This window comes from Eulemur rufifrons, chromosome 2 (assembly GCF_041146395.1).
Source record: "Eulemur rufifrons isolate Redbay chromosome 2, OSU_ERuf_1, whole genome shotgun sequence".
Taxonomy (NCBI): Eukaryota; Metazoa; Chordata; class Mammalia; order Primates; family Lemuridae; genus Eulemur; species Eulemur rufifrons.
In genome coordinates, this window is record NC_090984.1 from 49,828,721 (window position 1) to 49,940,967 (window position 112,247).

Consider the following 112,247-nt stretch of genomic DNA (forward strand, 5'->3'; position numbering starts at 1 on the left):
TAACTATGGCTTGGATACCAGAGTTTTTACAAAATCACTGTTGTGTCTACACCTTGCATTATACACAGACTTTACCAAGTGGCTATTATAACTTCTTTATTCAAGTGTTTTATATTGAACATAGGTCTCAACCTTTCAAATTGGTCATGTTGAGCAAAAGATTTAGGACCCAGGACACAAAACCACCTGAAGGCCAAGTGGCCCTCACAGTTATGGGGTGCCTTGTAGTTTACACAGCCACTTCCCTTCATGAGATTTTAAAGGTGGTGGGGAAACTGTCTCAGATCAGTTGTGTGGCCTGTGCTACAACACCCATTGACTAGAGATGCGAGTACTAGCACTCAGATCTGACATCTGGTCCAGTCTTTTACCCCATCACAGTAAGAAGCTGTGCAGAGGTGTAACACAGTGGAATTGTATGAGGCCAACAAGGGAGGTTCAGCCTTGCACTCACAAAGGCACTGAAAGACATAAGTAATGTCAAGTAATGAGCCCTTCCTTGGAGCAGTTTAAAGAGTACTCCCTATGTGTGATCACAGGAGCACACCCACCACCACCGTCACCATTACCAGTGAAGCGCACACACTACTGCTCCTGTCCTGAGGAATGTAGAAGTCCGTGCCTGATGTCTGCGGCGGGGCACCTCCTCCCCTACCTACCTCGAGCCCACCCCGCTCTCCTGGGGCAGCCTGGGGCACACCCGATGGCTGGAGACGACAGTAACTGCGTATGGGCTCCGCAAGGATCCTCCCGGAAGCGTGGGGACCTCGCTGCCCTCACGCCCCGCCCTTTCCTCCTCCAGCATCCTGGGGTCTGAGGTGGGCGTGGCCAGATCGGCTTTAGTTCCCAGGGGTGTCTCGCTGGCGGCTGGACTATAAGCCTGGGCCGCAGTGGCTGGCTCTGAGCTGTCAACTTCAGGTGCTGTGGACCGTGGACCGAGCGGGCGATGGGCACCTTGGGCCCGCTGCTGCTGTGGCTCGGAGCCGCGGGTAAGTGCGATCTGGCTGTCAGGAAGCGGCCCAGCCAGAGGCACCTTCCTAAGCTTGGGGATGGCGGTCGCAACAGGCCATGCCCCAGTGCCTCCTCCAGAGGCCTGCAACCCTCGTGGCCAAACTTCTCCGGTCCGTGCTCCTGGAGTGCGGGTGGAAAGCGCGAATCCGAGGACCCGGATCACGCAGCTTGGGAAGGAGGGACAACCCCGGGGGTCTCAGCACTGCCTGGGGGTAGGGCCACCAATCTAAGTGCTGCAAAGGATTGGGGTGGAGGGCTGCAGAACCGAGCTCAGTGCGCCCATTCACTGGGAAGTGCTCTCGAGGGGAGAAACTGGTAGAGGCATCAGCGGACACCCGCTGGGCTTCTGCCACCGAACTTGGGCTGTGGCGGGCATCCAGGTGTGAGTGAGCACTGGTGCGCAGCGGGGTTAGGGGTGTGGCCGCGGGCAGCAGGGGCTGCTGTTGTGGGGTTATCTCTGAATCTCTTTACCTCTTTTATCTCCTATCCCTCCCTCCCCGTTAACATTCTGCGCCCTCTCCCTGCTCTGCTGGCTCCCTGTCACCTTTCAGGCACCATTCTCTGCTCCAGCTCAGGGTCCCAGGTGCCTTTTCTGTTATCCTCGCCCCTGCCAACTCCCAGCTCCCGGGACCCGAAAATCACCGCCCCGCCTGGCGGCATGGAGCCAACCCTCCCCTTAAATCCCTCAGGTGAGTTCTCGGCTCCTCCCTTCTCTTCCGCTTACCATACCCAGACCCCTCCGCCGGCCAGGGGCTCGACGAGCCTTTTCTCCCTCCTTGCTCCCAGGCACCGAGAGGTCTTGGCAGTTCTCCACCTGCGGGGCCAGCGGCCGGCGCGGGCCCACACAAGCACAATGTGATGGGACGTACGCCGGCAGCGGCGTGGTGGTGACTGTGGGGGCCGCCGGGCCGCTGAGAGGCGTGCAGCTGTGGAGGGCGCCAGGTCCCGGCCAGTACCTGTAAGTGCGGGGCCAGGCTAGGGGTGGGCGATGACCCGCGATTCTGAGGCTCCACTGTCCGGGGAAGCGACGCTACGTACGCAACACCTTGCATCTTAGGGTTTTCCGAAGCGACGTCCAACCAGGGCGACCTCGAGTGCTCCTCCTTCCGGCGCCCCCCGGGAAGTGTGGCGGTAGAAGCCACCACGTTAGCCTGTCCCCAGGAGCCCATTCCTGCCCAGCAGATGGCCCCTAACCGGCGGCAGCGCCAAGGGGTGGCTTGATCCTCCCCCATCTCCGTTAACACTTCTGAAATAAGTGTAAAATTTAATTTCATGGTGTGCAAATCTAGTCTTCCCATCCCTTCAAAGCCTCTAAGTCCCTCAGATAAAAAAAAATTCTGGAGCTGCCTCTGTCGCCAACCTCTGCCTGGAGCGGCTGGCAGGAGGGCGAGGGCGAGGGACTCAACGCCGGCCTCCCGCAGGATCTCAGCCTACGGAGCCGCGGGCGGCAAAGGCGCCAGGAACCACCTGTCGCGGGCGCATGGCGTCTTCGTCTCAGCGATCTTCTCCCTTAGTCGCGGGGAGCCGCTTTACATCCTCGTGGGGCAGCAGGGAGAGGACGCCTGTCCTGGAGTAAGCCGACGAGCGGGAAGTGTTAGGGCGTTCCCTCTTTGGTGCCCCGACACCGGCACAGCGAGGAGAGGGTCCCGGGCCCCGCCAATTCCTGCCCCTGGTGCGCGCAGGGTAGCCCGGAGAGCCAGCTCGTCTGCTTGGGAGAGTCTCCGGCCGCTGAAGAGCACGCGGCGACGGACGCAACCGAAAGGGCCCCGGGGTCGCAGCGCTGGGCGGGAGGTGGCGGGGGTGGCGGGGGCGCCACCTATGTCTTCCGGGTAAGTGCTCCCCTGGGGCGGGGGTCTCAGTCCTAGTCCCAGAGGCTCACGCGCACGCGCTCTACGTACGTCCCTTGGGGTCCTTCTATCCCTGTGCTGGGCTGGGAGCCCCTGCCCGTTTTGGGGCCCCAGGGACAGAGACATAGCGCAGTGCCCGTGTCCTCCCTCGACGGCGGGAGGGCGCGCCCCTCAACGCCCCGCTGGCCCCATAGCTGCGCGCCGGCGAGCTGGAGCCACTGATGGTGGCGGCCGGAGGCGGCGGTCGGGCCTACCTGAGGCAGCAGGACCGAGGCTGGGCTCAGGCCACCGCTGAGAAACTGGAGAACCGCTTAGCCGCGCCCGGGAGCCGCGGGAGAGGCGTGGCAGCAGGTGAGGGCGCCGGGCCGCGGGGAGAGGCGGGCGTGCTCCCCATCCGGCTGCCAGCCACAGCACTGTCGCTTCGCAGGTGGAGGGGGCGGCTGGACGTCGCGGGCCCTCTCCCCGCAGGCCGGCCGCTCACTGCAGGAGGGGGCGGAGGGCGGCCAGGGCTGCGCGGAGGCCTGGGCTACTCTCGGCTGGGCCGCGGCTGGCGGCTTCGGGGGCGGCGGCGGGGCCTGCACTGCGGGCGGAGGCGGCGGAGGCTACCGGGGTAGGTGCACCCCTGGGGAGGGGAGCCGACAGCCCCGAGGGTGAAGTGAGGTTAGAACCTTAGAAGAGGCCCGAGCCCTCCGAAGGGAAGGGCTCGGTGGGAAAGATGTTAAGTCAGGTTCAGCTGCTCCAGGCCAGAGCAGGAGCTCTTAGAAATGGAGGTCGAATAAATTGGAAATCACACACATGCAGATAGCCCTAGATTTTCATTTAAATCCAGGTATTTTCCATCACAACAGGTGCCCTCCCTGTTGTGCAGTCCCAGGAATGTAGCACGCTGAGCAGGGTGGCAGAAAGGCAGAATTGGATTAAGTCAGTAGTTCTCAAAGTGTGTTTCTGGAACCTGTAGCCTCAGCACCACCTAAGTTATTAGAAATGCAACTTCTCTTGGTTAAGGGAGCATACAGGGGAGATGTTGGCCAAAGGGCACAAAATTTCAGTTAGATAGGAAAAATAACTTCCAGAGATGTATTGTACAACAGGTGGCTATAGTTAATACAATGTATTCTTAGCCTGGTATGCTGGCCTCTAGTCCCAGCCATGGTGAGGCTGACGCAGGGGGATGATTTGAGCCCAGGAGGCTGCAGTGAGCTATGATTGTGCCCCACACTCCAGCCTGGGCAACAGAGCTGGACCTCCTCTCTTTTAAAAATAAAAAAATGTATTCTTGAAAATTGCCACGAGAATAGATTTTAGTTGTTCTTATCACAAAAAATGATACGTATGGAAAGTAGCGCACATGATGATGGCTTGAATTAGCCATTGCACAATGCATATTTCAAAACATCATGTTGTACACAATAAAGATATATAATTTTTATTTTTTAATTAAAAAGAATGCAAATTCTCAGCCCTTCTCTAACTTACTGAATCAGAAACTGTAGGGGAGAGTCCCAGTGCTGTTTTAATCAGTCATCTAGGTGATGATTCTAATGCATTCAGTTTGGAAACAACTGGTGTCAAGAAACAACCTTTGTGTCTGGGCTATACTGTTTATAAATACTTTACACACACAATCTACATTCTTACAGAAATGGAATGTGTGGGTTGTGCCTCTGACATTTTATAGCTGAGAATATGGGATGGGAGGGGCTCAGACAGACAGGAAGTGTCCCAGCCAGCCTGAGCCAGGCCTTCAGGTTCTAGCTGATTATGCCCTCCCCACCTCTCTAGCCCCTGAGCGCTTACTTGTGAACAGAAGCACTTGCATCAGAAGGCTCCTGTAGAGGAGGCCACACTGGGATTTCCACTGGGAGATGCTGGCCTCCCCACTGTTCATAAGCCAGCTTCCCAGCTGTGAGGCAGCTATGTGCCCCTTACTCCTCTCCCATCCCCATCACCCTTCCTCCCTTCCCGCCACCCCATTTTTGTAGCCAAACCCTCTATCACTCTCAATTTCCAGGGGGCAATGCCTCAGAGACTGACAACCTCTGGGTTAATGGGGAAGATGGGGTATCCTTCATACACCCCAGCAGCGAGCTCTACCTGCAGCCTCTGGCAGGTATTGGCCCCAAGACCCACCTCTCAGGCTGGCCTAGCCTTTTTCCTCAATCCCTGAACCCACTCCAGAAGAGAGTGTGCAGGCTTGCCAGAAGGCCCAGGCTCTCCCACCACCCTTGTGTGCTTGGCATTGTTCTTTGCTCTAAAGTCCTGGGCTAGAACTAACCATGTGGCTGGAAAAGGCATGTATATCCCATCCCTACTCTACCCCCACCTGACCCCCCACATCCCTCACACCCCCCACGTCCCCCGCCCCACCCACATCTCCCACACCACACCCCACCATATCAATTTTTTACTATCAGTCACAGAGAGCCACGGAGAGGTGGAGATCCGAAGGTATCTTAACTGCAGTCATTGCCCTTTGAGAGATTGCCAGTGGCAGGCAGAGCTCCAGTTGGCTGAATGCCTGTGCCCACAGGGCATGGTGCTAGCTGTGGATAACATCACCTGCGTGGGTATGTCCTACCTTTGCCCAAGGTCTGGACTCCTGGGATCACAGGCTGGGAGGGGCAGTAAGGCACTTGGAAAGATGGTATAGAGACCTACTGTGTGCCAGGCTCTGTGTTGGGTGCTGGGCAGGAGATTAGAGACCCATCAGTGCACATTTTGCCTTCCAGGAGCATGTGGTCCAGTGTGGGAGGTGAGATGAATATTTAGATATAGCTATATGGATGTATATCTCGAGTGACAATTGCCATGGGGGATAGGAAGTGTTTTAGAGGTTCTCAAAGGGGAGAGGTTGCTTCTCTCTAGGATAATGGGGGAAGGCGTGATGGAAAGGTTAACACTTGAGCTGAGGCTTGAAGCTCGGTGAAACCTGGGGTAAAGGGACAAAGAGCACCTTCCCACTGGAGGTGTCTCTCTTTCTCCGTAGACCTGCCCACCCCTCCAGGCCCTCTGGTTCTGATGGTGGCTGTGGTGGTGACCTCGACACTGAGCCTCCTTATGGTGTGTGGTGTCCTGATTCTGGGTACGGAGCATCTAGCAGGCACAGCAGATTCAAGGCTGCCCCATCTCCACTGAGCTGTGGTGGTTTTCTGTGGGGTTCCAGGGGCACGTGGGGCTGGCTTCCAGACCGCTGCTCCCGGCAGAGCAGTTGTAGACTCCTTTGGGGTTCTAAGACAGGAAGCAGCTGGGGAGGCCTGGGGAAAACATTTACCTTAAGGGGCATCTGTGGAGGTGTCCTGGGCAGGGGAGGCAGTGCGGGCCTGATGGGAAGGCAGAGTGTATGCCTTTGTTCTTCCCACCCACAGTGAGCCAGAAGAAGTGGCAGGGCCTGTGGCGAATGAGGCTGCCAGGCCCTGAGCTTGAGCTGAGCAAGCTGCAAACCTCTGCCATCAGGACAGCCCCCAATCCCTATTACTGCCATGCGGGGCTTGGCCCAGCTCAGTTCTGGCCTCTGCCCGCAGGGCTCACCGAGGTTTCGCCAGACAATGTCACTCTTCTCAGGTGAGTCCTCTGCTTCCATCTGAGAACCTGTGCACTATGAATACATATCTCTGATCCTGCTCCCAGCTATGGTGAATTACAGATCCCAGAGAACTGGCCCAAACTCCTTGTATAGGGGAGATAGAGGCCCAAAGAAGCTCCAAAAGGGGAAGTAATTTGCTCAGGGTCAGCTCTCAGCCCCAATTCTGGAATGGGAGGGGGCCTTGGAATATGACTCTTTTGGAGCCCAGGAGTTGCCTCCCTCCTAGGGAGTCTGCAAGGACATCAGGGAAGGCCTCATCACAGACTTCCACTCTGACTCTCACCCCACACCTGCCCTCTCTTTTGCCCTGGCTCTGTGCAAGTCCATGTCACCTTGGAGGGCTTCTACCGTGCCGAGAGAGCTCACATATGGTCAGCTGGCCATGTGGGGGATGTGGAGGAGCAGGGGAGACAAAGGGGGTATCAGACTCTCTAGGACGCTTCTCCAGGCCAGCCACCCCGTTCCAACCTGTCTTCCTGCAGAGCCCTGGGTCATGGTGCCTTTGGGGAGGTGTATGAGGGACTGGTAATTGGCCTTCCTGGGGACTGCGGCCCACTGCAGGTGGCTATCAAGGTGAGAGGGAGTGGGACTTCTGGCTGGGGTAGAAGAGCAGGGCGCCAGGGAGGGGAGAGCAATTACTAGAGCTAGGGTTAACCCACCCTCCTAAAGTGTCCCAGGGAGCTCAGAAACTGTGCTCTTCCTCCGCCCACCCCAGACCTTGCCAGAGCTCTGCTCTCGTCAGGACGAGCTAGATTTCCTCATGGAGGCGCTCATCATCAGGTGCACCTGGGGCAGGGGCAGGGGCGGAAGGCGGGAGGGAGAAGCCAGAACTGCCTGCAAAACAGCCTCTCTTCACCCTGGGGCTGAGAGGTGGCAAGTCTGGGGACACAGAAGTCCTCCCCAGTTTTGTGGAGCCTAGAACATGGTTTATATCTCCCTGCTGGCGATGGGGTATGTGCACCACCCACCCAGCAAGTTTAGCCATCAGAACATTGTGCAGTGCGTGGGGCTCAGCCTCCAGGCTGCCCCTCGCCTCATTCTGCTGGAGCTGATGTCTGGAGGGGACATGAAGAGTTTCCTGAGGCATAGCCGGCCACACCTGGTGAGACCCTTCTCTCAGCCCCCCAGGCCCTTCCAGAGACCCTGTCCATGTGTCCTGAGACCTGCATGGACTGACACACCTTCTGCCTGACCCAGGGCCAGCCGTCACCTCTGGTCATGCAGGACCTGCTGCAGCTGGCCCAGGACATAGCCCAGGGCTGCCACTACCTGGAGGAAAATCACTTCATCCACAGGTTGGGAGCAATCCTGGCTTGGGGGACCCCCAGCCCAACTTCCTCCTGAAAGAACAGCCCTTCCATGTAACTTTTAAGGAAATAGATCAGGAAGGGCAAGAACTTCTGCATTCTGGGAGTGATATTTTTGCTAAACTCTACAGGGACATTGCTGCCCGGAACTGCCTGCTGAGCTGTACTGGGCCTAACCGAGTGGCCAAGATTGGGGACTTTGGGATGGCAAGAGATATCTACCGGTGCGGGGCTTGGGGAGTTGGGAAGGCTGTTGCTCCAAGGGGGTTTACCAGCACCTTGGTGGTATTTAAACAATTCATCATTCCCCTCCGCCCTCCTGTAGGACCAGTTATTACCGCAAAGGGGACCGGGCCTTGCTCCCAGTCAAGTGGATGCCCCCAGAGGCCTTCCTGGAGGGCATCTTCACATCCAAGACAGACTCCTGGTGATAACACACCCTCTCTTATCCTCCTCTCCCCTGCCTTGAGGCTAATCCTATCTTTTCTGGGCCACTCTGTGTGAGGGAAGGGGAGGCTGCACTGCACTAAGGGTCCTCACCTGGTTCCCCTACTCGTGATGCAGGTCTTTTGGGGTGCTGCTCTGGGAGATCTTCTCACTGGGCTACATGCCCTACCCTGGGCGCACCAACCAGGAAGTGCTGGACTTCGTCATCGCAGGGGGCCGGATGGACCCTCCTAGGGGCTGTCCAGGGCCCGTGTGAGTTTAGAGTGCTGCCCAGGGAGGGAGGTCCTTTATGACCATGGGTGGACACGAACTCCTGCCTCTTCCCAGGTACCGCATCATGACCCAGTGTTGGCAGCACCAGCCTGAGCTCCGCCCCAGCTTTGCCAGCATTTTGGAGCGTCTTCAGTACTGCACTCAGGTGTGCCCCCTGACCCACCTGACTATCTTGGTTTTGGGGGGTCAGGAAGGAAGCCATAAAACAACTCCATGGCCCCCTGCTCCCCAACTCTATTACAGGACCCTGATGTGCTAAATTCACCCCTGCCGGTGGAGCTGGGGCCCACCCTGGAGGAGGAAGGGGCTTCTGGGCTGGGGAACAGATCTTTGGAGAGCCCAAGATCCCCACAGCCCCAGGAACTGAGTCCAGAGGGTGTGACAAGCTGGGGAGGGAGTGCTCTTGGCCTCTGGCTGTCCTCTGGCCTCAAGCCCCTCAAATCCAGCGGCCTCCAGCCTCAGAAGCTTTGGAATCCCACCTATGGCTCCTGGGGCCCCAAGGGGCCCTGAGGTCGAGGATTCGGGCATTGATGGTAGCAATGGCTCCTTTCTGCACTCCTCAGGCTTCTAAGTCGCTTGTAATTCCAGTAGCCTCTGTCCCCTGCAGTCTGCGTGTCTGGGCCTGTCTCAGGGCTGGCCTGGCAGCACTGGACTTTCCATGCTGGAAACCAACTCCAGCTTCCTGGGAAGGGCCAGGCCACTCCTAGCTTTTGATCTTTGGGACCAGAGGCCACCCCATACCCCAGGTGTCCGTGAGGAGTCCTGGATTGCTCTCCCCCGTGAACATCCTTCATCTGAGCAGTCCCCAACCTTGCAGATGCTTTTAATAAAAACCTCTTCTCACATCCTCCAGTGATCTGCGTGGATGTGAGGGATACCGGATTGAGGAAGAGGGAACCAGGAGGGAGGGGATGAGGCCTGAGTCACGGAAGCTGGGTCTTTGAGTTTTATTGGGAGGGGGAATCTATTGTAGTGTAGGAGGTTAGACCAATAGGTCTAGGCCTGCTCAATAAAATTCATAATCCAGCTCCTCTGGAGAGGGAAGAGCCTCCTCAGAAGAGCTGGACTGAGGAAGAAGCTTTTGTTCCCTCACATTCCGGAAATTAGTGTCATTCTGCTCTGGGAACGCTGGGGCCCGGGTGGGCGCCAACCTCTGACATCGGCAGTGCGCCCCCTTAGTGGTTGGCACCTGGTCCTTCAGGACCCTGTGAACTGCCCCTCATAAGGGGGTTCCAGTCTCTCGCCGGCATGCACTGTGGGGACGTAGCCGCAGGTCCACATGTCAGACCGGCCGGCCCACGTGGGGACAGGAGTCCAGCCTCATCTCTCGGCCAGGCTGGCCAGGATGCCAATGAGATTGTCCAGCCCCAGCAAATAGCCATCCTCGCGGTTGCCCTCCTCCCAGGGCAGCCGGTGGTCCAGGATCTGGCCGTCGGGAAGGGGCGTGGTTTTGCCGAAGTCGATGAGCCACACACCGGCGCGATGGCAGTGATCATGCACGAAGAGCAGCGAGCTGCCGATCACCTGCCGAGCCCCACACAGTCAGGCCACAGCCCTTTACCTGAGCAGCCCCGACCCTATCCCCACTTAGCCCTCACAGACCCGGGACCTGAGCCCACCGGCTTCTTACCTCGTGCCTCCTGAAGAACTCGGAGACCTCCAGGGTGTCCCGGATCTGCTGCAGGCGGTTCAGATACCTCCTCTGGAGAGAGCAGAAGAGGAGGGCAAATTAATTAAATGCGAAGTGAGCCCTTGCTAACGGTTAGGAGCCACAGTGCATGTTCAGCTTGACAGGTACTGTCGTGAGGAGGACACGGCCCCCCGCATGGCGCACAGCCCAGAAGGAAAGGAACATAAAGCAGTTACAACTCGACGAGATAAATGGGGTCACATAGGCGAGGGCACTAGACGGAATGACCAGGGGCACCCCTTGATTTCAAGATCCCCAATACCTCAGGGTTCTGGGATTCCGCGCTCACCAGTACTTCCTCATCTCCTTGCACAAACTCCTCAAAGACGCGAATCACTTGCTCCCGACTTCGCGTGGTCTTGAAGTCTGTGCTACAGGAGCCGTCGGCTTTCTGAAAGAGGAGGGACAGGAGTGCCAGGGGGCCCGGACCCGCCCAGCGGGGGAGGATCAGCCTAAGGCGGCGGTACTTCCCGGGGCGTTGGGTGCTGGGGACAGCTAGACGGCCGGCCGCCAGAGGGCGTCTGGCTGTGGTGGTAGCGGTGGTGGTGTTCGTGGTGATAGGGCGAGGGGCGACGACAAACCGTAAAGGACACCGAGCGGTGGGGCTGGGGCGGAGGAAGGGCCAGGGCGGTGCAAAGCGAAGCGGACATGGCCCACCTTGATCCCCTCGATGCGGAAGCCAAGCGTGGTGCTAGAGCTGATGCCTTCTCGCCACTGCATGTAGCGCGGCTTGGTGACCGCGCGCTGCGCGTGCTCCTCCTCAGTGGGCGCCGTCGGGTCCACCGCCAACATCTTCTTATACATGTCCTTCCGTAGCTTCGGCCGCTCGCGGGCCTTGGTCAGCTCCTCCTCCAGGTAAGTCCTGTGGGGGTGCAGGCACCAGCCAGGGTATGAGAGGACCCACATGGGCACCCCATTAACGCTTGTTCCGGTCCGGCCCCAACTCGGTCTCCGCCCCAGCCCGGCAGAGCACACGTACCTGACGCCCATCTTGCAGTCAAGCACGCAGGGCCCGTCGAAGCCGTCGAGCAGGTCCTGCAACTGCAGGTAGCTTTCGCCGTCGCGCTCCACCACGCCGTGGAAGGTAGGCACGCAGCCGCGCAGCGCGTCCGCCATCAGCCGCGCCAGGCAGTAGCGCTCCGGCTCCGAGCAGCGTTTCAAAATCAGCCCGCTTGTGCCCGCCGCCTTAAAACTCCCTGCGGACCGGCACCGGTTAGCGCTGCCCGGCCTCTACCTTTCTCCAACCCCATCCGCGCGCTCCCCGACGCTCACCTGTGTGCCCTGCCAGCTGCACCCAGGCGTAGCGCTTCTTGAAAGGGCTGATGACCGGCAGATTCACCATGGTCCGGATCTTCTGCCAGTGGCTTTTCTGAAAGCGACAAGGTCAAGGTCTGCAAGTCCGCGTCTCAGCAATGCACAAGCCCCTCCCTCCTCTGAAACAGGGTCTCGTCCCGCCCCGGACCCACCGGAAGAAGCTGGAGCTGGATGATTCATTCATTCATTAATTCGTTCATCCACTCAGTGAAGGTTTATTGTGCGCCTGTGTGGCTCACACAGTGATGGTGATTCCAGCTTCTCCAGTCGGCTGTAAAGAGCCCTGGACTTAGGATCAGAAGGCTCAGGTTTGCACCCCAGCTCTGCCACTTAACTGCCTGAGCGGGTTACTAAACTGCCCTGCCGAGGTTTTTGTGAGCATCAGAATAACCTGGTCAGCCCTTGTTAAAAATTGCAGATTCTGGCTGGGTGCAGTGGCTCACTCCTATAATCCCAGCACTTTGGGAGGCCGAGGTGGGAGGATCACCTGAGCCCAGGAATTTGAGGTTGCAGTGAGCTATGATTGCACCACTGCACTCCAGCCAGCCTGGGTGACAGAGTAAGACTCTGTCTTTAAAAATAAAAACTAAAAACAGCAGATTCTCAGGTCTACCGTAGGGAAATTCTGAGTCGGTCTAGGGTGGGGCCAAAATTTGCATTTCTACCAGTGCCTAGGGATCTTCTGGGCCTGAGAAACAAGGCTGTGAGTATCAGTTTCTTCATCTATAAAATGGGGAAATAACTACCCTTACTGGGCTGTTGGGATTAGTAAATGGGGTTTGAGTGTGACAGGCACTTAGCTCCCCAATCCCATTCCTTGGCATGAAGCATAAGGTAGACAAATCTGGATCACTGATGCATCCACTTGGGACCTTGGTTACTCTCATTTAGGGAGACAGACAAACACACAAATGTAGTTTACACAGGCCCAGGGCAGGGAGACCAGCCTGGAAGGGCCTGGAGAAAGAATGGCTTGGGACTCCCCTAGACTCTTGCTGTCCCTGGATTCAATGCACACCTCACTAGTTGGCAAGGCCCAAGGCACCTTTTGTTGATCTGGATCCAGAAATCTAAGCCCTGAAAATGGGATGCAACTCTGAGGGCCTGTCATCTTAGACAAAACTGGGAGGGAAATGTGGGGTTTTTTGGTGTACCCCTTGCCTCATAACCATTGTATCTGAGAGCATCTCATACCCTGAACCTTTTCTCTTCCCACCTCAAACTCAGCAGTCTGGTGTCTCTCTGAAGTACACAGGTTTGCTCATCTAAACTGTGTGTCTGCTGCCTCCTCCCAGGGGTGCTTGGCTTTTAGAGGAGTTATGCATGTGTGCCCCCACAGGAGTGGAACCCAGGAACCACCCTCCCTGACAACGAAGGAGGGAAGAGAACTGAGGAGGTGGCCTAAGTAGGGGAGGCTGCTGACCATAAAGCCCTTTCCCATGGGGAGGGGATGGAGGATATGCCAGAGCACTGGTTGGGGAGTCAGCAGTTGGTTCCAGGCCTGGGCCTGTCACTTTCTAGCTGAGTGAACCCAAGCAAGTACTCTCATCTGTGTGGACCTGTTTCCTCTGGGAGGACGTAGCCGCTGCCATAACACAAGGCACAATTTACTGACTGCCTATTTCATGCCAGGCACTTTCTCATCTTCCATCAGACAGCATTGCTCCCACTTTCCCACTGAAGTCCTTACATGGCACACTAGGGTGTGATCACATGTCCAATCCCTGGGGATCTGGGGGTGTAGCCAGAAGGAGCCCACTAGAAGGATGACATCACTTTCAAAACTCCTTTTTAAAATCTTTAAATACATACAAGGTTTGCATTCTGCTGCATAATAAATCCAAGTTTTATTATAAAACTCCCCACCTCCAAATCCTCAAGTAAAATTCCAGGAAGATGATGTATGTGCCATGTATATTCAGAAGCACCACCTGATCCCCCTTCTCCCACACGGTTTGGCAATCATGATCATGAGGCACACGCACAGCAAGAGCATGAGGTGGTGTTCTTACTCTGTTTTACACAAGGAAGTTAGCATCCAGAGGAGTTAGCATCCCCTCACTCTCTGCCTCCAGCCCCCCAATCTCTGGCCCAAGCTCTCTTGCCCCAGCAGGTTCCAAAGTCCATGGTGCCAGCCAGCCTCCCTTTGGGGGATCAAATGGGATACTGCCTGAGAAAGAGTTTTGTACAAGAGGAAGTGATCTGCAGCCATAAAGTGGTGTTTTGATCCCCATGGAGACCCTAACATCTGCCTTCGGCACCCTCTCTACTGGCTGGACACCTTTGCTTTTATGCAAAGGAATGGATTTAATGGCAGGCAGCATTAGGAGCCTTCTAGAAGAATTTGCCAGATACTGGGGCCAGAATGGAGTTAGTCAGAGGATACATTTTGGGTAGGTGGGGTGAGGGAACTGCAACATCCTTCCTTCTGGAATCATGTGGAAGCAGTGAGGGGGGCTGGGAGGTGGAAGGTAGGCCTGGTAGACCACATAGAATTGCTCCCAAGCTGAGGGAAAATGGGGTCAACACCTCTCTCTCCACTCCAGTTTTATGCATCTCATGAGCCAAGAGCAGCAGCAACTAAGGATGGTTTTAGCCAGCAGGTGACAAAGGGCTTTCTTACCCATTATCTCATCCAGCTCTCCTGGCTACCTCGCGAGGAGACAGGATTTAGCCGCCCTCCAAATGATGGGTATGGTCAATCAGGGAAGGAGTTGATGTAAGTGTCTTGGAACTCAACTCACTGCCATCTTCTACCTTAGGGAGATACCTCCCCCAGGGAACACAATGCATTTAAAAATGAATGTATTCAAAAAGCCTCCTGGAGAATCATTCTTTAGAGGGTGGGTGGGGATTTTGGCACATGAACAACAGCAGGGAAGATATTTTGAGCAGGTAAGATTTTTATTGTATAGAGATCAGAAAGCATTTATTATGATACAGAGTGAACTCTAGCTGCCAATGTGGCCCAAAGCCACATCCTCTGGCCCAGCCTTCCCTTCATGAAAGTGTTCTCTCTGGGAAACCAACACGCAGCCAGAGGTTATCTGGGCATCTTGGGGCAAAAGCCAGGAGAGCTATGTGACAGTCTTTGATGAAGTCACAGAAGGACCCTCTGATAATTCCTTACTTCTAGGGCTAAACAGGTAGTATCTCTCCTTGGGCAAGTGTTGGCTGGATACTAGTCTCAGACCCTCCTTTGTTTAAGCTCCATGTGGAAACTGCGAGGACACCCGTGTCTTACATCACACCAGACACTCAGCATATCTCCTGCCAGAGCAGATCCTTTGCTCTGTCTTTGGTACTCACCCTGCTGCCTGCCTCCAGCCATCCAGTCTCTGGTTGAAGCTCTCTATCCTCTCTATCATCCCAGCACCCTCCCCATGTTCCAATTGCCCTGTCAAACTAGCACTCCCTGTGGTGGTGGGGGGGGCGGGGAGCAATCAGTTTAAATTTATAAAATGATTTGCACTAAGGTATAAGTGACCCACGACTTCACCTTCCCATGGGCATTTGCTTTTTAAAAAGGAAGTCTGTTAACCTAAATTCTGCTCTATAATTAGTGGAAAGTGATGTGTGGGAATTCTCAGTCCAGGAGGGAATGTCATCCAGGTCTCTTTACCTATCTTCGAGCACTGAGAAAAGAAAACCAGATGTACAGGAGCCAAACACTCTCTTGTCTGCTAGAGCAACACCCTACAATTGTTTTAGGAGGCTGGCAAGGCCCTAGAGTCATGGCAGCTGCCCTGGGGGACAGGTCTCCTACTACTCTCCTAGCTTGTTCAAGTTTCCTGCCCAGGACTTTTCATTTTACCAGAGGAAAGGCCCCCGGTGGAAGGGAGGCTGCCCAGTCCCAACTACCCAGCTCTAGGCAGGCCGTACAGGGCTCCTAGGAGGCGAAGGGGAGGATGTGGGCCTTCATCTGCCCAGGCCCTAGTGTAAGGGGATGGCAGGCTGGGAGCCCCAGAGTTGAGCCTCAGTACCTTTCCCCCAGGTGCATCCTTCACAGTCCGCAGGACGGGCTCTGCTTCCTGCCTGGGGAAGCCCTAAAGGCGGCCTGGGCGGGCAGGCTGTGTTCCTCTGGGACCAGCCGTGAGGCAAAGTCCGCTCCAGGCCCTTCCACGAGGACGCGGGCAGCCTCTGTCAACAGCCCCCAGCTTATCTGCCTCCGCTGTGGCTGTTTGCCTTCGGGGAGGCCCCAGCGCTGGGGGTTGGGAAGACCCAGCCTTGGAGCTGGAAAGGCCCTCAGCGGCCATCTGCACCAGCCTCCGGCGGCTCCGGGAGACACTGAGGACCAGCGTGGAAGAGGCGACCGAAGACGCCCAGTACACAGCTGAGGCTGTCTTGACCTTAGCTGGGGTTGTCTACACTGCACTCAGGCTTGGGCCTCAGGACCTCCTCCTCGCATAGTCCCTCCCCCAGGCACTTCGCCAGGTCTCTGCGGGCGGAAGAGGGAAGCGGGGCGTGCCCGCGCCCTCAGCGCCCCCACTGGTCGCACCCGCTCGCCCGCTCACGCTTCTCAGGTGTCAGATTTGAGCTGGGGAGCAGCCCACCTACAGCTACTGCTCAGGTTTTTACGACGCGGAGGAGTGGGAGGGGTGCTCTCGCTGCCACACGTTCCACTGTCTTGGGACCCCCTCCGAGGCATCTGCCTCCCTACACAGGCCAGGGCTGCGTCAGAAATGATCGTGGGTCAGGGCTACCCTGACCCGCTGGGGGAGGAGAGAGGAAGGTGGCAGGCTCGTGACTGAGCCCCCGCACCCTACACCTGGCGGCAGGGGTGTTCCTGCTTTACCTCCCTCTTGTGTCACTTATTGTAAATCTCAGGGGAGTCACTGAGTCATGGAGCCACCGCAAGTCGTTACAGTGTCTCCTCCGCCTCGTCCAATCCGAGTGTGCGGCGGGACCCCGGGTCCAGAAGGCCCAGGCAGAGCCCCAGCGCTCTCCTCGCAGCGTCCAGGCGACCCTGGCGCGGGCCTGGGGCTCTCACAGCCCAGTCGCCCCGACCCAGGCTTTTGGGCAGGCTCGGAGACACCTCGGCTTCAGGGACGCTTGCGTAACGTGGATCTAGAGCAAGTCCTTCGCGCTGACCGCGGGCAGTTACTCAAGGTATTTGGCCTTGGCTAAAACGAGGGGGACGAGGAGGCTGTCCCGGGAGCCGCACACCCCCTAAGGGGCGGGCGCCTGGAGTGACTTCACTTCATCCTAGCCGGGGTTTTCCGAGGGACAAACCTGGCCCCGGAACATCCAGGCTACCAGAGGCAGAAGCTAGCAGGCTGATCCCGCTCCCTTTCAGCCTCAGTTTACCTTCCCCCGACCACGCTTAGGAGCAGCAAGGCTGGAGGACTGCGGGGGTCGGGGGCCCGCACCAGGTGGGCTGAGTCCCGCTCCCTGCCAGAGCTCCCAGCCCTGCGCCCCTCCCTGCGTCCACGCCTCGTGCGGGCGCCGGGAGCAGACGGCAGCGGCTCGGAGCAGAGCCTGGAGCGCCGCTCCACTCCCACTCAGGAGAGGGAAACCGTGGCAACGGGCGGGGGTGGGGCCGCGGCACTAGAGAGGGGGCGGGGAGCGAGGGAAACACTCCTTCGCCCCTCTCTCCGAGGGTTCATGGGGCAAGGCTAAGCCCCTCCGATCCCTCCAGTCGTACCTCACAGCCTACAAGGTACGGTCCCCCCGCTCCGCCCGGTCCTTGTGGCCAGTCGTGTACTCTTCACCCTCCTTAGACGCCCCCGGGCCCGGGCCGCGACCTGCTTGCGCAGCGGGGGCGAGAATTGCCAAGGCGAGAGGTCAGCCTGGCGCCTCCCTGCGACCCCCACGTTCCTTCTAAACAGTGAGACTCGGACCCTTCGGAGAGGGAGGCTGGGACAGAAGTCGGTCCTCGGAGAGCTCCAAGCTGGGTCCCCAGTGCACAGCCCTCGCGCCCGGCTCTGGCCCCGCCCCCGCGGCCCGTACCTGACCCACGTCCTCGCCGGCTTCCAGCTGCACGTTGCCGCGGCTCCTGCTCTCGCTGTCGCTCAGCAGGTCGTCCTCCGAGTCCTCGAGCAGCGACGAGGAGCCAGTGGAGGAGAGCGACGAGGTGGAAAGGCGGCGCGGCTGCTGCAGGTGCGACGAGCCCACTGCCGGGAGGCAGGCACCCTCCGGCTCGGGCGGCCCGGGGCTGGCCGGGGGTACGTCCGGTTCCTCGGCTGTCACGGTCAGCTGCGGGATTACCGGGGCAGGGGGAGCCCGCGGGAGCCCGTTGGGGACCTGTCCCCCACGCCGCTTGGCCCCACGGGCCCGGGGCTCCCCTGCAGCGGCTGCGGCAGCGACCGCGGCGCAGCGCGCCTCGAAGAGCAGGCGCAGCTCCCCGACACTCCGGCGCGGGGCCCGCTCCAGCCCCGGGCTGCAAGGCCCCGCGCCCCCCCGCCGCGCCATGCTCGTCGGGCCCCCGGGCAGGGTCATTTCCCAGCACTGGCGCAGCAACTGAGCCCACCAGCCCGCGGCGCGGCGGGGACTGGAGTCGCTCGGCGCCCCCGGCTCGAGACTGCCCCGGGGCGGAGCCTGCGCGGTCGCCCGCCTGGGCCCCGCCTCAGCCGCGCCCCCCGCCCACTCCTTTCACTTTCAGAGAAAGCGCGGGCCTCCTAGGGACCTTGCCCATCAGGGAAGACTCTCAGTTGCTCCTCGAGGTGGCAGGGAAGTCCAGACTCCACAGGCACATAACCTGGGCCTGGCCCTGGCGGCCTCCCCCAGCCCGCCCTCGAGGACGTGGGAGGGGCCGCTCCGCCCCGGGCCTTGCTGCCTTCCTCGGCTTCGGGACCGGGAAGGATTCCTCCTGGCGGCTCCAAGAGCCCTGTCCCCGCGGGGGAGGAACTGGTCCTGCTCTTGCTGCCCCACCCGGTCCCTCGGGCTCCTTTTTTCCGCTTTCCATCCAACCCGGGCAAAGGTTTCCAAGTCTCCGGGGCTGTTCTCAGGCCGGTGTTCCTTAGCACAGAGTTTAAGGCCACCGGCCTCCCAAAGAAGCCCCACCCCAGGGCGTGCCCCCAAGTGGAGACTGTCCCGGGGACGTGCTGAGGTTGCTCCCCGCAAGCTCCCTACTTCCCGGCGGGCAGAGAACAAGGTCAGGGGGAGGGGCCTGGATCTCTCCACGTGTCCCAGTGGAGTCCGGGGCAGCATCCCTGATGCTGGCTGGCCGACGCTGAGCCCTCCCTCCTCCTCCTCACCTTTTGGAACTTGGGACTCGGAGTCTTTAAGCAAGTCATTTCACCTCCCTGAACTGCTGCTTCTCCTGTGCAGGGCTGCTGTGCACCTCGCAGGATTGCTGTGAGAATAAAATAAAATGAGATACGAAATCTAAAACGTGAGAATAGTTTTCAGCGTGATAGAAATAGCTAGTCTGAGGTCCACCCCATTCTAGATGTGATTTTAGGCAGTCCCTTTAAACTTCCGAGTCCGTTTCCTCATTTGTAAATTTGGGAGGACCTCACCTGACCCACAGAATTGTGGCCGTGAAACTGGGAAAAGAGCACTGATGTTGAAGTGTTTCATCACTGCCAAGTGCTTATCAGTGTCATCGCTGTGTGGATCTCCAGCCACTTTACGTGTAGGTGGTCAGCTGAAATGCAAGGCTGCTTTGGGCAGAAGCCAGTATTTCCTGTCTTCCCCAAAATGCCACGAGTGAGGCTGCCCCATCCGGAACCTAGCGGGGGTTGGGGCAGCGGCACCCCCAGGAGGACGGCCTCAGCCTAACGGCCACAAGGGGGAGCTGTCCTTCCCTCATCTGCCTTCAGCCAGGACTCAAGGATGGCCCAGGAGGAGGAAAAAGGAGGGTCCAGGGGGAGAAGGGGAACCTTCAGCAAAGAAGAAAGAAGATCCTGGGAACTGAGGGAGGAAGCAAAAGAATGGAAGAAAGAGGAGGAGAGGGGAGGAGGAGAAATGGAGGGAAGGCAGGAGGGAGAGGAAGAAGGAAATGTAGGAGTTTGACTCCAGCATTGGAGAACCTGGGAAATTATATGTCCACCTTCTCGGGGCACAACGGTCTGGAGGAGTCTGAGTGTTGGTGTGAGAGGTTACTCCACAGCTCAAAGGCCCAGAAGCACCCATGTCTCGGACACTCACTTTCCTCCCTCCTTTGGAGCTACACCGGGCTGTGGCAGGGGATGGGAAGATGTTTCCCTCAGAGGATGGGAGGGGGCGGGGAAGCCAGGAAGGACCTGCCAGAACTGGAAAGGCAGGAGGGGATATGAGGGGAGGGACAATGCACTGAGAGTACCTGCGCGCCAGGCAAAGAGCAGGCAATGTTGGAGGTACAAGGAGGCTGGGCACTGGGTCTCTGTCCCAGCTGCCAAGAAAAAACCCAAGGACAATTCTTCTTGTATGAAGCACTTGCCCAAGTCTTAGGTCCACTACACCAGCAACCAAAGAATCGCCCTTTGCCATACCTGCCCAGGTGTCCCTCACTGGAAAGCGCAAACTTGGGAATGGCTGCTGAACTAAAAACCAGATCCATAGATTTTTAGAGTGGGAAGAGGTCTTAGATGCATCCTATCCTCCTAACTCACATTAAAGAGGTTAAGTGACTCAACCAGGGAGTTGTGGAAAAGCCAGTGTGTCCAGGCTAGGTCCCCTGAATTCTATTCCCGTGCTGTGCTCAGTTTCTTTCATTAACATCTTGCAGTTCCTTATGCAATGTAGGCAGAGTCTGCCTCTACCTACCACAGGCAAAAACCTGAGAGTATCAACATGAGGGCAAGGCCTGGGGGACCCAATACAGCTGGGGCACAAGGTCAAGGGGCTCTAATGTCCTCTTGGTCAAGCCAGGAATGAACTTTGAAACCTTAGAATATCTGTTCTTTTTTTTTTTTTTTTTTGAGACAGAGTCTCACTCTGTTGCCCAGGCTAGAGTGAGTGCCATGGCGTCAGCCTAGCTCACAGCAACCTCAAACTCCTGGGCTCAAGCAATCCTCCTGCCTCAGCCTCCCGAGTAGCTGGGACTACAGGCATGTGCCACCATGCCCGGCTAATTTTTTCTATATATATATTTAGCTGTCTATATAATTTCTTTCTATTTTTAGTAGAGATGGGGTCTCGCTCTTGCTCAGGCTGGTCTCGAACTCCTGAGCTCAAACGATCCGCCCACCTCGGCCTCCCAGAGTGCTAGGATTACAGGCGTGAGCCACCGCGCCCGGCCAGAATATCTGTTCTTTATGCCTGTTTCCCCAGCCATTGATGCTTGAACAGATGTGTAGAAAATCAGACTGACCAGTATATAGCTGGAGGGGATGGCCCCTTGTATTCTGCATTAAAAAATGGGGAAACTAGGGCATAGAAGAATCTGTCAAGGTTTTGTTTGTTTGTTTTGAGATGGAGTTTTGCTCTGTTGCCTGGGCTAGAGTGCCATGGTGTCAGCATAGCTCACAGCAACCTCAAACTCCTGGGCTCAAGCAATCCTCCTGCCTCAGCCTCCCAAGGAGCTGGGACTACAGGCATGTGCCACCACACCCAGCTAATTTTTTCTATTTTTACTTGCCTGGCTAATTTCTTTCTGTTTTTGGTAGAGATGGGATCTCACTTTTGTTGAGGCTGGTCTCAAACTCTTGACCTCAAGTGATCCTCCAGCCTCAGCCTCCCAGAGTGCTAGGATTGTAGGCGTGAGCCACCGCGCCTGGCCTGTGTCAAGGTTTTGATGTCATTAGGTGGCTGTTCTGAGATAGGCCGTGAAAGTCTCTGCCTTGGCCACATGTCTGAGGAGAGAACCTGTCTTCTTGTGGCATCACAGTTAGGTGAACCTCCTGTACCATAGAGGCCTGCTTCCTGAGGTGCCCAAGTCCTCACCCCTCTCAATGGCTTTCAGGATTCATTACACCTGAGGGCTGCATCTCTCCTGGACAACAACCCTGGGGCACAAGAGCTGGGAAAGGAGAGGGCGTGGAAAATGGGAAGTGGGAAGTGAGGGGTTTCTGGGGCCTAGTTTTATTCCCTAGCCTGTCTCATTTAATGCTGCCGCAGCCCTACCCGACCCCCAGGGCAGCACTCACCACCCCCTGCCAGACACAGTGACAGTTTCCACTTCCTAAAATACAAGCAGGGCCTCTCACCTGGGGAAGGGAGAGGGCAGCACTGCCTTTGACCTGTGCTCCTGAATGGGGCACCTGTTGCTTTGAGGAGACTTGAATGCTTCTCCAGAGGGAGCAGAGCCTCTGTGGTGTGTGTGTGGCGGGGCTGTCTAGTTCCTCTGGATCAGGTGGTGCAGGGCGCGCAGGGCGTTATTCTAGTAATAACTCTCAAACATACTCTGTGGGGCTTGGTGTCCTTCCAAGGGACTTTCTGACTCCAAGATTCCAATATTGTGTGACAATACCTGTGATTCATTCATGCACTCACAGAGCAAACAAACTTCCACTGAGCAGCTGCTGTGAACCAGGCATTGTGCCAGGTGCAAAGGGTGTGTTGTAGGAATGAGGGGCTCCTCCGTTGACCCCCCCACCCTCTTACTGGGAGTGATAGTGTAGCATTGGGCATTGTCTTATGGAAGAAAAAAACCAGAAAGGACCCAACCAGAAAACAGGCCCCAGGATGCTAAATGACTGCCCTCACTGTTTCCAAGGAACTGTCAGAGAGACCCCGGGAATCTCGGTCTCTCAGCTGCTTCATGCATCCACAACATTCCCCAACTCTGGTCAGTCTGCTGCCCTTCTCTGCCCAGGGTATACGAGAGAGGGTGCTGGAGAGCTGGCCAGACCCAGGGCCCAGTGGAAACTTGAGGATGGGGAAGAATCAAAGGTCTCCTTTCTCCTGGGAAGAGGTGAATGGCTGTCTTCACCCAACAGGTGAGCCCTCAGCTCCCAACCCAGACCCTTTTTCTTACCTCTGGGTTTCTCCTCCTTTCTTGCAATCTCTGATCCCAGAAATTGATAGACTAGACTTTGTAAGAATATTCTGGATGTGTGCAAGGATAGTTTAGCAGGGCTCAGGATCTAGGAGCGTTCACTGACCCTCCACAATCTGAGTCATTCTTGGCCTAAAATGAAATGTGTCACCACGCCTGTGTATGCACAATAACATAGTCTCTCCTGATACACTTCAGAAACAAGGTTTCCCATCTCTCCCAGAGGCCTGTGTTCCTGTGTTCCTCTTCCTTCTCTCCAGAACTCAGAACTAGCAGAATCTCTCCCAGTGGCGAAGTGGAGGCAGAGGGGACCAGGAGTGTCTGAGGTCAGGGACTAGGTTTGTGGAGGCGACTGCTGTAAGAATGCCCGAGATGCTCTAGCCCTCCCTCCCACAAGCCACCACGGGGAACTTCCCGCATCTTGTAGTCGCGGGGCCAGGGGGCGGAGCTCCTAATTCCATTTGTGATCTCCGTGACCTCCACTCCGCGCGCGTAGTGACCGAGACCACAGAGCATCCGGTGGCGGGGCGGAACCAGGAGCCACGCGGAGGCTGCCGCAGGCCCGGGGTCTGGGAAGCTAATGACCGCGGCGCCTCCGCGTCGGCCGCGGGGACACCTCATGCTACGCACCAGGGGGGCGCCCGACTCCGGGAAGCCGCCGGGACCTGCGCCCTGCGGGGTCCGAGCCTGGAGACGCGAGCGCGCGCAAGTGCAGGCAGCAGGGCCGCCCCGGCCGAGCCGCCGCGCCCCGGGCAGGGCGCTCGGACCCCGGCTCCGAGACCGCTGGGCCGGGAGTGGGAGGACAGAGGCGAGGCGGGGGCCCGTGGCACCCTGGCTCGGGGTGAGCAAGCCGCCGCCGCCGCCGCGCTTCTCGCCGCCTTAGATTGAACCCAAAGGATGGGAAGCCTGGGCTTCTGCCGCTGGTGGCGTCCGCGCTGCCAGTCTCCGTCCCGGGTGCGCGGCGCCGCGCGGGGTCTGGGGAGCCGATGGGAGGGGAGAGGCGGGGAGGAGGCCCCAGAACGCGGCGGCCCCGGCAGCGTGGCCGCTTGCCCTCCCCACGGCCCCTCCGCCGCGTTTACTGGGCGCTGACTGCGCGCCGGGATGGCGAGGGACAGGCCGGCAAGAGCAACTCCCAGGCTGGGGCAGACTCAAGTGACTGTACCGCGTGGCCAGCGCCGCGCTAGGGCGAGCCGGCGGGAGGTGCACCCAAGCCGGAGTGCGAGGGGAGGTCAGGGAAGGCTTCCTAGAAGTGACCTCTCGCACTGAAGGGTGAGGGGACGGTCACCAGGGAAAATCGATGGAGAGAAAGCCTTGCATTACGGGCTGGGTGAATCAGTGTGTGTGGCCGAGCAACGTGCACTCTCCGCACACGCTTAGCAAAGCAGGACCGTTCACAGCTAAATGAGAGAAAAAAAAAACAAAAACATTTTAAATATCCAGTATTTTGAAGAACATACTGGGGTGGTCATCATGGGAAGGATCAGACCTTTGTTGGACTTCTTTACACTTACTTTCCAGTTTGGTACTGTTTTGAGTTTTAATTACTCTTGGTGGTGGTGGGTAGGTCGGACCTCACAGTCTGAACCCGCTGTAGCGGCGGCGAGGTGGCAGGCTTCAAGGCCTTCAGAGTGGCAGTCAGTAAAGGGGGTGGGTTGGGGAGCTGGAAGTAATGACAGGGCCTGGCCCAGGGCAGCCCACTTTCAGCCGACAGTTCCTCAGGCTGGCCTCAGAGCCTACCGGTGGGAACATCAACATGGAGGCGGCTTCTTGGCCCCCCTAGGTGGGGGCCGCCGGAGTCTCCGAGCCGAGCGCCCCCTACATCAGCCTGGCTGACCCTCCATTCCAACCCCTGCGGTACAGGCCGAGCCACTCTGCCCCAACAGCTCTGCTCTGGGACTCAGCGCCTTGTGTTTTCACTAACAATAGTATTTATTGTACACTTATTGGGGATAGGAACACTTAATATCAAACATGATCCTGACAGGTTATTTTTTTTTTAAAAAGGGGGAATTTGTGGCTCACAAGAGTTAATGGCATAGCCCTAGGTAGTAGGTGGAGCTGGGATATGAACCCTACATCCACCCAGGGTGCCTTGTGGTTCTCCGTCAGGTCTGTAGAAGGTCTGGAAGCCCTACAACTGCCTATGCTCCAGTGGCTGAGCCCCTACCCTGGCCAAGAAACTCCATTTCCAGGTTCTGCTCCAGGTGAGGCACGGGCTGGCCTGTGCAAGCTCATAGAGAAGGTAGGCTGCCTTCTGGCCCTCCCTTAGCACTGTCATTCCCTCTAGCCCTCTACCTCCCCAGCCTCCCAACGCATACACACCCCACTAGAGGAGCTCAGCAGCCCCCTTTAGTCCAGGAAATCTGGGAAAATATCTGAGCTGGGGTCAATGGCTTCCTAGAGCTGCTGGAACGCAGCCACCCATAGTAACCCAAACAGTCTCCCCTGCTGGAGAAACCTGGCCAGGGAAATAAAAGTTGACCAACCCAGTACCCCTCTTCCCTCCACTTGGGCCCCAGGTAATCAGCTAGCTTGCTTCCCAGAGATAGGTAGCAAGTGGCTGCCCCACAGCAAGTGGGTCCTGACACATGAGCAAGTTTTCTTGTCATCTGCCCAAGAATCCCTGCTCTGTAGGGCCCACCGCTCCCAACTGTCAGGTAGTGGGAATGATAGGGAGCTGGGGAAAACCTCATTGCACCACTTGTGGGGTAAGCTGGGCACTTACCTCTTCCATACCAGAGGCAGTCTTGGTTGGACCTGGCTCCTACTTCTCCAGGATCTTCTTGCTTCCTAGCTAAAATATGGTCAGAGACTGGGCGTCGTGGCTCGGGCCTATAATTCTTGCACTTTGGGAGGCAGAGGTAGGAGGATTGCCTGACCCCAGGAGTTCAAGGCTGCAGTGAGCTATGATGATGCTACTGCATTCCTGCTGGGTGACAGAGCGAGTTCCCTGTCTTAAAAAAAAAAAAAAAAAGAAAGAAAGAAAGTCAGAAAGAGTTTTGAGACACAGCTTTGGGCACTGAGGGTGGGGAGCTCTTAACAGATCTCTCCAGCTTCTGGGCCTGAAGAAAGGACATCATTTCCTCCATAGCCACACTCACAGCCCCTGGGGCTGCCCCTTCACACTCCCGATAGGCAGGAAACAGGAGAGCAAAGGAACTGTGCCTAGGCCAATCAATGTTGGAAGGACCAGGGTTAGGCAGTGTATAGGGCCTATCTATCTCCGTTAAGGCTTGTTAGTCTGTTACTAAGATACGAAGTAAACCAGAATTGGAGGTTACCCTGGTCTAGGCAACTACTCTACCAGAGAGGCTTCTGGGGAACCAGGCTGCTAGAGTTAACAACAGCCACTTTTGGGTGGGGTGTGATGGCTCAGGCCTGTAATCTTAGCACTCTGGGAGGTCCAGGTGGCAGGGTCACTTGAGGTCAGAAGTTTGAGACCAGCCTGAGCAAGAGCGAGACCCTGTCTCTACTAAAAATAGAAAGAAATTTGCTGTGCATGGTGGCGCATGCCTATAGTCCCAATTACTTGGGAGGCTGAGGCAGGAGGATTGCTTGAGCCCAGCAGTTTGAGGTTGCTATGAGCTAGGCTGAAGCCATGGCACTCTAGCCTGGGCAACAGAGTGAGACTCTGTCTTAAAAAACAACAACAAAAAAACCCCCAGCCACTTTCACTTTGGGGGATATAGAGGGAAGAGAAGGAGAAGGAAGGAAAGAGTGAGAGAGGTCCTTTTGGACTTCCAAAACATGGCTTTGAGAGTTGCCCCCCAGGATGCAATCCTTGCACTAAATCTGATCCCCTTGTCAAAATGGCATAAAGTTTATTTACAAATCTCTGTACAGTTTTGATTGACAAGTCAGGACTTCACAGAAACAAAAACATTCTTTTTGATGGGAAGTTGCAGGCAGTACACTTTCCCTGAACTTGTCAGAAGCAAGACAGACCTATATACATCGTGAACGAGGCATATGGACACTGGCCTTTTTGCTTCTTGGAATGAACTGAAAAATACACAAAACAATCTTGGGTGCTGTACCCTTCAACATTGAAACCACATTGGTGGGAAGGAGGGGCCCACTGAAGCAATTGCCCAGCACAAGAAACACTGTGAACCACCAAGAACCCCTAGCTGGTGGGACAAAGCCAGTGTCTTACACCTGGTCAAATCTTGGTTCACAGGCCCTGCCTCAGCTGAGACTGGAGACAAGTCCTTAGTCTTGATCTCAATCACCAAGTAGGTCACTCAGGTGGTGAGTTAACTTCTGGTCTTCTTTGGTTGGCTTTTCTCCCTGCTCTGTGCTTTGGCATCTCAGAATGGTTTCAGCGCTGCATGTGGAGATGTAGTGGCAAAGTGGCTACAGTGTGATGCAGTTTTAATAAAAATTTTATTACACAGCCATAATGTAATTGACACTTCTCCAAATCCAAACGATACTAAATACAGATCTACATGGTGGATCAGAATGACTCCAGCAAATTATCTGGATTCTATAATTTTATGTCTTTTAAAACCAGAAAGAAAAAAGTCCAAGGTCTTCATGATAGGAGAGGTCCCAGCAGCTCCAGGACTCTGCCGGAGTCCAGGCAATGTTTAACAGTCTGTGATTCCACATTTACACAATAGTCTATAAAGAGTTCTGGTCAATGGACTATTCAAGTATATATGATTTTAATGAGTCCATCACCACTCCTTTGCCCAACTGAACTGTGTCACAGCTACCCCATAGCTGTGTTACAGTCATATTTATCAATTTTACACAATCACAATACTTTAAAACCATCCATTGCTGCTTTTTTAAAAAATAAAAAAATGTAAACTAAGTTAAAGCAACACTGAGGCTCTACTAAACCCAGAAGAGTTACCAAGTTCATTTTTATGTTTAAATACAACTTAACTCCATGATTTCCCATCACCCACTTCTTTATACAAAAGTAGGGTGAAGAAGCACAAAGCAGAGCTTGTAGATTCCTCTCCCTCTTGTGGAAACCGGCAGCTCTCAGCTGTTTCTTTAGCTTAGTTCTTGGTATATATAGTCAGCTGTACTTTGTTCTGAAAAGATTTGTTAAATGCCACTCTTATTTACACTTGGAGCTTTACACCTGAGAATGATTATCAAGCAGTCAGCTTATCTCTTTTCAAACATTTCATAGACATACACACCCCTTTGCTGGCTTCGCCCTGGCTGCACAACAATATATATGCTTACCATATATATATATGTATACATACACACGAAACTGCACATGCTTGTAACATTTGCAACCTATATCTTTTTGTGTTTGCTCTCCACATTCATGATGAATAATTTCTCTTAAAAACAAAATGTTATTCTTGCCAAAACAGCAAAACAGAATCACTAGGAAGAGACAGGTACACTGGGTGAGAAAAAGACATATCCTATGTTCAGCCAAGAAGCTGTGGGCTGTAGCCACGGGGTGAGCAAGACACCTTCACTGCCCTCCCTGGTACCTGGCCCTAAGCTTCCCTCCCACCTTCCAGGACACAGCCTGCAGGGCAGGGGGCTAAACTGGGGAATTTTCTCCAAGATGGGAAGTGATGGGGAAGAGGAGGGAGGGAAGGGAAGTTACACAGCTACAGCAGTCAGGCCTGTTTAGTAAGAAGAATCACATTTAATGAGTTTCTTTCTTGCAGTTTCAGATGCTCAAGTACAGCTGAAAAAAATCTGAAACAGCTATAGACCCATGACAGACTGATACAAAGAGTACTGCATTTTAAAAAAATGATAAAAAAATCCACACACTTACATACACATACATACACACTCTCTTTCTCTCTCTCTCTCAAATTAGACCCCCACCCTCCCCACAAATGTACACTTTTTTGGAAACTAAATTGGTTTTTGAAAGCCCCTCTTCCACAGAGACGGGAAGAAGAGAAAGATGAGGAGTGAGGAAGGAGGACTGCAGGTGCCCAATCCCTGCTCCCTCCACAAGGGTCAGGTGCCAATGTTCAATGGTTGGGTCCAAGGCAGTCTGCAGAGGGGACTGCCCAGTGCTGCTGCTATCGCCACCAAGGGCTCCAGCAAGAATCCCAGCTCCATGGTAATACTGAATGTGTGCAGAGTGGCCAATGAACTGTGCTGGTTAAAAAAAAAAAACAAAAGGCAAACACAAATCTAAAGACATGAAGAAAGCCCAAGAGAGCCCAGATCCACCCTGGGTGAGGCCCGGGGGGCTGGTGGGAGACGGTGTGTAGACAAGGGAGGTCTATACAGCAAATGGTTTATATTACAGATGACTGGCAGTTTAGAGTCTCTTCCCAGTTCTACTGCTGCTCCAGCCCAAAAAGGGCAAATCAAAGGAAAAGAGGAAAGGTGGGTCACTGTGATGGGGCATGCAGGGTCAGAAGCAGCAGGCTGAGTGCACTCAAATAAGCCCCCGTCGTTTCTTATAGTCTTCCAAATTCAGAGATCTCCTTGGAGCCCCATCCTTGGCTGGCGGAGCCTTGGAGGTGATGGCCAAAGCCTTGGATTCTGTGGGAAAGAAGAGCAAATTGCCACCTCAAGTACCTACAAAGTCCTTTTAGTCTTGTGCTTCACTCCTTCAGGGAGCCTTTCTGACTGCAGTCCTGTCCTCGCTCAGAACATACCTGCGGCCTGTTTTGCCCTGGCCTCTATATATCCTGATGAGCAGACACCCTCATTTCTTCTCTAAAATCAGGCCTCGTTGGTGCCGGAGACAGCCAAGGATCTATCTGGTCCTTGGCCCTCACCACACCCGCACCTTCACTTACCTGAGCTGGGAACTTGTAAATCAATCTTCACATCGAAATCATGTACTTTGAACAGGTCTTCTGAGAGGTCACTGGCTGATTTAGAATTCAAATCTTTATCCTTGCCCTGACCCTGCAATGTGAAGAGGAAAACTAATTATAAGAGCATAAATGCAAGTGGATTTTGAGAAGCAGCAGCCACTAATGGTAAAAGCTCTTGCTCAAGTTCATTAGATTTTCCTATTAAGGCCCTTTTGTGATTCCTTCTCTCAGAGGGAGGACAGGCAAGGCCATGGACAAAGAGCGTTCTCTTCTGAAGGCTAAAAGCAAAGAGGAGAGGGCAGGCTTGTGTCTGTGGGATGCGGGTAGAAAGGGTGGGCTTAAGACAACAGGCCACCTTTTGACCCAAGATTTCAGGAATTCCTGGGACAGTTTAGGCTATACAAGAAAAGTCCTAACTTAGGCAGAAAACTGCTTCTAAATTTACCATTTTCATTTTCAAAGGGCTTTCACTTTACAACATCTGATCCTTACATGTCAACTACTTCTCCTAATTATCCTGTGACGTAGGTAGGGTAAACAGTATTATCACCATTTTATATATTAGAAAATGTGGCACAGAGGGCTAGAAGTCAGCTGCCCACACACACAGTCAAGGCCCTAGGTAAGTAGTGGTGTTGGGTTTCGGATTTAGTTGTCCAACAGAAATTCAGTAGTTGCTGATTATATTTATATACAACTGGGATGGAGAAAGAACTGCAAGTGGGAGTCCTTGTTCCTCCAGGTAAATCAAGCCGCAACCAGACAAGGTGCCTGCTTGGCATCCTGGCCAGCATTCCTGCTGGGCAGGCCATAGGGTGGTACCGCACTTGCCTTGCTCATTTCCTTTGGAGCATCTGGTAATACTCCAGAACCGTATTTTGCATTCAGCTGGGCCAAGATAGCAGCTTGAACAGCTGGGTCCCTGGACTGAGAGAGAAAATAAGTTATTTTAGAGATTGCTCAACACTCAGAGTCCTACTGCCAGATTCTTTCCCACCTACCACACTAACATCACAGGCACCACAGCAAACCCATCAGCAGCTCAGTGGGGTTTTCCTCAAGGAAGCAAAAAAAGGGCAATTAAAAACTTTAAAGCCCAGCCCAGCCAGGCCCTAGCTAAGGGACACATTCCTAATGTCTGCTGCACTGTAAGCCCACCCTGTTGGGGGGTTAGTCCCTAGGTTTTTATAAATTCATGCCAGGTCTTCACTACCTATATGCCCGATAGCAAGATAAAAAAGGAAGTGTCCAGGCCCAAGAGCTTCAGGCAAGCAAATCCCAGCTAAGAAAACATTATTTTTAACTTCTTTATTAATTTCCTAATGGAATTCATTTTATGTCCCAGAATCTAGGTCCTGACTAAAGACGTCCTCTTTAGGCACTCACATTAGAAACGATGGTAGGTTTGCACTGCCGCCTGGTAAAAGGATCCATCTGTTGGTTTTTCATGTTGTGACTTTCAGCCTGAAACAGACAGCATGCACTGTAGGACTGCATCTCCATTCCCCCCCTCTCATTCATCATAAGCTCACATGTAAATAAGAGTCTTTGCAAAGGATTGAAAAAAATAAAAAGCTGTCTATTATCTTTTTCCCTTCAAGAGCATCAGAGTAGTTAAGAGGGCAACAACCAAAAAGTAGAAATTGATAAAAATGTACACCTGTGGAGTAGAATCTATGGGTGGGGAGGGGTAAGACAGGGCAGAAGACTGTTTTTCATTATGATCTAGTAAATTACATGGGTGTATGTGGGCACACAGAGAGAGCATGGGTACACTAAGTGTACATGTTATTTCACTAATTGAAAAAATAAACTTGAATAAGATGTAGAAAAGATTTCATATCATCTTATTAATTGTTTTTCAGTGATTCAGATAAAGTTGTCTTACTCACCACCAGGGCCTTCTCAGACTCCACAATGTTCCACTCCCGGTTCCGCTGGTTGATGTAACTGTGGGGTGAGAGGAGGGAGGGAGCCATTAAGCCCTGACCCCAGAGCTCTGTGCGTCAGTGCAGCGCTCTGTGTGCTGGCCACAGGCTTGCCTAATAATTCTGGCCAAGGTCTGTGGGCCAAGGATAGGGGAACAACCGAAACATGCAGTAACACACCTGATAGCAGATATGTTTTTGGTCCGCTGGCGGTCCAGGGCCTCTGCCCGCTCCTCCAGCTCGTTCAGCTGGTCTTGGATTTGTTTGGCCTTGTCCTGATCCCCCAGGTCCTCAGCCATGGCCTGTGCACAAAGAGATGTGTGACTTCTTGGCTATAATTGGCTCTATATATCAAGTGTCCCCTTACTTCCAGCACAGGCAAGACATCTTATGTGATGAACAAATGACAGGAGATGTGATAGAATACCAGAGAAGTACCTTACAAATACAAGATATAATTTTTTGTTGTTGTTTATTTTTTTCTTTTTTCTTTTCTTTTCTTTTTTTTTTTTTAAATAGAGACGGAGTCTCAACTCTTGCTCAGGCTAGTCTCAAACTCCTGAGCACAAGCAGTCCTCCTGCCACAGCCTCCCAGAGTGCTAGGATTACATGTGTGAGCCACCATGCCTGGCCAAGATATAATTTTTATTACAGTAGTACACAGTACAGTAGTAACACCTTCCCATATAGCTACCTGGCTCTGGGCCACTGGTGGAAGTGATATGTAACATTTACCTTAAAACCCAGGTCCCATATGGCTAAACCACCATAACAGGGCTCACCCCACCCTGGTGTGAAGAATGAAAAACCACCAGCTGCAGCTGAGCTTGACAATGTGATTTGTCTGTTCAGACTCAGTACTGAATTCTACCCTGAGGTCTATTTTATTACACATGAAACTAAAGTGACTAGAAAGCAAGGAGAACGCAACAAATAAGATCAGTTTCAATTTACAGAAAGGAAAATGGCCAAGGAATGCTGCGCAGGTGCCAAGAACATACTGTGTTGCTTATAATTGAGCCCTGAATTTTTTCTCCCAATACTGCCACCACTAACTCGGCAGAAGATGAACAAGTTTGATCTCCACCTGTCCTCACAGGATGGGGAAGGGGGCTCAAATGCAAGTCCTTACCTTTTCCTTTAGCAGCTGGGTCTTCTTCATAGCATAGTTGGGTGGAGCTTTTCTGAACCTTTCTTTCTCTTTTACAATCTGTACCAGAGAGGAGATACCAGCAGTGAGGTATTCCTAAACTATTTTTGTAGACAGGCTAAGTGAGCCCATTTTGGAGGCAAGCAGCTAGTTAAAAGGGGGCTGCTCTTCCTATAGCAGTGTCATGTCCCAGAGAGAGAGAGAGCGAGTTCATTCCAAGGGATACTATGCTGCTTCCAGGGTCACGGAGATTCTTCTGGGACAGTCTGAAGGAACATGCACCAATAAACAGCAGCAGCCCAAGGGCCTGGTACTGTAAGGCTACCCACTGTCCAAGAGAACAGAGATCAAAGAATTTTACCAAAATGTTTTGGAGAAAGAAAACTCTTGAAGGACCAAGCCTAGCAGAATATAGATCCCTGAACCCTGAGTACATTTTAGTCTACGTAGTTTCATCTGAACCCTGAAAACACTTTAATCTATGTAGTCTCATCTAGAGGTGAGAATGTACAGAGAAAAGCTTGATGAACTATACATAATAAGGCAGCAATATTAGTATTCCCTCTTCTTTATGCATAACTAAAAATGTCAAGATACAGGGAAAGAAAAGAAAATCATGATCTTCTCTAAACACTGGTTCTTAATGAGCCTCCAGGCTCTGAAGTATCAGGTTTCTTACCTCTTCAATGTCCTGATCATTGAATTTATAATTAAGAGCTTCTTTAATAGATAATTCCTTTTTATTGATTTCATCTAGGGTAGGCAACTGCATGCCAGCAGAGAACATCTGGACCAAAACATGACAAAAGGTTACTAGTAAGGGATTTTGGAACAAGATGCTCTCAGGGTTCACAAACAACTGCTAGGTAGTCTAGCCACTTACCGCTTCTTTCCACTTCATAAATTCACTTTCAGTGAATTCTTGGTTTGAGACAAACTCTAGGCGGAACACGCGCTGATCATTGCCATGCCTGAGTAAAAGAGAGATAGCACCTCTAAGAATGTGAATGTTCCCGTGGATGCCCTTTTTGGCCTCCACCGGTCTGCACCCAGATGCTCAAATAAACAGCATTAAGAAAGAAAAGAAAAGAGAAGGGAAGGGAAGGGGAGGGAAGGGGAGGGAAGGGAACGAGGAGGGGAGGGGAGGGCAGGGCATGTTGACTATAGTACCAGCAAAGCAATCTACTAGTGTACTACCTATCTCTACTGTCTCTGTGGTTCTCAATCCTGACTAACCTTTCTTTAGAGTCACCTAGGAAGACTTATACAAATTCCAATGCTAAAGCACCACCTTAGATCAACTCAATTAGAATCTCTGGGAATAAGAACCAGGAACAAGAGTTTAAAAAACAAAACCAAAACCAAATGAAAAAACCTCCTAGGTTGTTTTAATGGGCAGCCAGAGTTAAAAATCACAAAGCTAGCACTGGAAACCAAATGGACTTGCTTAGTGCTTCAAAAGTCAATGTACAATAAAATCCTTGATAGTCAATCAGCATCAAGAATATGCCACGGAGCCTGGAGCAGTGGTGTGTGCCACAGCCCCAGCTACTTGGGAGGCTGAGGTGGGAGGATTGCTGAGCCCAAGAATTTGAGGCTGTAGTAAGCTATAATCGCACCTGTGAACAGCCACTGCACCCCAGCGTGGGCCACCCAGGGAGATCCCTCTTTAAAAAAAATTTAAGGGCGCGGTGGCTCACGCCTGTAATCCTAGCACTCTGGGAGGCCGAGGCGGGTGGATCGCTCAAGGTCAGGAGTTCGAGACCAGCCTGAGCAAGAGCAAGACCCCGTCTCTACTAAAAAAAAATAGAAAGAAATTATCTGGCCAACTAAAATATATATAGAAAAAATTAGCCGGGCATGGTGGCACATGCCTGTAGTCCCAGCTACTCGGGAGGCTGAGGTGGTAGGATCGCTTAAGCCCAGGAGTTTGAAGTTGCTGTGAGCTAGGCTGACGCCACGGCACTCACTCTAGCCCGGGCAACAAAGCAAGACTCTGCCTCAAAAAAGAAAAAAAAAAAATTTAAGGATATAGTTGTCTGAATGACAAGCAAACTCTATTCCCCAGAGAGGAAGAACACTGCCTTTCTACTGACCACTGTGGTGGTGAAGTTAAGTGGCTCAGTGCCATGCTCCTGGGGACTCTGCTTGTCAGGGCCACTCCCTATCCCTAGCTGGCCCTTTTTTTTTAATAGACCAAGGGAGATGATGGGGTAGGGATGGCAGAGGGGAATGGAGAGACCATGGAAACCAAATTAGGCCAGGGGAGACCTGTGTCTACTACCTGCTATTTGATGGGTGATCCTGGCAAAACTACTTCCATTCCTCCCTATATGGGGGTCTTTAGAATTCTCAAGCTTCAAGATGGCAAAGATTTGTGTATGTCTGTTTTGTTCTCAATGCCTGGCACATAGTACCTTTAGTAAATATCTGTTGAGTGAATGACACTTTCATTTTACTGAAGAGGGACTAAGGTCTGAAAGGTCATCGGACTCGTCAAAGATGAGATGAGTGAGCTGCATGATGGAGCCAGGGCCAGAAGCCTCCTGACTGCTTGCTAAAAAAATGCCTGCTTGCTGTGGGAGGAGGGTCTCTCACAACCCCACATCTCCCTTCTATTTGTCCTACCGCTTCATATCCCTGGTTCCCCCATAGGAGAGAATATCCTGCTTTCCCTCCAGGCAAAGATAGAATATAAGTGTCTCTCCAAGTGCTTCATGGGGATGGCATAGTGTTCACTGTAACTAGAAGCATCACACTGAGAGAGCGTAACAGCCCAAACAGGCGGTGCCTGTTTGAAGTGGGAGCAGAAGCTGACATAGAAAAGTCTCTTACCGTAATTGTAGCCCTTTGTTTGTTCTGGTGCCACCTAGCTGGTAAACTTTGGCGGTTTCCACAACACCCGTAATCTCAGCAACCTAAGTGAAAGGACAGAGACTCGAATCAAAAACAGACTCGTTCAGAGCTTTCCACACCACTATTCCTTTGCCTCTATTTACCTGAACGCAGACAAGTGACCCTGTGCTGAGGGGAGCCCACAGCAGTCAGGTTTCTGAGCACCTTTCTAGGCTTAGACTTCAGATGGCCAAGCACAGACAGCCTTGTGCCCAGGGTAAGCAAGTGCCAGGGGAAGAGTCAGTTAGCCTAGTGAGGCCCATTAGAAGTTTTTCCTCCCACTAATTCTGCCATACTAGGGGATGTACTTGGGATTTCAGAGGTAGATTTTTATCAACCAAATATGAGGACCACAGAGGTCAGCTTCTGTTGCCAAGCTTTTTAGGACATGGCATGGCTGCAGGTCCTCATACAAAGAGATAAACACACATGTTAAAACCAGAAAAACTCAAAATAAAACAAAACCAACAAAAAAATCAAATGGCTATGTTCTTGCTACTCAGACCATAGAAGCAGTGCTGGAACCAACATAACCATCTCTATTAGGCTGGAGTTGTGTTTTTTGTTTTTTCTAACCTCAATACAATTCTCTGGTCTAGAAGTCACCTGGTATGCAACATGAAAAATTTTCATTCATTTATTTTTCAAATGAACAAATCCTCCACATTATGTAACTCCCAAAAAATACTTCATAGATGTCTCCCTTCTCCCTTTTATATTGTAAGTAGATGGAGAAAACTATTCTAAATCCAAACCCACCAGACACTTGGACTCCATGTATTCTTGCTGGCATTAGGTCATGAATGATCTCTACTTACCTCAGATTGTCACTACTCTACAGGCATCTCATTTGGAGTCTATTTTCTAGTCAAATTGTGGCAGAAGAGTGACAAATTTGTTTAGTAGCTCCTACCCTCAGTACAGAATTATTATATTTAACACATGGACAATTGTCTAAGCAAAGAAATACCAACCCGGTAAACTGGTTTGCTGTTGTGGTTTCCAATGCCAATCCGTACAAAACATCCTGTGACAGTTTTAGCAAAGAAGGGCATATGACACCAACGTTCTAACTTATGCCGTGATAATCGAACCCGATTCAGTTCTTCAGGTAAGGAAACTGGTTGTGATTTTGGAGGGATCTCTTCTTTCCTGTGAGGAAGAGGCAGGGGCAATGGAAAAAATGTTCATCATAAAAACAGAACAAAATAGAAAAATAATACCAACGTCTCAAAACTTAACCTCAACCAAAGTACATGTAATTAACCTAAGAGGAGAGATAAATAAAACACTGGGAAAGAGTTGTATTAGAATCCTGTTCCAAACCAGTGTGAGCTATCTTGAATAGGGCTGCCACCCCAGATAGCCAATCAGAGTGAGACAACAAATGAAAGCTCCAGGCCAATCTGAGAGAGACATGAAGTTGGTTCCTACTGGCCGGGCCCAGGTGAAATGTCCAAGGGTGTAGGCTAGCAGCCGGAGGCAGAATAAATAAATGGGCAGATGTGCTGAGGAACTCAGTTTAATAAACCAAAGTTAACCAAAGTTAATGGCCCAAACAGGGAGACTTTGGAAACTATACCAAGCTTCACCATAAAGAACCACCAAAATGTACAAGAACAGCTTACTCCTCTTCTTCATCAGATGACGATGTTCGGGATGAGCGGTCTGACTTTTCACTAGACTTGTCATCCTCTTCCTCCTCCTCATCGTCAGAGTAGACTTCACTGGTTTTTAATGGCTGTTTTTTGGCGAGGAGCTCAGCTAGAAAGAAAGGATAAATGTTTATCTAGGTATTCTCAACAAGAAACTGAAACAGCTTTCATCCTTGAAAAAGAACTAGAGGTAGAAGAGGACTCAAATACATAGCTCTATTTTCTCCAGATTGGTTTGTGATAACTTGGGCTATATACAGAAAGGAGGAGTTAAACCAGAGAGTTAAAATCATTCAGGTGTCAAACAATAGGCCCCAACAGAAAAAAGGGGGGCGGGAGGGGGCCTGGAAGAATGTTACTAAGTGGACAGAAAGGGTCACCAACACTCCTGACAAGTGTCTTTTATTGGACTCCAGACACTTGAAGATGGGCAGGAAAGGGGGGGAAAAACTCATGATAACTGTAGAGAGTTTTTAAAGAAAACTTGATTTTGAATTTGCAGTACTATTTGTAATAGCAGAAGAGTGAAAACAACCCAAATGTCCGCAAACAGGGAAGTGGCTAAATCACCTCTGGTATATCCAACCAATGAATTACTATGCAGCTATAAAAAAAAGGAATGAGACATATTACACCCTGAGTCAGAAAATGTTTTTTAAAGGGCCAGACAGGGCTGGGTGTGGTGGTTCATGCCTGCAATCCTAGCACTCTGGGAGGCTGAGGTGGGAGGATTGCTTGAGCTCAGGAGTTTGAGACTAGCCTGAGCAAGAGTGAGACCCCACCTCTACTAAAAATAGAAAAATTAGTGTCTACTAAAAAATACAGAAATTAGCCATGTGTTGTAGCATGCACCTGTAGTCCCAGCTACTCGAGAGGCTGAGGCAGGAAGATCACTTGAGCTCAGGAGTTTAAGGTTGCAGTGAGCTATGATCATGCCACTGTACTCTAGCCTGGTCAACAGGACAAGACCCTGTCTCAAAACACACCAAAAAACCAAAAAAACCTAAGGAGTGATCTGATCTCCAGGCTACACTGTTAAGTGAAAAAAGCAGGGTGGAGATAAAGTGTGTACAGTATGCGACCGTTAATCTAAGACAGGAGGTGAATCTATGTCCTTACGCTTAAAAAAAAAAAAAAAAAGGACATAAAAAATTTTTTAAGTGATTGCCTAATATAGGAGGTGGAAAGGTGTGAAACAGAAAGGTATAGAAGCTAAACTTCTTTGAATATACCTTGTTTAGTAGATTTGACTTTGGAACCACATAATCATAATCATACACACAATTACATAATCATAATACAAAATAAAAAGTCATCTCTGAACATCAAAAGCAAAATGAGACAGTATTCATTTGATGACATAACCACACAGAAAGGAAATGTAACAAGTGACTTTATAAAATAGTCATTGAAAAGACAGACATGGAAGATAATAGAGAGCCCAGAAATAAATCCTTGCATATATGGTCATATGATTTTCGACAACAAAGCCAAGATCATTCAATGAGCAAATGATAATCTTCAACAAATGGTGCTGGGAAAACTGAATATCCATACACCAAAAAAATGAAGTTGGACCTTCACCTTATATCTACCATATACAAAAATTAACTCAAAATGGATGAAAGATCTAAATGTAAGAGCTAAACTATAAAACTCTTGGATGAAATCATAGGGAAAAGCTTCATGACACTGGATTTGGCAATAATTTCTTAGACATGGTACCAAAAGCATGGGCAACAAAAGAAAAAAAATAAATTACATTTCCTCAAAATTAAAAACTTTTGTGCATCAAAGGTCACCATCAACAGAGTGAAAAGGCAACCAATCCATGGAATGAGAAAATATTTGTCAATCATATTATCTAATAAGGCAATAAAATTCAGAATATATAAAGAATTCCTTCAACTCAACAAAAGCAACAAAAAACAAACAACCTAAGAAATGGGCAAAAAATCTGAATAGACATTTTCCAAAGAAGATGTATAGATGGCCAATAAATGCATGAAGAAATGCTAAAAATCACTAATCTATAAGAAAATGCAAATCAAAATCACAATGAGATACCACCCCCAACAGGATAACTATCACCAAAAAGACAAATAGATATTGGTGAGAATGTGAAGAAATTAGAACCTTCATTTGTTGCTGAGGGGAATAGAAAATGGTGAAGCTGCTTTGGAAAACAGTTTGGAAGTTCCTCAAAAGGTCAAAGTTAGTTACCATATGAACCAGCAATTCCACTTTGAGGTATATACCCAAGACAAATGAAAACGTTATGTTCATATAAAAACTTCTGTACAAATGTTCATAGCAGCATTATTCAGAAAGTAAAAACAACTCAAATGTCTACCAAGAGGTCAATGGATAAATAAAATGTGTATACCCGTATATCCTTACAACGGAACATTATTCAGACATAAAAAGGAAGAAATATCGATACATAATACAACATGGATGAACCTTGCAAACATTATACTAAGTGAATGAACACAGACCCAAAAGACCACATATTGTATGATTCCATTTACAGGAAATGTCCAGAATAGGTAAATCTATACAGACATAAAGTAGATTAGTGAAGAAAAATAAAAAAGAAAGTAGATTAGTGGCTGCCTAGGGTTGGGGGATGATAGGTTTGGGGGTTTCTTTGTGGGGTAATGAAATATTCTAAAGTTTACTGAGTTTTATTGCACACCTCTGTGAATATACTAAAACCCAGTGCACTGCACACTTTAGATGAGTAAACAGTATCATATGAGTCATATCTAAATGAAGTTGTTATAAAAAATTCTGACATCCTGAATTTGAAATGGAATTATCAGTACGAGGTTCATAAATTTTATCCTTAAAAAAAAATTCCTAGCTCTGTACACTGAAAAGTCTTAGAAATAATAGCCAACTCAGTAGCATGAGCGCTCCTTTTGTCTAGATTGTAGTCTCTAAATACAATTTCTCATGAAAAAGGAACAAGGGTTCCGTAGAGAAATGGTTAATTCCAAATCCAGAAAGCAAGGAAGCTATTAAAGACTACTGGGGTTTTGTGTCGTAAGGACTCAGCTGCAACAAGTTGACACTTTGTGTATCAATAATAGCAACTGTAATGGATTAAAACACAAAAAGTATGTTAAAAACCATGAGTTCACAATTATATTCAAAATAAGTAAACTTCGTTGGTCATCTTTGGAAGTTGCTAAGGAACTATTTCATTCTTTTGAAAATTGATAAATAAAAAGAAAATAAACCAAGCATTTATCCTGCCTTTCCTATTCAAAATGTACCTGGGAGTAATTAAACAGCTGATAAGAAGTTTCTCTTTATAGAAGCAAACTAGATAACAAATGAAGAAAGGATGATAGATTAGAATATCACCACTTTGGAACTCCCAGTGAATTAAGTGATCCAGGTGATGATCACCAATGGCTACTAGGATAGAACACATTACTATTTCCAATTCTTCATCCCTCTCTATACCATGCCCTTTGCCATGTGACTTGGTAGTTCCTCCCGGCCCCATGGTGACCATGTGGCAATTCCAAGCCTAGGCCTTGAGAGGCATTGTGTGTTTTTGCTTGTCCCTTTTATACTTCTGCCATCACCATGATAAGAATATGCCTGGAGTTTACTGGTCCAAGGAGGAAGAGAGACAGGTAAAACAGAACTGGCCCCAACCTGAAGCTTGGAGACAATCCCAGCTGAACTCCTACTATCAGGCAGCTGAAGTGCAGCTGAACTATAGGTGCATAAGAGGAACTGGGGGGAGTTTGTTACTTCATATTACAGTGCTTAAAGCTAACCCATAGAGCTGGTAAAATCCCAAAATGAGAGACAATCAGTATCATGTATCTCCTGATGGAAATACACATCACCACCTAAAAATCAGCCTTCCCCCGAAACAAAAACAACAATGAAAACAGAACCCAAAATCTGACCAATTCCTCAGCTCTAACTACCAATTTACAGGAAATTCAAGGGACTAGAGAAATACATTCAACACTACCAATGAAATGCAGGCAGCATCTTTGAGAAACTAAAAGACAAATGACCCAGTTTCTTCAGCGAATAAACTGTAAGGTGCGGAAAAAAGAGAAGGGGAAGAAAACCTATAGGTTCAGTGACTTAAGGAACATATTAAAACATCACAATGTGTGGACTTAAGATCCTGATTCAAACTCTCAAATTATTATTTTTTAAATTACAAAACAGAGAAATCTGAACACTAAATATTTGATAATATTAAAGGATTATTACTATTTTTTAGGTGAAATAATGGTATTGTAGTTAGTTTAACACAACAGGTCTTATCTTTTAGGGACACATATTGAAATACTTACGATTATAATATAATGAACCTAATATTTACTTCAAAATAATCTGATGGATGAGGGAGTACAGATTTAACAAGACTGGCCATTAGCTGACTGCTGAGGCTGGATGATGGGTTCAGGAGGTTTATTGTGCTATTCTCGGCATATGTTTGGAATTTTATATAATAAAGAGCTAAAAAGAGGGAAAAATGAAAATAGGCACTAGGAACTCAAATCATATGATCAAAGACACAAAGTAGTCATTACATTTTTCCCACTTACCCGTCCTGTTCTTCCGTTTTTCTCGCTCTGCTTTCAGCTCCTCCATGGCTTGGGATTTCTTATCTAGTTTCTCATCCCGTTTGGAACGCCGTTCCTTGTTGTGGGATGTTACCTGGGAAAGGAAGGGTATGTAGGATGGCCCTTTAAACCAACAGCTGATAAGATTCAATCCTCCAAAATGAATTTTTTTCTTTCTTTCTTGCTTGCTTTTAGAGAAGGGGTCTTGCTTTGTTGCCCAGGCTGGAGTACAGTGGCACCATCATAGCCCACTGCAGCCTCCAACTTCTAGGCTCAAGCAATCCTCTAGCCTCAGCCTCCTGAGTAGCTGTGACTACAGGTGTGCACCACTATGCCTGGTTAATTTTTCTTTATTTTTTTTAGAGATAGGGTCTCACTTTGTTGTCCAGGCTGGTCACAAACTCCTGGCCTCAAGTGATCCTTCCACTTTAGCCTCCCAAAGTGTTGGGATTATAGACATGAGCCACTGTGCTCAGCCCCAAAGTAAATCTATATTGGCTGCAGAAACTTAGAACTTGTAGTATAAGGGGAGAGAGCATCCTCTTGTGGTCAGAAAGGACAGAGCAGTAAAAGTAAGCTCCTGTTTTACATGCCTCATAAAACAGCAAGTTTAGAAATTATCTGAATAAACTCTTTCTGGAAGAACAACCTAGATCACTGCTAACATTTGTTGATATTGTCAACAAAGCCTTTGATGATGAATACAGAGATGATAGTCCGAGCTACACTTATACCAAGGCTAGGATGACATACAACTGAGTAAACTTCACAACCAATCAGGCTATCTGGGAGACAGGATGTCTACCAACTCTTCCTAAGGGTTGCTCACACACATCCTCCTGCTTTTTAAATGCGACTTGAGTGTGAAAGCCAGCTGTGGTGGCATGCACCTGCAGTCCCAGCTACTTGGGAGGCTGAGGCAGTGGGATCACGTGAAGCCAGAAGTTTGAGGCTGCAGTGTGCTGTGTGAACACACCTTTGCATAGCCACTGCACTCTACCATGGTCAACATAGCATGACCTTATCTTTTTAAAAAGAAGAAAAAAACAAGTACTAAGGAGTTAAACAGTGCAGCTAATGGTGAAAAGATAAAATATGCCCAGAGATTAATGAAACCTACAAGGTGCAGATGACATGTAATAGTCTTTCACTAACTAACTTCAGCTGATTAATATAAACCCATCTTTTAGGCCAGGCGCGGTGGCTCATGCCTGTAATCCTAGCACTCTGGGAGGCCAAGGCAGGCAGATCGTTTGAGCTCAGGAGTTCGAGACCAGCCTGAGCAAGAGCGGGAGTTCAAGACCAGCCTGAGCAAGAGCGAGACCCCGTCTCTACTAAAAATAGAAAGAAATTGTATGGACAACTAAAAATATATATAGAAAAAATTAGCTGGGCATGGTGGTGCATGCCTGTGGTCCCAGGTACTCAGGAGGCTGAGGCAGTAGGATTGCTTGAGCCCAGGAGTTTGAGGTTGCTGTGAGCTAGGCTGACACCCTGGTACTCTACCCTGGGCAACAGAGTGAGACTCTGTCTAAAAAAAAAAAAAAACAAACAAAAAACAAACACAAACAAAACAAAAACAAACAAACAAAACCCCATCTTTTACATCATCACACACACACACACACACACACACACACGCACACACACTCTTATCAAAAGAGGTTTACTCTTTGGACAAATGAAGACCATTGAATCTCCTACCTGAGATTCCTGAATCTGTGTCAGCTTTTTCTTTTCCTGCTCCTCTTCTTGCTTTTTCTTTTTTTCTTTCTTTTCTTTCTTTTTGGCTGTTTTTAGTTTTTTCTTGATTTCAAATCTGGTTAAAAGATATTTGTTTGGTTTTTAAGTAGCAATGAAGTATATGTAAAGACTGATTTCTATTAGATAGGAGAAAGGAAGTAAGTAGAAGAAAGGAGTTAATAAACATTTTGGCTTCTTACAAGAAAGTCTGATGTACCTTATTAGTATGTTAAAAATACTGAATTATAACAAAAGTACTTGAAACCGTTAACTCGGAATATACTTAAAATGAGAGAAAATATTCAGGATATTGCTGTACTTCATCATTAGCCTTTTGGTAACACAGCTCTTGCTCAATCTTCACATAATAAAACAATTTATTCCTGGACCAATTTAGGGAGCAAAACTGAAATCCAGGGGTGTTCTATTAGAGAGCTAATGTCACATTTTTAAGGTGCTCAGGAATAAGGGAGTATTTTAAAACCACCACTTTCCATCTTTCTTCATTAGGAAAAATGTTCCTCACCCCACCAAACATGTCAATATATATGCAACTCTTAATTCCAATCTAGGCTCTTTCCTCATAACAAAAATCAGGATTTTATGAAATAAAAATATTTTTTTGTGAATTTAACAGACTATATAGAATAAAGGACTATAATAAACATTAAACTCTTATTACCACTCTAAACCTTAATTGCCAATTTTTAACTTAGTTCTTAAATATTTCTTTATGCTCTTTTAACTCATTATTAAGATTGTTCATGTATATTTGTAACGTGAGACAGGGTTAACCAATGAGTCAAGGAAGAAATCACAAGAGAAATTAGAAAATAATTTGAGATGATTGGAAATGAATACATAATATACCAAAACTTACAGGATGTAACTAAAGCAGTACTTAGAGAAATACATAGCTGTAAATGCCAGCATTAAAAAAGAAGAAAGGGCCAGGCGTGGTGGCTCACACCTGTAATCCTAGCACTCTGGGAGGCCGAGGCGGGAGGATCGTTTGAGCTCAGGAGTTCGAGACCAGCCTGAGCAAGACTCTATCCTCTACTAAAAAAAACAGAAAGAAATTAGCTGGACAACTAAAAATATATATAGAAAAAATTAGCCGGGCATGGTGGCGCATGCCTATAGTCCCAGCTACTCAGGAGGCCTGCTTGAGCCCAGGTGTTTGAGGTTGCTGTGAGCTAGGCTGACGCCATGCATGGCATTCTAGCCTGGGCAACAGAGTGAGACTTTGTCTCAAAAAAAAAAAAAAAAAAAAAAAAAAAAAAAAGACTAGCCTAGGCAACACAGTGAGACCCTGTTTCTCAAAAAACTGAAAAGAATTAGCTAGGTGTGGTAGCACACACCTCTAGTTTCAGCTACTCAGGAGGTTGAGGTGAGAGGATCACTTAGCCCAGGAGTTTGAGGCTGAAGTAAGCTATGATTATGCCACTGCATTCCAGCCTGAGCAACAGAGCAAGCCCTTTTTTTTTTTTTTCCTTTTTTGAGACAGAGTCTTGCTCTGTTGCCCTGGGCAGAGTGCAGTGGCGTCATCATAGCTCACAGCAACCTCAAACTACTGGGCTCAAGTGATCCTCTTGCCTCAGCCTCCTGAGTAGCTGGGACTACAGGTACGTGCCACCACACCTGACTAATTTTTCTATTTTTAGTAGAAATGGGGTGTTGTTCTTGCTTAGGCTGGTCTTGAACTCCTGAACTCAAGCAATGCTTCCACCTCTGCCTCCTAGAGTGCTAGGATTACAGGCGTGAGTACCACGCCCAGCCCAGAGCGAGCCTTATGTCTTAAAAAAAAAAAAAAAAAAAAAAAAGACAGCGAAAAAGAACAACAAACTAAATGTCGAAGTAAGCAGAAGAATAAAGTTGAAATTGATGAAAAAGAGACTAGAAAACCTATAATCAATGAAACCAGAAGTTAGTTCTAGAAAAGATCAACAAAATCAACAAACCTTTAGCTATACTGATGAAGAAAAAAAAGAGAACATTCAAATTACGAAAATCAGGTATGAAAGAGAGAACATCACTATCAACCTTACAGAAATAAAAGAGATCATAAGGGAATACTATGAACAACTGTATGGCAACAAATTAATTTAGATGAAATGGAAAAATTCCTAGAAAGCCTCAACCACCAAAATTGACTCAAGAAGATAAAGAAAACTTGATTAGACCTCTAACAAATAAAGAGACTGAATAATGAATAATTTTAAAGCTTCCAACAAAGAAAAAGCTCAGGCACAGATGGCTTCACTGGAGAATTCTACCAAAAATTTAGAAACTGTTTGTATTTAAAAAATACCAATTCTTCACAAACTCTTCCAAAAAACAGAAGACGAGGAAACACTTCTCAACTCATTCTAGGAGGCTAGTATTACCCTGATACCAAAACAAGACAAGGACAAGACAAGAAGAGAAAAATATAGACCAGTATCTTTAATGAATACAGACATAAAAATTTTCAACAAAATAGTACCAAATTGAATCCAGCAACTTAAAAAAGAATTATACACCACAACAAAATAAGAATTATCCCAGAAACGCAAAAACTATAAAACATTGTTGAAAGAAATAAAAGATGACTTAAATAAATGGAAACACACCCATATTCATGGATTGGAAGAAAATATTAAGATGGTAATACTTCCAAATTTGATCTACAGATTCAACACAATCTCTATCAAAATCCTTTCTTTCTTTTTTTTTTTTTTTTTTTTTTTGAGACAGGTTCTTGCTCTCTGTCACCCAGGCTGGAGTGCAGTGGCATCATCATAGCTTACTGCAGCCTTGAACTCCTGGGCTCAAGAGATCTTCCCTCCTGCCTCAGCCTCCTGAGTAGCTGGGACTACAGGTGCACGCCACCATGCCCAGCTAATTATTTTATTTTTTATAGAAATATGGTCCAGGCTGGTCTCAAACTCCTGGGCTCAAGTGATCCTCCTGCTTTGGCCACCCAAATTGCTAGGATTACAGGTGTGAGCCACTGTGCCCAGCCTCTTTTTTTGGTAGAAATTGACAAGCTGATCCTGAAATTCACACAAGAAAGCAAAAGGTCCCTTATACCAAACAATTTGAAACAGAAAAAAGCTGGAGAACTCATACTTCCCTGTTTAAAAACTGACTACATGGCTACAGTAATTAAAATAGATCAGGGCTAGGCATTGTGGCTTATGCCTGTAATCCTACCAGTTTGGGAGGCTGCGGCAGGAGTATTGCTTGAGGGCAAGAGTTCGAGACTAGGCTGAGCAAAAGACTTCGTTTCTACAAAAAATAGAAAAATTTGCCAGGTGTGGTGGCATGTACCTGTAGTCCCACCTACTAGGGAGGCTGAGGCAGGAGGATCGCTTAAGCCCAAGAGTTTGAGGCTGTAGTGAGCTATGTTGACACCACTGCACGCACTCTAGCCTAGAAGACAGAGCAAGGCCCTGTCTCCAAAAAACAAAACAAAACAAAACAAAAACCGAGAATGGAAATGGCATAAGGATAGATATATGTATCAATGGAATGGAACTGACCATGCACAAATAAACCCATATATCTATGGCCAACTTATTTTTGATAAGGATGCCAAGACCATTCAATGGGGAAAGAATAGCTTCTTTTCAACATGTAGTGCTGGGACAAGTGAATATGCAAAAGAATGAAGCTGGAACCCTAGCTCACACCATGTACAAAAATTATCTCCAAATGGATCAACAACCTAAATATAAGAGCTAAAACTATTATAAAAATTTTGTATTAAATATAACACTACCCAAAGAGTGAAAAGACAACCTACAGAATGGGAGAAAATATTTGCAAATCATATATCTGATAAGAGTTTCATGTCCAGAATATACAAAGAATTCTTGGCTAGTCACAGTGGCTCACGCCTATAATCCCAGCACTTTGAGTAGCCAAGATGGGAGGATGCTTGAGGCCAGGAGTTCTAGACCAGCCTGGGCAACATGGCAAGATCTCGTCTCTAAAAAAATTAAAAATTAGCTGGGCATAGTGGTGTGTACCTGTAGTCCCAGCTACTCAGGAGGCTGAGGCAAGAGGATTATTTGAGCCCAGGAGTTTGAGGTTACAGTGAGCTATGATCACACCACTGCACTCCAACCTGGGTGACAGAGTGATATCCCATTTCTACAAAATAATAATAATAATTTTATAAAAATAAAAACAGGCCAGGTGTGGTGGCTCACGCTTGTAATTCTAGCACTTTGGGAGGCCAAGGCAGGAGGACTGCTTGAGGCCAGGAGTTTGAGACCAGCCTGAGCAAGAAGAAGGAGACCTCATCTCTATAAAAGTAAAAAAATTAGCGGGACATGCTGGCATGTGTCTGTAGTCCCAGCTACTTTGGAGGCTAAGTGAACTGTAATGAGGTCACTGCACTCCAGCCTGGGTGCCAGAGTGAGACCCTGTCATTCATTCATTCATTAATAAATAAATGAATAAAATAAAATAAAAACAAAGTTTGAGACAAGACATTCATTCCTTATTTTTGAGCTACTTTGTGATTTTATCATAGGGCCCCAATTGGCTTTATATCACAACCTCTTGCTATGCTCTCTACAGTTGAGAAATACAAATTTTAGAAGTCATTCCTGGCCGGGCGCGGTGGCTCACGCCTGTAATCCTAGCACTCTGGGAGGCCGAGGTGGGCGGATCGTTTGAGCTCAGGAGTTCGAGACCAGCCTGAGCAAGAGCGAGACCCCACCTCTACTAAAAATAGAAAGAAATTATATGGACAGCTAAAAATATATATAGAAAAAATTAGCCGGGCATGGTGGCGCATGCCTGTAGTCCCAGCTACTCGGGAGGCTGAGACAGGAGGATCGCTTGAGCTCAGGAGTTTGAGGTTGCTGTGAGCTAGGCTGACGCCACGGCACTCACTCTAGCCTGGGCAACAGAGTGAGACTCTGTCTCAAAAAAAAAAAAAAAAAAAAAAAAGAAGTCATTCCTAACCATCTGGCAACTCTAGCACAGTTTCTTAAGTGCTGTTTGTTCCAATACAGGTAACCTTGGAAGCACTCATACTCAAAACAAATGTCTATTGCTTGCTGCTGACTGAAAGCCAAACATTCTTGTCTAGTATAACACTCATCACACTTAATGTCTCCAAAAGGGACAAACAAGCTCCCAGATGAAATGGTACTAACTGTTGCCAAAGAAATGCTTCTATTTTTCTGTCAGGGTATTAGGTAGATAGGGAAGGAACCTAGTTCTGAGGACTATTTCATTTCCTGAGACAAAAGCCAAGTTTATTTTTACCTTGAAATTCTGTTAGGAGATAAGAAAGAACTTTTGCCATTTAAAGTATGGTACAAGTTCAGAACTGAAGCAGCTTCTGAATATCAAAAAGCAATTTAACATCTGAGTTTTTAAGAAATACAAAAACCATGTTAGAAAGACAGACACCTAACTTGTATATAATGTGGAGAAATTCCAGATCGTGAATCCTGTCAAGACAGGGTTCCAAATGTGAATTTTGGAAAATTATTTCCACTTGAAAGCTTGAACAATTTCAAGCCAATTTGAAAATATAAAGCTGTAAAACACCATTTGTTCATTTAATTTTTACATGTCATTTGATATGTTCCTACATTATTCAGTAATTACTGCATTCATATTCTAAAATCAAGGCAATCTCATGATTTCCTCACTACTTTTTGGTGAGTAGAAATCAAACCATATAATGATCTCTATCAAGACGAAAAGAATGTCTGTAAATCCCTTCAGATTTCTGCTTGTACTGCCTGTGTTACAGAATAGGTAAAATAATAGGAAATGTAAGGCAGGAGAGGATGTTGCTATAATGCATTTTATGGAGTCAGATGGTCCCAGGTTTAAAATCCAGTTCTACCATTTACCAGCTAAATGACATTGGGCAAGTTTCTTCTTTTATTCATTCAACAAATAGTGCACATCTGCATGCCAGCCACGGTTCTAGGCACCAGGAATAGAGTAGTGAACAAGACAAAGTCTCTGCCTTCATGGAGCATACCCCTTGGTTACTAAATGTTTCTAAGCCAAGTTTCTGCCTCTAGAACATGGTATAACCAACTTCATAGAGATGTTGTGAAGATTAAATAATGTCTTACGAATAAAACCTTATGAATAATGCACATTAGTAAAGCCAATGGCACTGAATAAACAATAAATGTGATCTTAAATTTTTTAAAAACACCATTTGCTTCTCATCAAGTTAACAATCACATTGCCAAATGCCAGTCTCCATGTACAGGCCAGGTGTGAAGAAGAGGAGAAATTCAAGATAAGAAATAAGTAGAAAAGGCAGAGTGGTTACAACCTTACCTTCTTTTCAACACCTCCCTCTTCTCTATGCGATTGAACAGTTCTTGCTCTCTCTCTTTTTCTGTCATCTGTTCTAGACGGGCCCTGTCTTCCTCATCTCCCATGAGGTCCTCTCCATAGCCATCATGGAACTCTTCATCTTCTGAAGAAGAGTCTGAATCTGAACTGGAAGAGGAGCTGTTGCTGTCAGAGTCTGACACTTCACCTGCAACAAAAGCCCAAACACAAGATTACACTGCGCTACAGAAGACTGAGGCCATAGGTAACTCCATAGTGTTGATCATCATCATCCTTGGCTCTCCCAGGTAAAGTGGCACATAGCTACCTCAACTCTCGTAGGACCAGTCCTTGGTCTGCCTTTGGTAAAGACAAACACAGGTTAGGGAAATTTAGAATGGAATAAGAAACCAGCTTGTTCTTTTTATTTTATTTCTTTTGGGGGGGGGGGAGTCTCACTATGTCACCCAGATTGGTATTGAACTCCCGGGCTCAAGTGAACTTGCCACCTCAGTCTCCCAAGTAGCTAGGCCTATAGGCTCATGCCACCACACCAGCCAAGCTTGTTCTTTTTAATTCAAATTTTGTATTTTGAAAAAAATTGCATGCCTAACAAAGACAAGATGACAAGAAACCGCCCCCCCAAAAAAGAAAAAAATTGCAGACCTAGAGAAAAAAGTTCCAAGAATAGTTTGACATCCATACATCCTTTACTTAGATTCACCCATTGTTAGCAATGCCAATTTACTTTCTCCTTCTGTCCACATATATAAAATAATGTACACATTTTTATTATTTATATTGCCAAACTAAAAGTTGCAGAGATCATGACTCTTTACCCCTAAATATTTCTCCTAAAGGGGGACAGTCTCTTAAATAACCAATTATACAGTTATCAAATTTAGGAAATTTAACACTGATATAATACCATTAATATTCAATATTCAGTCCATATTCAAATTTCACCAAATGTTCCACTATTTTCCTTTACGGCCACTTTTCAGCCAAAGTAGGATCCAATTTAGGAGTACACGTTATGCTTGGTTGCCATGTCTCTTTAGTATCATTCAATCAACATCAGCCTTTCATTTTCATGCCATTGAATTTTTGAAGAGTATAAATCTCCAAAATTGTCTAATAGAATTTTGTGAGATGGTGATAAAAATATTCTGTATCTGAATAGTAGCCACCATATGTGGCTACTGAGCAACTGAAATGCGGCTAGTACAATTCAGAAACTGAATTTTTTTTTTAAATATTTATATTTTAAAATATTTTTATTTTAAAAATAGGCCTGTGTTCAGTTACACATTCCCCCCACCCCAAGCTGTGATCATATTTCTTTTATTTTGATTTGGGAAGAAAATACTGGAGAAACAGAATTTTAAACATCAATTTTTTTTTCTTTTTGAGACTCTCACTCTGTTGCCCAGGCTAGAGTGCAGTGGCATCATCATAGCTCACTGCAACCTCAAACTGGGCTCAAGCTATCCTCCTGCCTCAGCCTCCTAAGTAGTTGAAACTACAGGCATAAGCCACCACGCCTGGATAATTTTTCTATATTTTGTAGAGACAGTGTCTCGCTCTTGCTCAGGCTGGTCTCACACTCCTGGCCTCAAGCAATCCTCCCTACTCAGCCTCCCAAAATGTTCCACCAACTGTTCCAAAAGGATTACAGGCATGAACCATTGTGCCCAGCCTAAACATTAATTTTTAATTCAAGTTTAGATAGCAACAGTTATCAAATGTCCCCCAATTTGGTTTGGTTGGCTTGTTTCGTTAAGAAACAATTCAGGTTATAAATTTTGGCAAGAATACTCCATAAGTGATTGTGTTTTTTCAATATATCACATCAGGAAGTACCTGGTATCTGCTTGTCTTGTTATTCGTGATGTTAATTTGGATTACTTAGTTAAGGTGGTGTCTCCCAGATTTTTCCTTCATAAAGGTACCTTTTCCCCTCTGTAGTTATGTATGGGGAGATGCTTTGAGACTGTACTTGTATTTGTTTCCCAACAAACTCTCACTCAATGGTTTTATCAATCATTGATGATTCTTGAGTAAACCAATTATTACTATGATGACTGAAAAACTGTCATTTTTCTAACCCTGTAATTTCTTCTACATTTATTAGTTGGCATTTTTATTTATTTATTTATTTTGAGACAGGGTCTTGCTCTGTTGTCCAGGCTAGAGTGCAGTGGCGTCACCCTAGTTCACAGCAACCCCAGACTCCTGGGCTCAAGCAATCCTCTTGCCTCAGCCTCATTAGTAGGTACCACCATCCCTAATTTTTTTTTTTTTTTTTTGTAGAGACAGGGTCTCTAGATGTTGCCCACGCTGGCCTCAAACTCCTGGCCTCAACTGATCCTCGCACCTTGGCCTCCTGAAGTGCTAGGATTACAGGTGTGACCCACTGGGCCAGGCCCTTAGTTGGCATTTTAAATGCCAATGTTTTAATGAGTCATTAAACTAATTATTATGAATGCCTAATGACAATGGATCTTGATAGGACAAAGGATGGCACGGAAAAAGACAGTATATATTACCAATGAGTATTAAGTTAAAGCAGCAATTAAACAAGAACTGTGCTTGACTGAATTTGAACTAACATTCACAGGCCTGTGCTTAAAACCAGGTCAGGCAAATTCTATACAAGCCAGTTTGTAGGTAAGTATCACGATTTTTTAAAATTTAAAGTTTATCATTCTAGTCCTGGAACAAGTTCACTTTTCAAGTTAGTGTTAACAGAAAATTCTGGAACTGGCTTCCAAAAAAGGAACATTTTCTCCTTTTTTTTTTTTTTTGAGATAGACTCACTCTGTTGCCCAGGCTAGAGTGCCATGGTATCAGCCTAGCTCACAGCAACCTCAAACTCCTGGGCTCAAGCAATCCTTCTGCCTCAGCCTCCCGAGTAGCCAGGATTACAGGCATGCGCCACCATGCCCAGCTAAATTTTTCTATATATATTTTTAGCTGTCCAGCTAAGTTCTTTCTGTTTTTTTTTTTTTTTTTTTAGTAGAGAAAGGGTCTCACTCTTGCTCAGGCTGGTCTCAAACTCCTGAGCTCAAATGATCCGCCTGCCTCGGCCTCCCAGAGTGCTAGGATTACAGGCGTGAGCCACTGCGCCCAGCCTCTCCTGAGTTTTGTATCTGGTTCAAAAATTCAAGGATTTCCCTTCTCAGTTGGACCATACATGACAAAGAGAAAGGAGAAGGCACTCAGGGTAAAGTGAACTGAGACTCATGCAGGGACTCTTCATGGGTCCCATGGACAGGTTTCAGGGGTCACACAAACCCTTTGGAATTGCATGCAGCTTTTTTGCTTCATTCAGATTCTCAAAGGATTCATGACCATTGGAAAATTAAGGACCACTTCTCGAAAGGCAGAGGTCACGCTGTAATGCAGGCACCTTTCCTCCCTTTATGCCTCTGCATCTTCAACCTGACGAGAGTGGGAGTTTCGGGCTAAGCTCACCTTCCTCAGGGGCTGAGCTCTCAGCTGAACTGTCTTTGTCTGAACTGCCTGAGGAGGCAGTTTTGTTGGCCTGTTTCTTCATGGTTCCTTTCTTCTCTATTTTTCTGGCTTTTCCTTTCTTCTTATTTTTATTGCTCCCAAATGTCCACTACAAGGAAAAAAGAAAAGGAAAACTGAAATAGGAATAGGGACTTTATTGGGAAAAGCTGGAAGATTCAAGAGTTAAGAGTCTCTGACATTCATTTTTGAACCCCAAACAATACACTTTATATGAAAAAAGATACAGATTTCTGAAAACTTGGTTAAAACTTCATAACTTCTGGTTTGGAATTTTGTAGAGATAGTAGAACATTTACATAATAAGCATAAAATTTAATTAAGATTTTTTTTTTTTTTTTTTTTTAAGAGACAGACTCTTAAAAAAAAAAAGTATTGCCAGGACTGGCCTTGAACCCCTGGGCTCAAATGATCTTCTTGCCTCAGCCTTCTGAGTAGCTGGGACTAGGCATGAGCCACCACTCCCAGTTCATATATTTTTTACTGCAACAGAAAAACAAAGATATCAACTTTATGGCAAGTAAACTGAATTAACTAAAACAAGAAAAAACAGCTTCTAATGTTTTCTGTGGCAGAAATGGCAGTAATTGCTAAGGGTTGGTTGTCCAGGTTTCAGTACACAGAGAATGGTTTAGTTCTGCAGTGACTCTCAGGAAGGCAGGGAATGAAGCTTATGCCCAGGACAAAACTGTGGACAGCACAAGTTTGAGGACCACTCTTTGGCATGGATGGCAGCACTGGCACCAATTCCAAGGAGGCACAAGGTAAAGTAGATCATTAAATACATGTGTGTATATCTTTTTTTAAAAACCTATACACGGGCCGGGCGTGGTGGCTCACGCCTGTAATCCTAGCACTCTGGGAGGCCGAGGCGGGTGGATCGCTTGAGGTCAGGAGTTCAAGACCAGCCTGAGCAAGAGCGAGACCCCCGTCTCTACTAAAAATAGAAATTATCTGGCCAACTAAAAATATATATAGAAAAAATTAGCTGGGCATGGTGGCACATGCCTGTAGTCCCAGCTACTCAGGAGGCTGAGGCAGGAGGATCGCTTGAGCCCAGGAGTTTGAGGTTGCTGTGAGCTAGGCTGACAGCCACGGCACTCACTCTAGCCTGGGCAACAGAGCGAGACTCTGTCTCAAAAAAAAAAAAAAAAAAAAAACAACCTGTACACACTATAATGTTTAAATTGGATCATAAACATGAGATTCTAGATGTCTTAACACAAGGAACCTGCAATTTGCTTCATCAGAGTAACAGACAGGCAAATACACAGTTAACTACCCCAAGGCCCAAACAACCATCTTCACCAAGCACTTTAAATTATAAGGCTAAAAGACCATACAATTGCTTCAAAAATTAAAAGACTATTTAGTTACTATTACACTGTACCTTCTTTGATATTTTAACTTGTCAATTCAGAATGATTTTAGAGGCTGGTAATCCTAGCATTCTGGGAGGCCAAGGTGGTATGCTTGAGCTCAGGAGTTTGAGGTTGCAGTGAGATGTGATGATACCACTGCACCCTACAACAGAGCAAGACTCTTCTCCAAAAAAAAAAAGAAAAAAAAAAAAAAGATTGGTGAAAAATACTTTACTTGGGAACTTTATTCTATGTACCATAAAGAATAATCTTCATCTTTCCATTATCATAGGCTGAATATCAAATCTGGTATTAACATAAAATTTCTACATCTAATATTTAACAAAAGCATAAAGTCTTTGCTCCTTCTATAATAAGTTGATAAATTAACCTCCTACCGTATAATAGCTAAGATCAGAAGCAAATTTTTTTTGGTGAGTTGGGGTGGGGTAAAGAGGTAGTTCTGAAGAGGTTTCCATCTTAGAAATTTCCCATGAGTTATTCTTAAGAACCACATTCTGCTAGTGTACTTTGATACAATATTGTGAAAGGGTGCTATTTTAATATGCTGGTTTTCATTTTAAATTTACTATTATTTTATTTTATTTTATTTTTATTTTTTTTTCCCCCTCCCCAAATTTACTATTATTTTAATTGCCACTTTATTTTTGTACTCAAGAGCTAGGTAGAAGGGACAAGTGAAAATAAAACAGCCACATGTTCTAGTATGATATGTTAAATGAATGAACAATGACTTCTCTTTATAAGTGAATTTACTTCTTAAACTGTAACATTTTGACACCTAAAGCATTATCTGTAAATCCTAATGCTTCTCTTTTTAAACTGAGTTTTCAACCGTTTCAAATTATAATCATTCCAGGAAGATAATTTTCTATCTAGTTTGAAACACTCCAAAAGAGGACAAAGTGTTCAATTTCTTAGATAAATGAGCTAAAATATATCAACTTCCTGTGCTGACAATACAGATACTACTAGAGTCAATACAATATAAAATATCTTTTGCATTGGCTCTTGTTACAAGAAATAGCACAACTATACACATAATAGATGCAAAATATTTATTTGTTGGTTTTGAAAATGGGCATGACCCACCTTTTCCAAATAGAGTGTCTTAGCCCTTTGTACTTCTAATCCAATGGGAGTATGAAGAGATTGCAAGCATAAAGGTTGAGCTATCAGGGTCACATGTGTGTCACTGTGGCTAGGTCTATTTTTGCCTACAGATTTGGGTTTCTCATGTGGAATAGAGCCAAATTCTGGACTCCCTAGGGGAAAAAATTGTTTATAAGGGCAAAATGACCTAAATGTAAAGTCACACAGGTGAATGTAACTCAGGAGGTGCTAAGAAGCAACCTGGCTTCCTTATTCTTCCAAATTCCATCTGCTTCAATCTGCCTCAGCCTGAGCTTAGCAACTTGTCACTCATGTGTAGTCTATAATGTATCCTTTGTAAGAGAGGGAGAAACGACAAGAGTGAAAATAGAAGAAAATTAAAATGCTTTGATTTAAAGGGGGCTTTCCTGGCTAAACTTGAATGTGAGGAGGGAACCTCATCTTATTCTTCCAACAATTTTTGAAAGAAATGAGATGACACAGTTGCCTTGCCTCCCATGAGGCTGACTCAGTCAGGTCTATCACACCAAAGGCAAACCACCGACAGCTCAATATGTGACAAGCTTTTGGGGGAATTATAATAATGTGGGTGACTTTACTTCTAAAACTGAAATTTCTTTTTTTTTTTTTTTTTTTGAGACAGAGTATTGCTCTGTTGCCCAGGCTAGAGTGCTGTGGCATCAGCCTAGCTCACAGCAACCTCAAACTCCTGGGCTCAAGCAATCCTCCTGCCTCAGCCTCCTCAGTAGCTGGGACTACAGGTGTGTGCCACCACACCCAGCTAAATTTCTTTCTATTTTTAGTAGAGACGGGGTCTAACTCTTGCTCAGCCTGGTCTCAAACTCCTGACCTCAAGCGATCCCGCACCTCGGCCTCCCAGAGTGCTAGGATTGATTACAAGTGAGAGGCACTGGGGTCTGCTCCTAAAATTTCTTATAAATATATCTTTCAGTATTGAGAAGCTGGATTGCAGCTACTTGTATAGTTACTCTCTACAAAAGTATTTTATTCTTAAATAACCTTTAAAATCTAATTTTAAGAATAATATACGGGGGCCGGGCACGGTGACTCATGCCTGTATCCTAGCAGTCTGGGAGGCCAAGGCGGGAGGATTGCTTGAGCTCAGGAGTTCGAGACCAGCCTGAGCAAGAGCGAGACCCCCGTCTCTACTAAAAATAGAAAGAAATTATATGGACAACTAAAAATATATATAGAAAAAATTAGCCGGGCATGGTGGTGCATGCCTGTAGTCCCAGCTACTTCAGAGGCTGAGGCAGGAGGATCACTTGAGCCCCAAAAGTTTGAGGTTGCTGTGAGCTAGGCTGACGCTACGGCACTCTAGCCCAGGCAACAGAGTGAGACTCTGTCTCAAAAAAAAAAAAAAAAAAAAAAGGAATAATATATGTTTATTATATGAGGCTTTGAAAATATAGAAAAGAATTTTTTTTTTTTTTTTTAAAGAGACAGGGTCTCGCTCTGTTGCCCAGGCTGGAGTACAGCAGTGCAATCATAGTTCATTGCATCCTTGAATTCCTGGGTTCAAGCAATCCTCCTACCTCATCCTCCCAAGGAGCTGGGACTACAGGCATGCGCCACCATGCCTGGCTAATTTTTTCTGTATATATTTTTAGTTGTCCATATAATTTTTAAAATTTTCTGTAGAGATGGGGTCTCACTCTGTTGCCCAGGTTGGTCTTCAACTCCTAGCCTCAAGCAAGTCTCACACGTTGGGGTCCCAAAGTGCTGGAATTACATGTGTGAGTCATTGCACCTGGCCAAGAAAAGTATTTTTAAAGTTAAAAAAAAAAAAATCACCCATATTTCTACCACTCAAAGATAAATAATCACTTAAAATTGGAGAAGGGGGTAATCTCAAATGGTCAAGACTTGTGGCAGGAAGAATTGATATAGAAATGTCTTAATCTAGACATTAGCCCAGAGATTGCTCACCTATCCCTGCAAAAGTCTTATTCTCTTAACTCTGAGACAGAGGGAAAATGAATTCTTTCATTGCCAGAGTATGGTAGTAGATGGAGTCTAACAAATAAAGGACAGAACTAAAGAGACAGTCTTACACTTTCTCCAGCCAGGAAGGAGTAGAGGAAATGACCTGGCATTTTCTTAATTCGTTTGGGAACTATGGCTCTACTGAAAAGCAAGCTCTGTTGTAACCCTAAAATGCACCAAGCATGATGCAAGAATGAGAAAACAAGGGCCTGCTGGTCTGCATCTGAACTCTGGGAGGCCAGAGCATCCCCCAATGACAGCTGCTCGAAAACCACCTGGTAAAAGGAAAGGATCCATTGTCAGAACTGCTTTCCTGAGCATAAATATATGGGAGCCACACACAACATAAGAAAGTCTTATGTAAATATGTAGTGAATAAAACCTAAAACAGAGACTGGATGCAAGATGTTTCCTTATCTAATAAATTAAAAGAGATAAGCAATTTGACTCTCACTGATGTAACAGATACTCTAATGGGCAGCAATTATCTAACAATACAAGGAAGGTGAGTGCTACATAACCCTATGGCCACCTTGAGTGTGTGCAGAATGTTACAAGCAGGTCTTCATTCTGGGAAGCAGCTGTCCTTCCTGGCACTCAGCTGAAAGATGGGAAGGAAAACAGGGTGGGGAGTGGCTGCTTTAGACTTGGGTGGCATTCAGATGCTGAATACTTTGAGCATCCTGGAGGCAGAAAAGCAAAGACACTTCAAGATTTTAAAGAGGAAATTATCTCTAAAGGCCAAGGAATACCCATATTCCTAGGCCTCAGGACTCAGAGTAGAAACCACTCCAGCCCAGTTACTCTGAACTGAATTTACAAGTGGAATAAAATACTTTGAAGTACGTAGGGTTAAAGAATTATAGCTGGGCTAACGACAAACTACACTGGGATTAGGGGTCAAAAGAAATGGGAGACAGCCCAAGCCTTTAATCTGAGACTGTTTCCTTATGTGTAAAGTAGCAATAATACTGCCTTGACCACTTATCAGGGTGGTGTGAGACTAAAAGGAGACAAAATAAGAAAAGTTTAGAGCACGTTAGAAACCATGAAGTTCTACATAAATACAAGGTACCATTTTAGAAAAAGGAAATCAGAACTTTCATGAGCCTCTGTTTTCTTATCTGTGGAATAAGGGACTCCTGATGACCTCTAAGACTCCTAGTGTTGTAGGATTCCATATGAACTGAATGTTATACCAAGTCAAAGCAGTTGTCAGAAGGGTTCTGTAGTCATTATTCTAGATCCTGACAGTGGCCAGAAAGAGGTGTGTTTGAGAGGGCATGGTTCCTGATTTAGGTGTTTTTTTTGTGAAGGTAGAAAAGTGTCAGGAGTTTAAGAGTAAACTGCCCAAAGAACATGAAGAATAACTTTGTTTTCCTTTCTGCTGTGTAATTAATCAGACAAAGTACAAAAGACACCATTCTATTTTATCATGCAATCACATACATTTAACTAAAAAGCATAAAGAATCCCTGCACTCAATCACAAAAATTTTTAGTCTGGTTTGGACACAAAAGCACAAATGAAACATAAGTGATACCCAAAAAATGTACAATATAATTAATACTATATCATTTGGTAGGAAATATCAAAATTGTAAACAATTTTCAATTTTGATTTGTAAACAAATTTGACCAAGCAGTCGATGAAAATCACCTTATTATTCCAAATATAATTCTTGCGATGAGATTTTAATAGTTTCTAGATAAATAAGGTGCTATTGTATGGATGCCTACATAGTCAAGAGCCAAGAAGTATATAGAAATAAGGGTCTTGAGCAATCCAAATAGCTGTCATTAAGTTTAAATACTAAAGCAAGGTATTCCAACCTAAACTCTACTGGGTATCCTGGTTTCCTGACCCCAGAGCAGATTAGACACGGAAACTGGAAGTAGAGCAGATTACCAAGAGATGAGCACAATGGTCACATCTTACCTACAGTGGAGAAGAAAGAAAAGCTGTAAAAAGCAGTACCACACAGTTCAGTATTTTGGAAAGCATTATTTCATAGTAGTAGAACTGCCATTTGTAGTCATGGATTTTTTTTTTTTTTTTTTTTGAGACAGTCTCTCTCTGTCACCCTAGGTAGAGTGCAGTGGCATCATCATAGCTCACTGCAGCCTAAAACTCCTGGGCTTAAGCAATCCTCCTGCCTCAGCCTCCAGAGTAGCTGGCACTACAGGCACATGCCACAATGCAAGGCTAATTTTTCCATTTTTAGTAGTGACAGGGTCTCACTCTTGTTCAGGCTGGTCTCAATACCTGAGCTCAACCAATCCTCCCAACCTCAGCCTCCCAGAGTGCTAGTTTTTGTTTTTTTTTTTTCTTTTAAAGAGACAGGATCTTACTCTGTCACACATGCTGGAGTGCAGTGGTATGATCATAGTTCACTGCTGCCTCAAACTCCTGGGTTCAAAGTGATCCTCTTGCCTCAGCCTCCTGAGTAGCTGGGACTACAGGTGCATGCGACCATGCCCAGCTAATTTCTCTTATTTTTTTTGTAGAGATGGGGTCTCACTATATTGTCCAAACTGGTCTGGAACTCCTGGCCTCAAGCAATCCTCCTGCCTTGGCCTCCCGAGCAGCTGGGATTACAGGTGCAAGCCACTGCACCTGGCTCAGTACAGTCATGGCTTTAAATCAACAAGAAAAACTACTCTATATAAAAATTACTACCACAATTTTTTCAAATATAGTGTTTTTATATTTTAAACTTTCAAGAGTTTAGTTTCAGTATTGGGATGATTCATTCCCACGTGGAACATCTTATTACAGAAATGTTGTGTGTATGAAAACTTTACTAAACCAATATATACACAGGAAAATATAAGCTCAGCAGTGAAGGCCTTTATTGGAAACGTGCTAATTATGTATTATCTGTATGGTAAAGTGGTAAAAAAATGCTCTTAGGTATCTAGGCTAACTTCTGAAAAAGCTGTTAAATAAATTTATAAATAAGAGATAAGCTGTAGGTCTATCTTTTTCAGAATGTTCTATTAGTCTTTTTCTATTGATAAAAATATTAGAGCCAACAAGAGATAATAGAGTGTGAATAGTAGCACAACTAGATCAAAGTGGGAGAGCCTGAAAGATCAGCTGGGATAAGAGCAAGAGAAGGAAGAAGCTTCAGAAAGAAATTATGTAGAAAAAAATGGAATGGGGGAAAAACAAGAAGAGATTAGAATCTTTGAAGAGGCAGGTGGGGGCATAAAGGCAACCTGGGGAGGCTGACAAATGTCCTGAGGAAGAGGAAACAGGTGTGACAAGTGCTGAACTATAGGGCTGGGCTAAATGCTTTTATTTCTCAAAAATGTTGAAAACAAGACTATTCATGAAGCTTTTTGAAATAATTCTTGCTTAGGCAGAGGGTATTAGAACATAGTTTAACTGTTTCCTCACTTGTCTAATGTAGTTATATTCAATTTTGAACAACAAAGTTTTTTTTGGACTCCAAAGTAACTTTTACTGGTAAGCAGTGAAAAATCTAGGTTTCTTTCTTATCCAGCTGGCAGCTATTTGTTTTATATGCTCTACCCTGTTTCTAAAAAGGACTCTAAACTACCTGATGTAGGACCCTGTTCCTCTTAACAAGTGGACTTCTTTGTTTTAGCCATTTTTTTAACCCCAACCCATGAGTGAATGGCTACTACCTTTCCTCCTCCTTCTAACACTATCAAATGCTTTCAGGGACAGGAAGTGACCGTACCAAAGTGCCATACCATAGCATTATGACCTTTAACCACTGAGGTATACTTCCCAATTTCCCAGGCTTGAACAATGTAAGCCTTACAGAAATAACTTTGCTTCTTATTTTCACAAGATATCATTGAGAATAATTCATTTACCAAAAATAACAGACAAGTATTAAACTGTCATTAAACTTAGGCTTTTCCCCCTGCAAAGATACTATATATGAAACATCTACTTATTCTCTCACTAACTGGACTTTTATACTTAATGTCCAGTGTATTCACTTTTTCTGGATAGGAAACTATCGTAACTTCTCTCCATTTTTCCTCCCCCCATCAATGAGCTAGATACTTTCTTGCTCTAAAATCAGTGCATGTCTCTCCTTATCACAAACTACCCATTAACCTTTTAGCTAAGTTGTTCTTGACCAATTTTCTGTCCTACTAAAGGACAAACATATTTCTATCTGTATTCATGGCTCACTAATGACAACAAACAATAAGGGAGGCATACATAAGTTTGAAAAAACTTCAGCGTAGCTTCTGGTACAAGCAAGCTCCATGTGACTTAGAATTGCCATTTGAACAACCAAATTTCTAAAAGGCAATCTGTAGGTAATAAAGATAGAAAAGCCAAAGCAGAAATGAAAGATACAGCAAAATCCTTTAGTATGTGGTTTTTTCCCACAGAGAGATGTATAAATATTCCTTATGAGAGAGGTAAGAAACAAGAGCCACTGTCTCAAGCTCTTTTTTTTTTTTTTCCCCAGAGAGAGTCTAACTCCGTTGCCCAGGCTAGAGTGCTGTGGCATCAGCCTAGCTCACAGCAACCTCAAACTCCTAGGCTCAAGCAATCCTACTTCCTCAGCCTCCGAAGTAGCTGAGACTACAGGCATGTGTCACCATGCCCGGCTAATTTTTTGTATATATATTTTTTTAGTTGTCTAGCTAATTTCTTTCTATTTTTTTAGTAGAGACGGGGTCTCGCTCTTGCTCAGGCTGGTCTCGAACTCCTGAGCTCAAACAATCCACCCTCCTCGGCCTCCCAGAGTGCTAGGATTACAGGCATGAGCCACCGCGCCCGGCCTGTCTCAAGCTTTTTATCTAAGGATAAAGTCCCCTATCCAACCTAAAACGTCTACAGCAGCCATAAATCTGAATTCACAGTAATACCATTGAGTTCTCCAGCGGTTGGCAGGATTTTTGAAAAAAACATTTTAATAGTTATTTTCTTAATTATACAAAATAATGAAATGTTTGCTCTACCTTTAGGTGCTCTGTGCTAAGCTAGTACCCTGGGTCAAAGAGACATGATGCAAACCAAAGAACAGGCATCTTTCAGAACGGCCATGATAGAGCAGAGACACTGCTCTTGCCAGGGTGGGCCTGGAGGGCTGGGACCTGGAGGCAGCAGCTGGAGCTAAGAACCTTACAGGTGAAAAGTTACTCAAAGCCTCATTTTCTACTGGGCAGGGTGCAGCTTGCCTGTCAGCTTTTTCTCCAATAAGTGCATAAATAGTTGGGTAATATTCTAAGGTGAGGACTTTGTGACTCATTAAGTAGCTGCAAGTAACAAAGGGAACTGTAAAGGACTTTATGGTCCTGGATCTAGTGTATTTTTTTTTTTTTTTAGAGACAGGGTCTCACTCTGTCACCCAGGCTGGAGTACAGTAGCATGATCATAGCTCACTGAAGCCTCGAACTTCTGAGTTCAAGCAGTCCTCCCACCTCTGCCTCCCGAGTAGCTGGGACTGCAGGTGTGAACTACTGTACCCAGCTAATTTAAAAAAAAATTTTTTATAGACAGCATCTCACTACGCTGCCCAGGCTGGAACTCCTGGCCTCAAATAATCCTACCACCTCGGCCTCCCAAAGTGCTAGGATTACATGTGCAAGCTACCACACCTGGCCTGGATCTACTCTATTACAACTTCTGAGGTCCTCTAATGATGTGGAGTTGACACACACTCTGCTCTCTTAGTAGAGGCACCTAAAAAGGATGAAGGGAATCAATACTTCTGTCGTTTAGAGAGGAATCAGTGACAATTTGGGGGTAACCTCCAGTTCAGTTTTCCAGTGACTTTTCCATTTCAGACATACATTTACCATTAAGAGGGAGGGGGCACATGTTGGAAACATTTCTTTAACTGCATACTTAGGACTCTGACCTAACAATAGGAATATGGAGACTAACGAGTTCCAAGGATGGTAATTGCTTCTATCTTAAGAAACTACAAAGACCAAAAACACATTACAGGGTATTCCAGACACAACACAGGTTCAAACCTAATAGAATATTGAGTGGGGAGGTGGGAACCACAGTAGCTGACCTCTGACACATGAAAAACAAAAGTAGTTTTAGGAATAGTGGGAGAGGGAATTATTTCAAGATTTTCCTGTATTGTCTATGCATTTAAAAAAAGAAAACAGAAAACAAAACAAAAAAGCAAATTTCTTCATAGACCCCACTGATTTTCTCAGATTGGGTTATTTTATCAATTTGAGAGGAATTAAAAGTCCTTCTTTAAACAAAGGAATAAACATTAACTACCTCTTGTAGAAAGAAATTTTAGGTCTCCTAAACTACTGAAGATTAAGAGAACATCACTACAGTCCATCAGAGTGCAATCATCCCCCATTTGCACATGCAGGGCACTAGTAAACACTGCCCAGTCGTTAACTGAATTTCATTATATTAAACAAACATCTTTTACTTTACTGTTAAAAAATACTTCCCTGCAAGGTAAGAGATTAAACACAAAAGCAATATCCAACCTCTCTCCAGGAAATTACTAAGGGGAAAAAAGTGTTTAAAATCAAACAAGGAGCAAGTACCAGTGCTTCAAACACTCCCCGCCTCCGCCCCCATCCCTGTCTTCCATTAAGGTTCTAGATCTTTTAGGGCCTGGCTTTGTTTGTAAGTAGTTTGGGAAAGTCACCTTGGTGAACAGATGGATTTTCTTCCTTTAAGGTTAACACCATCACTCTGAGGGATGTCAAATCAATAGTCACAAAGAAAGCTTCTCGTCTCACTATTTCCCACTAAAATATGGCATTCCTGATAGAACTTATTTTCTAATATGAAAGTCAGACTAAAAAATGACTCAAAAAAAAAAGAAAGTAAAAGAAAAGATGATTAATAAGTTGTGTCCCTTCTGCAATAAGGCTAAAAACAAGGCTAAAGAATGGGCTAAAATGCCCTGCAAACGGACCCACTAGGTAACTAGCAGTCCAATGAATATAACATTCAAGAGCTTTCCTTACACAATTTTCTGTCCCTAACAAGTTCCTGTAGCTCTTAGGCTGTAGGTCTCAGTTTAAGGAAACAAGGTGACAGGAGTCACCAACTCAGGGTCCTCAAATATCCAAGAGTCCCACAGGCCTAGCCCCTCCACACCCACCTCATCATCACTGTCAGAAGTCTCAGAGTCTGACGAGGCCGCAGGCTGACTCACAGGTGGCTCCTTCTCCTCAGAGTCACTGCGCTTCCGCTTTGCCAGGGACAAGAGTTCCTATTAGGGCAGAAATAATCACATTAGTTTTGTTCAACAAAGAAAGAATGTCCAATAAAATGCCCACCCTCTCTAGATCTCTTTCACATCTCTGTGCTTTCAACTGAAGGACGTCATCATGGGGACGTCCATCACGTGAACAAACTGATTGCAGTATTCCTAGGTGCTTAAGAAATGTTTCCAAAATGTGCCCCCTCCCTCTTAATGGTAAATGTATATCTGAAATGGAAAAGTCACTGGAAAACTCAACTGGAGGCTACCCCCAAATTGTCACTGATTCCTCTCTAAACAACAGAAAGTATTGATTCTCAGGGACTGGTAAGAACCAAGTTTACAAAGGTAATTTGCCCACTGTTTTAACTGGTATATCTAACTAATAGTCCAAGCGTCCCTTTTATTAAATTGTATGGTAACACTGGCATTTGTGGAGCTGTTTTGAATAAGCTTACAAACTATAAATTCCTAAGGTCATTTTATATTTTGAATGCTTAAATCAGAAAAAAAAAAAGTATACTTCTGGTATTTAATCCAGGTTCTGAGAACAAACAGTGAGTATGGCCACTACAACAGAATCCTAATTTGACAACCCCTATATTCCCATTCACCACCTCTGCTTTGCCTGGTGATTTAAGTGAGATTAGAGGGCCAGGGAGGTGCCAGTAAGCAAGCCATGGCTACAACCAGGATTTGCTGTCACATGGGTCCCTTTCTTCCTTTACTTCTCTCCAACTCAGTCTAGTCACTCAAAAACACAACAAAAGTTTACCTGCTCTGCTCTCTGCTAATACCAATACCAGTCCACAATTATACTGTACTTACTAGATGCCAGGTACTTTTCTAAGCATTTGACGTTTAATCTTCACAACAACCCACAGCAAGTATTACTATCATCTCATCCCCATATAAAGATAAAGAAACTAAGGAGCAGGAGACAGGTTAAGTAACTTACCCAAGCTATGTAACTTACCTAGTAACACAGCTAGTACATGATAGAGCCAGGATTCAAACCTGGGCAGATAGAATCCTGGCTCCTAATTTAGTCATGGTTTACTAGTCTGAAACATTTTTCCCTTCAGCCAAAACAGACAAAATCCAGCTAATAAACACTAGTAGTATTATTCCTTGACGATCATGGTGCTATACAATTATGGGTCAAGTGCCAAGCCAGATTTTAACATAATAGACAGCTACAAAGTATCTGTTTTCTTCTTCCAGTCTCTTTCTATTTTAAGAGTATACCCTCCTTCCTTGGCCAGAATGAGAAATGACCTTCTCAGATTAAACAGCTGACACTCTCCCTTGTTCATAAGCAGTCATAAAATGTTACTCTTCTCATTTCATTAGAGAGAGCTAGCATAACAACTTCCTCAAAAGGCTTAAGATTGTAAGAATACCGTACTCTTTCAAACCCAAATGGTACTCTACAGACCAAATGCAAATTATAGAAATATTTGTGTGTATGGTCTTTTTAAAAGTTGAGGTATAATTTATATACAGTATATTTTTTCCTTTCTAATGTATAGTTCTGTGAATTTGACAAACACATACAGTTTAACCACTACCACAGTCAAGATATAAGACAGTTCTATCATCCCCCCCAAATTCCCTTATCTTCTTTACTTATCTCTTCCCATCCCCTGGCAACCACAAACCTGTTTTCTGTTCCTATAGATTTGCCTATTACAGAATGTCATATAGATGGAATCATAGAGTACAGAGCCTTTTGAGTCTGGCTTCTTTCATTTGGTATATGCATTTGAGATTCACCCATGATGCAACATGTATCAGTATTTGAGTCTGTCCCTGTTTATTGCTAAGTAGTATTCCATTGTATAGATGTACCAGAACTGTTTAACCATTCATCAGTAGAAAAATATTTGGGTTGTTTCCATTTTGGGGTGATTAATATATATCCATGTACAAGTTTCTGTGTATGGCCAGGTGCTGTGGCTCACGCCTGTAATCCTAGCACTCTGGGAGGCTGAGGCAGGAGGATTGCTTGAGGTCAGGAGTTCAAGACTAACCTGAGCAAGATTGAGACCCTGCTTTTATTAAAAAAAAAAAAAAAAAAAGTTTCTGTGTAAGTGTAAATTTTTATTTCACTTGAGTAAATACTTAGGAGTGGGACTGCTGGGTTGTACAGTATATAGTAATTTGTTGATGGCCTTTACTATTACTTTTTTTTCATTATTACCTTAATGCCAATTTATAAACTTTAGAAAGCCTTCTGGTAAGTAATCTCTTCTCTGACCCCTTGAGGGTCACAAACAGACTAGAATTCTTGTTTTAATACTAACTCATTTTAACAGAGATTTGGATACAGTATCAAATACTTCCCTGAAACATTAACTATTATATGCAGTAGATACCTATTAAAAGTTACTGTAACTAAGTGGTAAGATATTAGTACTGCCTTCCTGTTAAAGAGGTTCCACTCTATACTAAAAACCTAACAAATGGCTCTTCCACATTACTGAACAATTGCATGTAAAAAGCACAGTCCCTCTTGACTACATTAAATACCATATTAACAACAGTATCATGCTCACTTCGGCAGCACATGTACTAAAATTGGAATGATACAGAGAAAATTAGCATGTAATTATATTAAAAAAAATTTTTTTTTAAAAACCCAATAGTATGGAGATAGCAAAGACCCTCTTAATGATGTGAAAGATGCACTTTCTACAACTTAAGGATTGTATAGGAAGTTACTGGGGGAAATCATAGCAAGGTTACTCTTTTTAGTTCAATCCTTTAGTTCAACCTATTGAGGGCTCATAATAGACAGCTGGATAGACCAATGTGCAACCAAACAGTCTTCCCAACACTGCACATATAAAGAGACCCATCAGATTTGTTAGGGGTGACTTATCAAACATGGGTACTCTAAAAAGCCAATCTGAGGCCAGGCGTGGTGGCTCACGCCTGTAATCCTAGCACTCTGGGAGGCCGAGGCGGGCCGATCGTTTGAGCTCAGGAGTTCGAAACCAGCCTGAGCAAGGGCGAGACCCCGTCTCTACTAAAAAAAAAATAGAAAGAAATTAGCTGAACAACTAAAAAAATATATATATATATATAAAATAGGCTGGGCATGGTGGCGCATGCCTGTAGTCCCAGCTACTCAGGAGGCTGAGGCAGGAGGATTGCTTGAGCCCAGGAGTTTGAGGTTGCTGTGACCTAGGCTGATGCCACGGCACTCTAGCCCTGGCAACAGAGTGAGACCCTGTCTCAAAAAAAAAAGGCCAATCTGAAACTGATCCAGGCACAAGGCATAGGTCTATCTGTAGCTCCTTCCTGCCAGCCCACTTCTCTATGCCACCCTAGCCGAGACAACATTTCTGTGTGTCCAGTGGATTTCTCTCACCACCATCCCTGTATTTCATCTCATGCAGTGAAAACCTTCCCTATTTATCTCAACATTCCCCTAGGGGAATGGAGTGTGGGGTGCCAGGATGGTATATCAAATTTAGACTGAACTAAAGATCTACTTAAAATAATGCCAATGCCCAACCTATTATAGGTAGAGCTGTGCAGAGTCCACATCTGGCTTCTAGAGCAGTTTCATTAATATTGCTTAAAAGCCATATTTAACATTAAACTAGACCACAAAAACTGAGACCCCAAAAATAAAGCAAGAAAAGGAGAATAAAAGCCCATATAAATAAACTTCAAGAGGTTTTTATAGCTAATCAGCACACAGATCTTTTTCACTTATTCATTCTATAAATATAACTAATGTAAATAATTCCTACCAGCCAGATGTCCAAATATCCTGGTTTGCCCAGGACTGTCATGGTTTTAGCACTAGAAGTCCTGCATTCTGGGAAACTCCTCAGTTCTAGACAAATTGGGATGCTTGGTCATCCTACTACCAGCACCCATTATGTACCATGCCCTGGGTAGAGAGTAGAAGAAAAGATATATGGTCCCTGACCTCACAGAATTTGAAATCAAGTGTGGGAGACAGACAATAAGAAACAATGAATTACATCAAATGATAAGCGCTAAGAAGGAAATCAGTCAAGCCAGTGGCACCGGGGACCAGTTTATGGAAGACAATTTTTCCACGGACGGGTGGGAGAGATTGTTTCAGGATGATTCAAGCACATTACATTTACTGTGCACTTTATTTCTATTATTATTACGTTGTCACTTGCCACTCACTGATAGGGTTTTTGTTTTTTTTCTTGAGACAGAGTCTCGCTCTGTTGCCTGGGCTAGAGTGCCGTGGCATCAGCCTAGCTCACAGCAACCTCAAACTCCTGGGCTCAAGCAATCCTTCTGCCTCAGCTTCTCGAGTAGCTGAGACTACAGGCATGCGCCACCATGCCTGGCTAATTTTTTTTTTATATATATGTATTTTTAGCTGTCCAAATCATTTCTTTCTATTTTTAGTAAAGACGGGGTCTTGTTCTTGTTCAGGCTAGTCTTGAACTCCTGACCTCGAGTGATCCTCCCGCCTCGGCCTCTAAGAGTGACTGATAGGGTTTTGATATGAGTCTGCAAGCAATTGATTCATTATGGTCTCTGTGCAGTCGAACCTCTCTGCTAATGATAATCTGTATTTGCAGCCACTGCTATTTGAGCCAGTGCTAGCATCACTGCCTCAGCTCCACCTCAGATCATCAGGCATTAGATTCTCATAAGAAGCACGCATCCCAGACCCCTTGCAGGTGCAGTTTACAGTAGGGCTCGCGCTTCTATGAGAATCTAATGCCGCTGCTGATCTGACCCAGGTGGAGCTCAGATGATGCTGCTTCACCTGATGCAAGCAAAGGGAAGCAGTTGTAAATACATATGAAGCTTCTGCTGCTCACCTCCTGCTGGCTGGGTGAGGGCAGGGTGGGGGAGAGGTGGGGTTAGGGACCACAGAGTCCAGCGAATGGAGGGCCTATCCACAGTACAGTGAGTGATTGGGGAGGTTTCTCTGAGGCAATGGCACTTAGGCTGAGACTAGAAACTTTCGGAGAGGAAACGAGGGCGCAGTTTTCTGGACAGAGGCCTTCAGATGAAACAGCTAAGTCCCCGAAGCTGATAACAGCTTGGCTTAGTCAAAGAACTGAAAGAGAAACAGTGTGGCTAAAGCTTAGCAGGCAAGGGGGAGAATGGAATGGATGGGTTAGAGGTAAGAAGAAAACAGATGATTCTTAGTTTTATAAAGCAGGGTCAGGAGCACAAATTTTATCTGAAGGCAGTGGGAAGCCATCAAATGGTTTTAAGCAGGGGAGTAACCCAATCTACCAAGGGTTTTTAAAAGAGCACTGCTAGAAAAACAAATAAAAACAAAACAAGAGGGGCCAGGGGAGAAGAACAGAGAGGAGCCAAAAGGAACCCACAGCAGTCTCATGTGAGTGGACTGTGGCCACAGGGACAGAGAGAAGTGGAAGGACTTGAGAGATGATGAAGAAATAATAACACTTCACAGAGTTTTAAGTTTAAGATGCTAATTCCTAGTCTTCCCTTCATAGCAAAACTGTTCGTAGAGAAATATGATTTAAACAGTGGATAATGGTTACTTTTCAGGAGTAAGGAAGGGAGCCATTATATGCATATATGTTTGTGGGAGAAGGAAGTATTTTTGGTATTGTTGGAACTCTTTCAACAATTTTTTTAAATAATAATTATTTTTTTAAATAGTAGTAATAAAACAAACCAAGGCAGGTGCAGCAGCTCAGGCCTGTAATCCTAGCACTTTGGGATGCTGAGGCAGGATGATTGCTTGAGGCCAGGAGTTCAAGACCAGCCTGAGCAAGAGCAAGACCCTGTCTCTACAAAAAATAGAAAAATTAGCCGGGCATGGTGGCGTGCACCTGTAGTCCCAGCTACTTGAGAGGCTGAGGTGGGAGGATCGCTTGAGCCCACGAGTTTGAGGCTGCAGTGAGCTGATAACACTATTGCATTCTAGCCTGGGTGACAGAGCAAGAACCTGTCTCCAAAAAAAAAAAAAAAAAATCAAAACAATGAACAAACACAAAAACCATTCTAAAGTAATAATTCCAAAGTGGAAGTATAACAATCTTTTAAATTGCACATGATTGGCACTCAATGTAGTAGCTTTCCGCTCAAATTTCCAGCAAAGCAATTATAATTGCACATAAAAATATTGAGTTATATAAATGCCCACAGTGTTGCAGAACTGACAAAATGTTTTCAACTCATTCAAAATAAAAGCCACATAAAAGTTGGCTGGGCACAGTGGCTCACGGCTATAATCCTATCACTCTGGGAGGCTGAGGTCGGAGGATTGCTTGAGCTCAGGAATTCGAAACCAGCTGAGCAAGAGTGAGACCCTGTCTCTACTGAAAATCGAAAAATTAGCCGGGCACAGTGGCAAGCACCTATAGTCCCAGCTACTCGGGAGGCTGAGGCAGGAGGATGGTTTGAGCCCAGGAGTTTGAGGTTGCAGTGAGCTATGATGACACCACTGCACTCTACCCAGGTTGACTACATAAAAGTTAAGAGACAGAGGAAGAGACAGAGAGATATTTTACTACTATTACTTGTTTTTACTTAGCTCCCTTCTCCCAATACACTTTCTAAATAACATACATTACTATTCTTTAAAGAAGACATATCAGTATTATAAGTAGAGGGGTTGGAGCAAGAACCCCCAACTGATGTGTCCCTTATCTTTTTAAGTAATCTCATAATCAGGTTAGAATACCTTCCATCATGGATGTGCTTAGTAGCATTTATTATACTTATTCAACAAAGATTTATAAGTGCCTACTCTGTGTCAGGCAAGTATTATTTTCAACTACCTATTTGATGTCTCCACTTGGATATCTCATAGACACTTTAAACTCCACACATCCAAGACTGAACTCAGGATCTTCACCTCTAAACCTGATTTTCCTCCACGGTTCCCTGTCTCACGCCAGAGTCTGTTATCCATTCCTTATACCTCCTCTTCTCATCCCAATATCCAATCAGTCTTCAAGTGCTCTCAGTCCTACATCCTGAATATTATGTCTATTCCATTCCACTATCTGTCATCTCCATAACTATCATGCCAATTCAAGTCAGTCCTCCATTCAACAAATACTGACAGAGTGCCTACTGCACACAGGCACTGTTCTAGGTGCCAGGGGTACTGCAGTGAACAAATATGCTTGCCCTCCTACAGCTTCCATTCTAGTGCAACTTATATTCTCCACCTTCTCTCACCTGGACTTCTCTATCTGCCACCTAGATAATGTCCTCCTTCTACATTACTCTTCACATAGCAGAGTAAGTGAGCTGATAAAAAGGCAAATCTGAATATCTCTTTCAGCTTAAAATCCTTCAGTGGCTTCTTTTTACCCTCAGAATAAAGTTCAAAGTTCTTAACATTGCCAATATGGCCCTGCCAGTGGCTTTAAAACTTTTTCTTGGCCGGATGTGGTGGCTCACGCCTGTAATCCTAGCACTGTGGGAGGCAGAGGCGGGTGGATTGTTTGAGCTCAGGAGTTCGAGACCAGCCTGAGCAAGGGCAAGACCCCGTCTTACTAAAAATAGAAAGAATTTATCTGGACAGCTAAAAATATATACAGAAAAAATTAGCCGGGCATGGTGGCACATGTCTGTAGTCCCAGCTACTCGGGAGGCTGAGGCAGGAGGATGGCTTGAGCCCAGGAGTTTGAGGTTGCTGTGAGCTAGGCTGACACCACAGCACTCTAGCCCAGGCAACAGAGCAAGACTGTCTCAAAAAATAAATAAAAAAATAAACTCCTCTTTCCTTCTCCTCAAAAAAACAAACAAACAACAAAAAAGTTTTCTTTTTAACCTCAACCCACAGTAAAATAAACTATACCTCATGACCCAGTATACACATATATATATACATATGAAACACAAATTCATGGAACGATACTTATCTTTACTATGTATAATATACTTGATGTTTTCTATTCTATTCAATTTCATTTTTCTTTATTTATTGAGAGAGAGGGTCTCATTCTGTCATCCAGGCTAGAGTGCAGTGGTGTGATCACAGCTTACCATAACCTCATGATCTTCCCACCTCAGCCTCCGAATAGCTAGGACTACAGGCACAAGCTACCACACCTCGCTAATTTTTAAATTTTTTGTAGAGACAGGGTCTGCCTGTATTGCCCAGTCTGGTCTCAAACTCCTGGCCTCGAGTGATCCTCCTGCCTCAGCCTCCCAAAATGCTGGGATTACAGGTGTGAGGCACCATGCCCAGCCTTAATTTCATTTTTATTTTTAATGCTGGTTGTAATTCACTAACCTGACTTCTCCATCCTCAAAGAGTCAGAACAGAATCTACCTCTGCAGTTTCATTTGTGCCACACTCTTTTCAACTATCCAACTACTTATGTTCTAGTCACGCTGAGTTTCTTTCAGTTTTGTGAGGATACTAGGTCCTTTTTGCCTCATTTCTTTTGTAGATGCAGGGCCCTCAACCACGAACACTCAAAACCCTTCCCTTTACTCTTCGGTCTTCTAATCTCCTTTTCCTTAACACATATTCCAGGTCTCAGTTTAAATGTCATTCTTGTCAGGCTAGCATAGGGTCCCTGGTCATACTTTCATAATATTCACGTACTTCTTTCATAGCTTGTAGTGCAACTGAAAGGAAATGACTCTTTGAGCAATGCCCCAATTCCCATCTCTCTCTCACTTCACTCTAACCTCCCTGAAGGTGGAAACTGCTTCCATTTTGTTCACCCAATAGCACTAGTGCCTAGCACTGTCTAACACATTTGCTGAAAGATGAACAATCTCTACCCTTGAAGGAACTTATATTCTAGGAAGGGAGCAATAAACACAATGTGTTTCTGAAGATGAGTTTTTTTCTTTTTTTGAGACAGAGTCTCGCTCTGTCGCCCAGGCTACAGTGCAGTGGCATCATCATAGCTCACTGCAACTTCAAACTCTTGGGCTCAAACAATTCTTCTGACTCAGCCTCCCAAGTAGCTGGGAATACAGGTGTGCACCACCACACACGACTAATGCACCACACACGACTAATGCATTAGAATGACATGCAAATTTGTGAAGCGTCCCATATTAAAAAATTATTTTAAAAAAATAAAATAAAACAAATTTTAAACTACTCCACTTTAGTTACTATGTATGTCTTTCCAACAAGAAGAAGAAAAAAAAAAAAAACATATAGGCCTCAATAAAAAGTATCCCAACAATTCAAATAAATTCAGAGATCTAGAAGAACCAGCAACTTTGCCACTTTAAACATCCCTGTCAATGTCCTTTGGTTCTGAGTGTGCCCTTAACTTGTTCACACTATGGCAGACAGGAAGCTATTTCTCTTCTAAACTACTTATAGTAGTGTCTTACTAAAAAGATTAACTTGCACACAGACCGTGGTCTTAATCATTAACATAAATCACAATTAGCCTGTTACAACTGCAGAGTCCAGGGCTCTATCACTTGAAAGTCTGATTCAATAGGTCTAGGACAGGAACTGGTACACCCTGCACCTCTCAACTAACTTTTTTTTTTTGAGACAAGGTCTTGCTCTCCTACCCAGGCTAGAGTACAGTGGCATCACCATAGCTCACTGCAACCTCAAACTCCTGGGCTCAAGCAATCCACCTGCCTCAGCCTCCCTAACAGCTAGAACTGACTACAGGCACATAGCACCCTATCTGGCTAATTTTTCTATTGTTTGTAGAGACAGGGTCTCGCTATGTTGCTCAGGCTGGCCTTGAACTCTGGGCCTCAAGCAATCCTCCTGCCTTGGCCTCCCAAAGTGCTAAGATTACAGGTGTGAGCCTCTAGCCTACATTTTAAATAAGCAAACCAAGGAGCTTCTGACACAGAGGCCCTCCCCACCCCCACCAGGAAAAACTACACTAGAAGGCTCACCTAGCTCATCTTCAATAAAGATTACTTAGTTCGAGGTAGTATTTTTGACATTATGGCTTAGATTCCCATCTGGAAAAATCAGGGACAAAAGGCCTCCTTAATAAATTATGCTCCATTCCACACTAGACACTCAGTGATCTATTATGGTTTGTTCCTTCTACAAAAACCGTAAACTAGATAGCAAGTCTAATGTTATATCCCTAATAAAGACTCAGAACTAGATGGAACAGCCCAAGGCATCTTGGTCAGAAAAGGCCCAGAATGCATTAGTTGTGTTCTGAGGATTCCTAAAGGCCCCAAAACCACACTGACTGTGAACTGCTAAAGGGCTTTGGTGAAAACATCCAGAGGGCAGAGATCTTACTCTTTGATTCCTCTGAGAGCCTGGCACAGTGCTGAACACACAGATAGAAGGCATTGGTGCCCTGTTAGGATGTGTAGGGAAAGTGAGTTTAGAACTAGTTCTCATCTGATAACAAGAATGCCAATGAGGAGTTGAAGAGGGAGAAGTTGAAAATGTTGTTAAAACATATCAGGTATTACCTACAAATTTCACATTAATTTTTTTTTACAAATAGATATTTAGAATTGGACTTAAGGTTGCAATCCCCTCCAGTTTCCACTTTGGAAAAGGTCTTTGTGGATCAGGTAAAATTCTCTACCACAAAAGGAAGCACTCAATTCACTTCATTCATCAGAATTCCATGTAAAACCACTAAGGGCAGAATAACTTGCAGTTTAGTTCATTCATCATTTTGAGAGTGCTTTACCAAGAAAGTCACCCAAATAATCTTTTTAACTGATGTATCAATTTCCTCTAAACTATTCAGTGTACTTTACAAACAAGAATTCTAGGCTGGGTACAGTGGCTCATGCCTGTAATCCCAGCACTTTGTGATGCCGAGGTGGGGGGATCATTAGAAGTCAGGAGTACAAGACCAAACTGGACAACATAGCAAGACCCTATCTCTACAAAAAATTTAAAAAACTAGCTGGCCATGGTTGCACATGCCTATAGTCCTAGCTATTCAAGGCTGAGGCAGGATTGCTTCAGTCTGGGAGTTGGAGTTTGCAGTGAGGTGTAACCATGCCACTGCACTCCAGCCTGAGCAACAGACTGAGACCCTGCCTCACAAAAAAAAAAAAAAAAAAGTCTAGCAACATGGAAAATGGCCATGAAACATCATTCTCATTTTGCAATATGAAAAATTTTAAATTTAACAGATTAAGTTGGTTGAGTGGAAAGAGTATAGGCCTTATATTCATGTAGATTTGGGTCCAAATCCCAACTCTATCACTTATGAGTTGTATGAATTATTTAACTTCTTCAATCTCCATTTTCTTCTTATGTAAAGTGGGAAAAGTGATTACAAGTTAACCATAATTTGAACACTTCACAATGTAAATAAAACAATTAAGGTCTCTACTTAGTCACCTAAAGCCCTAAGTAAATGGTAACTGATGTCATTATCTGAAACATTTACATTTGCAGATCAGAAAATAGTAAAAAAAAAAAAAAAGTTCTAATCCTCCTAACTCCCAGTCTAAAATTACCTATCAAACTTTGACAGTCAAGAGTATACTTTTGTAAACTTCAGGAGCCGTTCAAGAAGAACACTTTCTTTCAACTTACATTTTCGATTTCCATCCCAAAACAAGGTTTCTATTCCTTAGATAGTTCTCTGCAAGCCCCATTCTTTCCCCACCTCTCAACCACCATTTTTAAAACAGCTTTTCTTCGATACCTCTCCAGTCCTTCCTTCTTAAAAGTCCTCCCCTTTCATGCCCTATTACTTTAGTCCTGAGACCTCTGGCCTCGTACAAAGGACCCCCAAGAAGTCATTTACACAAAAACTTTGTAACTTTGCTAATGTTTGCAGAACCATTTATTCTTATAAACACTTGATAGTGTTATAATAGCCCAATTAGATGTACAGGCTGATGTTTTATCTTGATTTTACAGTTAAGACCAAAAATACATAGCTAAAATATAGGATAAGCCCAGCCTAGAGCTCAAATTTTCAGATTCCAAGTTTAGTACTCCATTCAATTTACAAAGCTACCATCTCTCGCATATTCTTTCTTTACATCATTTGCTCATTAAACATGGGGGAAACCATCTTTGTATCTCCTGGTATCACTAGGTATCACTAGAGCACTGTTACTAAGAGCAGCTTCCTTCCTACAATATTTTCTAGAGTATATAAACAGTTCAAGACAATGAGGCCAAAAGTTACTTTCAATGCTTCCTGCACAATCTTCAAGTAAGAAAGAATTCTGGATGTTGCATGAAAAAGGCCAAGAGGCCTGGGTCATAGTACCTCCATGCTGCCCGACACAGTTCTCCACTTCTTCCAGTATCTGCCCTCTTTCCTCCTCCCAAGAGTGTTTTTCTCGGCCTGACATCCCAACGGGGGCCCTTCTCCATCACAAACGACCCTAGTCGCCAAATAAACTCGTGCCCACAGCTAACTCGTGCCGCGCCGAGTACGGCAGAGGCTCCTTGGGACATTTACGCATGTCCCTCCTCTCCGTCCACACTCCTTGTCTGAAAAACTTCATCTTCCAGAGCCCGCACCTTCTCGGCTCTCGCCCCCCCACCACCCCACGCTCACCCTTGCACCTCCTCCAAAACCTCCCACCCTCCCAGGTTGGCGGGCGACACTTCCTATCTCTCCGAGCCCGGATCGCCTGGCCTGCAGCCCGCCGCCCGGATCTGGCTCCAGCAGATCGCGGCCCCCTTCGGTACCCCCAAGCCCAAGGCCCATCAGCCAGGTCCCTGCCCCGCCTCCCCGCCCAAGGCGCCAAGTCCTCGCTCGGTGCTCCGTCTCCAGGCCCGGGCCGGACTCCGAGGCCCCGACGCTGCGGGGAGGACAAGAAGGGGGTTGCAGCGGCAGTCAGGGCACTGGGCGGGCCGAGCGCTAGGGTCGAGAGGCTCCGGGCCCGGGCTGCTGCCGGCTCCCGTGCCTCCGACTCAGCCCTCCCGCTCCGCCGGCCCGCGCCTCCGCGGCCTGCCCTAACCTGATCCAGGTTCTCGTCGCTGCCGCTGTCCTCCGTGTCAGAGTCGATCACGACGCGGCCTTTCCGCTTCTTTACCATGGTGGTCCCCCGGCTCCCACGCCGGACGCCGCCCGGACTCCCCTCTTGCCCGCCTGCCAGTGGGACCGCCACTGCCGCCGCCACCGCCGCCGCCGCCGCCGCTCGACCCACACAAAGACGACCGCGCATGCGCGCTCCGCTCCGCCCCTGGCCCCGCCCCCGGTCCGGCGCTCGCCGTTCGCCGGCACCCGGCGCCCCGCCCTGTCCCACCCCCGACGCAGCGTAGGAGGCGGGGCCGCGCTCCCACCTGGGTTCCGGGCAGGGGATGGCGGTGGCTTGTGGGGCGCTGGCCCTGGGTTCTCTGCCTGTTTCCGCTGCGGAGCCTAAGTTCGGTGGGCTTCCCATGTGTTGAGGGCTGGAGCCGCAAGGATCCAGGTCCTCTCTGAGGGGGCTCACGTGTCTCCACTCGCTGACACTGCTGGAGTGTGAGGGCGACCTCAAGGGCTGCCGCCTGCAAGAAACAAACTGAATGAAAGCGACCAGTGGCTCCGACCAAGCCCAGGGCACTGGTTGAGGGATGAAGCCTGCATACCGGGGCTGTGCAAATGACAGCTGAGCTGAGACCCAGAGAATCATGAGTTATTCAAAAGAAAAGTGGAGGAAAGGGTATTTCAAGTAGAGAACAGCGTGGGCAATGGCCCAGAGATAATAAAGTTGGATTCCGGCAACTGAAAGTTCTCTGTGGCCAGAGCAGAGTGTGTGATGCGTGGGGACAGGGGACAGATGAGGCTAGAGGGACGCGGCGGCCACATGATTCAGAACCTAATAAGCTAACTTAGGGAGTTTGACCTTTAATATTGAAAGATTTCAAACTGAAGAATGACATGATTAGATTTGTGTTTTTAAAAGATTATTCTGGGCCGGGTGCGGTGGCTCACGCCTGTAATCCTAGCACTCTGGGAGGCTGAGGCAGGAGGATCGCTTGAGGTCAGGAGTTTGAGACCAGCCTCAGCAAGAGCGAGACCCCATCTCTACTAAAAAATAGAAAAAATTAGTTAGGCAACTAAAAATAGAAAAAATTAGCCAGGCCTGGTGGTGCCTTCCTGTAGTCCCAGCTACTCGAGAGGCTGAGGCAGGAGGATTGCTTGAGTACAGGAGTTTGAGATTGCTGTGAGCTAGGCTAATGCCACGGCACTCTAGCCCCGGCGACAGAGCAAAATTCTGTCTCAAAAAAAAAAAAGAAAGAAAGAAAAGAAAAGAAAGATTACTCTGGCTGCAGTGTGGCAGATGCATTAAAAGAAAGTGAGACCAAGGGCAGTGAGACCCTACTTGGGGTGTTGGTGTCTTCTTTGCAGCAGACGATGCAGCGGACTAAGGAAGCAGCAGTGGCTATGGAGAGAAGCAGATGGATTCTAGATAATTTGGAAGGTAGAATCCCCAGGATTTGGAGATTATTTGTGGGAGGGATAAGGGAAGGAGAGTCCGAGACACTGATGATGTTCAGATTCTGGCTTAGAAAGCTGGTGGCAAGTGGGAAGTGGACCCTTCATCAGAATCTGAAACAAGAGGAGAGAAGAAGGTTTAGGGGACTGACATGGGTAGGAAATTCAGTTTTATACTTGTTGTGTTTGAGGTCAACTGATAAAAAGTTCAGCTCCAGAAGTGATTTCTTTGTGGGATTTGGAATATAAGCAATAATAATTTGAAATTGTTCTCAAAACTCTTCTGGAGTCCATTAATTCATTTATTCTGGTAGTAAACTTGGGAGTTAGACCCCTGTCTTTCCTGGGTAATACTGGGCACAGGCAGACTGATGAGTTCTTACTTTCTGGATCCCATTTCCACATTTACTGTATAAGTGTTATTTTCTCCACCAAGTTGCAATATATATCACATGTGTGCATGCCTAAAGATAGCAATAAAAGAAAATATGTCATACATAGAGAAGTCTCTAGAAGCAAACACCTCAGTGTACGGTTTGCTTCCAGTTAGGTTGAAAAGGTGTTCAGGATTATAGTGAAGAAAATGACCTTTAAAAAGCCCAGCTACCTCTTTACTTTAGAAGAGTTTTCCTAAAATATAACCTCTAGACTTCTCTCACCCAACATATCCTTGGAACTGAGCCCATGGCCAAGATGACCCAAAGTGCCCAGGGCAGGCCAGCTCCCTCATTTCTAGCCACCCTGAAGCATAGTGCCCTTCTGTGAGGCTGCTCTAAATGTGTTAATTACAGCGATCCCCAACCTTTTTGGCACCAGGGACTGGTTTCATGGAAGACAATTTGTGCAGAGGTGGGGAGCAGAAAAGACAATTTTTCCCTGGGTGGGGGGAGGTTGGGAAGGTGGAGCTCTGGGGCCGGTTTGGAGGCCTGGGGCTTAGGGATAGCAGGGTTAATACACACAATTACTGAAAAGAAAGTCATAGTATAGTAAGTGAACCTTGATTGGAATTAATAAAGTTATGCTCTTTGAGTGAAATCTGTTGATTTTTATCTTTCTGCAAGGGTTCCTCTAATGATTCATGGAGTGAAGTTAGTTTATAATAAGACTAATCAGTGTCTAAATTGAGTGAATAAACATCCTGCACCCTATTTTTTTTTTATAATATGGAACGCTTCATGAATTTGCGTTTCATCCTTGAGCAGGGGCCATGCTAATCTTCTCTGTGTGGTTCCAATTTTAGTATATGTGCTGCCAAAGCCAGTCATCCTGTACTCTAAACTCCCTCTTGAATCAGCTTCCCAGAGAACCCAACCTGTGAAAGTTTACAATTAGTAAAATGAGGATAATAATATCTGTCTCTTTGATTTCGTATAAGGTTTAAATAAGTTAACATGTAAAAAAAAAAGTGCTTAGAATACTTCCTGGCAAAGAGTAAACAATAAATGTCAGCTATAATTGTTATTACACTTTGGGGAAAGAGACTACAGTACAGTGAGAAGCGGTTGGAGGAAGAGGGTTGGTGATGGAAGATTTTTATTTTTTACTTTATACACTTCAGTGCTGTTTAAACTCTATACTTATGAAAACTGTCAATCAGTAAGAAAAAAAATTATACTGAGTATGAATTCTTTATTATACTTTTTTAAATATTTTGGGGGAAATAGAATAATTTTTTCTGATTATAAAAATGATTCCTGCTTATTATAAATTAAAAGACAGAAAAGTATAAAAGTAAAGAAAACTATGTAAAATTCTACCACCCCAAGATACCCTTCCAGTCTTTAACAAAACAAACAAAATTCTTTGTGTGTGCATATATTTATTCAAAATGTATTTATCAAGTACTTACTACATGCCTGAGCTCAGGCACTGAGCTAGCTGCTGAACAAGTTGAATAAGTGACCAAGACAAGATCCCTGCTCCCAAGAGATTACATATATAACAGATATACATTACAAAAGGCATGTACATTTAAAATGCTGTGAGGACCCCTTTTTATGCAGACCACCCAAAAGGACAAAAGAGGTATTTTTAACATCTGCTGTTTGAGAAAATCCAGAATGAAAAAAACTACTATGGATTCCCTAACAAATTTAAATGAACTTGTATTCTATTCCTTACAACTATATCTTTTTTAAAAAAGTATCACTAATCATCCTTTTCTTGGGGTAACGCTACTGTCCAATGAATGAATAGTAAGGGCAATACTGCTAACACCTACACAACATGCCAACTAAATCAAACTTTTAAATAAAACAAATTTAAAAAAATAGCACTGGATCAAACGGCATGGATGTTTTTAAAATTCTTGATACATATTGTCAAATTGTCCTATAAAAGGTTCTAACACTTTACACCCAGGTTCCATCTGGGTGTTTGAAGTCTGAAAGTTATGTAATTTGGGGGAGCCCTCTTTAAGAAAAAGAAAAAAAAAAGTACAAAAGCAAATATTTAGAATAATAAGAGATGCCAGGTACAGTGGTACATGCCTGTAGTCCCAGCTACTCAGGAGGCAGAGGCAGAAGATCCCTTGAGCCTAGGAGGTAGAATCCTGCCTAGGCAACATAGCAAGACCCTGTCTCTAAAAAATAGTTGAAAATAACAATACACCAGCCTGAGCAAAAGCGATACCCTGTCTCTACTAAAAATAGAAAGAAATTATCTGGACAACTAAAAATACATATAAAAAAATTAGCTAGGCATGGTGGTGCATGCCTGTAGTCCCAGCTACTTGGGAGGCTGAGGCAGGACGATTGCTTAAGCCCAGGAGTTTGAGGTTGCTGTGAGCTAGGGTGATGCCATGGCACTCTAGCCAGGGCAACAGAGCGAGACTCTATCTCAAAAAAAAAAAAAAAAAAAAACAATACACATATGTGAACTTTGGAGGAAGGACTAGGGAAATCATTACTGTGTATTGCCAATTTGTCATGGTGTTGCAGGGTCCTTCCTTTGGGCGACTTGATTATCTCTCTCTTTTTTCTTTTTCTTTTTTTTTTTTTTGAGACAGGGTCTCACTCTGTCCCTCAGGCTAGGGTGCAGTGGCATGATCAAAGCTCATTGCCACCTTGAGTTCCTGGGCTCAAGAGAGATCTTCCTGCCTCAGCCTCCTAAATAGCTGGGATTACAGGCACCCGACACCACACTCAGCTAAGTTTTTTTTTTTTTTTTTTGTAGAGAAGAGTCTCACTATGTTGCCCAGGCTGGTCTCAAACTTCTGACCTCAAGTGATCCTCTCGCCTCAGCCTCCCAAAGTGCTGGTACTACAGGAATGAGCCACTGCTTCCAGGTCTGATCATCTCTTTGAGACCCTGAGTTCAGAGTCTGAAAATTGGCTCAGATCTAAAAGTATGCAAGAGACAGTCACTTTTTATTGGGGTAACTGTCCTCAGTCTCCTGATCATCTATCCTTGATTCCTTCTGACAGTAAACTGAATAGCTTTATTGGCTACCCATCTATTTTATCCCTGGAGATGTTATGTTTTAGTAGCTATCCCCATAATTTTCTGAGGGTCAGACCTGCTTGGCTATCACTCTGACCTTTCCGCTCATTATAATAATTGCATCTACCTAGCTTCTGACAGTAAGTGCTGCCACCTGCCTTCTTGTTTCAAGGTCCAATCATCCCATTTCTGTTAGTGAGCCTAGTTTTTAACAGCCTAACTACAGTTAGTCCTGGCCTACACAGGAGAACCACCGCTAGATCTTTAGTGATGCTGGTGCACCTCTTACCAACACGTACCCATGGCCTTGGTAAGTGGCACATCCTCTCAGTATTCCCATGGAACATAACCATTTAATGGGTTTTCTGGCCTTATACAGTACATTTACTCCAGTGTTCTCATTTCTCTGAGCTTTTTAATCCCTTCCTGCACCATCTGTCTTGGCAGTTCTGGCATTTTTTTACCTTATGTGGGCTGTAGAGTTTTCCATGCTTCTAAAAAGCCATTATAATAGCAAATCTTCAAATCCTGGGATTCTTGGCAGGGTGACAAATTTTGTATCCCAGGAAAGTGCTCCCAAATCAATAAACTCTCCTTTATCCAATCTTACAATTTGGTCCCCTTGATCAAGCAAGCACCCTCAGCATCCAGTCCTTTGCTACTCTCCCAGCTCCTGCCAGTACATGCTTGGCTAGTTCTTGCAGATCCTTTGGGGTATAATCCCTTTCCTCCCTTATCAGGCCCAATGTGTCCCACACTGGGTTATGTGGTGACTTAACTGTAGTTATAAACCTAGTGACCAGGAGGGAGGTAAGGGCAGATTCTGAGGGGAAGGGGGACACATGCGGTCTTGCAGGGTACAGTCCTCTGCAGTGTCTACAGGGAAGTGGGGGATGCTGGATGGCAGACCATTTCTGCAGGTTCAGAGAGTTCTGGAGAATCTGAGAATTCAAGATCTTCAGGGGCATTAACAAGTTATCCCCATCCCATATATCATGGTCCCATTATTTCCCAACTAGGGCCGTGGTCATGGCTTAGCAGGCCTGCCTTGCTTGGGAATTTAAACTTACTGGAGCTCAGGCTATTCTGATGATTACCCTGGGCCTCGGTGTTCCTTGCCTCCACCTGCAGGTATTGAAAGCCTCTTTATATGTTATTAAGGAGGGCCTCTGGCTTTCTTACTTGGCTTTCAGTAACAGCCACCCAATTCCGCTATCCTTGTAGTTACTATGCTCCCCATATTTTTCAAATGCCTGTTACATCCCACCATCTGGTATCTTCCCTTCCACCAGCATACTAACCGTATCCATCCATGATGAAATATTCAACAAACTATCATCTCGTGGCACGTCTTCCTTGCCAGCTGGATGGTGAGTGACCCAGCTTCTAAACATCATTTTACTGCCTCCTTTCTCAGACCACTCCTGGCAACAACTGTTGCGGGTTGGGTTCTCCTAGAAGCAGGCTCTGAGACAGAGATTAGCATGAGGATGTTAATTAGGGAGTGCCCCTGGGATTGACAACTGTAGAAGGGATGGAAAGCGGGAGAAGCTGAACTGCAGTGTGGACCTGACCACCAGGTCAACAAAATCGCATGGGCACTCTGAAGCTAAAATAGGCCACCAGAGTTGTCCCACATTGGACTGAAATGGCCAGACCATTACAAGGGAGTAAGGCCAGACCAGTAAGGCAGGGGAGCCCTGCCTTACTCATTAGATGTAGGCCACCTGGGAAGGATGTGAGCTTGGGCAAAGGGTCTTTCTGCAGCTCAGCCAGACCCTCAAGTATCTGAGAGCTAAGGGCTGTCAGGTAGGGCAGCAAGTCCCTCCTTCCCAAATGACACATCTCTGTGTCCATCCAGAACCTGAGGCACAGAGAGGTTCCTAAGGTCACACAGTTGGTAGGTGATGGAACCAGTCTGACTCCAGATCCATGCTCTTAACCACTGTTAGCAATTTGGTACCTCTGCCTGGTATGGTAGACAAGCAAATACAGACCACTTACCCAAAGTAATCAGGAGCCAGACCACTGGAAATAACTTCAGTAAAACAGGTGGAGGAGCAAGATTGTAAAGGTGGTCAAGACGGTGCAGGGTGGTAGAAACAGAGAAGTCAGAAGGGGGTCCAGGGAAGGGAGAGTTTTCTAGCATGTCTCCATTGCTGCAGGAGAGAGAGGCCTTGATCAGCTGGCATGCCCAGTCCATCCACCTGGAGCCCAGGAGTGGGTGACATGCCAGACTTCCAGAATTTGAAGAAAATACCACTTCACAGCCTCCAAATCCATCTGCTCTGAAGCCCCTGTTCTTCAAGCAGCGCCCTAATCTAAGAGGACTTTCCCTCCTGAAAGGAGGCTGTGCTGCCTGGCTGACACAAATATTCCTGGCAAACATTATCTCTCATAGTAAATTGTTGGTAAACCTTATAAATCATTCTGTCTGTGGTTAGTAGGAACTGGTTCACCAGACCTTGATCACTTTTCTTTCTTTCTTTTTTTTTTTTTGAGACAGAGTCTCGCTCTGTTGCCCGGGCTAGAGTGCCGTGGTGTCAGCCTAGCTCACAGCAACCTCAAACTCCTGGGCTCAAGCGATCCCACTGCCTCAGTCTCCCGAGTAGCTGGGACTACAGGCATGCGCCACCATGCCCAGCTAATTTTTTCTATATATTTTTAGTTGTCCAGCTAATTTCTTTCTAATTTTTAGTGGAGACGGGGTCTCGCTCTTGCTCAGGCTGGTTTCAAACTCCTGAGCTCAAACGATCTGCCCGCCTCGGCCTCCCAGAGTGCTAGGATTACAGGCATGAGCCACTGCACCCGGCCGATCACTTTTCAATAATGACCTGAGCAGCTAGACTTTGAGGAGAGAGGAGAGATTGCAGCCTGGGAGCCCTGAGCTCAGTGTTCCCCTCAGAGCAGTACCCTGCTCTTCTTGCACGACCCCTCCTCTTTCTAACCTCAGTCTCACTTCCCTGACTTTGATTAGATCACTCTTTTTCAGCCTAAAATCATCCCCTAATGCCCTATTGGGTGAATAAAATCACATTTTCCTACCCACTGCTCTTGTGTATTTCTGTGGTTCCTAATATTACTACTAGAAGGTGGCATAGTCAAGCTGCTTTGCTGCATTATGCTATTATTTTAAAACAGGGAGAAGGAGAAAGAGAAGGAAGAGGAGGAGAAGAAAAAGGAGGAAGAATAGGAAGAGGAGGAGAAGGAGGAGGAAAATGAAGAAGGGAAGGAGGGAAATATGAAATCAAAAGAAAAGGAAGAAAGCAAGCTCCTGCAGTGTTGAACTCAGGGCTTGAAGCTAGTTTCTTTGAATTTCTCCCCGCCGGGCACAGTGGCTCATACCTGTAATCCCAGCACTTTGTGAGCCCAAGGCAGGAGCATCACTTGAGACCAATCTGGGCAACATAGCAAGACCCTGTCTCTACAAAAAAAAAAAAAAAAAAAAGGAAAATTAGCAGGACCTGGTGTCATGCGCCCATAGTCCTAGCAACTTGGGAGGCTGAAACAAGAGGATCACTTGAGCCCAGAAGTTCAAGGCTGCAGTGAGCTAAGATTGAGCCACTGCATTCCAGCCTGAGTGACAGAGTGAAACCCCGTCTCTAAAAAAAAATTTAGCGAGTTGTAAGTAACCATTTTAAAATTGTAATTGAAACTGTCGGGGTATATGACATGTAGTAATGGAAATATTGTATATTTTATTTATATATTACATAAATGAGGATAGGCTAACTTTTACTGCAGCAACAACACCAAAATCTCAGGGCTTAACAAAGCAAAGCTTATTTTTCACTCATACAAAGTCTACTGTGGATCTCAGAGACGCTCTAGGGCAACTGTTCTCTTCTTGTTGGCTTAGTGACACAGGGTGCTTCAATCTTGTGGCATCTCAATCTCAATATATCCTTTCACAATGACTGCTGAAGGGAAGGAGAACACTGGATGGTCTTAAGCCCAAAATGAAATGCTTTGGCCAGGGACTCAGAAATGTCACTTATGCTCATAATCTATTGGCCAGAGCTAGTCATATGACTGCCTAAAATTGCAAGGAAGCAGAGAAGTATAATCCTCCGGTATGTCCAAAGGGATAGAAGAAGTAGATGTTGGTGAGCACTAGAAAATTCTACTACATATGTATGTATGTGTATACTGGGTCATAGTTGATTGCATTTCTTATTGTGGGTCACAGCAAAAAATCTTTGAGAAACTGCTATCCTGCTTCCCTCTCCCTCTGCTCTCACTATGTCCTGAGATCCAAAGGAGTGCACAGACATTATCATACCTACATTCAGAGGCCAGTCCTACCACTTCCCTGTCTCTGTGAACTTGGTTGGGTTCGTGCTTGTTACGTAAGATGCTTGTTACCTAACCTTTCTGAGTTTCATTCCCTCAGAGGTAAATGAGGGAAATGACATCTGTCTTACAAAATTGTGGTAAGGCGTAAGAGACATGGTATGGTAAGTGCCTGGCTCTGGGCTTGACTCTGTGTGTGAGTTTAGACAGTAGAAATCTTCACCATTCTGCCAAGCAGAACTCTTCCATTGAAGAGATGATGTATTTCAGAATCCCATGCCTTCATGTGTGCGTGCTCCTTCACCTGGATGGCCTTTCCTCTTCTCATCTGCCTGTTACATGCCTTGTTCTTCAATGCTCAGCTCATGTTCTTCCTCTAGGAACTACTCCCTAACTCAGATGAGCAGATATGACTCAGAGTGGTGGATAATGAGCATGTATCCTGGAGACAGCCAACAGACATGGCTTGAATCCCAGCTCCACAATTCACCAGCTGTGACAAGCATGTTACTTAACACCTCTAAGAACGTTTCCTTCTCTGGGAAATATTGGTGTAATATTAGTACCTACTTCATAAGATTATTGTGAGGATTAAAAGAGAAAGTGCTCCAAAAGTGTTAAGTCAATGCCTGGCCGATAAATGCTCATTAAACCCTTATTTGGGTCACTCTTATACCTAGTACATCCCTCTACTATAGTTCCTTTCACACTGTGCTGCAATTATTTGTTTGATGACATGCCCTATACTACTAGAATGTATAGACTGTGTACCTGTTGAGCACTGTCCCAGAGTTCAGCAATAACTAGCTTTTTTTTTTTTTTTTTAGACATGGAATCTCTATGTGTTGCCCAGGCTGGAGTGCAGTGATGTGAGCATAGCTCACTGTAACCTTGAACTCCTGAGCTCAAGCGATCCTCCTCAAGCCTTGACCTCCCAAAGTGCTGGGATTATAGGTGTGAGCCACTGCACCCAGCCAGAGCTAGCTTTTTTGAACACTTATAAAAAAATTCCAAGACTTATGCTAAACATTTTACATATATTATCCCATTTAATATTGATTGCAAACTACATTAATATCTTGCTACTTTCTAAGGTTGGCCCGGGATAGACAACCCCTCTGCGTCTTTGCTCACTGACTACAACATACGGGACTATAGGGCTTTACTCATTCATGTCCTGATTCACAGCAGCTTCAGTGTCCTCTTGACCCAGGCTTCCAAATGACGCTCTTAGTGTTCATTTCCTTTTGAGCAAGGAGTTTCTATTCGGAGTAGCCTGCTCTTGATTGTTTCATTTTGTTCCGTTTGTCATATTATCATTTTAGGGCATTTGCCTGCTCTATGTCCATAAATAGATAGACTGTTCCCTGTTGTTTCCATTTCTAATTTGGGTGGGTTTCAGTTTTGTTATGAATAAAGATATGGTTAAGCTCTGGCGGTGCCCACTACTACTGCCTCAGAAGCCAAGGGATTATAGACATGGCTGGGTGAATCTAAATAATCATTTCCCCTCAGACCTTTGTCTTTATTCACTCCTCTAATACCTCTGCTTTCTCTTCTGCCTGACATTTTCATGTCCTTCCTTTTTGACTTGAACAATTTCCCTTCCTTCCAGCCTCTCTTTCCTCACTGCTAATAAATACACATGGGGTTTCCCATCCTTAAAAAAAGCAAACAACTAATGATTAGGGAAATTCAAATCAAAACCACAATGAGATACCACTTCACACCCATTAGGATGGCTACTACATGAAAAATTTTAAAAACTCAGGATGTGATGGCTCACACCTGTAATCCTAGCACTTTGGGGGACCAGGAGTTTGAGACCAGTCTGAACAACATAGCAAGACCTTGTCTCTACAAAAAATTTAAAAAATAAAAAATTAGCCAGGCATTGTAGCTTGTGCCTACAGTCCCAGTTACTTGGGGAGGCTGAGGCAGGAGGGTTCACTTGATCAAGCCTAGAAGTTTGAAGTTGCAGTGAGGTATGATTGTACCACTGCACTTAGCCTGGGCAATAGAGTGAGACTCTGTCTCAAGAAAAATTTTTTTAATAAATAAATAATAATAAATAAAAATCCAGAAAATAAGGGCAATAACTATAGGGTGTCATTGGGTTTGGAAAGAAAGAGTGAAAGATCAAAGATCAAAGAGAGCAAAAAGAATGCAATGGAACTTAGGGTCAATGAGAGGAGGTTTTAAGAAGAGTTAAGGATAGCCCAGGATTTCCAGCCTGGAAGGATTTGGGCATTCACAGAAATAAGGAAGATAAGAGGAGGAGTTAATATGGAGAAATATGGCCCGGTGCTGTGGCTCATGCCTGTAATCCTAGCCCTATGGAAGGAGAATCACTTGAGGCGACAATTTGGAGATCAGCCTGGGCAACATAGTGAGACCCCTGTCTCTACAAAAAATAAGAAGAAAATAAAAAAATTAGCTGGGTATGCTAGGGTATGCCTGTAGCTCCAGATACTAGGGAGGCTGAGACAGGAGGATCCTTTGAGGCCAGGAGTTCAAGGTTACAGTGAGCTATGATCGCACCACTGCACTCCAGTCTGGGCAACAGAGTGACAACTTTGTCTTTAATAAAAAAAAAAAAAGGTGGGGGGAATATATGTTTAGTTTTTGACAGATGGAATTTGAGATATTAGTGATATATTCCACAACTAGAACTGGTATGAGAGGTTGGAAATGTATGCTGCTGTGAACTAAAATAAAATCTTAAGGCTTCCCCCTCACCGGCTGACTGAATGGACCCCCTCCTGGCCAAGTGGATACCCTAAAACTGAATTGCCTGCCATGAGGAGGGAGGTCAGACATGTCTCATCATGCCCAGCTCCCTTCTTTTTTTTTTTTTGAGACAGAGTCTCACTCTGTTGCCCAGGCTAGAGTGAGTGCCATGGCGTCAGCCTAGCTCACAGCAACCTCAAACTCCTGGGCTCAAGGGATCCTCCTGTCTCAGCCTCCCAAGTAGCTGGGACTACAGGCATGCGCCACCATGCCTGGCTAATTTTTTCTATATATATTTTTAGCTGTCCATATAATTTCTTTCTATTTTTAGTAGAGACGGGGTCTCGCTCTTGCTCAGGCTGGTCTCGAACTCCTGAGCTCAAACGATCCGCCCACCTCGGCCTCCCAGAGTGCTAGGATTATAGGCGTGAGCCACCATGCCGGGCCCAGCTCCCTTCTTGGAGATATCTTTTGTAACTCATTAAGAGGCCTAAGGCTATGCAAGACAAACCTGCAGGTCCTCAATTTACGAAACAAATATATGTCCCACTGTTTGTCTCTTCCTGATCTAAAAACATTCAAAACCTTTAGACAAAAGCTTCATTTTTAACCAATTATAAGTCAAAGAGTCTTTAAACCCACCTATAGCCTCAACCCTCTGCCCTCCCAACCCGCTTTGAGATGGCCCGCCTTCTTGGGCCAAACCAATGTATGCCTTCCATGTATTGATTTATGACTTTACCTGTAATCCCTATCTCCCTGAAATGTACAAAACCAAACCATAACCCCACCACTGCAAGTCCACTTGCTCAAGGTTTCTTGGGTATGGCTCCTGGTCACAGTCCTCAAATATGACTCAGGATAAATCTCTTTATTTTACAGAGTTTGGCTTCTTTTCCCCTGACATTGGGACTTAGAGAAGGAGAATATTAAATTGTGGGCAGATAACTAATATTTGAAACTAGAAGAGACGGTGCAGGCTAGGCTATGAAGATAGCCCAAATTTAAGGTTGTGGGAAGAGAACAGAAGAATTAGTGAAGCAGGGAGATGATAGGAGGAGGTAAGTATACAGTCTAGAGAAGTCAAGCAGAATTTTAAGAAGGAAGAGGATTTGGCCTGGACACCAGTGATGGAGGAAACCTGAAAAAGGCAATTGTATTTGGTGAGTTCTTTCGGAGCCTTGGAAAACTACAGTGTTAACGAGCTATACGGTCTAGAATCCACGCTGGGGGCCATACCAGGTGCTGGGGAAAGGAAGAACAGCACAGTTCTGGACCCAAGAAGCTCACAGCATGGCGAAGGAAGTACGAAATGAATGAATAATTAAGATACAATGTTGAAAGTAACTTTAACAGAGGTGTGCTCAGGATACAATAGAAGCCCTGCCGAGTGGCGACCCCGCGGGGCGGGATTGGGGAAGGGCTGGTAGGACGTGTAGCTGTCTGGGTGTGTGGTGGGTCTTCAAGGATTCATGGGGGGGCAATTCCAGCAGAACCGGTCTTCCAAGGCCTCAGAGAACTCCTGGGGGACTGCGGGGAGATGAAGCACCAGGGTGTCCAGACTGCTGGGGCGAAAAGGCGTTTAGCAATAACTGGGTCCTGAGTGAAAGATGCAGGAATGGAGTTTGCAGCCTGAAGGGATGCAGGAAGAGGAGGCGAAAAACTTTTCTAAATTCTCCCCATTTCCTCACATATGGCAGAATAGATTAAGAGGGGTGGAAGCCGGGCCTTTTGGGGACAGGTAGACCAAAACCTCAGTTTGCCGGACTACGGAATCCTTGCTATCTTTCTTGGGACTTCGTACCCGGCCGGAACTCCAGTGTTCAATGACTAGTTGGCGCCGGAAGGGAAAAGTAGATGGACCTACAAAGGAAAAGTGGAGAACCCGGCGGGGAAGAGTGGGGACCCAGACGGAAACCAGCCTTAAGCTGCGGGGAGGTAAGCGGTCTCTGGCTAGCTGTCGGTATGTTGGGGATGTGGGAGGGTGACACAGTCCTGGCAGGTGAAGGTTGTGGGGGCCCCACCACGGCGAACGTCCAGCCTCGCGTGCCGGGCATCGAGTTCCGGGCTACTTCCCGGGCTCAGATCCGGAGCTAAACACTGGGGCTGTTGAGTTTTGTCACTTAGTAGCTGTGTGACCTCGGATAAATTAATCTTCAAACTTCCGTTTTCTCGGCTCTATAATTGGAATAATAATAGTACCTCTCTCGGGATTGTTGTGAGGAGTCTATGAAAATGCACTTTGAACAATTTCTGGCACCTTGATATGCAACCTTTGCTAGTACTACTCGCTTATAGCTGCGTGGATTACGTTGTCAAAACTCACTGTCAAACTCAACCCGGTATTGTCAAATTAATAGGTTAGATTTTATGTTTATTGGTAAAAAAAACAAAACAAAACCATGAAACGAAACATTTATAATTAAATTATATTATTACAGAAGTAACACTACTAAGGTTTTGGAAAATAGGATAAATAATGTTACTTATAATTCCATCATCCTACACATTACTTTAAGCTCTTTTTGTCATTCCCCCCCTCCAATCTTTTATGTCTGTATATTTTATACTTGTAATGTTAGCATATATGCCATTTTGGTTCCTCCTTATTTGCCACTTAATATTGTAGCCTAATCATGGGGTTCATGAGAATCATTTTTATGACTGTACAATATTTCATTTTATGGGCTTGTCATTTGTTTCCAAAATTTCTGCACATGAAGAGGTAAAATCATTTAAGTGCAACCAGTGAGGGAAACTTAAATATTACCCATGATTCCAGGACCTTAGATGAACTGTTTTTATTTTTTCTGGTTCTCTTATGTTTTTAGTCCATGTAAAAACATACTGTTACATGGTTTTCATTTATCAACAAACGTTACTTTTATCTTTCCTTATTTTTTCTTCTGAACTCTTTGGTACAAACAAATATTACTGAGCACCAGTTATGTTCAAGCCAAGCCCCTAAGGTTAAGGAACTCAGGCCAGTTAGATAGATAAAAGCAAGATTCTAATATTATGTAAAGTGTGCACAGGTTCTTACGAGAATATGAAGGAAGAGCAGTGTCAGTACCCTCAAAGACCACCAGTAACATGCCTGGAGTTGAACAACTTGGATTTATTACCCTCTGGAAGAATGCACATCATGGGGAACCATGGGGCATCTCAGTAAGAGGGTGTTAGAAGTGACTTAACTGGTTTAGGTTTGTGTTAGGTGATTTTAGGGAGGGTACTGCCAGGAGGTAGAGGCCATTTTATAATTGGGAGAGAAAATTAGACTTGAGGCTAATGCTATGATAGGGCAAGATGTAGCAGTCACTCACATTAGCCAAGATTGTAGAATGTTTGATCGTTTTTATGGTTTGAACAATATTCATGTTTTTTGCTGTGTTCAGACATTATTTATGTAGCTGGTCTTATTGGGGCTGAGGGTGTTGCCCATGGATGTAAGAAATTAAGCCAGGAAAGTGGGCACATTTTGGAGGGCCTCATATGCCATTTCAGGAGTTTAAATTTCTGGAGGGAATTGCTGAAGGGAGGATGGGGGGAGTTGCCATCATATTTAGAAAAATCCCTCTTGTTTCCAGACAAAGAATGGATTAGGAGAGGAGATCAGAGTCAGAGAGATGAGTTAGGACTTTGATATTTAGAGAGTTTCATGGGCCAAGAAGGGCGTCACCTGGGAGTTTGTTAGAAATGCAGAATGTCAGGCCCCATTCCACCTGCATTTTAACAAAATTCCCAGGTGGTTTACAGGCACTTTAAAGTTTAAATTTCTTTTTTCTAGGGAAATTACAGTAGTCCTAATAAGAAGCAATAAGGCTCTGAACTAAGATACTTGTGGCAGAGGTACAGAAATGTGGAGATATATTTGTTCAACAGATACAAGAAGTCAGGCATAGTGGCATGTGCCTGTAGTCCCAGCTACTTGGGAGGCTGAGGCGGGAAGATCACTTGAGTTCAGGAATTTGGGGCTGTAGTGAGCTATGATTGGGCCACTGCACTCCGGCCTGGGTGACAGAGTGAGACCCCATCTTTAAAAATAAAAACAAAACCCAAATACTATGATGCCTCTTGCATGCTAGGCACCATATTGGAAACTGGAGTTACCACAATGAAAATAGTTTTTCCCTTCAAGATACTTCTAGTCTGGTAGGAGAGAGTGACAAATGAACTGTTATATCAGGAAAAGGGTAAGCCCAGGATACAATGGGAACATGTCGGTGGAGCACTGATCTTGATGGAATTGGGTAGTCAAGGAAGGGTGCTTGCAAGGTGAGTCCCAAAGGAGGTTAGCCAGACAAAATCGGTAGAGGGCATTCCTGGCCTAGGAGCAGCAATCAACCAATGCCTGGGGCCTAGAGAGGGTATACTGGGTGGCACTTGTTGGACCACAAGTATTCTCTGTGATTAGAGCATGGAGTGGGGTGTGACTGGAGGTAAGATTGGAGAGTTGGGCAGAGGCCAGATCTGGAGGAGCCTTGTAGCCCCTGTGGAGAAGGTTGGGCTTTATTCTGAAAGCATTGGGAGCTCCTGAGGGGTTTTAATCAGGAAAGAGAAATTTCTAAGCTTTGTGTTTTAGCCCTTTCTAGATGCTGATTGGTGGATGAGGTAGGGATGGGGTTGTGAACCTAGAGGTAAGGAGCAGCGTGCAGTGATCCAGAAGAGAAAAGGTGACCTTTCTGGTATGAGGAGTGAGGAAGGAAGGGCATTCCAGAAGAATGACAAGTCCTATGTTGTAGTTAGAGTGGTCTGGGTGACATTTTGATGTGGATTCTTAAGCAACTAAGGCAGGTGAGCTGGATTGTTGGATTTTTGTCATTGTGAGGGTTTTTTTGGGGGGATGGTTTCAGTGTTCCATTTAGTTTCTCATCTATTGCCATGTTCTGACTGGTGTGTGGGTTTTTGTTTTTCTCTCCCCTGATCTCTGGGGCTGGGATAGAAGAAAAACAAACTGGGATTGCATATTTTATTTCCTATTAGGGGTAGCTGTGTTAGATAGGAGAGGGGACTATTTTAGCCTTCCTGGTTCTGCCAGTACTCATTAATGTTGCTGCTAAAGGCAAAGTTGTCACTTTGTTAGAGCTACCCTATAGAAGTTATATTGCTAATGTCTTACTTATAGAGAGGCAGCATCATCTAGTGGAAGGACTTTAAGGCCAGAGGTCTTATTCCAGCTTTGATACTGATTAGTGTTGTGATCTTAGGTAAGTCACTTCACCTGTTGGTGTCTGTTTCCTTTAGAAAGGAAATATTTACCTGACATGTTTCACAGGATTCTTATGTGGATTAAATGAGATAATAAATGTCTAGGTGATTTGAAAATACGAAGAGTGATATCTAAATGTGATGGTAGTGTTGCCACTATTATTTAGGTTCTACCTTTGAGGAGCTCAAATAATGACTGATGTAGTGAAATCCTGATTAGTCAAAATGTGGGCCTTGGACTAAGAGTATAGCCATGAAGACTCTTGGAGATCTCATCAGACTTGCAGAGTCAGAGATACCTCTTTTATTCATTATTCCATCTGATCTTCAGAGGAACCTCTTAAGGTACATAGAGGAGATATTGATACAGCCTTACTTCCTGAAGAAATAGAGACTTCAACAAATCAACTGGTTTGGTTTACCTGAGGGTAAACAGTTTTATTAGGTTTAGTTATTTGAAATTGCAATATCATAGTATTTACAGCCTAATAAGTGGGCAGAACTAGGTGTCAAGTCTAGGTTTTCTGGCTCTATTTACAATGCTCACTGTAGCCCCTGTTTTTATAGATGAAGTGCTAAAATGTAAAGTCAGTTGGCCCAGGTCCTAGTGAATTAATTGAATATTTTATTTTAGGAACTGATTGTTTCTTTAAAAATCCAGCATAAAAATTTCCTTCAGAGGTGACACAATCTCTTGAGGTAGCTTTCAACACATACTTGAGTTATTTTTGGTTTGATCATTACCTCCATGTAAATGGGGCCTGTGTTTATATCCATCTTAGTATTTTTTGCACTGCATAATAGTAGGCGCTGGGTAAATGTTTTGTAGAATCAGAAAATAAGGTCATGAATTTCACAATACCTAATTTCTGTTGAATTTGAAATTGTGATACATTCATTGCTATACTGGTAACTCTTCAATGTCTCTTCTGTTATAGGTAGAATTGGGCTATTTTGCTGAAGCTTCTTTCCCTGGTAGCCTGGGGAGAAATTTACATTTTGACTTTTTAATTTTTATTTTTTACCATGGCTTTGATTCACAAATTGCTGAATGGCACTTATATTCTCAGAAAATGCCCAAAGCGAAGTACTGCCTTGCATCCATTTTTGGGTATTCACTTTGCAGACTATTGTTCCAGTAGTCTTCAGAAACCAGTGGCTGCTCCTGGCAAAGCCTCCTCACAGAGGAAGACTGAAGGGGGTTTGGAGGGACATCACCAGAAAGAAGTTGCCTTGGATATAACTTCTCCTGAGGAGAAGCCTGAAGTTAGTTTTGATAAAGCAATTAGAGATGAAATGATGGACCATTTTAGACGTTTGAAGGATGAAATTGTGAATCATTGGATAGGGCCAGAAGGCCGCCCTCTGCATGAGGTCTTGCTGGAACAAGCCAAGGTCGTCTGGCAGTTCCGTGGGAAAGAAGATTTGGATAAGTGGATAGTGACTTCTGATAAGACGATTGGAGGCAGAAGTGAAGTGTTCTTGAAAATGGGCAAGAATAACCAAAGTGCATTGCTCTATGGAACTCTGAGCTCTGAAGCACCTCAGGACGGGGAGAGTAGCCGAAGTGGGTACTGCGCAATGATATCTAGGGTTCCAAGGGTAAGTGAGGCCCAGGAGCCACAGTTTTCCAGTGAACTGCAGTGAACTTCATCATAGCATGAGCTATAGCAGACAGCTTTTATTTCTGTAAATGAAAACACCTGGCATGTTATATACGTGGGCATCTCACCTTTGTATGGGGATACATAACTACTGGGCACAAGTGTAAACTGGAAGCACAGTGGGGAAGTGATTCCTGAGGAAGAGTTACTTGTTTCTGGGCATCACTTCGAGTCAGGGAGGAACATTCTTATGTTTGAGGAATCCTGAGAGATTAGACATTTCCCATGTCTGGGAAGATTTGCATCTTATATAACATAGACCACAACATCTGTAATGGTCAGGGCTTCCTTAGAGTAGGGTCAACCTGTGGCTTTTTTTTAGGTAAATTTTTTACTTTAGAATAGTTGTAGACTTGCAGAAAAATTGCAGTTGCAAAGATAGTACAGAGAGTTTTCATACACCCCTCACTCAGCTTCTTCTATTGTTAACATCTTACATTAACTATGCTACATTTGTGATGATTAAGAAACTAACATTGGTGTATCACTACTAACCAAATTCCAGGGTTTATTTGGATTTTGTTGTTTTCTTCACTAATATACTTTTTCTGTTCCAGTATCCCATCCAGGATACCATGTTACATGTGATTGTCGTCTATTTTTAGTTTTCTCTGGTCTGTGACAATTTATCATTCTTTCCTGATTTTTCATGAGGATCTGAGATGTATTACTGGTCAGGTTTTTTATAAAATGGCCTTCAGTTTGGGATTTTCTGATGTTTTTTTCTCCTGGTTCTGTGTTTTTAGGAATACTATCACAGAATTGAAGTACCCTTTTCATTATATCATATCAGGAGTACATGCTATCATCACTAATAACATTAACTTCAATCACCTGGTCAAGGTAGTGTTTGCCAGGTTACTGCATTGTAAAATTACTGTTTTTCTTTCCGCAAGTCACTAAGTGCAGCCCATATTCGTGGTGGGGGGTGGGGAAGATTAAGCTTTATCCCCTAGAGGGTAGTATCTACATAAATTATTTGGAATTCTTCACTAAGGAGGATTTGTTTTGTCTCCCACTTTATTTATTTGTTCAGTCATTCATGGACTCATACTTTGGATTATAATTCAATACTGTGTTACTATTTTGTTGCTCAAATTATTCCAGTTTTGGCCCTTGAGAGCCTTTTCAATTTGGCTCCTGCCCCTTTGACATGCCCCCTCCTTTTGTTTTTTGAGCACTTTTTAGCACTACAGGATGCTCTAAGCTCATCTTGTATTTTTCCTATCTGAGCCTTAGAATTAGTCATTTCTCAAAGGAGCCCATTTTTTTGGAAAATGGTATTAGGCACCAAGATCTGGGTGCTGGGTGTGCTTGTTGCTACTGGGTTGTCACTACTTCCAGGCCCTCAGTGGACACAGCTAGGAAATACATATATGCATACTAACCTGTGTGTACACATGTCTGTAATTCTCTATCTATCTATATCTGTATTACACTAAACATGAGTTCATACTGCTGACTCTGACTCTGATCCACTACCATGTGGTTCATTCTAGCCTTTCCCCCTTGCTTATCTGTAACTTCCCTTTCTAACAGTGAGAAACATGTGTCCTACTATCCACTATCCATTTATTTATTAATTCAACCTGGTATATATGTAAAGCAGTTTCAGAATTCTTTTTTTTTTTTTTAATTTATTTTTAAGGCTAGTCAAGTGAAGCAGTGGGAGTGGAGAAGGAACAAGGGAGTTTCAGAATTCTTGAAACAACTTACTAGCTACTGTGTTTATATACAGTTTCTTTTATTTTTAGTCTTACAGTGTCAAGTTAAGACACTGTTTTCAAAAGTTATTTAGGGTAATTCCCTTGTCTCCCCACTAGCCTCTGACTTTTGTGAATTTTGCTGACCTGTTGTTTCAGGGCTGCCCTGGACAGACTCCTATGCCTGACCCTGGCCACAGCCCCTGGATGTTTGCCTGGATATTGTGCTTTAAGGAGAAAAGCGAGCATCAGGAGTAATGTTAGGCTCCATCTAATAATGAAAAAGAAAGATATGTGCTCTTTCAGACTCAACAAATGATACATAGTTTTTTCTTTTCAGGCCCTGAAAATCCACAGAATGGATTTGGTCAGTCCAGAGTAGTAGATAATTCTATGCCAAGATACCCATTGTGGAATAATGAAAATAGTAGATAACATTTATTAAGTGTACCCTGACAATTCTATGGGGCAAGATCATCCCAGTTTTATGGACGAGGAAACAGGGTGTGGGGAGATTCAGTAACTTGTTCAAAGTTACACAGTGAGTAAACATTAGTTTATATATGAGCATTACTATTCTTGAAATCAGAGTACCCTTGAGATTGCTGTAAATAAATGTCTTTGGAAATTAACACTAAATTCCATTTTTGAAGAGAGAGTGTAGGTAGTTGTTAAGCATACAGATTTTGGAGTTATACAGCACTGGATATACCACTATTAGCTGAGTGCTCAGTTTCTTTATCTGTAAAATGGGGTAATATGGTAATACCTATCTCATAGGGCTGTTGTGAGAATTAAATGAGATTATGCATGCAAAATGCCTATTGTAAGTATTCAGTGGATTCTAACTATTGTTATTAAATATTGCTTTTTTAAAAACTCAAGCTATATTTTTCATAGTTTTCTGACATATAGAAAGGCAGTTGTCATAAAATGGGCCATTCAGAAGCCATTGCTCCATAGGACCAGGACAGAAAGTACATTCATTTCCATTTAGCAAATACAAGTGAGTGCTTACCCCATGTAAACACTGCCTTGGGCCAATTGTGTCTTGAACATTACCTTAGAAACATATAGCTATGTCAGTATTTTGTGCTACAGTAATAATCACCAGGTTTATCTGCCTCTATGATGGAAGAAAGTCAAAAAAGACAGAAGAAGAGTTAGTGAATCCGTTTAATACTGCTGACTTGGTGATGACTCACATTTTGCTAATAGTGGAGAATGAGGTAAAATTAACTTCTCTTTCTATATCTTAGGGCGCTTTTGAGCGGAGGATGTCTTATGATTGGTCGCATTTCAACACTCTGTATCTCCGTGTCCGTGGGGATGGTCGGCCTTGGATGGTGAATATCAGGGAGGACACAGATATAATCCAGAGGAAGAATCAGATGTACAGTTACTTCATGTTCACCCGTGGGGGGCCCTACTGGCAGGAGATCAAGGTAACAGCACAAGTCTTTACTGTTTATGAAAATGAGGTCTTTTGAGATTATGGTTACATTGTAGTTTCCTTTTTCTTACTAATCTTTCTTGGAAGGTGTGGGTGGGGTGGGTGGAAGGAAGAGGACCTAGGGGAGAGACTTACATAAATGACTTTTTCTTTTGTTAATGTTAACTTACTAACCAGTAAATATTTTTGCTAACGGTATGGCCAGGTCCATGCTAATTCACAGGTACATCTGTGTTCTGTGCCCAAATAGATGTTTCTTTTTAAGTTTTTTGCCATGTCACCTCTTCCAGGTAACTCTACCAAGCTAGAGTCCCCAGCTTAGTAGAAAGGGTCCCTTGAGAGGAATAAATACTTTACATTTCACAATTATCAAAATTTTTATTTCTCGGTAATATAAGGAAGTCTTATTTTATGTATGAGAAGAAACTTTGAGTAGGTAAGCAATGTTAACTTGAAGGAGAATAAGAAGAAAATTCAGAGATTGAGGGAAAAATCAAATGACCTCCTTTCTTTTGCCTATTGAAGGTTTTTTTGTTTGTTTGTTTGTTTGAGACAGGGTCTTCCTCTGTTGCCCAGGCTAGAGTGCAGTGGCTTGATCATAGCTCATTGCAGCCTCAAACTCCTGGGTTCAAATGATCAAATGATCCTCTTGCTTCAGTCTCCCAAGTAGCTGGAACTATAGGTGCACACCACCATGCCCGGCTACTTTTTCTATTTTTTGTGGAGACGGGGTGTAACTCTTGCTCAGGCTGGTCTTGAACTCTTGACCTCAAGCAATCCTCCCGCCTTGGCCTCCCAGAGTGCTAGGATTACAGGCATGAGCCAATGTGCCTCCCCACCCCCATCTTTGTGATTTTGACTTAACTACCTTATATGTATAAGTGGAATCATACAGTATTTGTCTTTTTGTGACTGGCCTATTTCATTTGGTATAATGTCCTCAAGGCTCATCCATTTCCTTCCTTGTCAGAATCTCCTTCCTTTTAAAGACTGAATAATAATCTATTGTATATAACACTAAGTGTGTACATTTTTAAGGTCTTTGATACACATTGCCAAATTATTCTCTAATATCACTACCATTTAATCATTAGCAATTACTTTCTCTCCTGAAAATATATGTAGTCTCAATCTTTGGCTGGAAAGGTTAGTTGTTGTAACAGCTCTCTTTAAATTATTAAGGAAAAGAGTCAGGGAAGAGATTTTAAAAAATTAAATGTTGCACATGTGTTGCCTTCAGTAGGAAAAATTAAAAAATAAAATAAAATAAATAAAAAATTAAATATATTAATTGCTGTTCATTTCTTCATGGATAATTCTCCTTTAGTTAATGGCGATGATATCTTCAAATATTTATTGTGATCGTAGAGAGAAAACAGGGTAAACAATGGAGAAATTGTGTATATTAGTTTTCTGTCACCTGTGGAAAGAGAACAACTGTTTATCCTTTTCTTTTAATGCAAGCTTTACAGATTTAAAGTTCCTTCTTAGTCTACTTTTTTTTCCAGGCTAAATAACCCAGTTCCCTTGATGTAGTCAGTGTTTTTAGAGAATTCTGTGCCAAAAAGAAAAGAGATTAGTTTAAGTATACCAGTGGGGTGGGTGACACATGTACCTTGAACGGCAAGCAGGTAGTGACGATTGCATATATGAACTATATTTGGAGTGAGATGGAGGAAGTGTCAAACCGGGATGCAAAATGAGACATTGGCAAGGGGGTCTCTATCCAGTTAGTTGACAGAAATGAAGGGAGCAGGTCAAATGAGAACTTGAGGACATTTAGATTTGCTGTGTGAGCAACATAATCTTGTGCAATGGTGGTTTATTATATAAGCTTTGGATTGAGTCTTTTTTTTTTTTAATTTTTTTAAGTTCCTTTTTTTTTTTTAAGAGGTGAGGTCTTGCTATGTTGCCCAGGCTGGACTTGAACTCCTGGGCTCAAGTGATCCTCCTGCTTCCTGTACTGAGATTTTTAATCCATAAACTCAAAAGAAAGCCCCCATTTTGCTCATGTCATAAACCTAAGGGTCATCCTTGCTTCCTGGCTCCTTCACCCCATATCCAGTCTATCACCAAGACCTGTCATGTCTACTTCCAGAATACGCTCAGAATCTGACTATTTCTAGTCATGTCTTCCACTCTCACCCTAGTCCAGACATTTGGATTACTGCAGCAATTTCATTATTGATTTTCCTGTTTTTCTTCTTGCCCTGCTAAAATCCACTCTCCACAGAGCAGCCAGAGTGATCTTTCTAAAACATAGTTCAGATAACATCACTCATATGCCTTAGGACCCTCCAGTGGTCCCATGACAATATTTAGAATAAAGTCTATGGATTGTGAGGTTAAGCTTAGGTAAAATAAATAAATAAAAATAAAGTCCAAACACCTGAACATGGCCTGTGGGCCTACAGTATCAGACCTCTGTCTTCATCTTCAGTCTCCCCTCCTGTTTCCCTCCTCCACACTGGCCCCTCTTCTGTCTGTCAAACTCATATGTACATTTTTAAGGTCATTTCCATCTCAACCTTGTACTTAGTTGTTCTGCTGGAATGCTCTTCCCCCGTATCTTCACCTGCTTCCTCTTTCCTACCATTCACCTCTCAGCTCAAAAGTCACCTCAGAGAGGTCTTTCCTGATCCCTCTAACTAAAGTTGGACCCTCTAACCCAATCACTTGTTTTCTTTGAGACCGTCTTATTATGTTGCCCAGGCTGGTTTTGACTCCTGAGCTCAAGCAGTCCTCCAGCCTCAGCTTCCTAAGTAGCTGGGATGACAGGTGTACACCACCATGCCAGGCTTGAATTGAGTCTGCTTTTATGTCAAGAATGTTTTTATTGGCCGCATGCGGTGGCTCACGCCTGTAATCCTAACACTCTGGGAGGCCGAGGCGGGTGGATTGTTTGAGCTCAGGAGTTCGAGACCAGCCTGAGCAAGAGCAAGAACCCGTCTCTACTAAAAATAGAAAGAAATTATATGGACAGCTAAAAATATATATAGAAAAAATTAGCCAGGCATGGTGGCGCATGCCTGTAGTCCCAGCTACTCGGGAGGCTGAGACAGGAGGATGGTTTGAGCCCAGGACTTTGAGGTTGCTGTGAGCTAGGCTGACAGCCACGGCACTCACTCTAGCCTGGCAACAGAGTGAGACTCTGTCTCAAAAAAAAAAAAAAAAAGAATGTTTTTATTGATAAATAGTTTCAACAGTGAATTTTATTTATTTAAATTCATTTTTATTTTTTGTCTCAAAAATCAAAATGTTCTAAAAAGACGTACATTGAGAAATCTCACTCCCACTCTTATCTCTGTTCACCCTGGTTCCTTCCCACCCTCTATAGGTAATCACTTTTATTAGTTTCTTGTGTAATATTGTAGTTTCTTTATGCAAATATAAGCAAATATGAATATACTTACTTTTCCCTTTTTTTTATTATTTCAATCAGCTTTTTCAGGTTGAATCCCTTTAACTTAAAAATAAAAATAGTATACTCTGTACATCTTCTGTATTTATTTATTACATTTTTAAAATTTAGGAATATATCCTGAAGAGCATCTACATAATTATTTTCCATCTTTTTTTTTTTTTTTTTTGAGACAGGGTCTCACTCCATTCCCCAGGCAAGAGTGCAGTGGTGTCATCATAGCTCCCTGCAGCCTCAAATCCTCAAGCAATCCTCCTGCCTCCTGAGTAGCTGGGACTATAGGCACATGCCACTACACACCACTCATTTTTTTTTTTTTGGTAGAGACAGCGTCTCACTATTGCCCAGGCCGATTTCAAACTCCTGGGCTCAAGCAATCCTCCTGTCTCGGCCTCCCCAAGTGCTAGGATTACAGACATGAGCCACCATGTCTGGCCCATTTTATTTTGTTTGATATTTCATATTGTGTGGATATTCTATAGTTGATTTAATGAGTCCTATATTGAAGGACACCTAAGTTCTCAATTGCCAGTATAAAAAATATAATGAATAACCACACCCAAAGATCACTTTGTATACATGTAGGTGCTTTTGTAGGCTAACTTCCTACAAGTGGGAGTACTAGGTTACAGGGGAAATGCCTTTGTACTTTTGATAAATATTGTTGAATTGTCCTCCAAAGGATTTGTTTCATTTTTGCATTCCCACCAGTAGTGAAACGGCTGTTTCCCCACAGCCTCACCAGTAGAGGAAGTTGTCAAACTTTTGGATTTTTGCCAATCTGGTGAGACATAGTAACTCAGTGTAGTTTTGATATTGTGAAATATATATTTGGTCTTCATCCTGCATGGAATCTCTGGAGTGATAAGAGTATCTTTTGTATGCTAATGATGATTGTTGGCTCCTAGATAGCTTCAGGATGGGAGCTGGTAATAGGAAAGACCACGGCATGATTAGAAAGTCCCACCCCCCAACCTCTGGGGAGGCTTGAGGGGCTCAAGGTTGAACTAATAGCCAATGATTTGATCAGTCATGCCTATATAGTGAAGCTTCCCTAAAAACCCAAAAGGATAGACTTTGCAGAGCTTCTGGATAACTGAACATGTGGAGGCTCGTGGAGGGCGGTGCGCCCAGAGTGGGCACGGAAGCTCTGTGTTCCTTCTCCCATACCTCATCCTGTGCGTCTCTTCCATCTGGCTATTCTTCTGTGTCCTATGTACCGTCCTTTATGATAAGCCAGTGAATGTAAGTAAAGTGTTTCCCTGAGTTCTGTGAACTACTCTAGTAAAGTAATTGAAGCTAAGGTGGGGGTTTTGGGAGCCCCAATTTATAGCTAGTTAGTTAGAAGTATTTGTGACAACCTACTATTGACAATTGGCATCTGCAGTGGGGGGCGGTCTTGTGGGACTGAGCCCTCAACCTGTGCTATCTCCAGGTAGATAGTGTCAGAATTAAACTGAATTAGAGGACGCCCAGTTGGTGTCCACTATAGAATTGATTGCTGCTTGTCGTGTGGGGAGAAATCCCCACAAATTTGGTCACTGAAGTCTTCTCTGTTAATTGTTGAGTGAAGAGAATAGAAAAAAATAGTTTGAGTGTTTTCCAGTCAGCTGTAGAATTGCTTGGTGTTTGGAGAAAACCCCACATACACCAAGTGTCAGAAGGGTTGTGTTGAGTGGTGTGTGATTATAAAGGGTAGGAGAAACAATTTAGTTTTTTCTTCTATATCCTCAGAAGTTTTGCTTTGTGTTTCTCTTGTTATGAGTGGGATGGAATATCTCTTCATATGTTTAAGGGCCAAATTTTTTGTATTTCTTCTTCTGTGAGCTGCCTGTTGATGTCTTTTCTGTTGGTTTTCTTTCCCCACAATATCTAGAAACTCTTTAACTATTTAGGAGATTACCTTTTGTCTGTTATATAAGCAACTGCTATGCTTTATACAATTGCAAAGTAAAAAAGAGTCCCTCCTCCTCAAACTCCCATGCCTACTTCCCAGAGGTGAGAACTATTAACAGTTGTTGGTGTATCTTTCAAGACATTTCTGTTAGAATAATTTTTTTTCCTATTTTCCTTAACATTTTATTATGAAAATTTTCAAACATGCATAAAACTTAAAATTGGATAGTGACTATCAAGATAGCTACCACCTACACTTCTCAAGAAACGTTCTGCTGTGTTTGCTTTATCACATCTTACTCACTTATCCTTCCCGCTATGCATCCATCGGTCTTTTTTTTGATTCATTTTAAAGGAAGTTGCTGACATCAGTACATTTCACTCCTAAACATTTCAGCATGCATACCATTAGACTTCAGTATTTATTTACAGTTTTTTAGGCCTTTTTTAAAAAAAACCTAAATGAGTTTATACTGTCTCGCTCTGTCACCCAGGCTGGAGTGCAGTGGCATGATCATAGCTCACTGCAACCTCAAACTCCTGGGCTCAAGTGATGTTCCTGTCTCAGTCTCCCAAGTAGCTGGGACTACAGGTGTGAGTCACCATGCTGGCTAGTTTTTAAATTATTTTTTTTATTATTTGTAGTGACAAGGTTTCCCTGTGTTGTCCAGGCTGGTCTTGAAGTCCTGGCCTCAAGTGATCCTCCTGCCTTAACCTCCCAAAGGGCTGGGATTATAGGCGTGAGCCACCATGCCCAGCCTATATCTTATTTTTTTTACTAATAATATATCACAGAGATATTCTCTTTGCATCCTGTATAGATCTACTTCATTTTAAAAATGGCTGCATATTCACTTGTGCAGATGTACCGTAATTTATCTGTTACCTTGTTTTTTCATTTTACATTTTTTACAGTTAGAAAAAGCTGTATCTTTATGTATTTTTCAGAGATTATTTGTAACATAAATTCCTAAATGTGAAATTGGTATGGCATTTCAAATTTTGCTACATATTGCTGTATTTGTTTTCTATTGCTACATAACAAATTGCCACAAATTTAGCAGCTTAGAACAACACGCGTTTATTAGTTCACAGGTCTGGAGGTCATAAGTTGGGACACAGTGTGACTGGGTTCCATGCTCAAGAGCCTGTAAGACTGAAATCAAGTAGTCAGCTGGGCTGTGTTCCTTTCTGGAGTCTCTGGGGAAGAATCCACTTCCCAGCCCATTCTGGTGGTCAGCCAAATTCAGTTTCTTATGACCGTAGAGCTTTGTGTGAGTCTTTGCTTCCTTGCTGGCTGTCAACCGGGGGCCTCTCAGCTCCTAGAACCTGCCTGCATTCCTTGTTATGACGTCCCTCCATCTTCAAAGCCAGCAATAGAGAATCTCCTTCCCATTGAATCTGTCTCATGAAATCTCTTTCACCAGTCCCCTTTATGGGCTCAAGTGATTGTCAGGCCTACAGAGGATAATCTCCCTTTATTTTTAAGGTCAGCTAATTTGGAATCTTAATTATATTGGCATAGTCCTTTCACAGCACCACTGAGATTAGTGTTTGGTTGAATACCTGGAAGTAGATGTGTATATACCTGGGGTGGAAATCTTGGGGGCAATCTTAGAATTCGACCTACCACAATTGTCAGCTGCCCTCTAAAAGAGTTGTGCTAATTTACACTCCTACTAACAGTATAAATGTGTGCTTGTTTCTCACTGTCCCTATTTTTCTATTTGGTTGTTTAATCTTTTTCTTAGTTGTTTGATTTTTTTATTTTAGAGCTAGGGTCTTGCTATATTGCCCAGGCAAGACTTGAACTCCTGGACTCAAGCCCTCTCAAGTAGCTGGGATTACAGGCAGGCACCACCATGCCCTGGCTTTTTAGTTATTTGTAAAAGATCTGTTTAGGATACTAGCCTCTTGACCATAAATATTGCAAATATTTCTTCCATAGTTTACCCTTTGTCTTTTGCTCTCATAGTTTTATCTTTGATCCAAGTAGTTAGCCTGTTATAACTGCAGATATTGACCAGGAGTGGTGGCTCACGCCTGTAATCCCAGCACTTTGGGAGGCTGAGGCAGGAGGATTGGTTGAGACTGGGAGTTCAAGACCAGACCAAGCAACGTAGCAAGACCCCCATCTCTGCAAGAAAAATAAAATTAGCTGGATGTGGTGACATGTGTCTGTAATCTTAGCTACTTGGGAGGCTGAGGCAGAAGGATCCCAGGAGTTCAAGGATGCAATGAACTATGATTGCACCATTGCACTCCAGCCTAGGCAACAGTGTCAGACCCTATCTCTAAAAAACAAAAAAACAAACAAAAAACCCTCAATGCTGCATATATTAAATAATTTTAGAATTAAATTTAAATGACTATTCTTTTATCATTGTATTACTTACATTTCAGCTATGAAGTAAATGGTTTCTTTTTTCAGATTCCTTTTTCCAAGTTTTTCTTCTCCAATCAAGGAAGAATCCGGGATGTTCAGTCTCAGCTTCTGCTTGACAAGGTAACATTTTCCTGTACTTTTCACTCAGAACGGTATCATCTTTAGTGAAGCAGAACTCCTATGAGTCCAAGTCTATGCTGGAAGGCTAACAGATCAGAAATGAAAATTCTCAGCAGGTGTGATGGCTCATGCCTGTAATCCCAGCACTTGAGGAGGCCAAGGTGGGTGGATTGCTTTAGGCCAGGAGATCAAGATTAGCCTGGCAACAAAGCAAGAAACCCCATCTCTCCAAAAAAAAAAAAAAAAGGGGGGGAGGGAGGAAGGAAGGAAGGAAAGCCAGGCATGGTGGTGCACACCTGTAGTCTCAGCTACTTAGGAAGCTGAGCCAGGAGGATTGCTTGTGCCCAGGAGTTTGGGGTTCCATTGAGCTATGATGATGCCACTGTACTCTAGCCCAGGCAACAGAGTGAGATCCTATCTGAAAAAAGAAAGGAAAGAAAAGAAAAAGAAAAACGAAAATTTCTACTCAGGGCCATTGGCCAATGCTGTTATACCAAGACATGCTGACTCAGACCTATCTTGTGAGCTAAACCTCCATCTTGGAGGAATTTTAGTATGACCATTTTTTTAGTATGACCATTTCTTGTGAGCTAAACCTCCATCTTGGAGGAATTTTAGTATGACCATTTTTTTTTTAGTATGACCATTTTTAGTATGACCAGTTTTAGTATGACCATTTTTTTAGTATGACCATTTTTGGAGGAATTTTAGTATGACCAATTTTAGTATGACCTCCATCTTGGAGGAATTTTAGCATGCCTACATTTTATTTTAGCTTTAAAATAAGAGTTCAAGAGAGCTTCAAGGAACCTCCATTAGGCATCCATGTTGTCCTTACTAGTCATAAATGGCACCACTGGAAGGGAAGAGGAGAGGAAGTAGAATGTGAAAAGAAAAGCAGTCTCGTATTTCCTCTTATAATTTGCTACAGCATATGAGAACTACTGTATATTTGCTAAGGGCTAATAGTATAAAGACACAGTTTTGGTAATCACCTCATGGGATTTTAAAACTCCAGGAATAACATCAGTAAATCAGTGTATGAGATTTTAATCAATTTCTCTTATTTTAAATTTAGATCTCTTCCATAGGATTTACCTTGGCTGATAAAGTGGATGGTCCATTCTTCTTGGAAATTGATTTTATTGGAGTGTTTACTGATCCAGCCCACACAGAAGAATTTGCCTATGAAAATTCTCCAGAGATTAGCCCAAGACTTTTCAAATAAAGATCATGTGTAGTTTTGTATTATTAAACTAAGGGTAGTAGCATCTGCAGTGATACAGACAAAATAAAATATTTCTTTAATGGCATCTAACCAATGGCTGGTATGAAACCCAAGACAAACCTAAATGCTGTTGCTGAGAGGGCCCAGATAAGGGGAATACAGCATGAAACCAGGTTCTGAGCTATGCTTTAGTTCATAGAAGGCAAGTACTGGTGCAGAGGAACTGTGTAAAAAACTGTTTTGGGTCAGAATGGTTCCTATAAGAACATTTCCTACACTGGGTAGTTTCCAAAGCAGAGAATCTCTGAGATGACTGTTGATGGCCTTCTACCATTCTGTTCCTTTTAGGTTTCTTCTATTTTCCAACCTATCTTTGAGGAAAGGAGACTGCTAAAGAATAAAAACGCCATAGAAGTCACTGGGAAGTGAGATACCTACTTACAGAACTTGTCCTCCAAAGATGCATAATCCTTGCTATTTCTTACTATCTATCTGGTGACTTCTAATGTAACCACTGGAGGAACTAAAAGGATTAGACTACTTACTGTCCCCAAAGCTTCCCGAGTCATTTAAGTATTTAGAGATCGGATATGCGAAAAATAAGACCCTGATTAACACAATTTAAATTGATCAGTTCTTGTCAGCTTAGAGAGAGGAGAAGGTGGGAAACAATAATATAGCCGGAGTACCCTGAGCCAAGTTTACAAAGAAACAAGAGCTACACAAAGCTAACAACTTTTTCTTTCTTTTTTTTTTTTTTGAGACAGAGTCTCACTCTGTTGCCTGGGCTAGAGTGCCGTGGCGTCAGCCTAGCTCACAGCAACCTCAAACTCCTGGGCTCAAGCGATCCTCCTGCCTCAGCCTCTCGAGTAGCTGGGACTACAGGCATGCGCCACCATGCCTGGCTAATTTTTTTCTATATATATAATTTTAGCTGTCCAGATCATTTCTATTTTTAGTAGAGATGGGTTCTCGCTCTTGCTCAGGCTGGTCTCGAACTCCTGAGCTCAAACCATCCGCCTGCCTCGGCCTCCCAGAGTGCTAGGATTACAGGTGTGAGCCACGGTGCCCGGCCAGCTAACAATTTTTTCAACATCTTGGGCTAAAGTCCATTTTGTATATTTGTACATGATTATCTTTTTTAACAGCTTTATTCATGTATACTTTATATATCAAAATTTGCCTGTTTTAAGTATACAGCTCAATGATTTTTAATATTTACAGAATTGTACAACCATTACCACAATTTTTTTTTTTTTTTGAGATGGTGTCTCACTTTGTCCCCAGGCTGGAGTACAGTGGTGAAATCATAGGTCACTGCAGCCTCAAACTCCTGGGCTCAAGTGACCCCCCTGCCTCAGCCTCCTGAGTAGGTGGGACTATAGGTGCACACCACCACACCCAGCTAATTATTTTCATTTTTTGTAGAGATGGAGTCTTGCTATGTTGCCCAGGCTGGTCTCAAACTCCTGGCCCCAAGCAGTCCTCCCACTGGGATTATAGGTGTGAGCCACCACACCATATATCAGGCCAGTATTGGTCTTATATCCTGCAACCTTATTTACCTTATTAATTCTAGTAGTATTTTAGTGAATTCCCAAGGATTTTCTGTATATAAGATCATGCTATTTTTATTTTTTAACAGCTTTACTGAGGGATAATTGACCACACTAAATTGTATGTATTTAATGTATATAATTTAGTTTTGACATGCATATGCCCTTGAAACCATCAAGACAAAATGATTGCAGCCAGCACAGTGGCTCATCCCTCAGCATTGGGTGCTGGGAGGCTGGGGCAGGAGGGTCACTTGAGGCCAGGAGTTTGAGACCAGTCTGAGCAACATAATGAAACCCCTTCTCTACAAAAAAAAAAAAAAATAGAAAAATTAGCTGGGCATGGTGGCATGCACCTGTTGTCCCAGGTATTCGGGAGGCTCAGACAGAAGGATCGCTTGAGCCCAGGAGTTTGAAGTTGCAGTGAGCTATGATCAAATCACTACACTCTATTTTGGACAACAGAGTAAGACCCCGTCTCAACAAAAGAAAAAATAATGATTGCAATCCTACTTACCCACCCAACTCTGGGTAATCACTGATCTGCTTTCTATCACTATAGATTAGTTCATATTTATTAGAGTTTAATATAAATAGGATCATACAGTATATACTTATTTGTTGGTGTGGCTTGTTTCAGCAGTTACTTGAGATTCATGTGTGTGCTCTACTGTATGTCAATAGTTCATTCTTTTTTTTTTCTAAGTAGCATACCATTGTATGGATATCCCCGACTTTATCAATCCATTCACCTGGTGATGGACATTTGGGTTATTGCCAATTTTGGGGGTTTTTTTTTAAATCATTTTTTTTTTTTTTTTGAGACAGAGTCTTGCTCTGTTGCCTGGGCTAGAGTGCCGTGGTGTCAGCCTAGCTCACAGCAACCTCACACTCCTGGGCTCAATCCTTCTGCCTCAGCCTCCCGAGTAGCTGGGACTACAGGCATGTGCCACCATGCCCGGCTAATTTTTTTCTATTATATTTTTAGCTGTCCAGATCATTTCTTTCTATTTTTAGTAGAGACGGGGGTCTTGCTCTTGCTCAGGCTTGTCTCGAACTCCTGACATCGAGCGATCCTCCCACCTCGGCCTCCCAGAGTGCTAAGATTACAGGTGTGAGCCACTGCGCCTGGCCCCCTCCCACTTTCTTGATTTCCAATGAGTTTTAGTTCCATATGTACACATAAGTGTTGTTCGATTAGTTCCATTTTAATGGTGAGTACCTGTGGTGCTTATTTTTCTATTGTGATACTTAGAATGATCTCCAGTTCCATCCAGGTTAATACATGAGATATTTGTTCACCACTTTTTTTTATGACTGAGTAGTACTCCACGGTATGTATATACTACATTTTGTTAAATCCACGAGTGTTGATGGGCACTTGGGTTGTTTCCACATCTTTGCAATTGTGAGTTGTGCTGCTTATTGCCAATTTTTGACCATTACAAATCAAGCTACTGTGAACATTTAAGTATTTTTAGGAACATACATTTTCATTTCTCTTGGGTAACTACCTATGAGTGGCATGGCTGGATCACAGGGGTAGATACACAGTAACTTTTTAAAGAAACTAGCAAACTATTTTCCAAAGTGGTTGTGCCATTGTACCTTCCTATCAGAAGTGTATTTAACTCAGAGCTTTCTTCATTGATCGGATCTTTGCCTTTTGATATGAAAATTTGAATTTTTTAAGTACCTAAGAGTGTGCTATGTTCTAAAGACTCATATATGCAAAACAGGAAACGTAATAAAGTCTGAGAAGTGCTGTGGGAAGATAAAGTAAGCCTACAGCCATTTCTTCTTGAGGTAGATATAGTGGTCAGGAAAGGATGCATAAAGGGTACCTAGAAATTCTTAGCTTAGCCGGTCAACTAAATCTTAGAAGACTGTTTACAAAGAATGAATCTAAAATGAGAAAAAAATTTTATTTATGACAATCTTCAACAGTACAAAACTTAGAAGCTCTACTGAGGTGCAAGGAACATGGATGTGATGCTAAGCAACTCTATTTTTTTCCATAAAATGTGTAAGATATGAGTATGATGGAGCATTGTAATCCTGAAAGCAGTAATCCTCATATTTTAGTAGAGCCCTGTAGCTTTTATTTTAAAATAAGCAAGGCCAGAATGAACTATAGAGTTTTCTTTTTAAGAATATAGTGAGTAACAGCAAGTACAGGAAGTGAGCTGAACAAAAGTACA

The 112,247-nt window shown here is 44.9% G+C and overlaps 4 protein-coding genes, 1 non-coding gene and 1 pseudogene across 9 annotated transcripts; 3 read left to right on the forward strand and 3 right to left on the reverse strand.

The window, feature by feature from the left end:
• Positions 1–930: 930 nt before the first annotated feature.
• On the forward strand, positions 931–9,320 carry LTK (leukocyte receptor tyrosine kinase). Of its 3 annotated transcripts, XM_069461231.1 has the most exons (20): positions 931–989; positions 1,563–1,700; positions 1,798–1,969; positions 2,433–2,583; positions 2,694–2,840; positions 3,053–3,209; positions 3,286–3,468; positions 4,870–4,968; positions 5,273–5,425; positions 5,845–5,940; positions 6,224–6,419; positions 6,924–7,014; positions 7,157–7,221; positions 7,414–7,543; positions 7,639–7,736; positions 7,880–7,972; positions 8,074–8,175; positions 8,313–8,447; positions 8,523–8,613; positions 8,712–9,320. In XM_069461231.1, the coding sequence occupies exons 1-20, from the start codon at positions 947–949 to the stop codon at positions 8,976–8,978; spliced, it is 2,607 nt and encodes an 868-aa protein (XP_069317332.1). In that variant the 5' UTR covers positions 931–946; the 3' UTR covers positions 8,979–9,320. The 3 variants fall into 3 exon arrangements, with proteins under 3 accessions (XP_069317332.1, XP_069317333.1, XP_069317334.1); XM_069461232.1 differs by lacking the exon at positions 3,286–3,468; XM_069461233.1 differs by lacking the exons at positions 3,286–3,468; positions 6,924–7,014 and having other exon boundaries at positions 947–989; positions 6,340–6,419; positions 8,712–9,045.
• Positions 9,321–9,404: 84 nt separating this feature from the next.
• Positions 9,405–18,187, reverse strand: ITPKA (inositol-trisphosphate 3-kinase A). Of its 2 annotated transcripts, none has more exons than XM_069461235.1 (7): positions 17,422–18,187; positions 11,431–11,527; positions 11,138–11,354; positions 10,816–11,020; positions 10,448–10,549; positions 10,099–10,170; positions 9,405–9,992 (listed from the first exon to the last, which is right to left on the reverse strand). In XM_069461235.1, exons 1-7 carry the CDS (start codon positions 17,908–17,910, stop codon positions 9,789–9,791), a joined length of 1,386 nt encoding a protein of 461 aa, XP_069317336.1. In that variant the 5' UTR covers positions 17,911–18,187; the 3' UTR covers positions 9,405–9,788. The 2 variants fall into 2 exon arrangements, with proteins under 2 accessions (XP_069317336.1, XP_069317335.1); XM_069461234.1 differs by having other exon boundaries at positions 9,429–9,992; positions 10,421–10,549.
• Positions 18,188–26,196: 8,009 nt separating this feature from the next.
• On the reverse strand, positions 26,197–77,695 carry RTF1 (RTF1 homolog, Paf1/RNA polymerase II complex component). Its single transcript, XM_069461236.1, has 18 exons — positions 77,489–77,695; positions 64,523–64,633; positions 52,871–53,018; positions 49,397–49,601; positions 43,049–43,163; positions 41,327–41,438; positions 36,711–36,846; positions 36,057–36,234; positions 35,023–35,105; positions 33,071–33,158; positions 32,867–32,974; positions 32,170–32,247; positions 31,218–31,339; positions 31,002–31,059; positions 30,496–30,573; positions 29,941–30,036; positions 29,089–29,200; positions 26,197–28,828 (listed from the first exon to the last, which is right to left on the reverse strand). Exons 1-18 carry the CDS (start codon positions 77,693–77,695, stop codon positions 28,722–28,724), a joined length of 2,142 nt encoding a protein of 713 aa, XP_069317337.1. The 3' UTR covers positions 26,197–28,721.
• A 2,410-nt stretch (positions 77,696–80,105) lies between these two features.
• LOC138381028 (U6 spliceosomal RNA) lies at positions 80,106–80,208 on the reverse strand. The gene has a single exon (XR_011232982.1). It is a non-coding gene; the product is annotated as a U6 spliceosomal RNA (small nuclear RNA).
• Positions 80,209–81,099: 891 nt separating this feature from the next.
• Positions 81,100–81,202, forward strand: LOC138381215 (U4atac minor spliceosomal RNA; annotated as a pseudogene).
• A 10,101-nt stretch (positions 81,203–91,303) lies between these two features.
• Positions 91,304–108,580, forward strand: NDUFAF1 (NADH:ubiquinone oxidoreductase complex assembly factor 1). 2 transcript variants are annotated; one of them, XM_069461237.1, is made up of 5 exons: positions 91,304–91,349; positions 95,558–96,221; positions 99,246–99,431; positions 107,188–107,262; positions 108,341–108,568. In XM_069461237.1, the coding sequence occupies exons 2-5, from the start codon at positions 95,646–95,648 to the stop codon at positions 108,488–108,490; spliced, it is 987 nt and encodes a 328-aa protein (XP_069317338.1). In that variant the 5' UTR covers positions 91,304–91,349; positions 95,558–95,645; the 3' UTR covers positions 108,491–108,568. The 2 variants fall into 2 exon arrangements, with proteins under 2 accessions (XP_069317338.1, XP_069317346.1); XM_069461245.1 differs by lacking the exon at positions 91,304–91,349 and having other exon boundaries at positions 95,557–96,221; positions 108,341–108,580.
• The last annotated feature ends 3,667 nt before the right edge of the window (positions 108,581–112,247 follow it).

Bases quoted from the DNA above. Each gene is read 5' to 3' on its own strand.
- LTK (XM_069461231.1), top strand. From the start codon at position 947: ATGGGCACCTTGGGCCCGCTGCTGCTGTGGCTCGGAGCCGCGG. The intron at 2,841-3,052 runs GTAAGTGCTCCC...CTGGCCCCATAG, and splicing joins GCGCCACCTATGTCTTCCGG to CTGCGCGCCGGCGAGCTGGA. The intron at 8,614-8,711 runs GTGTGCCCCCTG...ACTCTATTACAG, and splicing joins GTCTTCAGTACTGCACTCAG to GACCCTGATGTGCTAAATTC.
- ITPKA (XM_069461234.1), bottom strand. From the start codon at position 17,910: ATGACCCTGCCCGGGGGCCCGACGAGCATGGCGCGGCGGGGGGGCGCG. The intron at 11,528-17,421 runs GTACGGGCCGCG...TGTCGCTTTCAG, and splicing joins CCGGCGAGGACGTGGGTCAG to AAAAGCCACTGGCAGAAGAT. The intron at 10,550-10,815 runs GTGGGCCATGTC...CTCCTCTTTCAG, and splicing joins TCCGCATCGAGGGGATCAAG to AAAGCCGACGGCTCCTGTAG.
- RTF1 (XM_069461236.1), bottom strand. From the start codon at position 77,695: ATGCGCGGTCGTCTTTGTGTGGGTCGAGCGGCGGCGGCGGCGGCGGTG. The intron at 49,602-52,870 runs GTGAGCTTAGCC...CTTTTGTTGCAG, and splicing joins GAGCTCAGCCCCTGAGGAAG to GTGAAGTGTCAGACTCTGAC. The intron at 33,159-35,022 runs GTAAGAGACTTT...TCTTTTACTCAG, and splicing joins AACAAAGGGCTACAATTACG to GCATGGCAATGATCAGCGCG.
- NDUFAF1 (XM_069461237.1), top strand. From the start codon at position 95,646: ATGGCTTTGATTCACAAATTGCTGAATGGCACTTATATTCTCAGAAAA. The intron at 99,432-107,187 runs GTAACAGCACAA...TTCTTTTTTCAG, and splicing joins CCTACTGGCAGGAGATCAAG to ATTCCTTTTTCCAAGTTTTT. The intron at 107,263-108,340 runs GTAACATTTTCC...TTTTAAATTTAG, and splicing joins CTCAGCTTCTGCTTGACAAG to ATCTCTTCCATAGGATTTAC.